General features: G+C 39.3%; 1 protein-coding gene across 6 annotated transcripts; it reads left to right on the top strand.

Annotated features, from left to right (window-relative positions):
• The first annotated feature begins 44,287 nt into the window (after window positions 1-44,287).
• Window positions 44,288-139,625, top strand: BDNF (brain derived neurotrophic factor). 6 transcript variants are annotated; one of them, XM_081932972.1, is made up of 2 exons: window positions 44,288-44,503; window positions 138,124-139,625. In XM_081932972.1, the coding sequence occupies exons 1-2, from the start codon at window positions 44,501-44,503 to the stop codon at window positions 138,883-138,885; spliced, it is 765 nt and encodes a 254-aa protein (XP_081789098.1). In that variant the 5' UTR covers window positions 44,288-44,500; the 3' UTR covers window positions 138,886-139,625. The 6 variants fall into 6 exon arrangements, with proteins under 6 accessions (XP_081789098.1, XP_081789099.1, XP_081789100.1 ...); XM_081932973.1 differs by lacking the exon at window positions 44,288-44,503 and adding an exon at window positions 83,705-84,251; XM_081932974.1 differs by lacking the exon at window positions 44,288-44,503 and adding an exon at window positions 85,327-85,482.
• The last annotated feature ends 4,554 nt before the right edge of the window (window positions 139,626-144,179 follow it).

Below are 144,179 nucleotides of genomic sequence, written 5' to 3'. Positions count from 1 at the left end.
CCCATACATCCCTACGACCAATTCGCTCGCACAGAGAGGGACTTCTCCAGGTGCCGTCCACCAAACAGTGTCGGGGGGCGGCGCCTAGGAGCAGAGCCTTCTCTGTGGCGGGCCCAGCCCTGTGGAATGACCTCCCCCCTGATATCAGGATTACCTCTGATCTCCGCTCCTTCCGTGTAAAGCTCAAGACCCACCTCTTCCAATTAGCTGGCCTGACTCAACCATAGTTTTATCCTATTGCTCCTGACGGGTTTTTTAAATTTTGTAATTTAACTGAGGGTGTTTTAAATAGCTATTTTAATTGTATTTTTATATATATATTATGAGTGTTACCTCCTCCAAGTACATGTATGTGTATGTGTTTATTTGTATTTGTATATGTATTGTATATGTATATTGTATGTGTTTTATTGTACGCCGCCCCGAGTCCGTTTGGAGAGGGTGCAGCTAACAAATTAAATTTCATTTCATTACATTTCAACATCTTCACAAGTAAAGATACTCTCAAGTTAAGATCAGGGCTTGATAACTTCATGGGTGCACCCCTCCATGCAATTTTTTGGACAAGTGAATAGAAGTAGTCTGCTAATGGTGTCTTCTTCCTCTAAGTTTTACCTTCCCCATCTTGGTGCTTTCCACTTGTGTTAGAATACTAGTACAATTCCTCTCTCTTCCAAAGATCCAATCATTGATTGATTATTGTAATTCAACATATTTGGTTGGGACAAGTTGGGTTGTTGTCATAAAGTAAATTGGTATGAGTAGTAAGTTAGAAAAACAGAAAGGGGCTAAGGCTGAGAATACATTAGCCTTCTTAAGCCTACTTAGTGAAACAATAGTTTAGAGGCAGCTGAACTACAAATTGTCCATTTCTGACTCCAGCCATAATATAAGGTTAAATAATAGCTCATCCTACTGAGGTTGGCTTTTGGGGTCATGCACCAGAAAAAGTTCAGAGAGTTGTTCTGATTAATCTGGGACGACGACGACACAATTGTGATGATAAAATGATGGTGTACGATTTGATGGGTTCTGGTTTAAAACTACAATGAGCACAGTTTTCCCCATATCTGATAAATATTATGGAACTGGAATAGCAAGAATCGTGTTCTGCTTATTCCCCAAATTGTGGGCTGAGAAGTCTGTTTGGCCACTGTGAGAACTGGGTTTTTCTAAAACACAAGTAAGGCTCCTGGATCAGACCAACAGCCTACTTAATTTGGTATTATTTGCCCATTTCATAGATTCATAGGATTGGAAGGGACCTTGGAGGTCTTCTAATCCAACCCCCTGTCCAAAACAGGAGTCCTTATGCCATCCTAGACTAATGGCTGTCCAACCTTTTCTTGAAAACCTCCAGTGATGGAGCACCTACAATTCTGGGAGGCAAGTGGTTCCATTTTTTAAATTACTCTTACTGTATATTGCTGAATATACTGAAATTTCCCCTTAGTTCCAGGTTGAATCTCCCTCTAATGAGTTTCCACCCATTGCTTCTTAGCCTGCCCTCAGGTGCTTTGGACAATAAGTGGACTCCTTCTTTTCTGAGACATCCCCTCAAGTACTGGAAGACAGTTATCATATTACCCCTAATCCTTCTCTTCATTAAGCTAGTGATGCCTAGTTCTCTTAATTGCTCATCATATGATTTAGCTCCAGATCCCTTATCATCTTTATTGGGACTGGTTGCTTTTCTCTGCATTCTTTCTAGGGTCTCAGCATCTTTTGTATTGTAGTAAACAGATAGATGCAGTGTTACATGTGCAGCCTAATTAGTGTGGTGTACTATCACTTCCCATAATCTTGATGCTATCCTGATGCTGATGCTAGGGAGCATCCTAGGGAGGCCTTGACTTTGTTGACAGCTGAGGTACATTGCTCGCTCATAATTCAGTGGTGGTCTACCAGGATACCTAGATCCCTCTCACAGGCACTACCGTTGAGCCAAGTACTGTCTACTCTATTCTATACCCATGCATCCTTACTTTTCTCACCACTGAACTGCATTTTATTGGATAGATTTTGCTGGATTTTTTGGTTTAAAAATGTGTGAACTAAACTCAAATCAACTACCTCTAATTAATAATAATAAGCAACTTGGATTCCATTCAGTCATTAAGAAACTTAGTTATGGAAGGTCTGCATCTTTGACTCTAAAGACATTGAGAAGGATACTGCTTAATTACATAATTACAACTGCAAATCCTAAGTAATTTCTAAGCACAACAAGCTAGCATTACAGCAATGTAGAATTGCATAACATAAAGGGCTACAGTACTAATAAAATAGTGAGTCCAGTTTTAAAACTTTAGAAAAGGAAGACAGTTACTTTCAACCTGGTCTAATCTCCGTATTAGCATAAAAACAAACAACAGCTAATAGTGGTGGATTCCATGGAGTATCAATTTGAACCTTTAATTCCCAAAATCTCTGCAGTAGGCAGCCTAGATGAGCAAGGACTGAATCTCCACTTAAAATCCCTTTCTGATTTATTTTAGTTTTAAAAGAAACATGATGAAGATTTAATGACAAGGTATGAAGGCACATTTTAAAGCAATAAGTGCCTTTTCCAACTGCCTGTCTTTCATTCCTCCCCGGCCTAGGCATGAGTCATTGAACTGCAGCTGCTGTTATTAATACATGGCCCTGCTGCAGCACCTCCAAATGAAGATCTTAAAGCTCTTGAAATTCAATGGAAAGAACTCTGCTGAGACTGGTACTGTTGTTCACATTTTCCCAAGGGGGGAACCAGAGAACAAAAAGGGAAAAATATGCTCACCTGGATTGAGAAGAGAGGAATAAATTCAAAGTTTTATGAAGTCAACCCAGTAGTGGGCATTTTTCTAAGACACACACACACACACACACACACACACACACACACACTAATTGCACTTTATTAATATCATTAGTTAATAAGTACAATTTACTTGAACTACATTTAACTTAAATTAAGTGTTCATGCTGGACCAGTCCCAATTCTTTGTCCTAGCACAACAGAGCTTTTGTTGAGACTCAAAAGGTCTTAGTTGGGATTATGCTAAAGTTGGGGTCCTGATGCTGAACACCTTTACTTGAAAGAAAATATCATCTTTGTTGGAGAAAAGAATATTATATGTTGCAGTAAAACAAAAAATATTAATAATTGTGTATATACTCAGATACCTAATAATCCTCAGCTATAATATATGTGCTATATTAATCATACGAAGGAAGAAAGGATAGTTTGACAATCAAGTAGGCCCTGATGCTCTTGTGGTCATCATTTAGGATTTCTGAGTTGTAGGGACCTTCATCAAAAGATTTTCATCTTTTGATGAAGATCCTGCTTTAGCTATTCTGCTTCAACATCATTGGTTGAACACCACAATCAAAGAGACTTAACCCATTGCACAAAATAAACACTCTGCCTGGACTCTTTTTTACATTCTGTAGTAGATAACATTTCATAAATACATTACAAAAATGCCTAGTTCTCTGGAAAAGACCGTAATGCTGGGAAAAATAGAAAGAAAGAGAAGAAGAGGACAACAAAGTGGATAGACTTAGTACAGTAACATTGAGTGCAACATTGGAAGAGCTGAAGGAGTGAGATCATCATGAAGAAAATATATCTAGGTGGTCTAAGAATTGACAATGACTTGGTGGCTCATAAGCAATCATCAATCAATCTTTTAAAGTGTTTTTATATAGTGAAGCATAAACTAGTAATAATCAGTGTCAGTGGACAAGACAGACATCCCTCTTTAACTAAAATACAGAAATAATATCTTTCCATCTCTAGAAATTATAAGAACTGTAAACAACATCTATGATTACTAAATTTAAGAAGAAAAACCATTAAATTTATATGCATATTGAGCAACCTTATTTTTCCTTAATGTTCTTGCAAATCTGTTCAACCCTTTTTTTAGAGTAGCATCCTTGTGTAACTCTTTGATCCCTTTCAATGAAAAACAGAGACCTCAAGAGTCTAGATAGTGCACTTGAGGAACTAACTCTAATGCTCCCAAATGCCAACTCATTTCCCTTTCTTTGTTAAAAGAAGTTTCATGGCCCTCTGTACAATGATTCATATTCATTTCAACCCTTTTTTGAGTATCACTAAAGTTACAACACATACTTAGAAATTATATATCTTTGGAAAGTATATTTTTGTGGGGGGGGGATATATATAATTCTAACCATGTGATTACTGCAAGTTGATGCTGTTGTGTTGACTGAGATATTCTCCATTATTCCCAAGTGCCCTCTTTGATTCATCAGAATCATCCCTAACTTTATTTTCAATTGTATTTTCATTCATCATTCATTTGTGCTTCTAGTTACAGATACAGAATTTAATTTCTTTCCTGAGTCTCATGCCAATCCAAAACAAGATTATTTACTGAAAAATCAGAAACAAAAAACTGCAGTTCAAGTTTGTTAAAACATCCATGATATTTATGTTTTATCTGTTATTTAATACTAACAATCTTGCAGAAATATGCACAGTACCATAATTGCATCACAATTTCTCCCCTTTCTAAAAATTCTGATTGGATTGAAATTATGGAAGTAGGTATCTATATCAGGATCATCTATCATAGTGCCCTCTAGGTATAGATGACAGCACCATGTACCCAACTAGAATTCATTGGAAACATTACATTATTGCATTAAATTTCATTACATAAAGAGCTAAAGTTTGTTCTTTTAGCATTCATTTAAATTCTCAATCCCTTTCTCAATTGCATTGGTTGATTTCACCAATTGACTAACTTTGATTTCCTTAAAAAAAAAAGCATTTATTTGCTTGTGCAAATTTTTCCTTTCCTTTCAGGATATATAAATGAAACAATGTTTGTAAGTTTAAGCAATACTTATCAAAACTGGTGTAAATTATATTTCAACAGCCATTTTAAAAATAGTCATGGCATTTAACTAAAACCCATCTCTTCATATGAAAGATCTGAACAATAATCAAGTAATTCATAAAGTCCTCAGACTCAAGGCGCAAATTCTGCTTTCATATTTGCAATAAAAAGAGAATTAGTCAAGATAACGAAGAGGGACATAGTAAAAAAAATGCCAGGAAGAACAGGAGACTGCTTAAAACTTGGAAGAAAAGGTACATTTTGAGAGGACCTTCTCACTCTCCAAAATATTGCTACCCCATATTTCTCTCAGGAGATACCTAGAGCAGCCAACAAATAATTAAAACCAAAATCAGAAAAATCACTTTATATAATTAAAGTATCTAAGCTTTGTACTTAAAAGTTGAACAAATCAACACCAGAGGGACTACACTGAAGAATACACTGATAATATTGATGAAGAAAGGCAAGAACCTTTGGCGGAATGGTTAAGAGATAATAAAAGAAAAGTTGAATAACAACCCAGTCCTGAGAAAGAACACAAAATAACTCTGCCTCAATCCTGTAACATGTGGGGGAAACTATGACAGACTTTCAAGATTCTGTTATTTCGTATAATAATGAAGCAGAGTTAACAATAGTTCTTGCAAAGTTTGTTTCTTGACTTGGCTTCTCTTGAAAGGAGTACATAACCATGGGAATAAATGCCTTAAAAGGCATTCTTATGAGTCAAACTGTTTAGAGATTGAAAAGTCATAACCAGAATTGCACGTCCAAGCAAACTAGCAGTCAGTGCAGCTGGCACAAATGCAAAGCTTAGCAGCAAGAATGCAGACGACTATGCCTTCTAAAAAATCATCAAGTGCAACCCCATGTGGAGTGCAAAATGACGAGAACACAGCAAGGCCAGCCTTATGAACAATCACATGCTATATCAGTCCAAAGTTATGGATTGTATCTCATGTATAACAATCTTCCACATACCAAGTATTGTCACTGGGTCAATAAGCATCCCCATCTGTACTTCACTCCCATTGTGCGTGTGTGTAGAGAGAGAGAGAGAGAATAGACAGAGATAGAGAGAGAAGAGGGAGAGGGGGAAGAAAGGGAGGGAGAGGGGGGGAAACAAAGAAGGGTACAGATAAATGTTATCTTCTAACTTGTGGAACTTCCAATGAATATTATTATAACAAATTTATTTTTATTTATATTTCAAATATATTGTGCCAAACTTTCCTCTTTTTAATTCAATTTTGGAAATTGGGGAGGGGAGGAATATCATTTAGATGATTACAGGGAAGAGAAGTCACGGGCATTCGAGAGTGTTTACCCGGGAAATGGGACATCCAAAATTCAGTACATTTGAAATTCAGAAGTTTTGTTCAGTAGAAATTGTCAAAACTAAAGACTATAAGAGTACAATAAATCAAAGGAAGACCAAAAAAGGATAGCAAATAGCCCTGATATTATTTTAAGTCAAAATGGAACAATTTAAATTAGATTCAATAAGGAAATAGAAACAAAAGGATGTCAGAAAGGAGAAATATGGTTAGCATGTGTTATAGGGAAAATAATCAGAATAAATATTTTAAAAGATGCAATAGCTATTCTAGACTACTATGTGTGTGTATATTCCTGCACAGAAAACAAGAGGATGACTTTTGTAACAAATTTAAAATTTAGAAGTTTCATATCTTTGGAATAAAGAGTCAATAAAGAAACATACGGAAGAAAAAATGATCCAAGGATTCATTGCTGAGTAAGTTAAACTGCTGAAAGAACATAAACAAAAACAACAAAAAAGGGACAGATAAAATAAATAAAAACAAGGATAATGGGGGGGAGCAGTTTAATTGGTTGTGTTTTCCTAAAATGGTCATTTTAAAAAGTGACTGCTGATAGATCCGTATTTATCATAATTATTGTTTTGTTATTCATCATTACCATAATAACCCAAAGTGATGGCATTCTTCTTGAATGTGGATATCACAGTAAACACAGAGGACAGATGGAAACAAAAGCTGAATATTTACATATTTGTGATAGGCTCTCAGCATGGAAAAGGGATACAGGCATACTTGTCTTCAGCAGTTCTGCAACAGGCATGACGCGGGCAGCTATACTTTTAGCATGGTAAGCCTTTCAGAGAGGCTTCATAGTTGTGTATTCAGGCAAATGTGGTCCTGAAACTTTTTCCATTTCAGACGTTCTAAGACACCTGAACAGGGCTTGGGTGTATACAAAACACATTCACCCTTCCGTGTGCCAATAATGTTTGTCTTGCATCTTTGGTGCAATCATTTTATTGCCTGGTGAAGCAGGACAAAGGGCAGGGGCAATGTAGCATCATCTTTCTTCCAAGAAAAGAAATATTTTCTGTCCAAACTTCTTCTAAAAATTATTTCAAATGGGAGGTGTCATTTACAAACTGGTCTATCAACCATCGTTCTATCAATCATCTGTTTATCCATCCATCTGTCCATCTAGTTTTCCATCTGTTCAGCCAGAATCTTCTCCCCCTTCTCTACGCATTCACAGAACCTTCTATGCATGCACAGAGCATCCGTGATGATATCTGGGTAGCCTCCTGCCGTCGCCACTACCGGTTCGCCCGAACCGGGGTGAACGGGCAGAATACTACCTCTGCAGACAGACAGACAACTAACCATCCATTTATCCATCCATCATCTATCTACCTATCTTTGGAAGTGAATGAACTCAAAACTATTTTTGTTCTCAAATCCTTGTTTGGCACTTCAACATTGTTACCTATTCATCTCTTTCAACCATGGTAATTCAAACATTTAAGAATTTTCCAGCTAAAATTTTCTATACTGTTACAGTATCAAATCAAAATATTCTTGGTCTGCATTATGGGACGTTGCTGCTATGTGCTCAGCCCCTATGATCACACCATTCCAATAAATCAACAGAAAGGGACCATAGTATATTGCAAAGCCATAATACATGCTACTTTCTTCCCTGCCTTAGGCAAATATTCTGCCCTATACCAGGTTGAATGGCATTTATCTTGCCATTGATCTCCCTGGTGGTAGACTTCACTGTTTGTTCTAGCCTATTAAAAAATGTAAGAAGTCAGTATCCTTTTATACAGCTGATGAGTCAATGTTATGATTATTTCAGACATTGTATAACATCATTGATCTTCCTGGTGCAGTCTGATTGTGTGACATGTTTAACTGTTATTTTGTTACTTTGAAAGTAATTCATTTACTTTGATTCATAAAGTGATTAAATTCATTGATTGTTGTTTCTCTCTTTTACAATGGGATGAAAATTCACTAATCATATTATTCACATGGTTACACTTAACATATTATTCAAAATTACACTTAACTGTATTGGTACTTGTAGTTACAACAGTACATAATTCCTCACAGCTGGGAAACCTGTCTTCCTACTTGTGAAATTAGCAACCCTCAACAAATGGAAGAGGCTCTCCACTCCAGGTATTTGCCCTCTAACTGATTATTGAAATAGATCACTAACTTCTTGCCTGCTTGAATAATTTGCTCTAAGGAGGAGCAAGGCATAGCCGGTAGAGAAAGAAAATTTATGTTATGCTATGTTACTTTGCACTGTTAATTAATTGTTCCCCATTTTTGATGTCATCTTGTGCTGCGATACTGAATCATGGTCACACAGCTTATGTAATAGCAGTATATTTTATAGGTCCCTATAAAAGTACACAAATAATAAATTAATATTTGCATATTTTAAGCATCTTTAAAAATTATTTGCCATCATTATAAATAATCGCAAGTGTTCCACTTCTTTTCAGAATCCCTACTCTGACCATGTTAGTCATTCAAAAAAAAAACATAACCGAGTGTAACCAAAGAAACAATGATGATAAAAGAAATTACTTCCCACTCTTAAATACTTAAAAAGGGTTGCTCCTGCTCTAATCACAAGATTTATTCTTGGTATTCACCAGCTTTCCTACTAGTTGAAAAACTAGATTTGCTTTGAGTGTTTGCTTTACATGGTTACAGAACAAACTGAAATCTCAACTTAATGATGCTCCAGATCTGACAAAACCAAATGGCTTATCTTGAGACTCAAATAATCTGTCCAAATTACCCTACTTTGCCTCTGGATTCAGAGATAATAAGAATCTGATGCAATATTTTCCTAAACTCAGTTGGTGACATTGTTAACTAGCAAATGTTGCAACAGGAGTAAAGATACATAGTAGCCTGTATATTTGGTATATTTTATATATATTTTCAGAAACTTTGGAAAGTGAAAAGGATAAATTCTAAGATACTTTTGTGTTCTGACCTCCCCTCCATCCGGTAATGAACGTCGACACAGGCTTAGCTGTTTGCCACTCTTTATTTACAGTAATTATAATCCTGTTGGCTGAAAGCCCAAACACGACTCACAGGCAAGACGTTGGCAGCAACCCAAACTCCAACAGATACAGACAAGAGCTTCTCCAGATTGTTACGAACGGTTGTGTCCTGCAAAAGGACTCCTCCCAAAGTCTCTTCTTATATACTCTCTTGGAGGGGTCAAGACACAACCACCTGGGCTTGATTATCTCCTATGAGTCTGTCTCCGTAACTGCTGCCTCCGTTTCTCTGCCCTCCATTGCCTGGTGTCAGGGACCAACTCCCTTTGATCTTCCCCACTGCTCCATGCCTCAGGCACCTCCTGGTGGCCAACCAGCCTCTCTGGTTCCTGCTCTGAGTCTGAACCCTGCCCAGGGTCCTCCACATCTTCCATAGCCGACTCATAGGGTTCATCACTATCTGAGTCCCTCAGCAGTTCCAACGGATCCTGCTGGGCCACAATACCCTTGTACATTTTTAAGGCATTGTCCCTTTCTGTCAAATATCCAAAGCATTGTTAAAAAGGAATAATCAAGGACAGACACACATCATACTGGTTTTTACATACATGTCCAAACAAAATATAAAGCCATTCTTCCCCAAATTTATATTTTATATTTCTTATATTATATTTATATTCCTCCTAGTATACTACTCCATATTCTACTCTAGCACTATATCTGAATATTTTGTGCATAGTTGAATGCAAGCTTACTCAGTTTAGTATTTTCAACTTAAGATGTGAACTAAAATATACTTATTCAAAATTTCCAATTTTTTTCCCTCTAGGTTTCAATTTTTTTTATTAAAAAAATGAATTTTAGAGGGGGAAAAACCATATAAAAATGCACATAGTAGATTTATAAAAATCCATTATATTAGGAGGAAATGCTTGAAAAATTGTAGAACAAGTAAAATTATATACAGTATAAACTTCAAAGTAACATATCTTGATTTCACTTCTTTTCATTGTAAACCTGTTTCACATATTACATTTAAATTTCATGATAGAGAGAAAGAGATGAAAGAGAGTGGGGGAGGACTTTGTGGGGTGATAATTTCTCATATTTAGTATGATTCTTCATATCTTAATGGTAATCATATTACGTTATCCCATATATTTCTGTTTTTTTACTGTGTGTGTGTGTGTGTGAGTGTGTGTGTGTCTTTCTGTCTATCGGCTCACTGCAGGAGACCATCCAGGCAGAAAACCATATTTTTAATGTTGCCTTTTTATATTTGTGATGTATTTGTGCTGATAAATAAATAAAGGCAACATTAAAAATATGGTTTTCTGCCTGGATGGTCGTCTGCAGTGAGCTGATAGACAGAAAGGGGGAGTAGTAAGTTCCCTCCCATATTTGGGCATACCAGAGGTTGTAACACAAATACATACCTATTTCCCTAGCTCACCTGATAAGGAGGAGAGCCTGTGGCTTAGTGGCTAAGACTCCTGCCTAATATGTAATACAGCCCAGGTTCGAATCCCAGTAAGGGTATGGCTAGCTTATGAGAGCTAAATAGCTTGAAATAGATTTATACTAGTCTCCCTTTATTTATTTATCAGCATATATATATATATATATATATATATATATATATATATATATATATATATATATATATATATATATATATATATATATAATAATAATAATAATAATAATAATAATAATAATAATAATAATAATAATAATAATAATAATATTTAATGCTTCTAGACTGCCCCCTCTCCCGCAAGGGACTCGGGGCGGTGTACAGTTCATACAAAATATAACAGGATACAATAAAATTAAATTAAATATGTACAGTTGACAATTGACATGGAGGAGGTTAAAATGTAGTTAAAAGAACTGTACAAAGCAGATATAAAATAAATTCAAACCCCTAAAAACAAATACAGTAAATTAAAAAAAACCTAAAATAACCAGATATAATACATTTGCCAGGAGGGACAGTTGAATTATGCCAGGCCTGCTAGTCGGAACAGGTGGGTCTTCAGTTTTTGCCGGAAGGAGCGGAGGTCAGAAGTGGTTCTAATGTCGGGGGGGAGGTCATTCCAGAGGGTTGGGCCCATCACAGAGAAGGCCCTACTCCTTGGTGTCGCCCGTTGGCATTGCCCAGTGGACGGCACCAGGAGAAGTCCCTCCCTGTGTGAGCGTATTGGCCGCAGGGATGTATGTGGGAGGATGCGATCCCGCAAGTAACTAGGTCCCGTGCCATGGAGCGCTTTAAAGATGGTAATCAGCACCTTGAAACGCACCCGGAAAACCACAGGCAGCCAGTGCAGCTCGCGCAGGAGAGGTGTTACGTGGGAGTACCTCGTACTCCCCATCACAGCCCGCGCGGCTGCGTTCTGAACTAACTGCAGTCTCCGGGCGCGTCCCAAGGGCAGCCCCATGTAGAGAGCGTTGCAGTAATCCAGGCGGGACGTCACCAGCGCATGAGTGACCGTGCGTAGGGCATCCCGTTCCAGTAGGGGGCGCAATTGGCGCACCAGGCGAACCTGGTGGAACGCCCCCCTTGCCACAGCTGCCACATGGCCCTCCATTGACAGCCGGGCATCAAGGAGGACGCCCAAATTGCGCGCCCGTTCCACAGGGGGCAATTGTTCGCCCCCTATGGCCAGCGATGGGATCAGCTGGCTGAACCGAGGTGCCGGTAGCCACAGCCACTCAGTCTTGGAGGGGTTGAGTTTAAGTCTGTTGTCCCCCATCCAGACCCCGACGGCCTCCAAACACCGGGACATCACTTCGACAGCCTCGTTGGGGTGGTTTGGAGTTGAAATATACAGCTGAGTATCATCAGCGTAGAGGTGATACTCAACCCCGAAACCACGGATGATCTCACCCAGCGGCTTCACATATGTGTTGAACAGGAGAGGCGAGAGGACCGACCCCTGTGGCACTCCACAAGTGAGTGGCCTCGGGGTCGACCTCTGTCCCCCTGTCAACACACATTGCCTCCGGTCGGAGAGGTAGGAGCCAAACCACCGCAAAACGGTACCTCCGACTCCTATCCCCTCCAACCGGCGCAATAGGATACCATGGTCGATGGTATCAAAAGCCACCGAGAGGTCTAATAGGACCAGGATAGAGGAACAACCTCTATCTCTGGCCCTCCAGAGATCATCAACCAACGCGACCAAGGCTGTCTCTGTGCTGTGCCCGGGTCGGAAGCCGGACTGGCGTGAGTCTAGATACTCGGATTCGTCAAGGTGTCGTGGAAACTGCTGCGCCACCACATTCTCTACAACCTTTGCTAGAAACGGAAGGTTGGAGACTGGACGATAATTAGCTAGCTCCATTGGGTCGAGTGAAGGCCTCTTAAGCAAGGGCCTCACCACCGCCTCTTTCAAGGCGGTTGGTAAGGATCCCTCACCCAATGAGGCATTCACCAGGCCCAGAAGCCAGCCTCGGGTCACCTCCCAAGATGCCAGTACCAACCAGGAGGGACACGGGTCCATTAAACATGTGGTGGGTCGCAGCCGTCCACGCAACCTATCTAAATCCTCGGGGGCAACAGAATCAAACTCCTCCCAGGATGGTCTCACAAGACTCGCTGTTGGCGGCCCGTCTGGTCCACTGAGTGGGGCCCATCCACTCCGGATCTGAGCGACTTTGTCCTGCAGATATTCCCCAAATTCCTCTGCTCTGCCCTGTAAGGGTGCCCCCTGTGTCCTCTGTGACAAGAGGGAGCAGGTCACCCTAAACAGGGGGGCAGGGCGGTTATCCGCGGACGCAATAAGGGTGGCGCAATATCTACATTTGGCCACCCTTAATGCCACAAGGTAGGTCCGCAAGTAGGATCTTACCTGTGTTCGATCAGATTCGGAGCATGAGGACCTCCACCGGAGCGTGAGGACCTCTAGACGTCTCCTGTGGCGCTTCATCACCCTCAGCTCCTCGGTATACCAAGGAGCCCGGTTGGGTCGCTGCCGCAGGAGAGGTCGCAAAGGCGCAACCCGGTCCAAGGCCCCAGCCGCCGCCCTATTCCAGGCGGCTGTTAGGTCCTCCAACCGAGCGCGGGTCAGGGCTACAGGTAATGGCCCAAGCTCCGTCTGGAACCTATCCGGCTCCATCAGATGCTTGAGGCGGTACCAGCGTGGACCGTCTGGTCCCGCCTCCTCATGGTGGGGGGTAGCGCCAGGGAAGTCAAGCCGGAGACATGAGTGATCTGACCATGACAGGGGTGTAACAGTAAAATCCCCTCTACCCAGATCACTCGTCCACTGCTCAGATACAAAAACAAGGTCCAATGTGTGGCCTCCTTCGTGTGTGGGGCCCTGAATTAACTGGGTCAGGCCCATGGCTGTCATGGAAGCCATGAACTCCCGAGCTACCTCAGACGCTGCTCCCGTCGACGGCAGGTTGAAATCCCCCATAACCACAAGCCGGGGGATCTCAACCGCCGTCTCCGAGATCAGCTTGAGGAGCTCGGGCAGGGCTGCTGATGTATAGCGAGGAGCCAAGTATACAATCAGCAAACCCAACTGCCTCCCTGGGCCCCATTTCACACCAAGGGACTCAAACCCGGATATCTGAGGAACAGTGAACTCCCTCGGCTCTAGACCTTCCCGTATAACTACCGCCACCCCACCACCCTTACCCAGAGCCCGAGGCTGATGGAATGCACGGAAACCTGGTGGGCACATTTCCATGAGGGGTAAACCACCCTCGTGGCCCAACCAGGTTTCCGTTATCCCTGCAAGGTCTAGCTCCCCCTCAGAGATCAACTCATTAATGAGGGGGGCCTTGTTGGTTACGGACCTTGCATTGCAAAGCATCAGCCGTAGGCCCGGGCTCTGTAGTTCCTGGCCACCTAGGTTGCGGGGGTTGGTGCAAACGACCGGGCATAGCCAACAACCACAGTCTCCCAACCGACCTTGTGGTCTTCTCTTGTCCTCGCATCCCCCCCTCCCCGCGACTGTTGTAATCAAACAACCCTCTATTGGAATCACTTGTTCTCTCTCCCCCCCCGCTCCGCTCACTTCCTTCCCGGACTCACCTGTCCGTCTGGCACTGGCACTGGCGCCTCTCCCGGCCTGGTTATCACACACCCCCTCCCTGGAACCCCTTAATAACAATAAAAAACTTCTGGATAAAAAGCCCCTCAGCCTCCGTTTCTTCCACCTCTCGGGGTTCACAAACCCGCCATCAAGGCAGGCCCTTGAGAGAGCCAAGGGCCATACTTGCGAGAGCTCTCCTCCTCCATATGCTGGTCTTGTTGTTTTCGGGTCTTTTCCCATCTAAGATTGATCAATCTTTTACAGGAAAAGACCCGAATAAAAAGACCAGCGTACCTACACCTGTGAAAATCTACGAAAACAAATACACACATACACACACACACACACACATCCCACTTGATAGAATGGAGTAAAGGAAGTTGACTTTCGAGATAGTCTCAAGATTAGAAAGCCTAGATTGCATAGAATAATATGTGTATGCTTAGAGGAAATGGCTGAACTCATAGCATTATTGGCCTAAATGAGCCAAAATTATCAGAACTGTCCATATCATCAGCAGGGTATACTACATATGGCATGGATGGAAATAAGTCTCTTCCACCATATTAAAAACTATGCGTGATCTCCTTGACTGACCAAAATTTCATGTGGGGATGGCAGCAGTACAGAAGACTATAATGTGGCACACAAGAAAAATACATGGTGGAGAGCATGGATTAGTGAAATAATGAAAGGAAGGAGGGAGGGAGGAAAGAAGTGAATGAAGATTATCTGATTTTGTGGGGAGCACACGATCAATGCCACAAGGAAGTTAAAAACTAGGTTCCATTATAAATGATTTCACCATAAATAAAAAGGTAGAATTAATATCAGAAAATAACAAATGCTGTGTCTTAGGTTTACATGAAAGGAAGAATTCATAATTTGGAGATAGTATATGCTACTTGTTATACATAAGTTAGATATATCAGGCGAAACATAAAAGTTGCATGCAATAAGAATGGAGTGGTTAAGAAGTGAGTATGGCAAAACAAGAAAAAGATAGGTCAAGAATAAATATGGATTGTCCTGTATACAAAACTAAGCAACCAGTATATTTAATTAATTTAGTTCATATGGAAAGACAAACCAAGGATCAAATTGCAAATTATATATATGAAAAAATAACGAATGGATTGAGAAAAAATGTGACTTTCATTATGATTTATGAAACTGATAAGATAAAACTGAAGAAGAATAGGAGTTATAAAGTTCAAAGGACAATGCATGAGAGACTATATGGATGTAGTAGAAGCAAAGATGGATAGAAGATATATTCAATGATGTTGACATAAGTTATTTCTATGTTTCTTTTTCTAATCCCAAACCTTATTTCTTTGTCTTACTGATTCTCCACAGTAATAATATGGATTGAAGAAACTGTTTCAGCATGTTTATTCTTCTGAATGAAAAATATGGGCAGTCTAGTTCATGTCAACTAATATCTCAGTCACTTTTGATATTGGCGACTAATTAAGGCTTTCTGTTTTGTGTGCTTACCTGTTTTGATGTTAGACTGGAATCATTGCACAGAGTTAGGAAAGGCAAATCCTTCACCTGTTGGTCTCCCTATTTTATTCTCACAAAGGGATCAAAATAGGTTCAGGATGAAGTTGGTCTATTTTATGGCTGTTGTTTCAAGCTGCTATCATGTTGCTTTTTTGCCTTCTGAATCTTATGCAACTATAGTTTTCCAGGTTTCAGGTTTTATCTAATAAGTTCTGTTAAGATTCTTACAAAAGGAGAAATGAAACAGCTTGCCTTTAAAATGAAAAGAAATTGTTTGTTTTTAATGAAAAAGGAGGAATATCATCTTCTCCATCACTAAAATATCTCCAGCATACTGGCTAGAAATCTGCTCATCATCATTATCAACATTATTATTTCCATCTTTTTTATCCTGCCTTCTGATTATGGAACATGGTTATTGTTGGAGGGTTAGAAGATGGAGTGGAACATTCTCTTCTATGTCCACACTTTCTTTTAATATTTCTGAAATGGCTTTTAAAAATACATAGCCTACAAAAGTGAACATTTTAGGCATTAAATCAGTTTATCGCTGAATTGGCATTATGAGCAATGTTTTATAAAAAATAATATTAGCAAAGGTTCATAATCAATGGCCTTCTTTCCAATTGTAAATGGAAATGTAATTGAGTAAGAAAGAATTTGAGCTAAACCTCAAGCAAATGAGGCAAAACTATCTATTTCCATTTTTTCTTTATTAAACCTTAGGGCTCCAGGGATTGTTTTTTTATTATTATTAAAAAGGGGGGTAGAAAAAGAATTGGGGGTGGAGCAATCCTGCAAGTAACTCACTTAAAGTATTAGACATTTTTATCTGTAACGATATATTCTGCTTTGTTGAACATAGCTTAATTCCAGCATGGTTGTTTTATGTTTTATTTTTCTATTTTCAGGATGAAAAAGAGAACTAAAATTAAATATAAAGAAGGCAAAACTAATCCGAACAGGTAGGACAACCAGCCTTAGAAATATAAAAATATAAGATTAAAGAAAAAAGCAGTCAACAATTATGCTAGATCTGAAGCCCTTGAAAACTAAATTCAAATACTCTGATTTTTCTATATGTTTTCAGCTGCTGCCTTATGCTTTGCTTGTGCTTTGCTGCCATGTGATGAAAGTCTGCCATGAACTGGAGGGAGAGGAAATGATGGGAGAGGGGATGTTTGGGGGAAAGCGAAAGATGTGCTGCCTCTGGAAGCTGCTCCAAGATCACATAGCTAGAAGAAGGGGAACACATACCAACTCAAGCTCAGACTTATGGTTATGGAAACATCTTGTGCAGGCCACGGTATTCCCTGTGACACTTTATGAAAGCGAAAGTTGGATTTTAAAGAGGCAAGATACAATGCTTTTGAACTTTAATATTGGAAAAGACTCCTGAAAATACAGTGGACAGCCAAGAAAACAAACCAATGAACAAATCAATCCAGAGTTCTCATTGGGACACAAATGACTTGGACACATTACCTTACCTTGGACACATATCTTACCTTGGACTCATTATGCAAAGATCTAACTCTTTCAAAATTCTGGGAAAGGTGGAAGAGAAGGAAAGCAGAGGTTGATCAGTAGCAACATGGATGGACTCAGTTACACTGCCAATGAGTGCACCATTGGAAAACCTGAAAGACCAATTAGAGACAATATGTCATTGATAAAATTCATCTATGTGGTCACTACAGGTTAAAAATAACTTGATCAATTTTCAGAAAAAAAATGATATGAAATAGATTTTCAGAAAAATAATAATTTCCAGTTGAATATGAAGACATGAAAGCGATACAATCCAATAAATAAAAATATTGCTGCTTGATTTAAATTTAGTATAATATTGTACCGTATTATTATATAATTAAGGCTAATAATATCCTTTAAAGACACCAGATATGTGCAGTTAAATTCTGGACAAGAGCTCTAAGGGTAGATTTTTCAATATTTCTTTGGTGCCATCTACACAGAATTACTATTTCTAAATCTCAATTCTGAAGGATGGTTTAAAAAGCTTCCAGTTCAAGAAGTCAGGCTGGGATGTGAACATAACACATATTCCCATTAGTACAATTGTCTTGTTTCAGAGATAGTATCCGGGCAAAAATTTGGCTTTGGAACTTAGTTGTAGCTCAATATAGTCAATAATTTTCTTCTACTCAATTTATTCACAAGGGATTTTTAACATTGCAACACTATGGGCTGTTGCTTTCTTGTATGGCTTTAGAACAGGGGTGTCAAACTCAATTTCATTGAGGGCCACATCAGGGTTGTGTTTGATCCTGGGGGGAGTGGGGGCAATATGGCCAGTGGCCATGACCGGCTCAACATCACACCTGTCGGGAGTTCCTGTTGTGGCCCGAACACTGTGTCAGCAAAAACAAGCTCCCAAGCTCAATTTTTGGCTGCCACAGCCTCCTGCAACCCTTTGCACGCAGTTCTCCCAAGCTCTGTTTTCACTGTCAGAGGGTTGCAGGAGCCCATGGCAGCCGAAAACAGAGCTCGGGAGATTGTTTTTGCTGGCAGAAGCACCATGGGCCAGACCTTCACTGTTTCCAGGGTGGCTTTTTGGGCCAGATCTAAGTAGCCAACAGGCCAGATTTGGGCTTTGAGTTTAACACCCTGCTTTAGATCATTGTTGATCCATTCCATGCATCCAAGTTCAGTATATGTTAGAACTATTCTAAAGCCTCAGTTGCTTTTATCTAATGTGATCTGCAACTCCTTAAAATATCTGGATCCTTTCTTGGAATTGCCCTGGGATTCTTCTCAGCATTGAGTGAGCTTTGTACATTTTAATTGTAAGTATTGTAGACTCTGGATTTGTTTCCATACCGAAAACAAAGTCACTGAAGAAAGAATAATTTTTAATCATTTTAACCATCTATCCCACCAAGCCATCATGGGACCGCTTTGCTTTTCAGTTTATTATGTTAGGATTACTCCACAAGCCATTCTTAAAGCAAACATAGCTTAGCATATGTGTGATTCTAGTCTTACTTTTATTCAGAATAGTACATGAGTCACATTTCCCTTTATGGATACCTCTGTGAAACTGAGTCATAAACTATGGAATAAAGTACTGTTTACTGTCAGTAAAGAACACATCAATTAGATATAAATGGGGAAGAAAAACTGCTTCTGTACCATTCTAGCATTTAACCTTGGAAAACCAAAAGCCCTATTTTATTATTTTTAAAAAAGCCTGAAGTGAAGGAATCACTGATTCACTAATTTCTTCTCAATAATAGATTTGACTAATGTGTATTATTCCGGTGTAATATTTACAGTCTATCTGGAACACGAACAAAGGAATGCTAGAAGTATACGTGGGTTGAAAAGAGAACACAACCATCTTCATTGAACAAATAAAGTGGCAGGTACAGAGTTGGCAGCAATGTTAGTACCAATCAACATATTTACAACTTGATGTTTCATGTGGATAAATCATGAATGCATCTAAATCTAAAATAATCATGCCTTGGTAAATATTACAGTGTTTTGAATTCAAAATGACGGGTTTTTTTCCCTCCGTGATGCCTTAATCAGTTGCTAATTTGAAGAAAAGGCACGGTAGCAGAATGAAGGTTTTGATACATCTACTATTCTTGATGCTGAATACAGATAATCAAGCTTTTCATTAGCTAAATTGAGATTGCCATTTGAAGAGGATGGCTTAAATTTGTCTGATTTGCAAATATATATATACTGATCATATATTTTATCAACCATAAGAAGGCTGAATGAAAATGCACTGTATTAGAATATCAACTTCTATGGCTTGGCCTATGTTGCAAAGTTATGAATATTCTTTTCTATGGTCTATGTTGCAGCACTGTTATTTATTCCCCTTGCAAGCATGGCAAATTCTTGGAAAATATATATAGTAGAAAGGGCATTTTATTTTTAGAAGTGTTGCCTGTCAGTTGCCTTTGGACCATGTTGGTCCATAGATTTAATTTTCATAACTAGAATAGAATAGAATAAAAGAGTTGGAAGGGACCTGGAGATCTTCTAGTCCAACCCCCTGCTTAGGCAGGAAACCCTAGACCACTACAGACAAATGGTTATCCAACGTCTTAAAAACAGTGTTGGAGCATTCACAACTTCTGGAGGCAAACTGTTCCACTGATTAATTGTTCTAACTGTCAGGAAAATTTCTCCTCAGTTCTAAGTTGCTTCTCTCCTTGACTAGTTTCCACCCATTGCTTCTTGTCCTACCCTCAGGTGCCTTGGAGAATAGCTCAATTCCCCCTTCTTTGTGGCAGCCCCTGAAATATTGGAACACTGCTACCATGTCTCCCCTAGTACTTATTTTCATTAAACTAGACATACCTAGTTCCTACAACCGTTCTTCATATGTTTTAGCCTCCAGTCCCCTAATCATCTTTGTTGCTCTTCTCTGCACTCTTTCTAGAGTCTCAACATCTTTTTTACATCGTGGCGACCAGAACTGAATGCAGTATTCCAAGTGTGGCCTTACCAAGGCATTATGAAGTGGTATTAACATTTCACGTGATCTTGATTCTATCCCTCTGTTGATGCAGCCTAGAACTCTGTTGGCTATTTTGGCAGCTGCTACACAGCTGTTTACTTGGAAAAGTAAATTGTAACTTTAAAAATAGATGGTAAAATGCTTTGTTGAATGTATGGACCGAAGCCAGGATACTGACCTTCAAATCAAATGTTATGAAATGATTATTTCAAGGAATTTCCTGACTTCAAATTGAATTTGGTCTTCCTAGTTCACAACACTGGCATGTTTTGACAGTTCAAATGGATCAGATACTTTAGCCACTTCAAATTATTTGGAAGAATGGACATCAAATAGTCTCTATCAGAGAATAGAACTTTAAGGGATCATTGGCCCATGTTTATATATTACATGGATAGTATTTTAAATAGTATAGTATATAGTATTAGATAGCATATTGCATGGTTAGTATTTTAAAGCATATACTGGTAAGTAGCTTTACGGCAAGCTGTTAAATGTTTAAAATATTAATGCCATGTTGAATTATATACCCAAATTCTGGAATCTGATTCTCTACAAGGAGCTATAGTTGTACCATGCATGGAGGCTAGCTAAAATAATCATATTGAGAAATTGGAAAAGTAGTTTTATATTTTTTTTTCTAAATATAAAATATTTTTTTGAAACATTTTTTTCTACTAATCAAAGAATGAAAGAAAACCTTCTTTGGCACAGATTATATGACAATTTAACAATTTGTGTATATGATTACACTCTTATAAGTGATATTTTTAGTCAATCAGCAACTTTCTCTAAGGTTAATATGTACCATGGACCTTTCTCACCTGTTATTTTTTTCTTTTTTCTCTGTCCTTCTCTCTATTTTTCTCTTATTTTTTAAAATTATTTTTAACTTTAAGGATTGCTTAATTGAAGTTACTGTAGTACATCGGGTGTTTTTCCTATATTTGTACTCTTCTAAATAATTATACTCTCTGATGGTAATGTTTTCTGTTTGTCATAAAAAGTTGCCTATCACTGCTGCTTTTTCTGCGATAGTCTATTTCTCAGTAGCCTGTTTAATTCTGTGTTAGCTACTTTTGCTGTCTTTGCTAAGTAATCAACATGAGGTACTGTTAGTAAGGCACAACCAAGGCTTGCTGGAGATAAAGGGGCCTCTCCCTTGCGGTTCCAAATCAGTTCTGCCAACCATCCTGGCATGTCAGTGATTAGAGGCTGCAAAAAACTCACACAAGGGCAATTCGGTAGTCATCCTTGAGAGTATTAGGGCCACTTTCACTCAGTTAGTTTCCAGAAATAAAATGTCAGTGTCATATAAGATTATTCTGAGCCTAGAAAGCCTAAGGAAATTGGCAGGGTCCTACATGCAATGAGTTCTGCCATCTGTAAATTAAATCCTTGCCTCCTCTGGGATGGTAAAAGCAGCCATAAGTGTATTGTGCATAAGGTATAAGGTATATATACCATATAAGTTAGTATAAGGTAGCAAAGATGTATTTAAAGAGAGGAGATAATGCCACCAACTTAGAGAAGAGCAGTGCTGCATCCTAAAGAAAGCAAACCTGGGCCTAACCAACTGAAAAAATGATTGTCCAGTCTCTAAACCAGGGGTGTCCAAACTTGGGAACTTTAAGACTTGTGGACTTCAACTCCCAGAATTCCCCAGCCAGCATGGCTGGCTGGGGAATTCTGGGAGTTGACGTCCACAAGTCTTAAAGTTCCCAAGTTTGGACACCTCTGCTCTAAACTCTTATTTCTGGGTAGTTTTTGAGAAAGTTTTTGTCTGCTCTTCTCTTAGAAGTCAGACCTGAAAATAGAAAGTATTTGTGAAATGGCCAAAGAAGACATGAATCCTTTATAACTGTCTGATAAATTCTAAAAGTTGTGATAAAAACTTGGGGGGGGGGGGACTTTTATTCTGCTTTTTTATTTAAAAAAAACCACTATATTGATAGCATTGTTAAACAATTTTATATTTCTGATTGTTTTCTGTGATCTTAATAGGCAAAATTTGATTTACCAATCTGATTTGGAGATTAAAATCTGGTTTTCTAGACTAACTCAAATTATATTCCTATAGAATTTAATATTAGATCAATTCATAGCCTAACATATTCAGAAAATTAAATTCATAAGTACTTCTTCCTTCTAGTGCTTTTTGATTTCATAGAGATTGTCAGGGCATCGTGACTGCGGTACATTTTCCCAGTCTGTCTATCTGCATCTGAGCGCAAAGAAACAGGTATGTAGATCAGATGGACACAAAAGCAAACAACACTATGGAAAAGTCATAAGAACTTGCATTGCAAAAGAGACATGAGCTGCCCCTTTAGCATCATTCTTTCTTTGCATTTCACAATGCCAGGGAGTATTGAAAAGCGAAGGCTAACTGTTGCGTTTTTCAGCTCAGGATTCATATTTTGAATGGATTTGAGCTCTAGAGGCATTTCAGTCATCTTTTTAGTCTGTCAGCAAAATGCCCCACCTACTGGCAATTTGAAACTTTCCCACCTGTGATCAAATGTATCTTGTTCCCTCCCTTGGCATTTTCCCAAATAGGGAGAAGCTGGGGTTGTTGTTGTTTTTTTGTCTTTCAAATGCCCAAGGTTACCAGCATTGTTCTTCTATTTAGGACATCAGCAGGAGATCTGCAGTTTATGGAGACAGCACCATTTCCATAAAAACACTTTCTTAACATGTACCTGGTTCTTAGACACACCTCTGAATAATTTTAGTATTTTGTTTCATTCTGAAACCAGGTCATAAAAACGACATTGCCAATCTATCTTCTCCTTGCCTCCCCACAGAGGTCAATCATCTTCCACTATATCCCCAGAAGTGACATATCTGGTGTTTCCATATGCATTGTTTGTGACTGATTTAACGCAAATCTTGCTTCACTCTTCACTTTTTAATTCTGCTCCTTGTTTATTATTGATGGATTGTTCGTTTAACTAAAGGCTTAGGTAGCATCTTTTTAAGAACAGCATTAATTCAGCATCTCTAATATATTCATGTTTCTGGCCATGCTTGAAACATTGCAAGTACATTGGGAATAATACCACAGAATGGCTGACATGTAAACAGTTTAATAATTTCTTTGTGTATTTGGTCTCCTCTGATGTCCCTATTCACTCCCACCTTTCTCTTCCAGTCCACACCACATAAAGTAAGCATGGCCTTCCCCCACTCTTTCTCTCCCCAGCAGATCCAAAGGTTGGTGACTGTTCAATCAGATTGAAAGTGGGTGTGCTTAGAAGAAAGACCTATCAATGAATAAGGGGCAAGTTAGAATATCACAGGCCAAAGATGCTATTTCATTCATAATTCTTTCTTTGGGTAATTCAAAGACTATAAAATAAGAAGGTTTGAAACCAAAAATCAAACACTAATTACATTGTTACTGCTTCATCGCATACTTTTCCTCTTTCCACTTAATTTCTAAAAGCTAAAAATAACTATCTATGTGTGTAAAATTATCTCATATTTTTCAACTTTCGATTTCCAAACATTTGAGATGCTCAAAAGTTGTGACATGCCTTGGGGATTGTAAAGAAATTTTAGTTACTTTAATATAATTTAGATGTGCTTGGTATGTAACTACATAAATATCATAAGTTTTTAACATTATATACAAATAAAAAATACTGAATTACAATACTGCAAAATAATATTATAAATAAAAGTGAAAAAGAAATATAAATGATAAACAACAACAAATGAAACATTAAAAAGAAGAAAGATATATCTGGGTTGTGTGTTTATTTCCTTTTTCTGCTTCATTTGTCATGGTTTATCATATATGAAATTATTTCAAACATAAAAAATAATAATTTCACATAATATGGCATGAAATCTGTGCCAAAGATGCACATTTTTGTTGTCCAGCTTCTTCTTGGATATTTCCATTGAAATATAGTCCTTCACATCTCTGGCATGTGTTCCATTCTTACTGTTGAATAGTTTTGACCTGTCTTTGTTACCTATTAGTATTTTCATCTTTAGTGAGCAACTCATCTACTGATTCTTTTCATGTTAAATCAGTGTGTGTATGTGTATTTCTAAGCAACTTTATCTTTATTCATTTCAATTTATTTTGAATGCGAACGTTTCCACACTTCTGAGCTGCAGGAAGGTATTGTACTTTTCCATGGTGACTTGTTCTTGATACCTCCTAAATGTATCTTCTTTGTCGTTGTTGTTTGCAGATCCTTATTAAAATTGTTGTAAAACCACGTTGTCTTCTTCTGCTGTCTTCCACCTATTCCTCTTTCAATTACTTGTAATTGTTGTTTTAGTATCTTCTTTTGTAAATTTTGCCAGAATCTGGAGAGCACTTGTCCATATAAGCTTCTTCTTCCAAGAGATTCCACCTAACACTGCTCCAAGTTTATTCAGATCTACTTTCTTGAAGTCCAAGTCTCAGTTTTATTTGCAAATGAAATTGTTATGTTTCTTCCAGTATTCCTGCTACTTCTACTTTCTCAGATAAATCTTGAAATTGTTTAGAATCACTTTATCCTTTAACATCTAGCTTACAATGAACACTTCACTTTGCACCTTAATAAAGCCAAATTTGTTTCATCAGTTACCTTAAGTATATCAAATTCTATCTTATTTTTTGAAGTCTAACTTCCATTCATTTTGGGCTGTTGTTCTGTGTTCTTAAAAACTCTAAATAATATTTTAAACAGAGATTTTAGTGCCAATTTGTAACATACCTTTCAAAACCTAGGTATCTCTGGACAGATATTCAGATGTTACGGTATCTTAGTGTTTCTTAAATCTTGGGAAGGTTTGGGGTTATTTTTTATTTTATTTTTGCTTGTTTGCTTGCTTCTTGGTTGAAAAAAGAGGTGAGAAACACCTACAGTGGTGACAGCCAATATGAGCGGAATATAATTCTTGAATCTACCTTAGGAGGTACAGAGCTTGTAATAGAATCCTTTGCAAAGATAGTTCTTGTTTTCTTATGTTTTAAAGTTAGGGTTAATTCCAAGTTGTGCTGGGTTCTTAGATACCAATACAAAACTGCCACATGGTCCAAAGAAATAATATGGTTGCTTTAAAGAATTCCATACAGTACTAAATGTGCATCTTTAACACTCCAACATATTTGTTTGAAAGAGAAAAAGAATATCAGCCTTTATAAACAGCCATTAATTTTTGAGGAACTCTGCAGAGTGAAATGGATAAGAAGAAGAAGGTTGTGGTTATTTTAGCCACTTCAAAGGTCCAGTCAGATGTGCAACTATGTTCAACATGTACCATAGCTAAGTTAGAGACATAGTAGGCTAGGTCCAAGAAAAAGCTTCCAATGTGATTGCTTAAGCTAGCAGATTCTGATGCATAGAATTGATGATGTGACATTGAATGTAAGGGTACATGTCCCAGGTAACATATTCAGCACCCCCTAAAATTCAGTGGGAGGATGTTAAATTGCACATCCAATCAGCCTCTGTCCATGAAAGGAACTATTGTTTTGTAATTCTCTCCAGACAGCAAAAATGTATTGACTCTGCTCTGGTTTACATAAAGAAAGAAAATTAAAAGTCTCCATTCTTTTTCTTGGCTTGTGTGGAAGTGAATCAGTGGATAGAGCTAGTGTTGTGCATAGCAATGGACTGAACAGCACTGTGGTTATTTTTTTTAAAGAAAGAACAGTCTTCTCAAGGCAGAGAAATTGATCCCCCATTCTAGATGTCTGTTTAGTGCTTCAACTTTATATAAAAGGCCACCCTAACCTTAAAGCCTCTTCAATTACGATATTAAGGGGGAAATCCAATGTTAAAATAATAAGACATCAGACGCAGGAACCACATTCTATCAAATTTGGGATGATTTTAGAGTTTATCTCAACAATAATACAATACAATAGTAGAGTTGGAAGGGACCTTGGAGGTCTTCTAGTCCAACCCCCTGCCTAGGCAGGAAACCCTATACCGTTCCAGACAAATGGCTATCCAACATCTTCTTAAAGACTTCCAGTGTTGGGGCATTCACAACTTCTGGAGGCAAGCTGTTCCACTGATTAATTGTTCTAACTGTCAGGAAGTTTCTCCTCAGTTCTAAGTTGCTTCTCTCCTTGATTAATTTCCACCCATTGCTTCTTGTTCTGTCCACAGGTGCCTTGGAGAATAGCTTGACTCCCTCTTCTTTGTGGCAACCCCTGAGATATTGGAACACTGCTATCATGTCTCCCCTAGTCCTTCTTTCTCTTAAGCTAGACATACCTAGTTCCTGCAACCGTTCTTCATATGTTTTAGTCTCCAGTCCCCTAATAATCTTTGTTGCTCTTCTCTGCACTCTTTCTAGAGTCTCCACATCTTTTTTACATCGTGGCGACCAGAACTGAATGCAGTATTCCAAGTGTGGCCTTACCAAGGCATTATAAAGTGGTATTAACACTTCACGTGATCTTGATTCTATCCCTCTGTTGATGCAGCCTAGAACTGTGTTGGCTTTTTTGGCAGCTGCTGCACACTGCTGGCTCATATTTAAATGGTTGTCCACTAGAACTCCAAGATCCCTCTCACAGTTACTACTATTGAGCACGGTACCACCTATACTGTACCTGTGCATTCCGTTTTTGTTGCCTAAATGTAGAACCTTACTCTTTTCACCATTAAATTTCATTTTATTAGATAGTGCCCAATGTTCAAGTTTGTCAAGATCCTTCTGTATCTTAAGCCTATCTTCTGGAGTGTTGGCTATTCCTGCCAGCTTGGTGTCATCTGCAAATTTGATGAGTTCCCCATTTATTCCCTCATCCAAATCATTGATGAAGATGTTGAAGAGTACTGGGCCTAAAACAGAGCCTTGGGGTACTCCACTGCATACTTCCCTCCATGTAGATGCAGTTCCATTGAGGACTACACGTTGAGTGCGGTTGGTCAGCCAGTTACGAATCCATCTGGTGGTGATGCTGTCTAACCCACATTCTTCTACTTTATCTAGTAGTAGATTATGGTCTACCTTATCAAAAGCCTTACTGAAGTCCAAGTAAACTATATCAACGGCATTCTTCTGGTCCACTAATTTTGTCACATTATCAAAGAATGCAATAAGATTAGTCTGGCATGATCTGTTTTTGACAAATTCATGTTGACTTTTGGCTATTACTTTGTTTGCTTCTAGGTGTTCGCAAATTCGTTGCTTGATTATTTTTTCCAGAATCTTTCCTGGTATTGAGGTCAGGCTGATAGGTCTGTAGTTTCCTGGATCTATTTTTTTCCCTTTTTTGAAGATGGGAATCACATCAGCTCTTTTCCAGTCCTCTGGTAGTTCCCCGGTGTTCCAGGATCTCTGAAAGATATAATTCAGTGGTTCTGAGATCTCGTCTGCTAGTTCCTTCAGAACCCTGGGGTGTAATCCATCCGGTCCTGGTGATTTGAACTCATCTAGGGTAGACAGGTGCTCACTTACCATTTTCTTCCCTATTTCAATTTGTGTTCCTAATCTGATTTTTGTGGTGCTGCTTTTGAAAGGTTGGACTGTTTTATCCCTTTGTGTAAAGACAGATGCAAAACATGAGTTAAATAGTTCTGCTTTCTCCCTGTTGCTTGTCACCTTCTTGCCACTTTCTCCTAGCAATGGACCAATTGTTTCCTTAACTTTTTTTCTTGTTTTTAACATGTTGGAAGAAGCTTTTTTTGTTAATTTTTACTTTTGTGGCAAGCCTTTCTTCATTGTGAGCCTTAGCTTTCCTCACTTCGTCTTTACATGCTCGGGCTGTTTGCTGATATTCTGCCTTAGTTATGTCCCCCTCCTTCCACTTTTTATACTTACCTTTTTTGTCTTTCAATTTGTCAGATAGTTCTTTATGCAGCCATGCTGGTTTCTTTTGGGAGCTGATATTTTTCTTCTTCATTGGTATTGTGCTAGACTGGGCTTTTGTAATCTCATTTTTCAAAATTTTGAAAAGATTATTGAAAACACCAAAAGATTATAATATGATAATACTTTACATATATGATAAATTTCTATATGTATGATACATGACTGTCTCTTCATTTTATATATATAAATTTTGTTATGCTGCAGCCTGATTCTACAGTCGTTGAAATTCATTTTTCCTAATTAATCTACACTCAGTACCCCATAATGACAAAGATGAAACAGAAATATCCATACATTTATTAAAAAGAAAAAAACTAAAATATCATATTGGCATAAGTACTCAGACCCTTTGCAACAACACTTGAAATCTAGCTCTGGTGCCTCCTGTTTCTCTTGATTGTTGCTGACATGTTTCTACACCTTGATTGGAGTCAACCCATGATAAATTAAATTGATTGGACTTTATTTAGAAAGGCACATACCTTTCTATAGAAGGCCTCACAGCTGACAGTGTGTATTGTAGCAGAGCAAAAGCCAAGTCAAAAAAATTGCCTGCAGAATTCAGAGACAGGATTATTGCAAGGCACAGATCTGGGGAAGGCTACAATAAAATTTCTGCTGCACTCCTAAGAGCATAGAGGCCTCCATAATTCTCAAATGGAAGAAGTTTGGCATAGCCAAGACTCTTCCAAGAACTGGTCTCTCAGTCAAACTGAGCAATCAGGGGAGAAGGGGCTTAGTAAGAGAGGTGACCAAGAACCCGATGGTCACTCTGACTAAGCTCTAGAGATCCTGTGTGGAGATGGGACAGAGTTCCAGAAGGACAACCTTGCTGCAGCCCTCCATTGATCTGGGTTTTATGGCAGAGTGGCTAGATGGAAGCCTCTCCTCAGTGAAAAATACAAGAAAGCCTACTTGGAGTTTGCAAAAAAGCATCTGAAGGACTCTCAGACTGAGAAGAACAAGGTTCTGTGGTATGATGAAACCAAGATTGAACTGTTTGATCTCAATTCTAAACATTATGTCTGGCACTCATCACCTGCCCAATATCATCCCAATAGTGAAGCATGGTGGTGGCAGCATTATTCTATGGGGATTTATTTCAGCAGTAGGGACTGGGAGACTGGTCAAGGTTGAGAGAAAATTGAATGGAATGAAGTACAGGCATATCCTTAATGAAAACCTGTTCCATAATGATCAGGATCTCAGACTGGGCTGAAATGTTCAACATGACAAAGATCCTAAGCACACAGCCAAAACAACACAGGAGTGGCTTAGGGGTAACTCTATGAATGTCCTAGAGTGGCCCAGCCAGATCCCTGACTTGAACCCTATTGAGTATCTCTGGAGGGACCTGAAAATGGCTGTCCATCAATGATCGCCATCTAATCTGACTGAGCTTGAGGGTATTTGCAAGGAAGAATTGCAGAAAATCCCCCAACCCAGTGTGCAAAACTTGTCGTGTCATACCAAGAAGACTAAAGGCTCTAATTGTTGCCAAAGGTGCTTCAACAAAGTACTGAGTGAAGAGTCTGAATACATATGCCAATGTGGTATTCACGTTTTTTTCTTCTTAATAAACTTACAAACATTTCTAAAATTCTGTTTTCACTTTGTCGTTATGTGGTACTGAGTGTAGATTAAAGAGAAAAAATGAATTTCAACAGCTGTAGAATCAGGCTGTGGCATAACAAAATTGACAAAAGTGAAGGGGGGTCTGAATATTTTTTGAATGCACTGAACACATACAGTGGTAACTAGCCATAGCATTTGGAGGCCCAAACCTCCAATAGAATAGTAAACAATTTACCACTTCTTATCCTGATAACCTCCTCCTCTGAAGACTAACCACATCCCCATCATGCATGTCTAAAATTCCAGCTAAGGCCCTGGCCTCCCTTACTTCAGCTTCTTTAGCAAAATGTTGAACCCTCTGTTCAGGAACAATATTAAAAGAATGCAAGGTAAACTTCAGCCTAATTTCTGCCAGCATGTAGCAGTAGCCCAGTGATGACTACCATTTTTCCAGACTGAGTGCCCAAAGTGCCCAACCCCCCAAAATGCAATGCGCACACGGCCCCCATGCATGTGCCTGGCTCCCACGCATGTACATATGCCCCTTGCACTCCAACCCCCTGCATGTGCAGCCAAATTCTACACTTTCATTCAGGTGCTGAACTCCTTCTAGTGCCAAGGCCATCTGTGTTTAATCTGACACTCTGCTGGGAGTGTCACCTGAAAAGAAAATACAAAGGCAAGCACCAAACTCCTATCAGTCGTCAAATCTGTCTGCAAAATCTGCACAGTAAAAACTGTGCAGGCAAGTAGCATCCCTGTGTGATATGATAAGAAGTGACACAAGAGAGACCACCTTTTCTTCTTACTATCATTTAAAGGTGATTCTGAAAAAAGGTGTTTCCTCTCTGTGCCCTCAAGGTGCCAATGTAACAAGAGCAGTGCCTGAGGCTCATTTAAGACAGACTATTTCCTGATAGCTTAAGGAACAGCCTAAAAGGAAAGAGGAGAAGGGGAGGAGAATGCTGTATAAACGCACTAGTGGGAGGGATGTTTATTATCTGAATGGCATTGTGACTCAGTGGTTTTCATCTGCATGCTACAGGACGGAAGGAATATACATAATTAGGAATGGCTTTTCCGCACAGAAAGCTGATCAGGAAGAGAAATGGCATCATAGAGCAAAAGAAAAAAAAAGAAATAAGACAGAGGGAGCTCAGATTGCAAACTATTTATATGGCAGCCAATGGAAAGATGAACATGATGGAGACAGGAAGGTTATGCAGAAAAGATCTAGCAATCCAGCTGATAGCCCAATCAAAGTTAATGTATTTTTGTAAGCTTGTTATTGTAAAAATGATAGAGCATAGATTTGCACTGTATTTGCATATCCCAATTTATATACAGAGGTGCCTTTAATTAATTAATCAGTGTACTGTAGAAATGCAATTCCACTCATACTAATGGGAAAAATGGCAAGTGGATGATCTGAGTGGCTGCTAAATCTTCAGGGGCTGCGTTGATGCGCACCTTTACCACTACAAAACCATTTCATCTTTTGTTTTTCTTTAAAGGGTTAAATCATTTTTCAATAAAGAAATAAGAGCTATCCTTACTGAGCTTCCAATTTAAGTCTACCCCCTAAACAAGCATAGTTACTTTTTCCAAGTCCAGAACCATTTCAAAATGTTACCTGAGAAGCCATGTTAATTAGAATTGGATGTGGTGGGAGCTACAAGTTCTAATCACTCTTTTGTCCAAGCATGCCACTTTTTTACTGGTGGGGATGGGAAAGAGAGAGAGAGGGGGGGGGGAAATTCTGGTGAGGAAAGGAATGTAAAAGATATATTATGTTTTCTCCCCCTGATCTCTTTGTCTTGCATTCCTTCCTATGCATGTATTAAGTAACGAAGATTCAGAAAGATGATTTTTTGTGTAAACATCTAGATATAGAATGTCCCTATGGTTCTGTATGTGTGAATGTATAAGTGGATGAGTTTGAGGCTGGGGAGACTGCAAGCCAGGAAGTGAGGATCATTTAGATAAAAAAGGTTTGATGCAATCATGAAATTACCACTTAGAAAGAAGAGTCAGAAAAAAATCAAGGAAGAATTGCTTTTCAATATGAGGAGAGGAGGATAATGTCAAAAAATCAGGGTCTTGAGAATGGAGTTGAATTTAATCATAAACACCTTTGGGACATTAATCATAAACAGTTCTTAAATACATAAGGAGAAAGATCATTTATAATTGCAAAACATGTCAACCGACTTAGGACAAAGTACTTAAGTAAGTGAAGGATAAGGCCCTGAGTTGCAAGTCCTGGACATTAAATTCTCTACCACAAGAAAGGCCATTGATTTACATTAGCAAAACAGAAGCATGTTGTTGCTTTTTATATTAGTACACAGATATCTGGAATGCGTATCTTATATGATAAAGAGGTAGCTCCCATTATAAAAATGTAAACTTCATTGTTACATTTGCCCTTTTATAATTAAAACAGCCTCTAGAGTTTCCCAACTTATATTGACATCACATCTCCTAGTTTCAACAAGATAACGTTGAAGATTAGTTTTAACATCTGCATTGTTATATCATTGTTTGCATCTTTGGGACATAAAAATCATGTTATAATAAAGTTTGTTTAAGAGGCACAAACACAAGCTGCCTTTATAAATGATTCCTCTCAGTTAGCTCTACCCATTTCACTCACTGTATCTCTCTCACACACACACACACACACACACACACACACACACCAATAAAAAATAAAAATATTTATAAGATTTTTTTCTGGGAAATGAAACTCCAGAGTTTTCTAAATACAGACAACAAAAACCAACCCATTCTGCATATTTTATCAATGGTAAATTATAATAAATTCAAAACTAAAATGAGGGAAGTCCAATATATTTACTTTTAATTTTTTGAGCTGGTTTAAGAGTGAATAGAAAATCCGATGCACAGAATTCTTTGTATTTGCAAAATAAAGCAAAAAGGACATTCTATGAAGCAACATTGAATAGAATGTACAACCAGACCATGTTCTGAAGTTACAACTAGACCATGTTCTGAAGTTAAGATTATGTACAAGGTATTTCTTCAGTCTTATAATATAATCTTATGTTATTATATAATATAATATATAATATAATCTTTTTTAATGAAGTCTCCTAAGTAGTTCAAAGAAGAAAATGAATATGGGACATTTCATTTATTTAATTCTGTACTATAGCTTTTGCAAATTAAAATCTATTGGAAGTAGAGGGCTGCCTGAGGCAAAAAGAGATGTTTTCTTAGCCTCTTCGTGTCACTCCATCTTCTTTCTTCTTTAGTTTGCACATTTGTTTGGCTTCACATTCTTTTCTTAATATGGCATTTTTTTTAATTTCTCGAGAGCCAGTATGGTGTAGTGGTTAAGGCACTAGACTAGAAACCAGGAGACCAGGAGTTCTAATGCCACTTTAGACACAAAACTAGCTGGGTGAATTTGGGCCAGTCATTGTCTCTGAACCCTAGGAAACAGGCAATGGCAAACCATTACTGAAAAACCTTGCCAAGAAAACTGCAGGACTGGTCTAGGTGATCACCAGGAGTCAATACAAACTTGAAGGCAGATTTTTTAAAAATCACTTCTAATATCTGGCCCAACCTTTTCTTGTATGTCTTCAGCCTCTTGTTTCATTATGCACAACTGCCAACTGCTTATTCTTTGCAATCCACTTTTGTTTGTTTTGTAGCTATCAGATTTTTTCCCCTCCAGCCGCCAGGAAGTGGTGACATGAGAAGAAAATAATGGTGGGTAAAATGAGGACCCAGATTTTTGGGGACAATATGCTGATGCTGTAAACTGCTTAGAGACAGCTGTAAAGCACTATGAAGCAGTATATAAATCTAAGTGCTAATGCTATTGCTAAAATAGAAAATGGAAAGATTTCTTCTCAATGTCAGTTGTCCATCTAATCCTAGCTGGATTAATGGTATCAAAAATACCATATGATTCTAAGTAGAAAATAACCACCTCCACTAGCACCTGTACTATATTTGTATAATAAGCAAGCAATGTAAAAAGCACAGAAAGTTATATTCTATTAGAACAAACTAATTCATTCTCACCCATGTGAAAGATTGCCAGAGATATTGGAGTCAAGCTCTCAAAATGCAGGCTGGGAATAATGGGAGTTGATATCTGAACACATCAGAGGTCAGGTCACTAAAACTGTAGACAGCTGGAGTAATTTAATCTGCCCTGCAAATGGTGCTCCAGAATATCACTCAGAGACTGCATCTTCTTCTACTTGATCCCTTACACTGGGTTGCCAAGAACTGAACCTCACATAGAGCTTCTAGCTGAAAACATTAGAAAGAATATTTAACAGCCCAAAACCAAAAGGAGAAAATAGGCAGGAGAAAGTTGCATAGACATTTGGTACTTTGCAGATGTGTTGCATCCTAAATTCATTCATTTCTTGGGAAGAAGGGGTGGCTCATGGATGGTATATTTAAAAAATTGGAATACCTATTGGATTCAGAATATTGGAGATAAATAGAACTTTTTAGCTCAGTCTAATGGGCTTTGTAAGCACATTATTGTTTGTAAATGGATTTGATGTGAGTAAACTTAATCTGTTATTTCACTTCTTCTCGTCAATTGGCTCCTTACCAACAGTTTTTGTCCAGTATATCAGTTTTGCTGATAGACTATTGATAGATCTTTTAGAATCAACAAGCAAAAATAAATGTCCATCAACTGAAAGCACAGCTCTTCATAGAAGTGGCTTGAGTCCTGCCCTAATCTCCCTTATTAAATTATCTTTTGAATTCTGCTGGAATTACAAAGAAATCATGATTTGATGTAAGCTTTATAGAAAGCGAAAAACAATTTGCATTTTACAAGTAATTAAATTACGTAGCCAGTTGGGATATAATACTTAGGCTTCCCAAATAAAAGCAAGAAAGGCAAATGATAGCATGTGAAACCTGACATCATTATATATCATACATCATGTCATTTTTATGTCATTGTGGCTTATGACAGATACCATGGGTATAAATAAGATAAAATATGGGGGTTATGAGAATTACAAGAAAGATACTCTACAATATAAACTAACTGATCAAATAGGATTATTTAATACTTTGGATTGGTTTGTAAACTTTTAATAGCTTGACTTGGAGGAGCTAAATTATATCAAAGATACCAGTTGATGGGAGGTGTTCAAGATTAATTACTGTAAACTTCTTCAGATTATTATCCTTATCAAAAAACTTGCTTCTTGACTAAAATATTTCTTAATTTTATACAGTCAAGATTTAGAAGCACCAGATTAACCTTAAATTAGTACTAAAGCCTCTGCTTCATATTAGGTTACAATATTATGAAATCGATATCATAACATTGAAGAGGATCCTAATATGAACTATCAGTCACCATTCTGATTTACAACATCTGTTAAAATAAAAAATGTACAAATCCACTTTCAAATCATCTTGAGTACTTAAAAAAGGAGAATATATTTTTGGTGGTCCTATGTGAGGAAATCACAGCCTGGAGGAACTAGAAGGACTTAAAATATTCCAGCTTCAATTTGCTTTGTGAGAAGAAACATTTGCGATCAAATCCTTAGGTCAATACCTGCTAATTCCCAAGAGAAACCAAACAGTCTGGCATGATTCTCGTAAACTGGTTTTGTGTGTGTGTGTGTGTGTGTGTGTGTGTGTGTGTGTATGTGTGTATGGCTGTAATATATATATATATATTACAGCCCAGGTTCAAATCCCAGTAAGGGTATGGCTAGCTGATGAGAGCTAATTAGCTCGAAATAGATCTATACTAGTCTCCCTTTATTTATTTATCAGTACAAATACAACACACACACACACACACACATATACACACACACACACATATATATATATACACACACATACACACACACATATATACATACATACGTGTGTGTGCGCGCGCACGCGCACATGCGCACCTTAAGCAATTTCAACCAAAGTTGGTACACAGATGACTTTATGTAAAAAAATACTGTAGGTGTAAGACACCCCTAAACCCCTTTGGGGGGGGTGTTCTGTTAAGATACAGCCTATTGTGCCTTAAAATGGTTTCTACTGTACAGCGCAGTGGAGTTGCCATGGTAACGGCTTCACAGTATTCCACAAGGGGGTTCCCTCTGGTAAGGGGAAAAATCCAACATTAGAAATTACATTTGGTCCAGACATTTCCCCCCTATAAATAAATACCTAGGCAACACCGGGTTATCAACTGGTTAACAATAAAGAAACCTATTAGACTCATTCTCAGAGCCGTTCTGGTTGTTTGTTCTCAGATGTCTGGCTTATATAAGCAGTTGTGGCAACTTGAAGCCCATGTTCTAAACACATTTTGTGAATCAGTCTTCTGCCTCACTGAATATTCTTCTGATATTATGAAACAAAACTTAGTGTCATGGTTTCCAACCATTTTAAGAAAGAAAACTTACAAAACCGTATTGTTTGGGCCCTACAATAGACTTTTTGTATAACTCGTTAAGTAATATAGCAGTTTGGTCCAGTAGTTAAGGCACTGGACTAGAAAGCAAGAGACTGTGAGATCAAGTCTTCCCTTTGCCACGAAAGCCAGCTGGGTGACCTTGGGCCAGTTACACTCTCTCTGCCCAATCCACCTCATGGAATTGTTGTTGTGAGGAAAATATGAGGAGGAATGATATTTTGGATATGTTCAGTGTCTTGAGTTATTTGTAAAAATATAATAATAATAATAATAATAATAATAATAATAATAATAATAATAATAATAATAATAATAATAATGCATTAGCAAAGGATGATGGTTACAAGCACCTAGGCATATCGGAAGCAGAAAACATCTTGAATGGAAAAGTCAAAGAGTCAGCGCAAACGGAATACATCAGGAGGGTCCAAAAAATATTAAAATCAAAGCTGTATGCTGGAAACATAATTAAAGCCATTAATACATGGGCAGTTCCAGTGATACGCTATTCAGCTGGAATCATCAACTGGACTCTGGATGAACTGGAAAACCTGGACTGGAAAACACGCAAACTTTTGAATATGTACCACGCTTTACATCCACGAAGTGACATCGACAGGTTGTACTTGCCAAGAAAAATAGGGGCAGGGGGTTATTGCAAATCCATCAAACTGTAGAAGAAGAAAAATGAAGTTTGAATGATTATGTGAACCAAAGTACAGAAAAATTGCTGCAGGCAGTGAAAACGGAGAACAGCATAAAAACAACAGAAACAAAGGCAGAATATAAGGAAAAACAGCTGGATGACAGATTAAATAGATGGAAAACCAAAGCTTTGCATGGACAGTGCTTGAAAAACATTGAAGGAAAATGTGATGACAACTTGACATGGACATGGCTTAAGATGGGAACTATCAAGAAAGAAACAGAAGGTTTAATATTGGCTGCTCAAGAACAAGCACTACAAACTAAAGCCATGAAAGCAAAGATACAAAAATCCACTGACAACCCAAACTGCCGACTTTGCAATAACAAAGACGAAACTGTTTCACATTTAATATGTGAATGCGGCAAAATCACACAAACTGATTACAAAGCTAGACATGACTGAGTTGCTAAATTAATCCACTGGTCATTATGTAAAAAATATGATTTACTTGTATCCAGAAAGTCATGGGAACATAAAGTGGAAAAAGTTATCGAAAATGAGAAGGTGAAGATCTTGTGGGACTTTTGAATACAAACGGATCATCATTTGGAACACAACACGCCAGATATCATGGTTGTAGAGGGGCGAAGTGTACAGTTTATTGATATCGCTGTTCCTGGAGATGCCAGAGTCGAAGAAAAAGAACTAGAAAAACTAATGAAATATCGCGACCTGGCCATCGAAACTACATGGCTATGGATGAAGCATGTAACAGTGATACCTATTGTCATGGGGGCACTTGGCACCATGTCCAAGAATTTTACAAGATATATCAACAAATTACAGCTTCCTGCAATAACACCAACGGAACTGCAAAAAACTGTGCTACTCGGAACATCTTATATTTTAAGAAGATACTTGGTTGATACCTAGGACGCTGGCAGCAATCCGTATCAACCATTAGCACCAGTCACTGGTATTTGTGATGCATTTTTGAATGTTCAGTTGACTGAGTTTCATGTTTAATGAATAAAGTATATAATGATAATAATGATAATGATAATAATAATAATAATAATGTTCCTAAGTCCTTGGTTAGGATTCGAGCTGTTGAGCTACCAACCAGCCCCAAAGGCTGTGAATCTCACCAAAAATTAACATAATGATGATAATGATGGCAGGATATTAAATATAAATATAAATATAAATATAAATATAAATATAAATATAAATATAAATATAAATATAAATATAAATATAAATATAAATATAAATATAAATATAAATATAAATATAAATATAAATATAAATATAAATATAAATATAAATATAAATATAAATATAAATATAAATACAAATACAAATACAAATACAAATAATATAAATATAAATATAAATATAAATATAAATATAAATACAAATAATATAAATACAAATACAAATACAAATACAAATACAAATACAAATACAAATACAAATACAAATACAAATACAAACAATACACACACACAGCCAAAATAAATATATGCATATGGGCCAATGTGCACATCTCCCAAATCCTAACTGCACATTCTGTGACAGTGCACAGTATGGGGAAATTATGGTCTCTTGTCGTATCCTTCTCCCCATCATTTACAGCAGTAGTCACCAACTAGTGGTCTGTCCACCACTGGTGGTCCGCAGAAAAATTATTTGTATTTTTATAATGCATACATGCAATGAATGCTTGTGTTGCTGCAGAGAGTCTCCCCCTTCAGGATCTTTTTGTGTGGGTCAGAGGAGGGCAGAAATTCCAACTTGGGATCTGCTTCAGCCTCCTGTGCGGAGCTTTGGGTGAAGGCTGGAGGGAAGCACCACTGGTGGCGAAGAGCCAAAGGGCCATGTTCCAATGGGACTGTATCATGGCCTGGAACTGGCTGACCATCTCAGGCCAGTTCTGTGAGCCCTCAGGGGACGGTACCTGGCCTTGCACTTCCACAGGTCTTCCCTCTGCTTGGAAAGCCTCTGCTCGTAGTCCTCAGTGAGGTGCTTCTGCTGAGCCTCCTTCTTGATCAGATCCAATTTGAACTGAGCCAGCTGTTTTGCCAACTCTTATTTGTGGTGGCTGCTTAGCTTCAACAACTGCTTCCTGTTTATTTATTTATTTACTGAGCGCTTATAGACCGCCCCCTCTCCTGAAAGGGACTCAGGGCGGTGTACAGTCCATACAAAGAATACAACATATAAATAACCAAATAATTAAACAGTTAAAAATTGTTAGATAAAAAGATAGGAATGGAGGAGGTTAAAAAGAAGGTTAAAAAGAACTGTACAGCTGAGTAAATATAAATATAATTTTAAAACCCATAAATATATCCCATAAGATTAAGTTAAAAAACAATTCCCCTAAAATACCAGTTGAGAAATATGTCTGCCAGGAGGTAACAGTTATAATTATGCCAGGCCAGCCAATCGGAACAGGTGCGTCTTCAATTTTTGTCGGAAGGAGCGGAAGTCGGTGGTGGTTCTAATGTCGGGGGGGAGGTCATTCCAGAGGGTTGGGCCCATCACAGAGAAGGCCCTACTCCTTGGCGCCACCTGTTGGCATTGCCTAGTGGACGGCACCAGGAGAAGTCCCTCCCTGTGAGAGCGAATTGGCCGCAGGGATGTGTGAGGCAGGATGCGATCCCGCAAGTAACTAGGTCCTGTGCCATGGAGCGCTTTAAAGATGGTGATCAAGACCTTGTTGGGGCCCTAAGGAGCCTGGACGGGTAGGTTAAGAGTGGCTAGGAGGGGAGTGATGAGTAGAGGCCAGCGAGGCATCCCTCGATGTGAATGACATTGTTGGCCACACTCACCCAGTCACATGACCATCTAGCAGCGCCCACCCAACCAGTCATTAGGCAGGTCATATTAGTGGTCCGCGGGATTTAAAATTATGAATTTAGTGGTCGCTGAGGTCTGAAAGGTTGGTGACCCCTGTTTTACAGGACATTATTTTTTCTCATATAGCGTGGGTTCTATCAGAGCTAGACATAGCGTGGGTTCTATCAGAGCTAGACATTAACTAAAGACTTGTTGTTTGTAAATTGGGAATCTGAAATAGTTGATAGATCTTTCAGATAGCCTTGCATTTCTTTCATACCAGTGGGCTAAAATATGAACTGTTTTAGGAGAAAAGGTATCTCAGATGTCTAGATGAACAAAACGTCCACTTTTGTCATTTAAATAATATGAGCAGTTGCATGTATAAGTATAGGTAGTTCAGAGCCACTGATTCGTTATACATTAATTATGATGATGTTATCCATTCAGACAAATCCAACTCTTGGCAATTCTATGGGCCAGGTCTGCCCACATCTTCTAATCATGCACTATTTCTTTGAGTTTTTACTCTAATTATACTTCAGTATATAAATCATTGCTATGCACTGACTTTCCAAAGGATTATGGATAAGTCCAACTTGGTATTGTGGACTACATAATATAGGGCAATTATAGAAACACATATAATACATATAATACATAAGCAGCCTAGGACATAGTTATAATATTAATGATGAGATTCATTTGACTTCAAAGTTCTCAAAATGGTTTATATCATAGAGATTCTAGTTCCTTTTGCAAATTTTACCGCTCATAAGTACCTTTGTGCAACTCACATTATGGCAGGAGAAGATTCAGTTGTACATCACAATCTTCTAGTTGATATTTTGGAGAGAGAGATAAGGAAAAATATTGAAACCTACTTTCTGAAATCTAACTTGGACTCATTAACTCTTTCCTTCCTCCCCCACTCAGAAGAACATTTAGGGACTCCTCAAACTATAAAGTATTTATATGAAAAAAATCTGTGCTGTTAAAATATTAACTATTTCTGTCTTAGGTTTGTAGAATAGCAGCTTGGCTTAGAATGACAATGTTAAATTAATCAACTAAGAAAGAGATTTGGGGAACAAAGAAATGAGACACTATAAATGCCACTATATTAAAAAGTACAACTAATGTTATATTCTTGCATTATCGTTACTAGTGACAAAGGATTGAAGAATGTCCAATTGTAAAATGCCATTATTGTAAGAATCATTTTAAAGGCTTGAATGGCTATGACATCTTCCATGGGCCATCTATGTTCTTGAATATAAACGTGCAAGAAAAATAGTTTGTTAGAAATTATTTTTAACTTTTGGTACCTGTATACTTTTATAAGTGCATGCATTTAACTTATAAAATAGTGAGAGAGCAGATGGCAACTTCAAAAGAGCACCAAAGACAGTTGGCATTTTCAGTTATAACTTTTAGAAAGCAATATACATAGAGTTGGACTAATAAATTTGTCTCTTGATTTATGAATTTTGATGCAATCATGTGCAAGCTTCTCTACATTCTATATTTTACTATACTCAATTCTCTGCCCTACACATGTGGATTCTGATGGTGTTGCACATTTTTGAAGGAAACATTTATTTCAAGGAATTATATTTGTTTCATCTTTTTTTAGTTATAGTTTGTTTGCCTTTAAAAAAAAATCATTGCATGCCCAATGAATAGACAACTGAAATAGCATATACCAAGTCCTTTTCAACAAATGCTGTAACTGTAGAAATTAAAATGATCTGTCACAGAAAGTCATTTGCATTTCAAAGATGTTCCATGATGTATTAATAAAATAAGTTTTAGATTAGCCCAGAAGGTGGATATAGAAGATGTTGTCTTTGTGAGACATCAATATAAAGGCAGATTCCTGGGCCCCAATTTGTAGAATGAACAAAACATGACTAAATAAAGCTGGCTTGAAGAATGTGTGTGTGTGTGTGTGTGTGTGTGTGTGTGTGTGTGTATGTATGTATGTATGTATGTATGTATGTATGTATGTATGTATGTAATTCTCTAAAGATCAGCCCTTCACCAAAGCAAACAATCAACAAAGATAGGGGAGATGAGATCAGTCAACCCAACATCTAAAATAATCTACATGCCTTGGAAGATATTAGATTATCTAGGTATATTTTCAGTCATTTCTCCATAGTTAGCTAAATTAAGTTATTATGCAAAATAGGAATCATTCAGAAGATTGTCCTTTTTGCCATGAAAAGAAGGATGCATTCACAGTCCTAGTCAGCAGAGCTTAGAGATGTTTGTTTTCTTACTAGCTTTGCAGCAACTGGAACAAGGGGACTTTTCCATTACTGAAAATGTACATTGAATTAAGTCTGGTGACCAGGAGTTCCTTCCACTTTTGTTGGCCTCCCTAAAATCCATACTAGTGTCCTTTTCTTCTACTTTCTTTATGTCCAGCTAGAAAGAAGCTCTTTTGAAGTTATTTAATAAAGCTAAAGAAGGAAAGCCATAGGAAGTCCCCTCCAAAGAGCATGAGTCCTTCTATATTGGAAAACCCAAGTCTGAGATCCTTCTGCTCTGTTGTAAGGGTCTCACTAGAAATATGTCTTCCTACATATATATTGAAAGAGCCTCCCACCACCACAGATCCAAAATCTCCCCTTGCAAGTAGAGAGACGAATTATCTCCATTGTTGCTGATCAACTGATGGGAAGAAGAGAGCCTGGAAGTGATGGAAATATATTCCTCTGGATAATTAGTTGACCACAGCAAGCACAAACTCCCCTTCCCATAGTCCCGGAAGCAACTTGAGTGTTCCAAAATGGAAGTGCAGCCATAAAGCATCTTTCAGACAACTTCAAACAAACTTTGAACAGAGCCTCTGAAACTTCCTTCCTTCCTCCCTGCCTGCCTGCCTGCCTTCCTTCCTTCCTGCCTGCTGCCTGCCTGCCTGCCTGCCTGCCTGTCTGCCACCTGGGGCATTTCCTTTGTGAAATCAAATCAAATTCTTTGGGTTGTAAAAAAGACAGTTCAACTTGTTTCTTTGATGGAGCAGCAAAACATAATAAGGGACAGGCAGACAGACATACAAACATATCAAGTTTTCAAAAAGAGTTGAAAGTAGCTTTATAGTATTTTATTTTTTTTAGTGAAAGACCTGCAATCCAAATACCTTTTCTTGTCCCCTCAAAATGTTTTCAGGTGACAATTTCCACCAGTCACAGTCAATAGGTCTGGGTGAGAATGGTGGGAATTGCAGTTTCTTTCCTCTCTAGAACTTACAGTAACATAAGAGGGATTAAAAGTTCCCTTGATACTAAGTGATGGTAGCTCATGTGGAAAGTTGCTAGAGAAAAAATAGGGGGACTGCATTACCAAAGTATACTAATTATGCATGTAACAGTCCAAGGTGCAAAATACTTTAACTTCACCCTCTCTTTATCTCAGAGATAGGCATTTGCCAAGCTTTGATGATGTTAGAGAGAGAGAGAACTACAGCCTAGGGTTGCCATTTCCGTACCTGGTGAAATCACAGGAGGAAATCCTATTAGATAGAAACAGAAGCTGATGGATAGTAGGAAAAGGGATGTCAGGCATAGATCGATGGGCTTGTAGAACCAAGGAAACGATTAACAGGCCACAGCTTTTGTCCCTTTTGCATATTCACTTACGTAGCAGGAAATTCCCTTGAATGCCTTTGGACTCATATTTTGGCAGATGTATTCACAACGTAGCTGCCAGGTTTGGCTCACATGCCTTCTTACTTGAATGGAAGTGTCCCTTGGATTCTTTCCAAGAAAATTACACGTTAGACCAGGCTACAAGTCTGCCGTTCTAAGAACATTACTTGGAACTAAGTTCCACCAAAGCCTGCACCCCTTCCCTCAATAACTAAACTTGAAATCCAGGTGACGAGACCGCACAGGGACCTTGCATTTACTCTTAAAAATCACTTTACTCGTGTTACACACACAGGCATATCTGTATTTACATATCCGAGCATGTGCACCTGTCTGGTTCCTGAACCAAAGCCGATAAGGAACCACATGCGTGAGCTCTGGTTTATTTGCATTTATTTAATACACAAGCAGGCACACACCGCTCTCCTTCCATGAATGGACGGGTCTTCTGCATGGAGATCAGGCAAAGACAACGTATGTGCCTCACTCTATACAACAAGCACCTGTTTCTATCCCCCATCTGCCTGCCTCTCGTTCTTCTGCCGCCGTCACCTGCATAGTTCCGCCTGAGGGTTCCGCTCTACTCCTCTACTCGGATGCAACAAGTCCCTGGAGCAGGGAGGGAGAAAGGGAGGGGGAGGCGGCTACTTCCTTACCTGCCAGCCCAAATTCAAAGCTCCAGGTGGGTCGACCGTTCGCTTAAAGGTACCAGAAGGGTTAGAAAAAGAGGGGGGGCAAAAAGTGAAGGGGACTTTTTGCCACGCTGCCTTCAACAAGAGGTCCTGAACAAGACTTAAGCGGAAAAGTTTGCAGCCCTCTCCCCGCGTACCAGAAAAGAGAAAGTCTGAGAGAAAGAGAGGGAGATATCTCCCCCCTTCCCGCCCACCCCGCTTGTTCCAGTTGGGTCTGGTTGCCAACCTCTTCTCGTTCATTAAGATCACGTAAGAAGAAGAACCCAAAGGGGAAACGTGTCTGTGAGCTCAGGCGTTTGCGTAAATCTAGAGTTCTTTTTAAAGAACTCCCTAGCAGCCCTTTGCTTTCTGTCTTCCCGTAGTCACCAAGGTGGTGGAGAGTTGAGGTTTGCGGATATTGCAAAGGGCTGTTATTAGATTCATAAGTCACACCAAGTGGTGGGCGATCCACTGAGCAAAGCAGAACTTCTCACATGATGACTTCAAACGAGACACATTACCTCCCAGCATCTGTTGGAGAGACTGGATTTTAAGGCGCTTGTGTCTCCAGGACAGCCAAGAAACAATGGTGAGTACCCAGAACAGGTATTTGGGTTTGCCTAGTGATGCTTGAAGAGGAGATTTACTTTTTTTAAAAAAACAAGCAAATAATAATAATAATAATAATAATAATAATAATAATAATAATAATAATAATAATAAACAATCAACCAACCAAATCCAAAAGGTTTGGGGAGAGCTTGTCTGTTGTTTGACAACATAGCTCTCAGCTCAGCCCCCCCCCAACATCCCCAGTGTCTCCCCCCACCAGCCCGAGTGCTACTTTAATTTCATCCAGCATCAGGCGAATCTCAGCCCAGACGAACTGCGTGCCTGCGAGGCGTGCGTGCATTTCTAAAATACTCTTAACTTTAATAGCCAAGCTCTGCCTTTCTTTTCTCTTTCCAATTTTACGGCTGCTGCGTATGAGAAACTTAGAGCAGGGGGTTTCTCTTCCAGGAATTGCTCTGAGTGCGCTATCGCTTTCTTCATTCACCCTTTTGTGTTGATGGAGCTCGCGAGGTGATGGTGTCGGTGGTCGTGATGGATGATGGGTGCTGTGGTTGTGGCTGCTGTTAACAGGGACCTTCGCTTGGCCCTCGGAACGGGCGTACTAGTCGGGAATGCGGGATGCTTCGGGATGAGGGAAGGCGGACGGAGTGCTAAGAGGAGGAGGAGGAGGAGGAGGAAGAAGAAGAACACGGAAAGGGGTGATCCCCCGCTGAAGACCGAGGGGTCTGCTCAACATGTGATCTTCTATTTACAGCCCAGCTCTTTTGACAAACGCAGCTTCACGTGACAGAGCCGAGGAAAGGGAAAGGATGGGCTTAAAACGGAATCAAGTGACACACTTCATAGAAGTGTAAATTCTCGGACCCCCGCTACATCCCCATCCTTCCTGGAGGTTTTTGAGAAACGGGAGGAAGGGGGAATGGGTGGGTGGGTGCGTGGAGACAGAGGGGCTCGATCAGGACCTTGGAGAGAGGCAAAAGCTTTGACGCCTTGGGTCTCTGCCTTCCCTCAGCCAGCAGAGCTCTTTCGTGGCGTCTAACCCAGATCTCGCGTCACACTGATAAGATCTGGTTGGAAAAAGAGAGAAGAAAAGCAAGCTAAAAAAGAAAAGAACCGAAACAACCCCGCTTTCCCTTCGAGTTGTTAGCTGCGTCCTCGGTGCGCAGGATCCTAGCAGCGGGGCCTGGGATGGGGAATGGAAAGAGACCAGTAGAAAGCTTCGGTGCGGGGGTACGTTTTGTTTAGCAACGGGTCGGGCAACTTTGGCAAAGCGAGTGTTTTCTCCACTAGATCTAGTCACCGATGTGGGTTAGCTGTCGAGTGAGGTAAGGCAAAGGCTGGCACAGATCGCCTCTCCCCCCCACCACCACCACCACCCCGTACGCGTCTGTGTGCGCGTGCCCCCCCTCCCCGTCTCTTGTTATGGGGGGAACCGGTTAGCTGCTCTTTGCCGAGTTTATATTATCTTGCTTGCTGATCTGGGTGCGCCGAAGAAGAAAGGCAAGGTAGGAGAGAGAGAGAGGCTGCAGGCGCGATTTCACTCCGCGGAGTTGAGGCGACTCGTCGGGGTGCCTTCGGGTTTGCCTTTTGCATGTTCTTGGGCGCCTGCAAGATGCCTCCTGGGGGTGGGGGATGGCGAGAAGGGTGAATCTCTTCTGGGAGCTCAGGGAGGGGGAACGCGCGAAGTGACCCTTAAGGTGACAAACGGGCGACCGGCTGACGGAACCGGAGCTTGGAAACGAGCGCCGGCTCTCAAACTCGGCTCGGCTCAGGCGGCTTTCCGTGCCTTCGAGTGCTTGCCTTCACGTGACGTACGTTCTTCCAAAGAGCCTCCCGTGCTACGAAGTTGCCAGTTTATTTTCGGGAAAAGCAGGGAGTCGCTAAAGCCTCGGCTGCCTCAGCATCAACCTGCGGAAACTCCATTCCCTTCCAGGCTTCCTTTGCTCCCTTTCTCGCGCTCTCCCTCCTCCCCTTTTCCTCTTTCGATTCTTCCTACGTAGAAATGTAGCTAAGAATATTTTAGTCCCCGGGCTAAAAATAAGCTCTGGAAAGTCAGCAGTTTGGAGCCGCGCGAGCTGCTGCTGCCGCCGCCGCCGCTCGCAGGTAGAGCTGCTTTGTGTATGAGCGCGCGGCGGTGATGGGGCGTCCCCCTCTGGTTCATCCCGATTATAATCTAGCCGGCGGGTTTTATTTTTTTTTCCCTTTTCCCCGCCCGAAGAAGCGTTTTGACTCATTGCAGGGATCCCGGTTGGGGAGCTGAGGTTGGCTGCTCTCCCGAGTCCGTTACCCGCCCGCAAACACTGGGGCCCCGCTGAGGGGCGGGAATCCGCAGCCGCCAGAGGAAAACAGCCCGTCAAGTCAGGGCACCATTTGCCTTGGTCGCAAGCCGCGCTTCTCTTTTCACCCCCCCCCCCCCACCCCAGACTTGCAAACTGTCCGGAGATGCAATTGGCCAGGCGAGATTGACGAGCGAGGGCGACTCCGGCGAGGGGATCAGCCCCTTCCACTCAGCTCCAGACCAAGCGCGGCGTCCAGGAAAGAGGATGTTTCCGCCTCGCAGGCCTCCTCCTTTGTTCCTGGTTCAACTCCGCCGGCCTGGCTCGCTGCGTGAGGCCAGAGTTCCCTCCCTCCCCCTCCCCCTCCTCCTCCTCCACCTCCCACCTTGTTCCCGCCGCAGCTTCTCTGGCCGCGCGGCTCTTTCGTCGGCGCGTTTGCGAACACGTAGCTAAGGGGAGAAGGGAGAATCCCGAGCAGCCAGGCTTGGCGCGGAGGAGGAGGGGACGGTGATTCGCCACAGGGTGTGGCTGGCGGAGGAGGAAGGCTGCCCACGCACACTTTGCCCGGGGGATCTGGGGGTTCCTCTCCCAGCCGAAAGGTGTGGCGCCGGGCCGCCTTCTCGGGGGGCCTGGACCACAGCAAAAGAGGGGAAGGCGTCATGGGGAGTTGTGTGTCGGGGGGGATTGGGGTAGGATTTCGGTTCTGTCTGATGCAATCTAAACGTGCTGCAAAGGAACTCCGAAAACAGGAGCATTACCAACACCTCCCACCTGCCCAGCTGGCGCGCCTTTAAATACGGATCTGCGGGGCCGAGGAAGCTTTCAAGAGAAGATTCGCGGCCCGCAGTTAAAGGCGCCGCGCGGAATTCTCAGCCTTCCGCGGCCCCTTTCTCTCCCGCCCTTCTCCGACGTCTTAGTTTGCGCTTGTAGGGAAAGAAAAGTAAATATTGTGACATTCGCCACTGGAATGATTGATGGGAGAGGGGTGTTAGGGGGTGTAGGGAAGCGGAGAGTGTCAATAACAAGAGTTCACTTTACAAATGCGTGTGTGTGTGTGTGCGCGCGCCCCCGTGTGTGTGTGTGTGTGTGTGGTGCCAGCTTGAGGAGAGCTCTGGCCTTTTCCGACTGGCATGCAGTTCACACGTTTACCTGGGAATAAGTCCCACTGGAGTTATTTGGGCTTTCTTCTGAATATAGGCGCCCCGGTGGTGCCGTCGATGGAGTTAGTAACTTAAATGACAGTTGGAGTTTTGAGGAAATGGGGAGGGGATAGGGAGATACAGCCTTCAGCTGTTTAGACTTGCCCTAGTCTTTCCTAGCCCATCACATCATCTTGGCTAAGAAATTAAATGGACTTTATAAATGAAGCAATCGATAAATGGGATTGATTATGTAGCCAAGCTGAAACTGGACTCACGAGCTGGTGGTTCAACTTTTGAATGCATTAGCTCTCATGAATCACAAACCTGGCTGTGAATCCTCATAAAGAATACTTGGGGGGAAACTCGTCAATAGAAACAATACATTTAGCTGGGGAGGAACTGAGCATACGAAAGAGTGATATACTAAGACTTCAACAAACCTGGCAGGCTGGCCCACAGAATCTTATATTTCAAGATATAGGAGAATGCATTGTGAAAGAAATGCAGCATGCTTATTCCCAGAGGCTGTTACTAGTTCATAAGTAGTCCACAGAGTCTAATATTGAACCCCAGGGTTGCCATGATGAATCTCTTGTTCCAAATGACTCCCAAAGGTGGGCTGGGATTGGTACTGATGTTACTCATATCTACTTTGCAGAGCAAATGATGATAGGATAAGGACTGTCTTGTTACAGCAAACCCAGTATCTGATGTCAATCAATAGAATAACTTTGAATATGCATAACATAACATTTTCTTGGATGAACAACTTCCCAACTGCTACAACAGCCATCAATATTTGGGTTGCTAGCTCTGATTAATTGTTCAACCTTTCCTCTGAAAAAAAAGGGAAATGATTTGAATGTGTCTATTTGAATTCTGGATTCTGCTCAACTCACAGCACTAAACTTTCATCTTTGTTTCTTTTCCTGATATTAACTTTAAAACCAGGTGTTTTTTTAAAAAGTAAGGCCAGAATGAATAAGGACACCATTTAAAGCAGCAATGGCAATAGCACTTTTTAGCAGTTTATAGAGTCCGCATATTGCCCCCAACAATTTGGGTCTTCATTTTACCGACCTCGGAAGGATGGAAGACTGAGTCAACCTTGAGTCAGTCAGGATCAAACTCCTAGCAGTGAGCTGAATTAGCCTGTAATACTGCATTCTATTGTACCACCATGGCTCCTATTGCATCACTAGAGTTATTTAGTATTATTTTTAATTCTAGTGTTTCAGGAGCCACTGTAGCAGTAGTAGTCTACTATTAGGAGAGAGGAACAGCACTAGCCTTCTCTATTTTATTAAGTATAGACTTACTTGAAGCTTTTCTTACAATGTTCAACTTATGTCCATTAGTAGAAAGTCATACTGATCCTTGGGTCTAGGACAGTGTTTCTCAAACTTGGCGACTTTAAGTCCTGTGGACTTCAACTCCCAGAATTCCCCAGCCAGCTATGCTGGCTGGGGGATTCTGGGAGTTGAAGTCCACAGGACTTAAAGTCGCCAAGTTTGAGAAACACTGGTCTAGGACAACCTCCTGTGGCCAACTCGCCAAGCCAACTCACCATGGGGCAATTCACCATGGCCAAATTGTTGTAGGGCAACTTACCTCAGGACAAGAGGAGAGCTCTTAGTGTAAATATGAGTTACAGTAATATTGAAGAAATGGTGGCATAGAATCATAAAGAATGCCAAAGGAGGCATTCTTTCATGCCAAACTGAAATGTGAATGACAAAAATTAAAATATCTGTTAAATTATTGTAATTAAATTGTCATGTGATGAATTGTCCTGGCAAGTTGTCCCATGACCGGTTGGCCATGGCGAGTTGGCCAATTGACTGGCAAATTGTCTCGTTCCATTTTGTATCGAGGCAACATATCTCTGCTAAATGTTGAAGATGAAAGACAATAATTGTTAAATGTCAAGCCATGCCATTATGTTATAAAAGTGTAGGTGTGAAGCACGGTGTAGGCACTATATACACACATATATAAGAGCAGCATAATGCCCCATTAATTCAGTTCAATGGCCCCTTCAGTACTGTATAGTTTTTTTATTTAGAAACAAGTACCATAGAATACATCAGTGCTTCTGCAAAAATGCAACTTGTAAAACCTTGAGGATTTCTTAAGTATACCCAGGCATTCTCCAAAGGAATTTCATCATTTAAACTATTAGTGTGAAAGAGGAACATCATCAAGGGGAAAAAAATGTCCAGGCTGTGTCCCAAATAACACAGCATTGAATTATATACTATGTAACATTATTAGAATCCATGACCAGAAACTGTAGGATTGGGCAGTCTGAAAATATTGTATTATAAATAATTGTTTATTATATAAATAAATGCTGAGATTCACTGCTGCAAAATATTGGACTGGCTATTATAGCACATCGTATTTAAAGGAATTAATTAATTGGCTAAAAGAGAGACCTAGCAATAACTGATACTTATGGATGAAAACCCAATTTTCAGAAATGTAGATATACCATAGTATATCTCTAAATTTCAGCACTTTAAAATTTGTAAAGCAACTTGTCCACTGTTGAAACTGCCTGTTGGATAAGACAAATTTTGGATTGATCCAGTACAATTATTATGTTTAAATGGAGAAATGGACTTCTGTTGCCTTCTAGTTCCCATCAATCCTGAGTAAAATAGTAGAATATTATGAAACAAGGAACCCAGCATCTGGAGGTCCATCACTCCCTCATACTTGATCTAATACAACAACAAATCCAGTGCACTATATATAATGAAAATGTATAGATTCACATAAAGTTAGAAATAATAATTTAGCTCATCAAATCCAACCACTCGTTCAATGCAGAAATTCAGATTAAAATATTTTAGATACATAGCTGTTCATCTTAAAGCTGTTCTGCTTAAACACAACCAATAAAAAGGTTATCAGTATTGGAATCATTAATGTGGACAAGACCATTTTCCTGAGTTGTGCACATTTATATAAAATCTGTACTGTACAAAAACAATGCATGTGATTATGAAATTGGTTAGGATATAAGGAGTTACTATGCAATAATGGTTATTACACTTTTTAATTAAAAGTTTTTACAAATAATTATTTGCAGACCTTAGCTGTGTGTTCTTCCCTTGAGATTACAATCAGTATAGTGCATTAGTTCATTTGATTGTTTCTAAAAACACAGGAGCATATGGAAAAAGAATGCTATGTAGCTCAAAAATAAATGATGTGATTTGAAAAGTTTATTATCTTTGTGATTGGTTTAAGCATTACTTAGATCTACAGTTACTCTATCCCAGTTAATTCCCATCCTAGATATGTTTGTGTCTTCAAATGTGCATTTTTCTTTATTTTCTTTCTGTATTTTATCAAGATTTTCAGTTGGTCATATTTAGAATCCATGCAATGTGCTAAAAGAGACAGAATCATTTCAAACTTGAAAGGAGTTGAATTGAGTTGTAAATTCAAATTCAATATTGCTGACTTTATTCAATTCCTCTTACAAATAATAGAGCTGTGGTTTTTCTATGAGGCACGGATTGGCCACAGATTGGGGGGGAAATGTACAACTATATTTCCATGCTGAATTTAAGCCTAGACTATATTATAATTGAGTCATTGTAAAATATTCTTGCCTCACATGCTGAAAACAAGAGATAACCAAGTTTTGTGTCTTTAAGTTTTATTCTCTAATTAGTATTTCTCAAACTTCCTATTTAGAGCAAAACCAATTCAGAAGAATGTGTATTGAGGAACTAATGTTGGTCTATCATGGCATCTCTGTGAAGACAATGGGTTGCAAATTAATTGCACTTGGAACAAATTCTAGGCCTTTTGGACTTCATTATTGTCTCACATATCCTGGTAGCATATCTCATAGTATTTTCTGTACATTGCAAAGTCAGCTTCATAGTTTGGGGCCATCTGAGTTTTTAGAAGAGTTTATCCATAATTACTAAACCAGTAATTTGAAGTTAATATATTTTCCCATACAAGCATATTTACTAGTAGCCATAATAAAATGTAAATAATGCATACTACATCTTTGTCACAGACAGTTATGACCGGCATTATGATCATCACAATGTAAGAAATACAATATTGAATCAAAGGAAAAAAATCCACCTTATCTACAGGTGGAACTCGAAAAATTAGAATATCGTGCAAACGTTCATTTATTTCAGTAATGCAACTTAAAAGATGAAACTTAATATATGAAATAAGACTCATTACATATAAAACAAGATAGTTCAAGCCGTGATTTGTCATAATTGTGATGATTATGGCGTATAGCTCATGAAAACCCCAAATCCACCATCTCAGAAAATTAGAATATTACATGCAATCAATAAAACAAGGATTGTTCACTGTGCTTGGTTGGCCTCTCCATTCTTCCTCCATACTCTGGGTCCTTGGTTTCCAAATGAGATGGAAAAGTTGCTGTCATCAGAAAAGAGGACTTTGGACCACTGTGTTTCATTAAGACCAGAGTCAACACAGCCGTCTACCAGGAGATTTTGGAGCATTTCATGCTTCCTTCTGCAGACGAGCTTTATGGGGATGCTGATTTATTTCATTACTGAAATAAATGAGCTTTTGCATGATATTCTAATTTTTCGAGTTTCACCTGTATGCTTTCACAATGGTCAGTGGCTGCTATAAGATGCCTGCAAGGAAAAACTCAGTACAGTATCAGCTGATACCCACCAACTGGCATTCACTGACATACTGCTCTAAAAGTGGAGGAGATATATAGTCATCACAAATAGTAGTTATTAATATTCATGGAATTTGCCCTTTTCAAATCTTCCAAATTGATGGCCCTGAGTATATCTTGTGATAGGCTAATTCTGTGCTGTGTGCAGATGTATTTCCTCCTTCTCACCTTTTGAATTCATTGGATAACCTAGATTGCAATATATTCTCTTTGATCCATTTTTAACTGATGCATAATTTAGACCAACTCTCCATTATTTTTAAAGCGGAAAGATTATAACAATTCCTGATAGTGGAGTTGTTTCATTAAATTTGATGGTAGTTTTATATCTGTTTCTTATTTCTAAGAACACTTGTTGGTTGGTTGGTTGGTTGGTTGGTTGGTTGGTTGGTTGGTTGGTTGGTTGGTTGGTTGGTTGGTTGGATGGTTGGATGGATGGATGGATGGATGGATGGATGGATGGATGGATGGATGGATGGATGATTGAAAAAGACTTGTATAGCTTTCAATATTGTAACCACAACCCAACTCACAAAACAAATACAGCCATTCCCAAACAATCAAAATGAAAACTCAATAAAAACTCATGGTACCTTGGGGCAGCACTCTCCCACATATCCACATGCTATCCTTCTGGGCTCTAGCCTTATCCTAACCCAATGTTTGTGGGAAGTGCCTTCTCTGCAAGGCCTTCTGAAAAGCAAAGAGGGTGAGACCCTCCTATATATCTGCAGGATATAGAATAGGGGCATCTCTGAAGAAGATTTGCTTCTTACGTCCTGCTATATGACAATATCAAAATGGAAGAGACCTGGAGCATGCCCATCCCAGCTGACCTGGTGGGATGGGCAGATAACCTCAAGGAGATACCCTCATATTGGGCTTTATCTATGAGAGGTAGCACAAGCATTAGCCTTTTTTGCAGATGTTTATTGTATTATGTTTATTGACCTAGTCCATCAACCATTGCTATATGAATGAACTTAAGATATTACAATAATGTTAATTATTTTATATGTGCTTCATTGAATAGCATTTGCAGAACTAACTAGTTCCCCAATTTGGAATTTTTTACCAATTTCACCAACTTTTATTATTGTTATTGTTAAAACAGCTCCAAATAATGTAATCATGGCAGCGAAATTTGTGCCCTTATTTCTCCCTATCAATTGTAGATAATTCATTAACTATTAAAAATGCAGTTCTATTGCTTATATCATCTATTTTCTACTTCCTATTTTTTTTACCAGTCACCAGCATATAAATACCTTTCTGTTGATATCTCATGGCTGCTAAGGTGTTCAAGAGTTTTTGGTAAACAGAAGAATTATGCTGACCTGTCCTTTTTTTTTTTTTTTTTTGCTAATCCCTTCTCTTTCTATGACATTTTCTCACATGTGATGTAGTTCGGACTTGATCTCTGGCTGTCATTTACAAACAAAATACATTCAAGTCATCCTACTGACATCAGTGTGCATCAACAAGCAGTTTCCAGTGTAATAACTTCAAAATATGCCTTCATGATAACAGATTGCAAATGTGTCTTAAAACTATTTTAAGTCTGTCTTAAAATAAATGGTTTCTAATGAGAAGCCAATTTTTTTTAACATGAAGATAATTTGAGTTGCAATCCCAATGTCATTTCAAAACCCACACAGGTTCACAATGTGGTAGGGATGTTACTACAGTGCTATAGAAATGATGGCAGCAAAGTTGGATCTGTTACATATGATATACCGATACTCTTGTGACATAGCAATAAACAATAGAAGAAACAGCTAATTCTTTGTAATGCTCTACAAGATGAGAATTGCAATGCGTACTTGTGTACTTTTGCAGAAGAACTGCAAAAACTAATAAAAGTTACCAACTTTTATGTGTTTGCAAGGGGTTCATCTGCTGTATAAAATAGTTAAATGAATACTTTTAGGAGCTATCCCTTAGAAAAAGCTCATCACTGTTTTTTCATATATTGAATTTAAAAGCGGACTTGCTTATGTGCTGCTTTTGGTGCTACTTAAGAGAGAAAGCAGAAGTAATTTGCTTTTCCATACTCTTTCTGGACAAAAAGAAGTGTCCTCCCCTGCCCCCCAAAATATGTGATGAGTCTATTTCCAGAATAGGCTCTTTATTCATGTTTCTTCCCACCAACCCCACTGGGTCATATTGGAGATCCGATGGCTTTGTTTCTACTAGCATATAACTCTGTTCTAGATGACTGTGTCACATTTTCCTTGCCATGTCCCTATAATATACTCTTCCTCTTGTTACCAGTTCATGAATGAGACATGCTTAAGGTATTCTTAACCATATGTAAGTTTAGGTAACATTATTTGTTCCCTTATTCTGATTGGATCCAAGTGTAGCTTTGAGGGATGTAAAATATGCTAAGATTTGTCCCATAGGAACTTGGAAGCAAGTCAGATGACTGGTAGTGACTGGAACAAAACAGAAGTAGAACAGGTATTTCCAACTGAGACAGCACATTACATACTGGTGTAATTTTCTACTACCTTCAGGATAGAACAATGGATATTATTTTAATCAGTAATAGGGAAAGGTCCAATGTTTCATTTTTCTCATGGCTAGTCTCTTTTCATCCTTGATTATTATTATTATTTGTCTTTGCTACTGAAAGGAGACTCAAAACTCTCTGTAAACAATAATAATAATAATAATAATAATAATAATAATAATAATAATAATAATAATAATAATAATAATAATAATAATAAAGCTTATATGACAAGGCAAAGTATTACACGGCCAGTACATTAAAAAGGCAGCAAAGAAGATAACAAGATCTAGCAATGGCTAAGAGGAAGAAAATTGAAGAAAGAGGCTGCAAGGAGTGGGGGCACTAATTCTGGGTGCACAAGACCAAGCCTTAAAAACAAATTCATACAAAGTCAGAATTGAGAAGACAGCAACATACAGCAAATGTCTGCTCTGCAAAGAAGCTGAAGAAACAGTGGACCACTTAGTTAACTGCTGCAAGAAGATTGCACAGATTGACTATAAGCAACAGCATGACAAAGTAACAGCAATGTTGCATTGAAGATCTGCAAAAAAATACCAATTGCCTATAAACAAGAATTGGTGAGTCCATAAAATAGACAAAGTAGTAGAAAATGAAGAAGCTGTAATGCTCTGGAACTTTATAATTCAAACTAGCAAGCACCTAACATGTACTACTCCATGTATCACTTCTTTTTCCAAGAAAAAAATCCAAACCAGGCACTTTCTCTCTTCATTCTCCTCAGAAAGAACAAAGCCCTTTGACTAAAAAGGAAGAAACAAAGAATAACCGAGTGTCTAGAACAGCAAAAAGCAGCAGAATAAGGCTGCCTGCAATGAAACTTGTTTCAAAAAAACAGCTAGCACATGTATTAAAAAATGCTAGTACTGTAATATAAAATGCATGCACCACCTCACCGCAAGGAACAAGCCAAGTAATATACACCACAGCTGCAGTTATAACTGAATACTTTTGTATGCAATCAACAAACAAGATAAAAAGCCAAACAGTGAAATGGAAGATCAGACTAGAAAATAAGATTAGGAAATTAAGATCAGATGCAAGTAGGTTAGAAAAGATGAAAGAAAATAAGTTAAAGAAAAGAATATCTGATGAAAATATCACCAAAAATAAGAAAGATTAAGGAAATATTGGAAATAATAAAGAAGCAAATAACAACTATAGCCAAGATCATTGGCAACTATGAAGCACACTATTGGTAGAATCTCTAATGTCAGACAAATCAGAAAGTTCTACCAATCCAACAATGGAGATACTGCAGTGAACTACCATATTTTTCAGAGTATAAGACACACTAAAAGAGGCTAAAAATGTGGGTATGTCTTATACTCCAAATGTAGCTTTTTCAAAGCTTTTTTTCAATCCTAATGCGCTAATGAGTGAAGTGATCTTCTGTGCTTTGCCTGCTTTTCTCATTGTTGCTCCCTCCAAAGATCAACTGTGCTTTAAAAGCTGTTTTTCAGCCCTAATGAGGCACTACCGAGTGAAGTGATCTTCCGGGCTTCCCCTGCTTTTCTCATTGCTTCTCTCTCTGATGATTAGCTGTGCTTTAGAAGCTGTTTTTTTATCCACAACCGGTGAATAAAAACCGTGCACGTGCTCAAAACCAACAAACATACTGTATGTGCTGAAGCTGATCAGACTAAGGACACTAGCCAGATGAATACCTGGTAGACGGAATTTTTTTTCCTATTTTCCTCCCCCAAAACTAAGGTGTGTCTTATACTCTGAAAAATATGGTAGTCAACACCTGACAAAGAAGAAGCATTGCAGTTCTGGGTTCAGCTATGGAACAACTGGAAGAAATAAAAGAATGTAACTTGAATAAAGGTGGTTAATAAGAATAAAAAAATAAGCTAAAGTGAAATAACATAGTAATAGCTGAAATGGTGAAGGAAAGACAAAGAAAATCAATTATTAGTCAGCACCAGGTGATGAACTGTATTGTTTCTGATTGAAACATCTGACCAGTCTACATATACTCATTGCCAAGCAATTTAACAACACCCTACAAGGAGGTGGAGTTGAAGATTTGTTAACACATCATGAAACCTACTTGGTAATGAAAATCCCCAAAAAAAGAGGCTAATTACCTGCTTATCAACAAATTTCTAATTGCTATCTGGTATGATAGCTGAACACCATCTAGTTGAAGACAAGTTATTTCCACCTGAGCAAAAAGGAAACTGATCAAACATCAGAGGAATAAAAGATCAGCTCTTAGTTGACAACATGATTTTGGAAAACTTCAGGAGAAGAAAGACTATATAAATGTAGCATCGATTGATTACAAAGAAGGTACTTGGTTCCTTGCTACATGATTGGATAATCAAGTGCCTAGAAATAACAGTAGTCAGTATAAACATCAGAAGCTTTGTGCAAAGATCAATGGCAAAAAATAAGACACAGTTACTGATCAATGATGATGGACTGGAAGAGGTTAATATCAAGAGAGAAATATTTCAAGGAGACTCACTATCACCACTACTGTTTGTCATTGCAATGATTCCTCTGTCAACAATACTGAACAAGTCAGGCCATGGCAATCAACTTTCAAAAACATCTGACAGGCTATCCTTTCTCCTTTACATTGACAATCTGAAGTTGTTTGGAAAAACACCATCTGAAATAGAATTGCTCCTGTCCATATATACAACCAAGGTATTGCAATGGAGTTTGGACTGCACAAATGCAAACTCTTCGTCATCAACTGGAGAAAAAGAGTGAAAAATGAAGGAATCAAGATGCCCTGTAGAAATACAGTAATATCAACAGCTTGGATGAGGACATTCACTACAAATACCTGGACACCCTTCAAGCTGATAATATAAGGTACACTAATCAAGACGGTTAGAAATGAATACATAGAGTGAAGAAAATATTAAAGTCCACATTCAGTGGAAGAAATACAATCTGTGCAATTTCAGCCCTTAAAACACAGTAGGAATAGTGGGCTGTACTCAAGCAGAATTAAAAGTCCTGGCTAGGAAGACCAGAAAAATAATGACAATGAATTGTGCCCTTCAACCACACAACAATGTCCATGGATTCTACTTACCAAAGAAAATAGGTGGGTGTGGGATTTTGCAAGTACACCAGACAGCCAAAGAATAAAAAAGGATATTGGAAGAATATTTGAAGGACAATGAATAAGATGCACTGAAGTGAGTGTACCATGAAGGCTTGCTGACTGGTGTACAAGAAATACCAAATGAAGAACAAAAAACAGACATGACAAGGAAAAGCATTACATAGCCAGTACATGAAAAATAGTAGGCAAAGCAGATAACAACAAGACCTGGCTCAGAGCAGGAAAATTGAAGAAAGAGACAGAGGAGCTAATTCTGGCCGCATAAGACCAAGCCTCAAGAACAAATGCACAAAAAGAAGGCAGCAACAGACAGCAAATACCATATCTGCAAAGAGGCTGACCATCTAATGAGCCACCTAGTAAGGTGCTGCAAGAAAGTCACTTAGACTGACTGCAAACTATGGCATGGCAAAGTGGCAACACAAGTTTATTTGAATATGTGTCAAAAATAAAAAAATTGCCTGCAAGCAAAAAAAAAACTGGTGAGACTACAAAATATAGTAGAAGAAAATTAAGAAGAAGTGTTCTGGGACTTTGAACATTTGAAACCATCAGCATTTACAAAAATCACCACTAGTCAATTGGAAAAGACAGCTTTACTTGGAACAACTTAGATCCTGCGATGATATCTTTAACAATAAGATCTGCCTATCTCAGGTCCTTGGGAAGGTTCAATAGGTGGATAAAAAATGTCAAATCCAGTCTCAACATCTGGCTGATTTAATTCATATTTCTTTCCCTCTCCATCAAATTGCACGAAGACAAATATTTGTTGTTTTTAGAAGCCTTCCTCAGGCATTCTTCTCCTGAGTAGACTGGGCACATGGGTAGAACAACAAAGTTTTCTCATTAACGTAGCATCTGAGCTTAACTATTGTCCTGTGCACGTTTTCCTTACATTATGAACAGATATACACGAATCAAGCCTGTGAAACGCACACAAAATATATTTCTAGCAAAGATTTCCATAAAGCTGTTAAAATTAAATAGAGAACCTGTGATACATTCTCTTCTGGGATTGCAGAGTTTATATAGAAATAGAGAAACAAGATTGCTAATGTCAGCACTAAAGTCTATGGATTCAGAAAAAAAAACCTTCATTATTTTGGTGGTACGGGTTGCCAGCAGCTCCACCCTAATTTCCTATAATGTGTATATACATGCATACATACACACACACCATACTTATGTAAATTTTATATATACATGCATACACATATATATATATATATTTGTGTGTGCATATATAATCACCTGGACATGTGTTTTCAATGCATGAACATCAGATAACCTACTTTGGCTGTTCATCTATCTGGCTAAAATGTCTCTAAGAGAGAAGTAACAAATACGTTTTCTAGAAGGTATAAGAGTGCAAAAAAGCATAACTGGCAATTTGCATTAATTGACACCATTTGGGTGAAAAACAGATCCCACTGATTCCATTCAACTCTCAAAGGGTTAGGCATATAGCATTATAATTGTGCATTGTCGGCTGTGATTTTAAAGGCCTCATGATGCCTCTGGAAGAAAAAAAGGGAGTGGGTATTAAGAATGGGCTTGCATGACTTAGAATTGTACTGTTAAAGTTACTTGATCCTAAACCTTTTCAGTGCATAAATGAGAAACTGCATGACATTATTCTGAGCTTCCTAAAACAAAAGTATATGAGTATCAGTGCATTCCATAGCAATAAACCTGAATTTGCCAGTTGTAGTTAATTCCACATTTCTGAGAAGCGTACTGATTTTCAGGTTCCTGCTTCTCTCCTTCGGCTAAGAAATGAAGAAGACCACTGCCCCTAGAGTCAGACACAACTGCATAGGGCAGTGGGTTTCAACCTTCCTAATGCCATGACCCTTTAATACAGTTCCCCATGTTGTGATGACCCACAACCATAAAATTATTTTATGTTTTCCGTATTTTTCCCAAATATAGGTGTTTTCCAATGGCCTTAGCCCTGTGAAAGGGTTGTTTGACCCCCAAAGGGGTCCCGACCCACAGGTTGAGAACCACTGGCATAGGGGAATCCTTTACTGTTTTGCTTCTCACTAGCAAAATCCTGGAGGATAGTGGCAAAGAGCAGAATAGCAACAACATTGCTGCAGTGTTGTGGCATAAGCTCCACCCCTTTTAGATATGCTTTATGACATCACTTCTACAGACATCTATGCTTCTCAAATGTACACATTAGCTTGCCAGTTGGTATACTGTAACAATCTGAAGTAATACAACAAAGGAATGTAATTAGCTCTAAGTGTTACCAACAAACACGTACAATATGTACAATATATTTAAAAGGTACAGGATAAAGAAATTTTCTACATTTCATAACTGTACATATTTGTCATTTCTACCTTTGAAGAAGTAACCACTTTTTCCTAGTTACAACCCTGTGAAGTTGCAAACAGAAGTAAGTGCCAAAAGAAGTAACTTATAAAAACGTTGGCAGCATCAGACGACATATAAAAGAGACACTGTGCCAAATATCTGAAATGAGATGAAAGTTTGCCAATTCTAGGACTGAATAAAGATTTCAGATGCTGTCAGAAAGTTGCCAATTCTACTCACTCAGTACAAGAATACAAGTCATTCATGTTTTTTTCTGCCTTATAAAATGGAATACTATTGTATTGTATGTTTACTATTCTGAATACTTTCTAGAATATCTTTAACTATTTCTTATATGACCACCTATCTTATGCAAAATAAGGCAAATCACACTTAACATTAAACAAAAACAAACAAACAGAATAAATAAAAGAGTCCAAAATGAACAAGAACACCAAATATCCTAATCACAAGGCGACAGCATCATATAAATTCTCCAGATTCTTCCAGTTACTGGGTTCACTTTTATCATAGCTCAAAGCCTGCACAAAAAGCCAGGTCTTCACAATCTTCCAGAAGTCCAAGACTTTTCCTAAAGGTGATCATAAGGCAGCACTTCATGCATGGCATATAAGACAATCAAACTTTACAATATGATGTAGAGTAAAACAATACAATGGTAATCATATAAGGACGTGTTCTTTTCTACCCGCAGAGTATATAGCAATTTCAATCTGTTGTCAGAAGAATATTCACTCAGCAGTCTTTTACTATTTCTGTTCTTCATCTGTATGATTTCTATTGGACAATCTCTTCAACTTTATATTATGGGATACTGTAGACTTCTTTGGGGGAGGGGGCTTTAAAAATCATTTAGTAGATTTATATCACTGCCTATCTCTGATATATTTCCAAAGCCTTGACATCGATCATTCCAGTTTGCAGACAGTTTAATTCTGGTTGCATTTCTAAGCTTGCATTTTTGACAAAAGCAGCCAAATATCTGCCCTATCACAAGATGAGCTATGTTGGCTTTCTAGAACAGATCATCAGTTCTTCTTGGTTTTCATTCCTGAACCACCATATTATGACATTTCTAGGTGCTAATATCTGGTTTGGCTTTTCTCCCACTGGCTGGGCGAAGAGTTTGATCACCTGACTGAGCAATTATTTCTCAATCATTTCCCAATTATCTGCCCCCCTCCACTGCAAGCCAGGGGTAGGGGTAACAAGGTCTACAAGTCATGGGGGTTATGGCACTGCCTTTGCAGCTCCATCCTTTTTGTGCATACATCAATATGATATGCACATACAAAAGGGTGTGTCTTTGATCATGTTGCCGTGACCCCCGTCTTGACCTTTTTATGCCACACCAAGGTCACCATTGGGCAGTTCTACAATCAAATGCAATTGGGAAACAGCAAAAGATGGAAACAGATGAATTATTAGTCCTGATGATGTGTTGACTGCACAATTCATGTATATAGAATTAGAACAAATTGGGAATATGATGTATGACAGGAAGAAAAGAAAGACTTCACATGCAAAAACCATCATAAAGCCCCACAAAAATATAGTCAAGGGTTAATTCCAACAATTAATTATATAAATTAAATGATTTTAGGTCAGTGGAATCCAATTAAGCAAGAAGCTTCTCAGGAAAAGAAAAGTGAGACTCTCATTTAGGACAGTGCATCTATAAATTCACTAAATCATTTCTGCTTCTTTCTTTCTACCTTTACATACAAACATGGGAGAGAAACCCTGTGCTGTTTTCAGTGTTGCACTAGGGCACAGTTTCTCCAGCTGGGTGCTTAACCTATATCCTATGGTGCCTCATTTATTCTGACATTCAAGTCAAATGATTAAGTAACCTAGTCATTAGGCCTCAATCTTTTTCATATGCTAGCCATCGTACATCTTTCCCTGACCATGTAAGTTGTGGAAAAGAAGAACCTAGGTTTTGTCCAGTCCTTGGGAGTGGTGGGAGTCCATTTTATGCCCCTAGTAGTGTATGGATTGGTTTAGAACTCAGAACCCTTTTTTAATGATGCAAGAATTATTAAAGCAATTGTTCATTTATCAATAATCAGACCAAAGGCTGGTGAACTGTATTTATCTGTTATCATTATTTATTTATTTGCAACTGGGGAAGAAGAGAAATTTATGCAATGGTATAATTAGACACATCTTGCCTTTTAAAGCAGAAACTATTTACACCTTGAAATTAATGAATAATGCATGATTTACAGGGCTGATAACAGCTAATTAGATGGACCAGAAAAAAGAAATCTGAAAAAGGGGCTGAGAACCCAAGCCTCACATATAGTGTGTGGGCATCTTAAAAATGCTTATAAAGTTGACATTAACTATTTCTGGGTCATGAAGATGATTAAGAGAAATGTGGGTGTCATATATAGAATGCATACATAGAAACCAATCTAAGCAAGAAACTGTTCCCCTAGATTGGCTAGTTTATTATAGAAGTTCAAAACACAATTGGCAGACGCCCACAGTGGACATGATTGCCCTTTCATGCGTCTGCTATTGATTTTGGTAAGATGCCAGAGTTAAAATGATGCCTTGAGCTCATTGGTTGACAAGTTCCTGTCTGGAATCTATATATGGCAATAAATGCCAACCTATCTGCTGAAGTTCTAAGAATTTGCTATGAACATGGATAGTCAAAAAGTACACCATTCCATGAACAGAGGCAAAATTGGGTGGGGGGGGTGGGATTTTATCAAATCTATCATGGCAAGAAATGCCAACCTATCTGCTGAAGTTCTAAGAATTTGCTATGAACACGGATAGTCAAAAAGTCCATGAACAGAGGCAAAATTGGGTTGGGGGTGGGATTTTATCAAATCTATAATGGCAAGAAATGCCAACCTATCTGCTGAAGTTCTAAGAATTTGCTATGAACACGGATAGTCAAAAAGTACACCATTCCATGAACAGAGGCAAAATTGGGTGGTGGGGGGTGGGATTTTATCAAATCTATCATGGCAAGAAATGCCAACCTATCTGCTGAAGTTCTAAGAATTTGCTATGAACACGGATAGTCAAAAAGTCCATGAACAGAGGCAAAATTGGGTTGGGGGTGGGATTTTATCAAACTGGGCAGGATTCAACAAATGGAGTTTGAAAAGAAGTGTAACTATCAACATTCCCAAAGTGTTGTATAAGCACAATAGTTCACCTACAGAGTCTCATTAGCCCTAGGCATATTTCAAAGAGATATGGAAAAATATTTAAAGGGAAATCCATGAGTTAGTTAGTAGTAAGGATTAATGGCATCATGGGCAAAAGGTTATGAGTAATAACTTTCCACAGTAAAGAAAGTGCTTTGAAGACTGGAAGAGGGTTTTTTTTTTATTTAACAGGCCAGAAGTACAGTTCTTAAGAAACAAAACTGATAAAGAGGAGTATGTTGAGTGACAAAGTTGCACCTAGTAAAAAAAAAAAGTTCATTGACACAAAATCCCATGGTTAATATTTACTAGGGTTGTTAAATTGTTGTCATTTGGGGCAAATCTTTCAATCCTTTGAGAACCTTTGGACTACATGCTTTAAAAAAAGCTAGCATGGCAATGAGATGAGGCACAAGGAAAGGCTTTCTGTGATTATAAAAGGCTCCTCAAATTCTCAGAATTCATGCTTCACTTTGATTTTAGCAAAGAGGTAATCACATTTCTGCACTCAAACTCCACAGAAAGCATTTCTATGAAGAGGTTTTATGGTTGGAGTGGAAAATATTCTTGCAAAGAAATGAAGATGGGAAGGCAGAGTCTGTTCTGACCAAGGATTTGTATGGAATCTTACATGGGTGATCACAAAAGAATTATGAAGCTGAGTATCACTTTTTTTTAATCCAATGGACCAAACCACATGAAGATAATTTTATATTGTAGGGCATGTGGGTGGTAGACCCTCCTCAAGATATCAGAGATTCTCACTGCAATTATAGGAAGAATATTCTGGAATTTAGCATAGTCCTATGTGGCAGCCAAGTCTGGAAGGAAACTTGGGCAGGATGGTCAAGTATTCCCCATTGATTTGGAGAGTAATAATTTATCTTTTGATTGAGTTACCAAAATATCTAGATGATTATGCATCTAGATAAAAGTCTTGTTATGTGTCAGATAAAATTCCACATTCTTCTCAGCAGGTAGCTAGCACTTTCCTAACTGTTTGTATATAAGAGCTCTAGTGATAATAACATGGGAAAACTATACTATATGTTACAGAAGACTGTAATAAAGACTGCTAGACTAATCAACCCAAATGTTGAAGCTTGAGGGAACAGAGCATGATTGTTGACCCAATTGTACAACCCATTTGATATTTGGGGTTGAGCTACTAAATGGTACAAGCTCTCTGATACCTTTGATTTGCAGAAAGTCCATTGCAAGATATGTTAGGTCTATAGGTCATGGAGTTTAACTGGGAACAAGGAATGAGCTCTCTAAAAGTAACAGATTCAAATGCAGATGATTTCTGCAGTAAGTTTTTCTATTCTATATTCAAGGTTGACTCAGCCTTCCATCCTTCTGAGGTCGGTAAAATGAGGACCAAGATTGTTGGGGGTAATATGCTGACTCTGTAAACCACTTAGAGAATAATGTAAACCACTGTGAAGCCAGTGATGGGATTCAACTGGTGTAACAACCAGTTCGCTTCATGCGCCACACACATTATATTTGAAATCAGCACTAAATCTTACCTCTTCCTGCAGTCTCGGTGAGTAGAGTAAAACAGCTGAGATGCAGCAATCTGCTGTGCCGCGCCAATCAGCTGGGCTTCAAATAAAGGAAATATAGGATGGAATAGAGCAGGGGCGGATGGGTGTGGCCAACTAATTGCTGGAACTAGTGGTTCATCCAAACCGGTCTGAAATGGTTGAATCCCACCCCTCTGTGAAGCGGTATATAAGTCTAGGTGCTATTGCTATACAGGACAGAAGAAAGTGACCTAAATGTCCAAATCACTAATGCCATTCTAAGGTTGGAAGACACATATCTCAGTCAACAAACTATTACACACTTAATTATATTTATGCAGAATATATATGTTTGATTAGTGACTCATTTTTAGCTATCAAACAAGACCCAAAGCACCTACTTACAGGATACATTTCATAGCACAATAACCATTAGAATGGCAGTGTAAGAAAAACAGATAGAATATAAAAGGCACACTAATAATATATGAAATAATTATCTAATTGTGGCTGTCAGGTATGTATCATTAAGAAAGTGCCATTTCAATGGTTCCATACAATTCAATTTCTTCTATGCCAGAAGTGCATAATTTTGTTAAATGAACATATCCTTTGAAAGTCTGGGCAAGAATGGGTCAGAGTTGAAGTACAGAGCCCTGGTGGCACAATGATTAGAATGCAGTATTGTCAGAAAAGAGACAACATAGTCCACAGCTAGATAGTGGATATGGTAAGAGGTTCCGAAAAGACCCTTCCTGTTTCTCAGGCTGTAAAGGAGACCGGGGGTGTGAAGATGAATTGTACTTTCATACTTGAGACATTGATGTCAGTCCTATGGGGTAAACCAGATAGGAATCACAACCAGATGAGCTACTTCTACTTTATTGTAAAGTTACATTGAGAGAATCCTTTTAGAAATTCACATCTTTCCCTCTCCCTTAATAATACAGCACTTCATAATATACTGTCTGAAGTGAATCATGTAACTCTGCTGAATGATCTACTTCCATGATGGCTTCTAATTCTGGCTTTAAATGTTACTTCAGATTTTAAAAAAAATCATTTTGCTGTTATAAAAAGATTGCCAATGTTACTTGTTTGTATTGATTCCATTGGCATTACTTGGCCAGGATGAACAGGCAAGGCTGTAGAGTATTTTTTTTCCGCTGGGAGCCAAGCTTATTTGGCTTTCCTTGGATAATATCTCACCATGAGATTATATTCGCTTTTCTAGTCCTGATCCTGACATTAAGCAAGGCTTGCTGCTGTACTTGATAGGAACAGGATAATGGTTTAGATAACCCTTGACTCTGTTCCTATAGAATATTGTTAAGCCTTATGCCTAATGTAAGTTGCTGGTAAAATAAAAGGCTAATAGTTTAGAAATAGTAGGAAGGGGAAACATCTTTCACCGATCTGTGAAAGACAGCATTTTTGGCAATCCAATCTCTGGTGATTTATGAGTCTTCAAGGCTTCTGAATATCAAATCATCTGCATTTTTATGAGTCAGAGCCTTTTGCTGGTTTGCAATAAATACCAACAGTTATCCAGCAGCCCATTGGCTCATTTCAAGTAGCAGTGCAGCTGCTGAAGCTGAGGTCTTTACCCATATTCTCACAAGCTTTCTTACACACACACACACACACACACACACACACACAATATCACACCTGTTAAATATTTTCCTTTGCTTGGTATTTAATTTAGGCTCTAATAATACAATTATTAAATGCATAATGCATAATGAACTAAATGGTAGTAAGATGCAAATTAGGCTGCTTTCAACACTTCCAACACTCTGATGCAAATGTGGGCAGAGCTGGTAAATGATACAACCCCCACCCCAGAATTCAATATGTTAATTTACAAATGCTAATAGGAAAGCATTTTAGAAAACTGAATACTTCCAGCATCATTCTTCATTGTCTGGCTAGTTTGGAACTGCTGGGTATTATAGTTTGGCAAGTGGAAGGCAAAGGTTCCCCATCTTACTTGGGCTATTGGATCAAAGTCTTGTTTTGGTCAAGAGATGGATCTCTTCTGCAATATATCTGGGTATCATTGAAATGAAATAATAGAATAAATAAACTATTTCTAACCTCTTTCATCCTTTCCCACCTAACCCTTTTTTTAAAGCACTCTGTTTAATTTGAGCATATGTACAAACAAATGGCAACTTAGGAATTGGCCAGGAGTGACCCAATAAGCTTTGAGAGACATAAATGGGATAGGAGCAGTGGCCATGCAGCCATACTTCAGGATAGAGGTGCACAACATCCATGAGTTTGGTGGATGTACCAGCCCAGAGCCCATTTTAGGGTGGTAGTTCAGATGTTTTCAGAGGTAAATAACCATGGTATCATTCTTTGGAAAGAGGTCAAAGCTGGAGTGTCCTCTCCAGCATGAGGCCTGGGTAGATTAATATGGAGGATAGATTGTTACCCAATCAGCAGATCTCCTCTCTCCACATCGCTGAAATAGTCCAATGGAATGGCAGAGCCAATACGATTGGTTCCAGCTGCGTCGCAGGAGTAACCAGAACGTAGTTGTACACAGTTATGCACTGCTTCTGGCACTCCAGCTCTGGATTTTGCCTCAGGGTTGACTCCTGAAGTCTTTTCCAGTAGTGGATATAGCCACAAGGCAGTGTGTGTGTGTGGGGGGGGGTAATCAGAGTTTCCCTTCTCCTAGAAGATGGTTCTGCCGCTTTATCTGCCATTGGGGCATGAAGCCCTCTTCTGCCTTCAAAACCATTGACCATCTTCTCCTGTAACCCTGGAAAGGGGCCCTTATGAGGTGCTACCAGCCGGGCCAGCTGGACCAAAGTTTTTTAAGGAGGTGTTACTCCTCCATCATTCAACCTTTGTCCTGGTTTGTGACAGGCAGAGCCTGACTTCCCAAACATTGGGCCCAGGATGGGGGGTTTATAGGTACTTCTACTAACTGCTTAAGATACCCTTTTGAGGCATATCCCCCAGCAATTAAAATAACTTTATCTCATTGAGCAAATTAACTGACATGTAATTTCCACTGCTTTCAATTACATTTATAGCCAGGAAAATGTGTATAGATCCCTCCTTATCTGTCAAATTCACTGTACAGGAAGGAATCGTAACACAATCAAGACCAACAGTGGATAAGATAACTCAGGTTTAAATTGTGGGGTTCTTGGTGTTTTGGGAAGTTGCTTTTCCTATGGCAAATGCCTCATCAGATATATGGATAGTGAGATTGGTGGTATATAAATTAAATAAAAAAAACCATCATTGCATGGGGGAGTTAAGTTTATTGGCTTTTTATATGAGGTAATTTATAAACCTTGATAGGGGTGTTATTTCTTTGTTGATTGCTGCATCTACGTTGAACCTTTAAAGCAATACTCCTTTTGATTCACCTTTCTCTGCAGGAATGCTCTTCAAACGTTATCTGTTGGGATTTATGGATTCTAAATTAAATTAATAAATTGGAGAATTTCTAATGCTAAACAGTTTCACATGCCTTAGAATGTAGAATGTATAAAAACATACAACATTTAACAAACAAAACAACACATTTCCAAAGTTATCTTGTCAACCACTGTTCTAGCAACCTGTTCCCAAACCTATCTAACACAGAAAAATATTTGAAAAAAAGAGAAAAAAGCTGTCTTTCTGGGATAAAAATGTAATATAATAGTAAAATTAGTAGTCTTACCTTCTTATTTTTCATGGTTTACCAATTGACCAGACAAAGATTTCTCAAAGATTTAAATCTGAGATACATTTTGGGATTAATTGGACACACAATATTTCTTATCTAAATAGCAACAGTAAGCTATGTTCTTGGGGGAGGGAGAATTTCTCATCCTCAGATCCATAATATTTTAAATTTAAGATTGAAATGCTGCAAAGCATATGTTCTATTAATACATCAAATTATGGTTCATGTCTGAAAGGATGTGAGGAGGCATTCTAAACCTCAAGGCAAAAGCACAACATAAATGCAAACTTTTGGCATGCTAGGCAAGTCTAATGAGGATGTTCAAACCATAGAGCCACCACAACTGAGCTGCAAAAATCTGGAAAATCTCTAGATGGCCAGCAATGGGATGTAGCAAAATCTATATATTTGCTGCCATCCAGTGGTCATCTAGATGGTTGCACTCAAATGTGGTGAGCTAGACATTGAACTATGCCTTGGATGAGGGTTCCCCAATCTCTGGGCTGTATCCCACTACTGGGCCATGAGCCATTCGAAACCGGGCCACAGAAACAGCAGGAGAGCCTGTGTGCATCCCCCTTGCACAAGCAGCGGGTGAGCACATGCACACATGTTCCATTTGTGCAAGCAGCATGTGTGCATGCCTGCTGCTCATGCAAATGGAGCTGTGAATGTGTACTTGCCTGCCATTCACACGGAACCATCTCCTCTTTCCCTCCCCGCTGAGCCACAAAGCCGGAAAGGTTGGGGAACTCTGTCTTGAACCATTGAAATATCCTGATGGCTTGCCATGTAATTTACTTGTTATGACAATTCTGAGGAGATTTGTGACTTAGGGGACACGCTGAAAGCTAGAATATATTTACAGGGAAAAGTTAGAGAATTTGTGAGGAAACTGTATATTTGCACTTATCTATAGTATAGTGCTGTAAAGTTCAGGATTCTCTTTTGAAGATACAAAGGATGTTGACTGCCATATAAAATATTCCACATATAAATATTCAAATAGTGTTTGTTACATTGTTTTAATACTTTTAACCTCATCCAATGATATTTTGCCTTTAATAAGTGAAGTCCACAGAGGGGTAGAAAGGCTCCTGAAAGCACCATCAGATAGACCTAACTGTGTTTCAGAAGGCAGTGAAGAGATAGCTCTTCCCCAGGTATTGGGGCCCAGAGGTTCATGGAGTTCTGTCAAGGATGGGCCTCTGTTTGATATTACAGGTAATCCTGGTTTAGCCACTGCCTCAATATTTCAGAGGCTCTCGCATAGAAAGGGACAACCTACCCTCCAAAGCACCTGAGAGCAGCACAAGAAGTAACAGAGGAAAACTTATCAATAAGAGATCCAACCCAGGATAAATTTCCTGACAGAGAGAACAGTTAATCAGCGGGATGTCTTGCCTTCAGAAGTTGTGGATGTTCCAACATTGAAGATTTTAAAGAAGAGACTGAACAGCCATTTGTCCAGAATGGCATAGGGCTGTGGTGGTGAATCTATGGCATGCGTGCCGGAAGCAGCACACAGAGCCATCCCGTGTGGGATGCATGGCTTTGCTAGTTCCTCTTCCGCATTCATGTTCACACATGCGCCGGTCATCTGGCCTTCACATGGGTGGGAGCTCTGAAACCTGGAAAAGAAGCATTCCGGCACGCATGAATGCACTGGCACCTACATTTCCAGGTTTCCATCACACACTTGCGCAACGGCCAGCTGTTTGTCGGGCAACTGCCCATGCCGGAAACCAGGTTTTGGCACTCCCATGTGCACGCAAAGGCCAGCAAGGCCACGTGGCCAGGCTGCGTGCCATTTCCAGCACGCAGGTCAGCACGTGGTGACATAAAAGGTTAGCCATCACTGGTATAGGGTATCCTCTTGGGCAGAGGATAGGACTACAAGATCTCCAAGACCACTTCTGATAGGCACATAGATTTTTAAATTAATGCACTTGCCTGTGTTAAGTAATCAATGAAATGAATGATAGCATACCAAAGAATCAAGGAAACCCTTGGCCATATACGTAGCAACAAAAGGCAAGTCTCTGACCACAAGCCATATGTATTGGCTCAAAAGAGTAATGTGGTTTGGATTAGTTTCCATTTGGGTATTTAATTTTTAGCAGTGCCCTGATACTCATATTCTAAAAACCCAAATATAGTCTCATTGTTCTTCCAACACTCAGACATACTGAGTGAGGGAAATGCAAGGAGAACCTCTACTATATCTTTCAACTTGCTTATCTGTCTCAAGGGCGTGCAATTCCAATTGAAATTGTTTGGGAGGGAAGAAGTTGCAGGATCCACCTGAACCCTCATAGAGTTATAAACCACTTTGTTCCCACTGGAAATGAGATGTTTGGGACTTCAGGCAAAGCTTTTTGGAAAATTGACCTGATTGGGGGAGAATGGTACTGATGGAGTGTCACACCAAAGGGATGGGAGGAGTGGGTGTATGGAAATATTAGGAAGGCAAGAAAAAATCATTCCTTGCTCTTTTCTCCTCTCAAAGAAGGAAGTTTCTTGATTCAGTCAGAGAAGATTCACTCTGTAACTATATACCAGGGGTGAAATTCAGCAGGTTCTGACAGGTTCTGGAGAACCGGTAGCGGAAATTTTGAGTAGTTCGGAGAACTGGCAAATATCACCTCTGGCTGGCCCCAGGAATGGGGAGGGAATGGGGATTTTGCAGTATTCTTCCCCTGCCATGCCCACCAGGCCATGCCCAAAGAACCATTAGTAAAAAAAAGTGAATTTCACCACTGCTATATACAGAATATTCACTCAATAATTCTCATGCAATAAGTCTTTCACCAATCAAATTTTAGATTCAATTTTAGAAAGGAAAGTGTCTAAAAAGGAAAGGTGTTTTGTTTTCCTTTGTTACACAGCATCTTCAGCTGCATTTGGCTCTTTTCTCCTGGTGGTATACTTACTTTCTGCTGCAACTATAATCTATGGTTAGAATTGCTCCTTCCACTTAACGGAATAATAACAGAGTTGGAAGGGGCCTTGTAGGTTATCTCATCCAACTCCACCCAACCATTTCTGACAAGTGGCAGTCCAGTCTCTTCTTGAAAGCCACCAGTGATAAAGCACTCACAATTTCTGAAGGCAACCTGTTCCATTGGTTGATTGTTCTCACTGTCAGAAAATTTCTCCTTATTTTGGATTGAATCTCTCCTTGATCAGTTTCCATCCATTATTCCTTGTCTGGCTTTCAGGTGCTTTGGAAAGTAGGTTGACCCCTCCCTCTCTGTGGCAATATCCTCAAATGTTGGAACACGACATGCTATCATGTCTCCAAAGTGAAAGGATGCAATCCTCTCAAAGGTTCTGGACACCAGATACTTTGTTGTCTTACTGGACACTTGCTTTTTAATGCCACCCAAAGCGCCTGTAAGTAATCTAGTAACACCAGTGAAATTAATTCCAATTCCTGTGAGGTATGAGTGCAAGAGTGCAAAGGCATGAGGTAAGTCTTCCACACACGGATGAAGCTGAGAGGATTCCTAACATTATTGCTTGGAGCAAATTAATCTTGTATAAACATTCCTCTTGGTTCTCAGTTGAAAATCTGTATCTTTTGCAGCAGCATTCCATTTCATAGACTTTTTTCATAGCAGCACCGTATGGTTTACGAAATCAAAAATCTACACTATATTAATTAATTGGCTTTCCCAGAATGTTACAATGAAGTAGATCTAGAGGGGGAAAAAATACAAGCGTCAATCTGTTTGCTAATATATTACATGTCAGGAAAGCAAAGCCTTATAGATACAAATATATATACATTTAAAAATGTGTACTCGATGCCAAGAAAAATCTCAGAAGTTTGGTTTCACACCACCTAACAAATCTCAGGAATTCCCAGAATAAACAATTGTGAAATGAAACAAATGTATGCACACAGTATGTGCTAGTTTGCAAAACATGTACATGTGCTGCAATGATTATGGTACAGGTCACAAAATGCCTGAGTGGAAAAATTTAATGATTTTTTGTCAGAGACACCATGCATTTAAATAGCAAAGACTTTACCTTACTGCTTAACTTGTGACCACTAATAAAAAAATTGCTATTAAGTTTATGCAGAAATACTATTGTATATAAGATCCATCTCAACCAATAAAACAGGATTTCCAATATTTCAATAACGTTGCCACTTTAGCCTGTGGAGGTTTGCTTAGAAATCCCACTGAGCTAAAAATATTTTAACTAATATAAGAAATTGTGTGCAATCTGCTAAAATCTATGCAGTTTTAATTTAATTTTACACATGCTAGCTATCGGTGGGTTTTAGCCAGTTCGCACCGGTATTCTAGAACCCATTCGTGAAATTTAGCATACCTTTTGGAACCCGTTCATCTGGTGGCACAGTACCAGAACGCTCCCTCCCGCCCGCCCCCCTCGCTTGCTCCCCCTGCCCATCCGGTCACCGCTCGCTCACCCCACCCGTCTGCACCATGCTTTCTCCACCCACCACTCACTGATTGGCTGGCTCACCAATAGCCCGGCCTCTGAGAGGCAGTGGTTTTTTTTTCTCACACGCCTTCTTTGTGTGCAAGAAAGCCCTCCCCCCATTGCCCAAATGTGTGAAAGAAGGAAGCTGTAGACTCATTTGCCCTTGGCTACACGACCTCCTTTCATTCTCTGTCTCCCTACTTCACTCATTCAGGCAGCAGAGAACAAAAGAAGGTCGCGTAGCTGAGGCAAAGGAGCCTGCAGCCTCCTTCATTCCTTCCTTCCCTCAGCACCCTTCAAAGCGCTGCCCCCACTCAGCTGCCGCTGCTGCCGCCACACGCCTCTGCACAACCGGCCTCCGGCTTAATTGGTAGCAAGCGATGGCAGTGTAGGGCGGCTGGCAGCGGTGGCTACTGCTTCTGGGCTAGCTATGGGTCACGCTACTCAGCAGGCAGCACTCCAACTCCCCCACTACCGCTGCCACTGCTGCCACCACTGCGCCACCTCAGCAGCCACACCTCTCACACACACAACTGAGGCAGGGAAGAAGATCAAGACGTGGAGCCAAACTCCCCCATTTCCCCTGCCCCACAGCTCGCCTCCTTGGGTGGGACCAGGGCGCCCGCAGGGTGAGTGGAGTTTGCGACCAACTTTAAAGTGAATGGGGCTCTTTGTGGCTAAATGGGACAGAGAACATAGAGGGATACAAGGGAACATGGAGGTAATCTAGTCCAACCCCTTCCCAAGGCAGGAGTCTTTCCTTGACATGAGGGAAATGGTGTGTGTGTGTGTGTATGAGAGAGAGAGAGAGAGAGAAGGAAAGAAAGAGAAAGAGAAAGAAAGAAAGTTAAAGAGAGAGTTATAAGAAAAAAGGGAGGGAGGGAGGGAGAGAGGGAGGGAACTTATGATCACAATTGAGCCCAAAATTTTGGTTGCTAAGCAAGAGCGTTGTTAAATGAGTTTCACCACATTTTCTAACTTGGCCATGCCCACTCCATCAGATGACCGCCAAGCCACTCCCACCCGGTCACATGACCACCAAGCCACTCCCACAAAGCAGGCCACACCTACAGAATAGGTTCTAAAAAAATTTGAAACACACCACTGCTAGCAATGCAACCAAGTAACATCCTGCAAGGAAGATATGCCTAAGTAAGCACTGTTCTTTTGATAACATCTTGAATATCAGTTGTTGGAAATAATTGGTGATACCAGGGACTGTTGTGTTTAACTGTTTTAACTTTCAGCTTTCTGGATTTTACCAATGTGAAGCATTTCATGAATGTTTTGATATACATCCAGATTTTAATTCACTAATGCACTCCCAAAGTATTTAGAAAAGGAGCCTGAATCAAGATCTTGGACATTAGATTTGGCCTTATGTCATGTCTTTCATAAGGGCAAAATCTCAAATGCCAAAGTCAGAACAGGTACAAGTTTATGCAAATGATGTCAGTTTATTAACCTGGCATTAAATTTGAGCAATTACCACCACTTGCTTAACAACTGCAAAGTAAAAGAGTTTACTTTGGGTATATGAGTATCATCTTATTGCTATGCAAAGCCAGTATTGTGTTTTGACTCTGTTATTTAATAAGTCTCTAGACAGGGAGCATGTTCCCAATTTCCTACAGTAAACAAAATGCTTACCTTTCTTTGATAGATATAAGTATTCCCACAACCACACGTTTAGAATTTCTGAATACTAAACTATAGGGGGGAGGAGGGAGGGACTTTATGGAAAGGGAATTATATTCATGATTCTTTAAGGGTAACAAAAAATATTCCCCTAATCAAAAACTGATACTGTGCCATCAAGTCACAAAAGAGACCTTAGAGACCACAGAGATAAATCAAAAGAGGATTCCCCTACAAAACAATTATATAGATAGTCATCATTTAGTGACTATTTTGTTTAGCGACTGCTCACTGTTATGATGGTAATAAAAAGTAACTTTAAAATCTTCTTAGGCCTGTAAAGCAAAGGAAAACTGAAAAAAGTTTTCATTAGTACAGTTGCGGTTTCACTAGTGACTACTTCGCTTAACAACCAAGTTGCTGATTTGAAATGTCTATACACCAATGCACAGAGTATGAGGAATAAACATGGTGAATTAGAAATTCAAGTAAATGAGGGCAGATACGATATTGTTGCTGTTACAGAAACTTGGTGGGATGAAACCCACAAATGGAACATACAGCTAGAAGGATTTAAATTATTTAAAAGAAATGGACCAAATAAAAGAGGAGGTGGAGTTGCACTATATAACAGAAATAACTACATCTCTACAGAAATAGAGCACAACAATGATTAGAACTATCTTGAATGCATTCTGGTCAATATTAAAGGGGGGGGATGACATTGCTATAGGTCTATACTACAGGCCACCCAATCAAGCAGAGGAAGTAGATGAACTTTTTGCTAGTCAACTAACTAAGGTATGTAAGAAGCACACCACAATAGTAATGGGGGATTTTAACTAACCTGACATCAACTCTGCACCAAGTGGAAGATCCAACAGGTTCCTAACAAACCTAACAGACAACTTTGTTTCCCAAAATGTAGAGAAGGGAACAAGGGGATCAGCCATATTGGACTTAATTCTTACTAACAGAGAGGAAATGATCGAAGGTATTGAAGTCACAGGAACCCTGGGGTCAAGTGACCATGCAATATTGGAATTCAACATTATGCAAACACAAGTAGTAGAACAAAGTCAAATTAGAGTCTTGGACTTTAAGAGAGCTAATTTCAATAAACTTAGAGAGCTTGGGAAGAATTCCATGGATGAAAATCCTCAAGGGGAAAACAACTCAAGAAGCTTGGGAAATTTTGAAAAATGAGATTACAAAAGACCAGTCTAGCACAATACCAATGAAGAAGACAAATAATAGCTCCCAAAAGAAATCAGCAAGGCTGCATAAAGAACTCTCTGACAAATTGAAAGACAAAAAAGGTAAGTATAAAAAGTGGAAAGAGGGGGACATAACTAAGGCAGAATATCAGCAAATAGTCCGAGCCTGTAAAGATGAAGTGAGGAAAGCTAAGACTCACAATGAAGAAAGGCTTGCCACAAAAGTAAAAAATAACACAAAAAAAAAGCTTCTTCCAACATGTTAAAAACAAGAAAAAAGTTAAGGAAACAATTGGTCCATTGCTGGGAGAAAGTGGCAACAAGGTGACAAGCAACAGGGAGAAAGCAGAACTATTGAACTCATTTTTTGCATCTGTCTTTACACAAAGGGATAAAACAGTCCAACCTATCAAAAACAGCACCACAAAAATCAGATTAGGAACACAAGTTGAAATAGGGAAGAAAATGATAAGTGAGCACCTCTCTACCCTAGACGGGTTCAAATCACCAGGACCGGATAGATTACACCCCAGGGTTCTGAAGGAACTGGCAGACGAGATCTCAGAACCACTGAACTATATCTTTCAAAGATCCTGGAGCACCGGGGAACTACCAGAGGACTGGAAAAGATCTGATGTGGTTCCCATTTTCAAAAAAGGAAAAAACTAGATCCAAAAAACTACAGACCTATCAGCCTGATCTCAATACCAGGAAAGATTCTGGAAAAGATAATCAAGCAACGAATTAGCAAACACCTAGAAGTAAACAAAGTAATAGCCAAAAGCCAACATGGGTTTGTCAAAAACAGATCATGCCAGACTAATCTTATTGCATTCTTTGACAAAGTGACAAAATTAGTGGACCAGAGGAATGCCGTCGATATAGTTTACTTGGACTTCAGTAAGGCATTTGATAAGGTATACCATAACCTACTACTAGATAAAGTAGAAGAATGTCGGCTAGACAGCATCACCACCAGATGGATTCGTAACTGGCTGACCAACCGCACTCAACGTGTAGTCCTCAATGGAATTGCATCTACATGGAGGGAAGTATGCAGTGGAGTACCCCAAGGCTCAGTTTTAGACCCAGTACTCTTCAACATCTTCATCAATGATTTGGATGAGGGAATAAATGGAGAACTCATCAAATTTGCAGGTGACACCAAGCTGGCAGGAATAGCCAACACTCCAGAAGATAGGCTCAAGATACAGAAGGATCTTGACAAACGTGAAAATTGGGCACTATCTAATAAAATGAAATTCAATGGTGAAAAGAATAAGGTTCTACATTTAGGCAAGAAAAACGAAATGCACAGGTACAGTATAGGTGGTACCTTGCTCAATAGTAGTAACTGTGAGATGGATCTTGGAGTCCTAATGGTCAACCACTTAAATATGAGCCAGCAGTGTGCAGCAGCTGCCAAAAAAGCCAACACAGTTCTTGGCTACATAAACAGAGGGATAGAATCAAGATCACGTGAAGTGTTAATACCACTTTATAATGCCTTGGTAATACTGCATTCAGTTTTGGTTGCCACGATGTAGAAAAAATGGAGGTTCTAGAAAAAGTCAGAGAAGATCAACAAAGATTATTAGGGGACTGGAGACTAAAACATATGAAGAACGGTTGCAGGAACTGGGTATGTCTAGTTTAATGAAAAGAAGGACTCGGGAAGACATGATAGCAGTGTTCCAATATCTCAGGGGTTGCCACAAAGAAGAGGGAGTCAAACTATTTTCCAAGGCACCTGAGGGTAGAACAAGAAGCAATGGGTGGGAACTAATCAAGGAGAGAAGCAACTTAGAACTGAGGAGAAATTTCCTGACAGTTAGACCAATTAATCAGTGGAACAGCTTGCCTCCAGAAGTTGTGAATGTCCCAACACTGGAAGTCTTTAAGAAGATGTTGGATAGCCATTTGTCTGAGTATAGGATTTCCTGCCTAGGCAGGGGTTGGACTAGAAGACCTGCAAGGTCCCTTCCAACTCTGCTATTGTATTGTATTGTATTGTAAAAAAAATGTCATTGCTAAATGAGGATTACCTCTACTTTTTGCTTTTATCTACTTTCTAAACCAATGGCATATGAATTCCATGAGGAGAATAGGGATCATAATTTTGGTTGATGTGAAAGCCTTTACAGGTAATCCTATTAATATTTACTGAAAGGTAAACTCTAATTCAGTGGGACTTATCCTGAAGTAAGCAAATATGATGGAAAGTCTAGCAGACCCTGGTAACAAGGAGGCAGAAACACTCCAGCCCAAGACAGAGGAGAAGCAACAGAAAGAGGCTTAGAATAACTGCTTAATTACTCTAGATATAAACCAGTTGCTTTAGTAGGCTTTTAAAAATTCTGTATCCTGCCAGCAATACAATTCCAGAAATCCAAGAGGTTTTTCTATCCTGAATTGCCTACCTTGCACAATAAGTGTACAGCTCCAGTTTCATGTTTTGAGATGGAAGTGAGTGACACTAAAATGTAAAACATTACACATTATCCAGATGTGTGCCATTGTGACAGATGAGAGTGCAGTGGTTCAAGTGGGTAGGACACTGGGTTGGAGGTTGGAGGCCCATGTTAGAGACCCTATTGCTGCTGCATAGCAGGGCGAGCTCCTGTCACTTGCTCCAGCTCCTTGATGGGGACATGAAAGGACTCCCAATGGACCTCCCCTGGACAACAGTGATGTCACCAGCTAATCCTTTCAACCCGGAAGCACCTTAAATGGTGCGTCCAACACAAATGGGACTGGATTGCAACAGCAGCTTTCCCCCTTTTTATAGGTGCATGTAATGTCATGCCATATGTACAAAATATTATAATTGTACTGTAATATTATATTGTATTATAATACACATGATATTAATTTTGCCATTTCTCACTTCCTTGTGGACACCTCTGATTCTAGGTGAGATAAGATTCTTGTCATGAGTCAAAGGTGTTATAAATAAGAACTAATGAATATAACAAACTAGTGTATAATCCTGTATAAATGTATAGTTGTCCCCCCATTCAAGTGTGTGTTAATGAAGAGTAAATATGGCTTTTTGAAAGTTTAGGATGAGGAAAGTTTGGAGACGCATTCTCCTGTGAGCTTTACCTAAAGCTGTCAATAGCTTGAGAGGTTTTAAAAGTCAGAAAACAAAATAGCCAACATTTGTTATGTTCTTACATAAACCTATGGGACCTAGGTGAATATTGTGTACAATTATGTTTGTTTCATTTGAAATAGGATACAATAGAACTGGAAAAAGTGTAGAAGGCGGCAACCAAAATATTCAGGAAAGAATAATTTCTTTCTTGTAAAAAATAAAGGACTGGAATGTCTGACACACTTCAGTTTTGAAAAGAAAGGTAATTGAAAGAGGACATTATTTTTTTTAAAAAAATCTGAATTTATAATCCACTTCAAAAGACTCTAAAAGCTTTAGATATGCAATAGCTGGATCTAATGCAACAATAAATAACACAATAGGGCATAGCATTAATAATAATTGTATATACATTACCAAGAAGGACCATGCATGACATGCTGTAAAAGAAATAGTTAGAGAAAAGTTTAGTAACTTTCTCAAAACACAAACAACCCACATTGGAAGCAGATTCAGAATAGTCAAAAGAAAATCCTTATCCACACAGCGCATAATCCGGCATAACCCAGGGTATAACCCTCAAATGGTTATTATCATATGAGATGGTGATGGCCACCAACCAAATGGCTTTAAGGACTGCATAAATAAACAGAAGGAAGGAAGTCCTCGACCTATGACCACAAGTGAGCCCCAAATTTCTTTTGCTAAGTGAGTTTTGTCCCATTTAACGACCTTTCTTGCCACAGTTATTACATGAAATCACGGTATTTGATCAGTTAGCAACCTGGTTGTTAAGTTAATCTGGCTTCCTGGTTGACTCTGCTTGTCAGAAGTTTGCAAAAAGTGATCACATAGCAATGATCATAGCTATGAATCGGTTGCCAAGAATCTGAATTTTGATCGCATGATTATAAGGATGTTTCAAAGATCATTACTGAAAAATGGTTCTAAGTCACTTTTTTCAGTGCCATTGCAACTCTGAATGAACTGTTTTAAGTTGAGTACTACTTGTGCAAGTTTATCAAGGGCTATCATATACTTCTAATTTGGGGGCACCATGTTCCCATATATCAGTTGCAAGGGAATAAAAAATAGAAGAGGGTTTTATTACCATCTCCTGCTTCTGGTTACCCTTAAAACATCTGTAAGAAAGATGCTGGAGTAAGTTAAGTCTTGACTTAATATAAGAAGCCCATTATTAAGATCTAATGACAATTTTTGAAATAATCTTCACTCATTTTTTTCATTTTGGTTGATTGATTAGAGTTTAATCATAGCTCTACTGAATCTAATTATGGATTTCCAGCAACACAAAGGAATGAATTATTACTTAAATTCCTTTCACCAAGATTTAGGACCATGCAATGCTTTCTTTTAATTATGATTTGTGGGGGGAAATCCCGGTGACTGAGTGCACAAATCACACTACTCAGAAACAATGGTTTACATAAGTTTCAAAGAATGTACTATCCCAAAATCAAAGGGATTGCCTTTGGCATGAGACAATCCAAATTGTAGCCTACTACAAACCAATGTTATTTGTTCTACTGCTCACATTAAGCCCAATGGGTGACACCAGGATCACTTCTATACTTTTCTAGCTCAGAGGTGGGTTGCTCCTGGTTTGGCTCGGCTCAGGCAAACCAGTAGTAGTGGTGGTGGGAGGCTCCGTCCACCTGTCCAGATGCTTCTGCGCAGAAGCCGCGTGCGTGCGCACATGAGCGAACCGGTAGTAAAAAAATTGAAAACCCATCATTGTTCTAGCTGTATTGTTTTACTGAATTGCAATGGCAGGTGAACTGATTTCGTGATACATAACCCAACAGTGAATCATAAAATTGGTTTTCTTCCTTGTAAAATATTGAATATTTTCAAAAGTGTGGATTGCACCCAGAGCATGTGTACTATATTTCCACTATTAGCAAATTGTAATTTTAAAAGGCAGGATAGATTTTTTTTTAAATATGCTATTTGTTTTTGCACATAACTGAATTAGTAATTTCCTATAGCTTTTATTGGGAGGGGGGAGGGGGATGCCAGCGGGGGGGGGACATTAGCAGAAGGCATGTAGCTAGGAAACATATACATATGCAATTACATGTAAAATGTGGCAAATAATATTAGAACTGAACTCGGCCAATTAAAAAATATTAATAGAATAAAATACTCTTGTAAAAAATCCAAGTTCATTGACATCATTCCCATTTGTATAATCAGGATTAATTTAGATTTCCTGACAATAAGAAGAAATGGAAATACAGCCCATTTTTTTCCTTGACCTTTTCTTCTCAGAAAATCAGGCTGGGATCAAATCACATTAACTAAACAGATGGTTAGAAAGCTAATGAGAAAAAGTTTCTCATTTTGTCTTTTATTTTTTGTAAAAAAAAAAAAAAGTAATAATTCCAGATAGCATTTTCTGTGCACATAAAAAGTAATGATGGGTGGGGAATGATTTTTAACTCATAGTAGCTTTTTCTTGAAATTATATCCTTTTGAAATCACTGGAGGTGGGCAAAAAGTGAAACGGCAACATTTAGGATGGATGATAACAAGAAAAGATTATCTCTCAAAGCGTAATACATTTAACATATAAAATAACCCCGTCTGCTCCTTCTGCTTTCCAATTGAAAGGAGTACTGAAAACAAGGCTTGGAAGAATTCTGGTATGAAGACTCTAGAATTCTCTATCCAGCCTCCAAATTCTTCTCCACTGGTCTGGAAGAAAAGTATAGCCCCATCAATCTAGAAGCAGCCAAGTTGAAGAAGGATGTAAATTAAGTTGGATGGGCGATGGTCATACACACGGAAAACAAATAGATGATATTTTAATACACCATTTCATTGGAAAGGAAAAGTCATATGACTCCTTGTGTCAAGAGAGAGAGAGAGAGAGAGAGAGAGAGAGAGAGAGAGAGAGAGAAGAATAGTAAAATACTTATAGCAAGAAGGTATAAGTAAGCTGCAAGAAGGATGAGTTGCAATGTCTGATGGATGACTCTCTTTAACTCCTATCAAGATGTGTAAACTTGAAGTCAATCTGTTCAGTCAATAGTTGGTAATGACATACTCATCATTAGCATACTAGTTAATCCACCATTATCTCTTTGGCACAGTGCTGGCTGATCAGTTTTGTTTGCTCCATCAATCTCATTTTCTAAGTTTGCAGAACACATTAATTTTAGGAACAAAAGCCCTGCTTGGCTTGGACATGCTAAGCTAATAAAATAGCTATCTTGTAATTCAACGTGCCATGCAAATATTAGCCATGTATTAATGAGTTGCCCAATAATCCCTGAACTTCCTTATGACAGAAAAGAATTAAGAAAAATCATGTGTGCTTGGTTGTTCAGATCGTTTTAACTTAATCCAAGTTCCATTCCATTTTCTAGGGGAGCCTTCTCATGTCATTCCAGATATCCTGTGGTTTGTTGTGCTGTGAATATGTGACTCAGCCTCAAATCCCACCATCACATTTCCAACCACATTTTTTTATTTTTCCAGAAACAAAAGTGAAACAAAAGGGAAGTGAAAGGGAGAAATCTGTCAGACACCGATAGTTGCCTTTCATCCTCCTTAAATCAAAATCTTGTCCTCGTTTCTATGAAGATTTGAGGGATTGCCAGACAAAAAGATTTTGAAAGAGTTGAGCCTATCTATCCAGCTCCTTCTAAGCCCAAAACTAACAGACATGTTTCAGTACAACAGGCAATACGGTTTGGAAGCTTTTTCTAAATCAGCACCATGTTAAGTTTGGAAATATTGCTGGTTGGGGAAATTATGGGAGTAGGAAATCCACACCTTGCCAAGGTCGAGAAGCGTCTAATGCTTTTATTTATTTTTAATTTATTAAAGCTTATTAGTAACCTTCACTATCACTAGGTGTTGTATCTCTTTATTCTTGATGAATGTATTTTTATTCTCATGTACACTGAGAGCATAATGCATCAAAGACAAATTCCTTGTGTGTCCAATCACACTTGGCCAATAAAGAATTCTAATTTAAAGTTTTCACAGTCTAAAATAAATCTTTAGCAACTTTGAAAAAAAAAACAACCAAGCAAAAGCTTCTTCAATCACGTTCAGGCCTCAAAGTTCTTTTAAAAACATCCCTGCGAGACAGGGAAACCCTCTTCTCCCGGCGTTTAGTGGGAAGCCCAAAAACAAGCGAAGCGAGAACCGCGGTAGAAGACACGTGCAAGGGCGGGGAACCCAGGCTGCCGCCGCGCCGCCGCCTCATGTATTTATTTATTTATTTATTGCTACGCGAGAGAGAGATCAGTGGCGTGGAGGAAATCTGATTGCTCGTGAGCTACGCAGGGGTGTCTCGTTTACAGGCAGGCGGGGAAATCATCTGACATCCACGTCAAAGCGGCGCACTCGTGTGGATTTCCCGTACAGCCTCCATTCACGGCTGGGAGAGTTGTGGATCCGAGCGTAGCTCACTCTAGCGAGAGAGCATGAAACCTCTCCCTCTCCAGCGCGATCAAACGGAGCTACTCCATCGGGGGACGCCACAATGATTCCTCCACCTCCACCACCACGCAATTTCCACTATCAATAATTTAACCGGCATTTGCGGCGCAAGCGGAACGGGGTGGGGGGCTGGGAAACGGGGAGGAAAGGGATGAGGACGCCTCGCGAAAGAGGTTTGGGCAAGAAGGTGGGGAGCTTTGATTTCAAGCCCCTTCTTTGGCGTTTTAAATGCTGTTTTTCTTTTCCAACCAACTCCATCACTCAAGCCGGAGGTTGCCATCCAGGCGTCTCCCATGCCAGCTCTCGGCGCTGTCTTTCGCGGCTAGGCGCCTAAAAGAGGGGGAAAGAGCGAGCGAGCGAGCGCAAAGGTGAGTTTGGGGTTGATTCTCTCCCGACTGTTTTGTTATGTCTGCGAGAAAATTCCGCCGAGCGGCGGGACTGGGCACGTTTGCCCGCTGCGTGTTCTCTTCGAAAGTGACTCGTAACGTTATCCGGACCCTTCATTAATAAACCATGCTTGTTATTAGCCTGATTGCATTCTTAATAGGCAGACGACGGAGAGGTCAGTCGGGGAGCTATATTTAAATGGATCTGGTTTGTTTAATGTACTAACAAGTAGAAAACTAATCTGCTCCGGCTTTAAGAGATTGCTAGCGGTTCAAGTCGCCACCAAGCCACCCCCAACCCCCTGGTCCGGGATCCAGCAACTTAAGAAACCACCAGCGGAAAAAAACAAAAAAAAACCTTTATTTCGGGCTTCCTTATTTTCCCTGCTCCGATTTATCCGTTGGCACCCAACCTGTTCCGCGAAAACGACGCTTTCTCCCCGCCGTGGGTCACCCGGGCAGACTTGCACTAGATCTCGCCGCCTTCTTACCACGCTGAAATTTGGGACGGGACGGGGGGACGGGCAGAACGCTAACAGAACTTAGCGCGGGTGTCTTTCAGCCTCCCCACCCGGCTCCCCGCGATAAATTTAATTTCTTGCTTCCCGGTCGTGGAGGAAGTGGCACCCAGGATGGAGAAAAGTGGATCCGGACGCAAGTCCGAGAATATTTGCCGGCTCTTTGGGAGGCCTCCCTTGTGAGAGGTTGGGCCGATCTAAATAGGGAGCGAACGGAAAACCAAGTTTCCGAGACGCCGGAGTTTTCCGTGCAGTTGCGGCGGGCTGGGAAGGGGGGAGCAGGGAGCGGGCGGAGTAGGCAGTGCGGTTCCTTTAAACCGGGGGCGACCCGGTGCTGGTGCCCGTTTGGAAGCCGCTTGACCAATAGCAACCCAAATGGAGATCTAAATAATTCCTGAGTGAGAGGAAGCAAACGCGAGGAGGGAGGGAGGGAGGTGGAGGGGGCGGTGGTGTGGGGGCACAGCCAGGATCCTACGACAGCCGGGGGGGGGGAGAAAGGAAGGGAGAGAAAAGAGATCAGAGGCTCCCAACAACTCCGTTGCCTCCCACCCTTCATAAAGCTTTGATGAGACATTTGAGCCGCTTGCCTCCTCCGGTGTTCCTGGAGCTGCAGGAGGCGGCTGGAGGGACTGGACGGCTGGGAGACGATGTGACTCTCCGGAGGGGACCCCAGAAGGCTTTGTGTGGACGGCAAGGTAGGGCGAGGGAGAGGTGGAGGCGCGGAGAAGTTGGCTCGGAGCAGCCCTGTCGGAGCCTCCCGGGGGGGGGGTCAGCCCAGCAGCCCTGGGAGGGCTGGGACGGCGCGGCTGCCCGAGCCAGAGAGGCCAAGGAGTGGGGAGGGGGGCGAGGAAGAAAGGCAGGCCCCGCCGGGAAGAAAGAACTTCTCCGTCAGTGCAGGCTGAGCCCCAGCAGGGCGATTGGCCCGAGATTCGGTTGGCACAGGCTGCCCAGGGCGCTCCCGGCAGCTGGATCAGGCCCTGGCGGGAGAAAGCCTTCCTCGCAAGGAAGGCTGGCTGAGTTCGGGGAGCTGCACTTCCAGGTAAGGGCGCTGGAAGGGAGCAGAAAGGGAAGCCCCCGCCCCAGTCGCCCTCTCCAGAGGCGGACGGCAGGGTGGGCGGGCGACTCCGTCGCCGCCTTTTTGTTTGTTTGTTTGTTTCTTATCCCGCAAGACACCCGTGTCTGGGCACCGGGCACCTGCTTCGCACCAGGCACCTTGGCAAGCGCCCCTGCGCTTGGCAGCCTCGCTCCCTCGCTCGCTCTGCCGCCTTTGCCCAGCCTGTTGTGCTCCTCTCTCACCCTCTTGCTCCGCTCGTCCTCTTCAACTTTCTCAGCCAGACCTCTCGCTTCCTTCCCGCGCGCTTCCCCCCCCCCAGCGCCCCCAGAGGCGGCGTCTCCTTAAGCCTGGGTGGCGGGCAAAGGAAAGGGGTCGTTGGGCGGAGGGCACCTTGTCCGAGGAAGTCTCTCTGGCGAGGAGGAGAGAAGCGCGCGGGGGTTGCAGCGTGGGAAGAGCCGTCAGGAAGCGGGTTCGTGGGTGGCTGGCGACTACCTGGCTGGGCTTTCCCGCTCTTGCTTTGGGAGTTGCCGCGAGCGGCCGGCTTCGGGGCGCGACGGTCCTGGTGCTACGTAGTTGGGGCGGCCCAGGATCCCCAGCCTACGAATCCCGCCGCCGGCCAGACCTTACGCGCTGGATCGGTAGCCGGAGTTTTTGTCATGCGACTTTGTTTTCGGTGGGAAAGGAGGCCCTCTGCTGGCCCAGAGTGGAGGCGCCAGGAAGCCCCTTCTGCCCCGTGTTTGAGTAAATTAACTCCCTTGTGCCCCGACCTGTTTGCTTACAGAGATTAAGCCGGCTTCAGATCCAGAATAGAAAATCCCTGCTTCGTTTTGGTATGATCTGCTGGATTTTACGTTCATTGAAAGAGGATTTCTGAGCTTTGAAATATCAGCCTGGACCCAGTTCACACTTTAAGGTGACCCCCCCCCCCCAAAAAAAAACACCCCACACCAGGGCCAGGTGAAACAAAGCAGGCAGGCTCTTATTCAAGACTATTTTTCTGAAAGCAATTAGACAATCCCTTTACATTAGTAGAAGACATCTCCATTTATCTGAACAACGGATGCAGGTTCAAACCTCTCGGGGCTGGAATGCATGTTAGCCAATAATGTGTTTAACACAGGTTGAATAGAAATTGGGCTTAAAATAGAGCAAGAAATGAATTCAGATGTTTGGGCTGCTCAATCTTCACCTAAGGGCCAACCCATAATAATTTAGGGTGGGAAGATGTGCTGATGAAGCCTTAGAAGTACGGTGATCCTGAACCCCAAGCTATCCCTACCCTGGAGCCTTTGATATGTTTGGGTAACAAATGTTGCCCTTCCCAACTAACAAGGCCAATTGGAGAATGTTGTGGAGAAAGTGAGTTGAAAAAGTCTGCTTGTATACTTTCACATGGTGATAGATTTTCCTTGTGATATTTGGGGGAAGAAGACTAGACTTACTCTGCTAAACTTTTTAAAAGTTATATTCCGTTTATGGTAACTACTTAAGGGAACCTCCATGCTTAGAAGCAATATATCCTTGAGCGCACCAGCTATTTGCAAAAATACCTGGGAAGTCTGCCATCAATTGTTGAACTTCCAAAGACTTTTGGTAGGTTGGGCACTTTTGGTGGCACAAAACTGTACATATTTTAATCAACTAGATTAAGATACGTTGTGCATTTAAATTGAATGGGAGTTGGTGAACTTTGTTTGAAAACAAAGCCATTTCCAGAAATGATTTATCTTTTCTTCAGAGCTGGCTATGGGACTTCAGATGCCTTCCAACATGGACTCAGAACGTGAAGTATTCACATATAGTACAAACACAGCAACCATGAAAAAGCTTTCCTTCATTTTTCTCTCTGTGTTTTTTTTAATGGACTTGGACAATGTGAAATCCTTATGGAGTGAGAAGAGGGTTGTTTAGTAGCAGCAAAAGGCATGGCTAACCACATAGGTATGATACACTGCCAAAGGTTATAAATGGAATGTAATAGGAAACAATTTTTTTGGCTACAGTGTAGAATTATGCATCTACTCTACTCAGTGAGGCTCAGTAAGTAAATGGAAAGATACACTTGTTGAAACGTAACCTTTCCTGGAATTTCAGGCACGCCAGTTACCATAGCTGAAATTCCAGGGCCATAAAGTTATTTGTCATTTTTGTCCACTTTGCTAGATGGAAGAGTAGATGAAAATGCTTTCAGCAAATTATTAAGTGCTTATGGAGGGTGTGATGATAAAAACATCCACTGCCTTATCTTTGACATTGTTTGGTTGTTTACTGCTTCCACTCAAGATAAGAGGAAATATTCATTGTGTTTTATCAGATAATCCTCTGTGTACAGGATTTTCCTCGGTGGTCTCTATAAATCTTCAACAGTCCTTTCTTCAGGAATTGTGCGTGAAAAAGAGAGGATGGCCACTTATAAGTCTCTATTTGCTATGGGAAAGCAGAACTTCAAAACACTCAGTGTGGCGCCCTTTCAATCCTTTTTTTTATGTGTGCATCTGATTCATTTCATTTGTGGGTTCTTACTAATGGACACTTACTATCACAAGATAGATCTGCATTCCTTTTTCCCATAATACAATTTTAATCCTATTGGAGGATTGTGCCATTCTAGCTAGTTAAGAATCAGGTTGCTCAACTAGGCTATCCTGAAAACATAATATACAAACATCCATTGGCTGAAGTTAAGCTTTCTCATATAGAGTAAAATTGCTTGTTGCATAACCAATTTCTTAATCACAGCCATATGCTTCTTGTACCTGGATACTGAGGCACTCTTATGTAAAAGTGAATGGTAATATTTGTAAATGCAGCCTAAATTCATATTTGTTTGATTAAGGGCTGGTAGCAATGAATCCTCAAGTTCTGACTACTTACTGCTCTGTAACTAAGGAAGCATAAGCAAGATGCCACAGAAAAAAACATTGAACTGTGGTGTCAGTAAGACCTGCAAAATATAGTTATGTGGTACCAGTTCAGAATATTGGGGGGGGGTGAATAGGGGCAGAACACGTGTGACCCTCAGTGCGCTTACAGTAGGCGAACTTCAAATGTACTACAGGTAGTCCTTAATGTACAACAGTTTGTTTAATGATTATTTAAAGTTACAATGGCACTGAAAAAAGTGACTTGTGACCGTTTCCCCCATGGTCATGTGATCAAATTCAGACACTTGGCAACTAGCTTATATTTATGATGCTTGCAGTATCATCTGATCTTCTGATAAGCAAAGCCAATGGGGAAGCCAGATTAATTTAACATCCATATTACTAGCTTAATAACTGCAGTGACTCACTTAACAACCGTGGCAATTTACAAAGTTGTAAATTGGGGCAACTGTCACTGAACAACTGTCTTGCTTAGCAACGGAAATTTTGGGCTCCATTGTGGCCTTAAATTGAGGACTACAGATAGTCCTTGACTTACAACAGTTCATTTAGTGATCGTTCAAAGTTACAACGGCCCTGAAAAAAGTGACCCTATGACTGTTTTTCACACTTACGATGGTTGCAACACCCCTGTGATCATGTGGTTTACATTCGGATGCTTGACAAGTGGTTCATAGTTATGACAGTCCCAGGGTCACGTGATTCCCTTTTGCAACCTTCTGACAAGAAAAGTCAATGAGGGAATCCAGATTCACTTAACAACCATGTTACTAACTAAACAACTTCAGTAATTCTCTTAATAAATGTGACAAGAAAAGTCATAAAATGGGCCAAAACTCACTCAACAAATTTCTCACTTAGCAACAAAAATTTTGGGCTCAACTGTGGTTGTAAGTTGAGGACTACCTGTACCTGTACTTTAGGTATGACCAAAATAAATAATTAACGTTTCAAGAATGTGTGCATTTTTTAAACTTACAGCTTTGTCTTACTTTGTGAATACAGTCAGAATGTTTACAACTGCAGTGTAAGATTCCTTGGCATTGTTTTCCTCATCTGCCAGTGTTTCAGTAGAGGCTTGTAAAGCTTAGCTTTTATTGAAGTAATGATTGACATTGAGCTTTAACAAAGTGGTAGTACTAATGCTAAGGACTTTTACTCAGAAGTAAATCCCATGCTTCATGGAGATTACTTCTCCAGCAATAAGATAGTTTAGGACTATCACTGTAGGTATTGTTCATGATAGGTTCTTTTGAATTTCAATCAAAGCCACTGGATCTTACTTCCAAGTAGATTTATTTTGGAATCTCGTATAAATAACCTAGATGCAGAGATTTTGAAAACATTACAGTGATTGTTTCTGGATGTCCAAATTACGAATGAAATGTTTGGCAGCTTTGTTGTACACTATTGATTGCTCTGTTTCTTCAATTTTTTATAAGATTAAAAGAGCAACGTGTTACAACCATGTATATTCTTTTTTCCCAGAATTGCCATTAGCATCTTGCCTTGAACATTAACAGTTTTTTTTCCGAAAGTCTTTTTAAATTTTTGTTTGATATACATTTTTTTAGGTTATTGCCATTTTGGGATCGATAACTATTACTTATTTATACTTCTAGTAACTGAGTTTTAATGTATGCAGAGAAGCTATCCTGATAGATAGCAAGTAGCAAGTACCTGTGTTATCTTTATGGGTTGATAAAAATATTTAGAAATTGAACTGGTGTGATATTTATAAATCCATGCACCAATCAAGGCAATGGCTCAGTTATATGGCCTGACAAAAAGAAAAGATGAAGCACCCTTATGAATGACAGTTATTCAGATAAGCTACCCAATGAAGTGAAGCTCATTGAGTTACTGGAGAGCAGCATCATTGAAAACCTTTCAATGCATTCTGTCTGTAACTTCCAGGCAGCAAACATTTGCCTTAAGCTCTTTCACTATGATAATTATTCCAAAGTCTTTTTTTAAAAAGCCCAATTGAAAAAGGTAGGGACAACCTATATGAATCTGAAACATTGCTTATTTTTAATGTGATGTTTATTTTTAAAAGTAGCTCATTTCCTTTAAAAAAAAGATTATCTTTCCAGACATCAGATGCTAAGGGTGATAGTATATTTACTGTAACTTAGATGATGTTGATTTCTGCTTTTTTTTTAAAGAATAAGATGTTTGATTGGCAGTTTTGCCAATTCAATTTTAAATTTATGTTTTTGTTGCTATTAGGTTTGCAATTGAATAATTCTGCTCAGTCTTGACAAAAAGAGAGATTGTTAAAAGATTACTAGTGCCTTGGTTTATTCCAATTCTGACATGTAATGTCATACACTGTATAGATGTACTGTATATAGACATATATAAGTACCATTCAATCCTACACACATTATATATACATGCCATATGCTAAATAAACAAATAAATTGTGTATACTGTATATAGTGTGTGTATATCTCCAGAATCACTTTTTATGGGATGGGCAGCTATATAAATTGGAGGGATGGAGGGATGGATGGAGGGATGAATAAGGCTTTTACTACTATAAAATTCAGTCTGTTCCAAATCTCATATGTATGCAATATGATTAAAGGAATGATAGGAGATAATTGAAAAGATACTAGATTATATCAATTTGGCACTAGCAATCCTTACTATGTAATGGAATCTAATGTAATGTAAAGATTGTACTGTGCCTTGGCTGCTTTATACCTCTTTTACCTGTCATACAATTTTAACAACAGATCTTACTTAGTCTTCTAAAAGTCCTGATTTCTAACCAGTGCTGCAAAATTGGGGGCAGGGGGAGGGATCCTTCCTCAATTGGACCACAGATGAAATTTGATTCCAGAGGTCTGCCCTGTAGTTGCTCCTTCCTTGGGGAGACTGCCTGTCACACCACAACTTCCAAATCAGTTTCAATTACTTCTCTAACTCAAGGGAAAGCCTTGAAACTTACTACTCCTCTGTGGTGCTATGAAAAGAAAGCTTTGTAGACTTCTTACTGTATAGGCATTTGTTAATTTTAAAGAAATAATCAATCCTTTTGCATACATTCCATTCTGATTCACGAGAAGGAATGCTTTACAAGTCATCAAGCAATGCACACAAATACCTGCAGCAGACACAGAAGAAGTGAGAAGAGAGAAAGTTGGCTTCCCTTTCTGTGAAAGGAAGTCTGCTAATTCATAAAATGCTGGGAATTCTGGAAGGTGTATTAAACTCACAGATTTGCAGATCTGAAGCAAAAATGGTGTGCTTTGACATGCTGGCGGAGGTTAAACAATGTTTGTCTGAAGGTGCCTTCTGTGTGTTCCAGAGTTTACAGGGGCATATGGATGAAAATATGGTGAGGAAAATGTGTGATGCCTTCAAACCATGCTGGGAATAATTTACAGATGGAGTGACTGGTGGTGTGGCAGAGTTCATCATCTGCATCATCTACAACCACCAAGGAAAGAACTTCTATTCTGGAGAAAAGTGTAGAAGCATCTGACTCTTGTTCACTCGTTGTTTGAATTTTGGAGTGTTCTTTGACTTGTTGTTGCACTCCAGACTTTGAGCCATATTGATGGCCAGGAGACCAATTCTCATCCATTCCCTTATGCAACAAACGAAGTCTGTCAATCCAGTTGCCATAATATGTTTTGAGGTGGTTTTTTCCCCCCTCTCACATAGACCTACTTGTTATATTCGGTACAAGGAAAACAGAAAATATTGCTATGTGAAGATGTTCTGCCTTAGAAAAGCATTAAAGATACTTTAAGTTTGAGATAATAAAATTAATGTGTAAGAAATATGCATTCAGGGTTTTCACTATTTTTTCCATTTATAAAACACTGGTCATAGGCACTGGAACATATTAGCTATATACTATAGTAGTACCATACTTAGGAACCTATTCTACTTCAGAAAAGAGAAAAGTCACATGACAGTAACTGAGTGTATTTACTATTTCACCTGTTATGCGTCTATACCTACGTATGACAGAAAAAGAGAGGGAGTTACATGAGAAGCAGCCATATTATGGATCTCTCCTCATTATCTATATATTCTGATTTAAATGATCAAGGACGAAGTCATAGGAGAGGATCAAATACCTAACCCTGTGACATGAATCATCCTGAATTACTCTTTACCTATCTTACCTTGCCATGTGTTAGTTGTGAGTTGTGTTTCAGGATTTTTTGTAAATTCAGTGCAGTTTCCAGAAGGAGGGAACTACTTGTATCCTTTCTCCAATATGGAGAACTAGTTATGAAAACTGATTTCCATCAGTCTTAAAACAACTGTATTGTTTTTCTTGAAAGATGTATAGAAGATTGGTCCACAATCTAACTCTCCTCTATTCCTATTGACTGTTCCTGAGACAACTGTTATCGGTATGTTGAAGGATGTCCAGTCACTTACTCATCCTCATGCGTATGAAGGATGGAATTTCAGTGCTTGGAATGTAATAACAGCTTTATCTACATAAACATAATTCTCTCACTTATCCTGGCACACAGAGACTTTCTGTTTCAAGGAGAATAAATTCCAAGGTAGATTTGGGCAGAAGACGAATAGGGGATTAACCAATGAACTTTGCAATGGAATGGGAATTTTAAGGATTGCATTCCACTTCTGTAATGATTCTATATGAAATACAGTTTTGTCATGTACATCGGAAAAAATATACCTGTTTAAGAACACCCCCCCCCATTATCCCAAAAATATCAAAATGTACAGAACACCTATTCTGTTTTGTATTTGCCCAAGTCCTTTGCCCTAAACTTACCTGCCTCTTACATTATAGGTGTTCCTGATAAGAAAGGACTAACCCAGAAAACAGGAAAAAATACAATTCTCTCAAGCATTCTGTTCTACTCAGGATTGCAGATAAAACCCACTACTTAACTTCCAATATGAAGCAATTGAAAAAGAGCTGTTCGCTATTGTTTATTTAATGAAAAGAGATAAAACGAAAGACCTTTCTTTGAAACTCAACAACTTGGAACAATTTTCCCTCTGTAGTACTGCCACTTAGTGTTCAACTTCACTGAATCACAGCTGGAAAGCCCATTTTAAAAAATTGCACTAGCTGTTAGAGCCCTATTTTTCTTGTTAACCAGGAGGATGTCATCATTCAGAAGCTGTAAATTGTGGATGGCATAACAAGTCAAAAGATTTAAACATTTTATTCTACACCGGATTACTTAATAGTAGACACAAGTCGGGTGGAATGAGACGAGTCCAGTTGTTGTATATGTTTAATGTTGTATATGTTAAATATAGGTTTAATGGTAGTTTGATATGATGATTTTTTTTTCAAAAAAATATCTGAAAATGAGATCACTTATAATTTTAGTAGTCACCTAATTTAATAACCAGTGTTTTGGATTTAAGATTGCAATACTATACTAGTCCTAAACAAAAGGAAGACTCAGAAAACACAGTTCTGTTTTGTGTGATGGCGAATCTTTTCAGCACTGAGTGCCAAAAAGGGATCACGCACGGTCATCTGGGATCCAACCCGGAAGAGGAGAAGCCCAAGAGGCATGTGCGAGCCATAAAATGAACTTCCAGTTTCCAGTGCACACATGCGCAATGGCCAGATAGTTTTCTGGATACTGGTGTGTATGCACTCATGACGATCAGCTGGCCGATAAGCATGCCAGAAAATGGAAGACCGCCTCTTCTAGTTTCTGGCACTGCTGCACACACAAAGGCCAGCTGATCATCATGCAAGCATGCGTGCCAGCAACCCAGAAGAGGAATGGCCAACACAGTGTGTGCCAAGCAACATGGCTCTGTGTGCCACTTCGAGCACACGTGCCGTAGGTTTGCCATCACAGACCTAGGAGTTGGCATGCTAAGATTATGTTGTAGGTCTTTCTTGTTCTGCTTATTTGTGTTTGCTATCAAAACCAGTATCTTACATGGCAAAAAGTCAAACTTTCAGTAATTGAAAAGGGAGAATGTGCTGATAATTGTTTCCTATAACTACACAAATAGTTAACCCCATTTTGCTTCAGTGCCAGGAACTAAACTTGAAGCAAGGAAACTATACCTTAGAACAGGATTGTCAAAACTCAAGGCCTGGGCGCCAGATCCAGCTTATGGGATGCTTAGATCCAGCCCACGTGGTCACCCTGGAAACAATGAGGGACCAGCCTGCAGTGCCTCTGCCAATGAAAACAGGCTCCCAAGCTCTGTTTCTGGCTGCAATGGTCTCCTGCAACCTCTGCCAGTGAAAATGGAGCTCCATTTTCGCTAGCAGAGGGTTGCAGGACACCTTCACAGCCGGAAATGGACCTCGGGAGTCTGTTTTCGCTGGCAGAGCACTCGGGCTGCCACAGGTGCCCCCGACATGACTGACATTGAGCAGGCCACGCCCACTCTGGCCACGCCCACCCCAGCCCCCCAAGGTCAAACACAACCCTGATGCAGCCATCAATGAAATCGAGTTTGACACCCCTGCCTTAGAACAATTATCATTCGTCAAGCTCCTTTCTTGGGACCGGAGCTGAACCAGATGTTATTAGAACAGAAAGTAAAAACTATCTGTCAGCTCCGGCCAGCCCAGAGGCCTGGAGCTGCCATTTAGGGGAGAAACCCGGGCAACCTGCCAAGATTCACCAGCTTCACTCCTACACAAACAGCTGAGTAAATCTACAAAGCTAGTGATAACTGACTGACAACAATCCACAATTAATTGCTGGGTGGTATTTGTTTTGGGTTAGAGGGGATGGGTGTGCGCAAGTGCAAGGTGCAGGTTATCCTAATTACTAAGTAACTATAAAAGGTGGTGGGGAGCACCGGGTGCAGCTCTGACAATTTATTCATTGCCTTAGCGCTTTGTTGGTCACTTCGTGCCGAAGGAAGAATACAAACTGCACTTCAAACCGTTTCTGTGTTTGGCTGTTTTCATTAACTCTTCGGAACCTGACACTATCTTTAGTAATTGTAAAGCCGATTGTTGTTTAAAGTGAATGCCTCTTTAATATCTACAGATGTTGTTTCTATCCTTTGATTTATGGTTGCATTGTAAATGTGCTTTGTGTATTAGGCCATATGATGATTGCTATTTAAGCGGATATATCCTTTTTAATAGGTTAATTACTAACCTGCATTGACTTGTTTTTCATATAACTGTTACGAGCACTCAGCCCCATTCCTCACTGCAGAGCTGTAGTTTAATGGAACAACTTTCATTGCTAAGAGAGGTTTATACGCTGGCACGCTCTGCCTTTCTCAAGACTGAACTCTTTCTTGGAGTGTTCTGAATAACTGAGCTCTGGCTTAGGAAGAACAAATTCTCTTTGTATGTCCCTGAGACAAGGGGTAGTGAAATAATATGCCCTTTGCATTTTGCCCTTGGGACAAACTATACAATACTCACTAGTGCAGTAAAGCAATGTAGTATGCCAGTTTTAGTATTATTGTTTTTTATGAAAGGTAGCTTTTGAATGGTGGAACAACATGTAATGTGTAGTTTGCCCTTTGTTAATAAGTCTTTGAAAGTCCTTTTAAAATGCTTCCAAAAGAAGGGGATTTTTATGCTAAAAGAGTCTGAATGATAAAACAGATAAGTTTTAACTCCTGATGTTAAAGCCAGTTGACCCCAGGCGAAGGCTGAGAGTCTTTGTCAATTCACACTAATGGACATGGTCTTCTGCTTCTTTTGCTGGTGAACTGTAGTACTGTACAGACAGTCCTCGACTTAAAACTGCCTCTTTGTGCATGTTTGAATAGCAATAGCACTTAGACTTATGTACCGCTTCACAGTGCTTTGCAGCCCTCTCTAAGCGGTTTACAGACTTAGCATATTGCCCCCCAACAATCTGGGTCCTCATTTTACCCACCCCGGAAGGATGGAAGGCTGAGTCAACCTTGAGCCTGGTGATATGTGAACTGCCAAATTGCAGACAGCTAGCAGTCAGCAGAAGTAGCCTGCAGTACTGCACTCTGACCACTGCGCCACCGTGGCTCTTAAGACTCATAACTCTTGATTTTACAACAGCACTGGAAAAAGTGACTTCGGACCATTTTTCACACTTATGACCATGGCAGCATCCCCATGGTCACGTGATCAATTCAGACACTTGGCAACTGATCCGTATTTATGATGGTTGCATGTTCCATAGTCATGTGATTGCCTTTGTTGCAAAAGGCAACGGGGGAAGCCAGATTCACGGAAGAACCATGTTACTTATTTAACAACTGCTGGGATTCCCTTAACAACTGTGGCAAGAAAGGTTGTAAAATGGAGCAAAACTCATGAAACAGCTGCCTTTCTCAGCAAGGGAAATTTCTGGCTCAATTGTGGTTATAAATCGAGGACTACCTTTATGGTGACATGTTGTTGCAACAAGTGAGATGCACCAAAACAATTTGGTATTCATTTGTCTTCTATAAACCTTTTATTCAAGATGCATAACAAAAATGTTGGGAAATTAAGTCCGCATTAAGGCCTTTGCAATATTAGCTCCTTATCCTGCTTCTTGGCACAGTGTGGGTATGCAAATTTGATCATTCTAATAGACCCCTGATGACCTACAGCATGTGTGCCACAGGTGGCACTCAGAGCCATATTTGCTGGCACACCAGCCATCAGCTTCCAATTAATTTTTGGTTTTCCGGAGGGCCGGGGGAGGCTGTTTTCGCCCTCCCCAGGCTTCAGGAAAGCCTCCGGAGGGTGGGGAGAGTGAAAAACAGGCCCAACAGGCCAACTAGAAGTTCGGGAACAACCTGTTTTCAGCTTCCAAAGGGCCTCCAGGGGGCTGGGGGAGGCCGTTTCCGCCCTCCCCAGGCTTCAGGAAAGTCCCCGGAGCCTGGGGAGGGGTTGTGCGCTCATGTGCAAGGAGGGGTCGCACACAGCTGGGTGGGGAGGATTGAATTGGTGTGGGCACACACACAATTGTGGCACACCATAAGAAAACTACACTATCACTGTAATAGACAGTATCTGATATCTATGGTTGCCCTATTGTGAGGAGTGAATCAAATCAGCAGGAAGAAAAGGGAGATCTAATTCATTTTGGAATTAACTGCAAAGAAAGAGACGACTTTGAAAAATCCAGTCATTCTAAAAACGAACTGCGGTTTTGCCCCCTATGGAACCATGCTCAGATTCTCAATGGCAATTGACCATGCCTTTGATCTTATATATAGCAAGCCCCTTACTTTGCCATAAGTATTAACAATGACTGCTTCCTGTCACCAAGGGGGTTGGTGGATTCGCTAATGGAATACTATGCACTAAATCAGGAGCATTCCTACCTAAGCATATAAAGTTTATGATCTAGTTTCAGTGGTGCCAAAATATATATTTGGCCATATAAAGAACTAACAAAAAGAAAGCAAGAAAACTCATTATACTGGATATGATTACTTTTAAAAACAGTAGTGACAAAAATGAAGTACTGTTATTGCTAAAACAGACATGTTTTTCCATTGCTTACATATTTCATATGAGACTATGTGGCGGAAAAGGATAATCTCTTGTTTAGAATCAGAGTTAGTTGTCATCAAGAGGAGCTTAATTCAACTATGAATTAAGTGCCCACAGTTATTTAAGTTATAATTTATGTACCTTTTTTTTAAAAAAGGAGATGCTAAGTCACAAATCATTTAAAGTAGTGAAGTTTAAATTCTAGACTTTAATGTTGTGTGTTCTCCTAAGTAGCTAAAACAACGTACTGTGTATAAGTTGTTAAACAGTACTATAAAAGCAGTCTTTGGAACTATTTGATTTTCCTAAGAAATCCAATGCTTCAATAAACTTTAATTGCTGCAAATTACTGAGTTGGGATCAGAGGACATTTACTCATACTTTTATCACATTTAATGTTAGTCATGACTAATTTACCACTAATTTCAGTAGAATTAAAGAAGTATATTATTATCAGTAGGACTGTACTCAAGATTTATTATATTGGATTTTACATTTAATCATATAAGGAATTGGTGAAAGCATTAGATACAGATGATATATAACTAATTGTAACTAAAATATTTATAAAAATGGGGTTTCTAAACCTACTTTAGCAAAAAGTAGTATTTTCTTCTGATTATTTTCAAGAGGCAACTGGACTTTCTGTTTTTCCTTAAAGATGTTTCAATTCTCACCCAAGAAGCTTTCTCAGTTCTTCTTGGATAAGATGCTAAACATTTTCAAGGAAAAACAAAGAAATATAGCTTATTTGTTTAGTTTTGTTAGGCACTTTAATACTCAGTGCCTTATCAGTTTAGTATTTAATTACCATATTGTAAAGATCCACGTGGAACTGGGAGTTATATTGTAGTTTGTTTATTTTTATCAAGCCTGTGTTTTCATGATGCTGAATGTAATAATTTATTGTAAACCATCTGTTAAAATAAGAAAATATAAGAACCCACAGTCAAAGAAAAAAATAATATCCAAAACAAAAGCTAACAGTCAGATTTCACCTGAAGCTAAGCCAAATAAGTCTGTGTTTGAATTATTTCCCCAAAATAGTGAAGAGTGCCAGAGCAAAAAATTCCATGTCTTTATCCTTCCTATCTTTTAATGTTTGGGGAGGAAGATCTTTTTATGTAGGTAAAGTTATATTGGACTAAATGTCCTATTCAAAGCCAATTTGTAAGATAAATCTGATATATCTAATGAAGTATATATTGTTGACTCTGCGAGAGTTACTGTCCAAGCAATAAATATGATTGTAAATTAGTTTTATCCATCAGAATTGTGTTTGAACATGGAATAATAGCTAGCCCAATCTTTAAGACATAAAGCATCCATGCTAAAAAAAATATCAATTAAAATACATAAAATGTCCATGCTAAGAGACAAGATTACAAATTCAACATAATGATCCATAATAATACCTCAATAACTCATTCATTCATTCAGACTAGATACTGCAAATCAGTCTACAAATGTGGTATGGAAGATCACCATTTTAAGTATTTTCCTCAAGGAAGATGGGTGTCAGCCCGATATTCATCAGCAGGTTATTTTAAAGAGCAGTCATTGCTAATGAAAAGTAGTATCTCTGCAGCTCAACCATTCCATGGAGGTGGAGTTACATGTACTGGAGTATCCTAGTACAAGTACTACAGAAAAAGGTGGATCTGCTAGTATTCAGGTGCTAAACCACGTAGCAGAGGTCAAATGCAGTACATTGAATTACACCCAGAAGCTTATTGGAACCCAATGCATTGCTTGGAGCAGAGGTGTAACATATTATCAGTGCCAAGTTTCAGTTAATAGGTGGCTTGCTGGATTTAATATCAGCTGCAGCTTCCACAAATTCTTCAGAGAGAGCCTCATGTAGATCATATTGCACTAGTCCAAGGTAATCATGATAAAAGTATGAATTACTTTAGCAAGGTCTGCTCATGCCAGATACAATAGCTAAAGTTAGGCAAATGGTCTCCTCACCTAGCAGTTCAGCTAGAAGTAGCTAGGGATCTAGGAGTCAAGTCATAGATTTGTTCCTTCATAGGTAGTGCTTGCCCATCAAGAGAAACAGCGGCTGACATGTTCTCTGACAGAGAACATTGATGCACAAACAGCAAATTCATCTTGGTTTGAGTCAGGTTCATCTTGTTTTTCCCCATTCAACCCAGAGTTGGGTTCCTACCAGTTTGAACTGGTTTGCCCGAGTAGGTAGTAACTCGGCCAGCCATGCCCCCAAACTGGTTCTATCAGCAGTGCCATAGGTTCTGCCATCTTGTTTTTTGCTTCTGCGTATTACTACTGTGCATGCGTGTGTAGCATGCATCAATCATCCCTAAGCAAACCAGCAGTAACAGAAGCCGGAACCCACCCCGATTCAACAGTTTATGACCCTTAGGAGCCATACACTGGGTCAAGACATTAATAGCATGTCCTGCGTGGTTTAGAATACAACTGGGTATCACCAGTTTACTGATCGTACTGTATCTAAATAGTTGACCTTTCCCAAAATTTCATGGAGGCCTTTTAAAAGATATATGGGAAGGCCATGAAGGAATTGGGGTAAATTCTTTTCATCTAAGGAGCGGAACCACTGCGGTCCAGCTTCCCAACCCTCAACTCATAAGCCTAAATATCTTGATTGTCCATATTAAAGGACAAAAAGTATAGTCCTCCCCTTTGGGCCCCACAAAACATCTAGAACATGGGAAATTTTCCCAAAATTTCATGGAGGCCTTTTAAAAAATATATGGGAAGGCCATGAAGGAATTGGGGTAAATTCTTTTCATCTAAGGAGCGGAACCACTGCGGTCCAGCCTCCCAACCCTCAACTCATAAGCCTAAATATCTTGATTGTCCATATTAAAGGACAAAAAGTATAGTCCTCCCTTTGGGCCCCACAAAACATCTAGAACATGGGTGTCCAACCTTTTGGCTTGTCTGGACCATATTGAATGAAGAAAAATAGTCTTGGGCTGCATATACAATATATAATATAGTTTTATAATGTAAAATCCCATAATAATGTTAAAAGTTTACGATATTGCAGGGCTGTGTTATTACCAGAACTGCATGTGACCTTGTGCCACAGGTTGAATGTGCCTGATATAGAGCAAATAATGCTGCTTCCATCTCAAGCTTTTACTTTGTTAGCCATCTCTGCAAGAAATTAGCACTTTTATATCTTTTTGTGTTATCCTCTACATATGATTTCTTAACACATCTCTAGACAATTTGCCATTAGTGTTACATTGGGATTTGATGGTGATACTACTTTAGTAGCACATCTTTTCTCTCCTGGTTTATCTTCATGCTCGCTACTAGTAATACATTTAGAACTAGCATCTGTTCTTATCTTTCAAGTTTCCTTATAAAGAAAGAAGAGCTTTAGACAAGCCCATAAAAAATAATATGTCAGAGCAATTATATCACAAAGCACAACATGGCTATGTTTTTCTATTGTTGCTTGGTAATACAAGAATCTTTCCACACTTTCACTGAAATCTAACATTCAAACATCAAAGACTAATATTGCTCATGGGACACTTATTTACATTTTTTACTTTCACCAAAAGGGATAGTATTTATAAATTAAAATTTTCTGGGTGTCGAAGACCTAGATTTCATGCTGAAAGCACTATCAGTACAAAAGCTTTAAAAGACTTTGCTTCCTATTTAAATAATTAAAAAGAAATATGTGACAGGAAGCTTAGGAGGATGTTAAAGCAGAATTGCTCATGCTATATTTATGATTGTTTCATACATGTCTTACTTCTAGGCACCACACCTCATTCTCTCTCATATTTTACATTCCCCAGAACTTCTGCTCAGTGGAAAATACTGAGTTTGCATTCTAATCCTTCTCAAACGCTTGATTTGCCATACTGCTTTGTATTCTCTCTACACCCAAATTTTGTTGCCCAGAATTTGTTGCCACTTTCTCATTTACACAACAACTTAAAAACTAAGCTTAGTAAAGTTAATCAATAAGATAAAAAAAGAGCTAAGATTTATGTGCCTTTTTAAACCAATTTCCAGTGTCTTTCTTCAGGGTTAGAATAGGCCATTGCAAAACCAATAATACCAAACCTATTTTTTCTATTTTTATTAACTACAATTTAGTCTATAAATATGTTTACTACTTTTTCAAACTCCTGGGGGTATGAGAAGAGAAGGATGGGGTGAAGTGCCCATTTTTCATGAAGTATCTGAATATGGCTCCCCCTCTCCCTGGCCTCAAATGGAAATCTTTTATTTTGGAAACATATTTTCCCCAATGGACAAATGCTTATTATGTGGAACAGCAGTATAAAGACCTTTTACAGTCACAAAGTCTAAGCAACACCAAACAAATATAGTTGTGCTCATCCCATCCCCTTTGATATTCCCATGCTCTTCCATCACTAAGTCTAAGCCTTGTCAGTGAAACAATCCCATATTGTTTCTCTATTTACTCTTGCTTCTGCTTCAACTCCCTTTTCTTGTCGTTTCCACTGAAGTACTGCTTATAAATGCTGATGGCACATCAATATGAATTCCACATTTAGTTTGTATTTTCTCCAGTTAGTATTGAACTTTCTATCATGAAAAATAAAGATCTAACTCTAACATAATATAAAGAAAAAAAATCTTCACAATGAAGTCAGAAACTGTTGTGGTATAGTAAAGTAAAGGTAAAGGTTCCCCTCACAAATATGTGCTAGTCATTCCCGACTCTAGGGGGTGGTGCTCATCTCCATTTCAAAGCCGAAGAGCCAGCACTGTCTGAAGACGTCTCCGTGGTCATGTGGCCAGCATGACTAAATGCCGAAGATGCAGGGAACGCTGTTACCTTCCCACCAAAGGTGGTTCCTATTTTTCTACTTGAATTTGTACATGCTTTCAAACTGCTAGGTTGCCAGAAGCTGGGACAAGTAATGTGAGCTCACTCTGTTATGCAGTACTAAGGATTCGAACCACCGAACTGCCGACCTTCCTGATTGACAAGCTCAGTGTCTTAGCCACTGAACCACCACGTCCCTTGAGGTATAGTAGAGCCTAATAAATAAAGCTAATATTCCAGATGATGGGGATACTCTTGACATATAAAGATATTATACATCCTACCATCAACTACACTATTGTAATCCCATTGAATAGATAAACAGAATCTGACTATGACAAATTTCAACATACCCATTATAGATTTAATAAACCATGGTTTACTAGTAAACCACAGGTTTTGGACGAAAAGCTTTTAAAAATAAACCTCTTACCTAAAACAGCTAAAGCTAAGATTATAAATGCTATCCTTACAGAAAAAAAAAACCTTGCAATATAAAAAGATGGATAACCTTACTACAATTTCTGAAAGAATTCTTCAAGTTGTGCAGTGCAACCAAGCAACCTCTTTTCTAAGCTGTCAGGGGGCTTTGAAATTGTAGGTTGGAATACAGCCCTGAGCTACCAATGAATAGAGGCATAATTTTCTACCAATTTCGGGCTAAGACAAATAAGAAAGAAACTTAGTTCTAGGAGAAGCTTATTTACACTTAAACAAAACCTTCAATTTTTGAGAACAGATTCAACTTCCCATTCAACCATGGAGTTCAGTGGGTAAGTTTAGGCGTCTTGCTGTTTAAATCATAAGTTTAACAAACAATGTCATGTTTTCAGCTCAACCTTCTCAATAGGTTGTTGTTATGAGCATTATATGAGAGAAAATCCTCATGTACTGTAAGTTGTTTGGAGTTCACAAAAAAAAGGTGGACCAGAAATGCAGTATTTAGTAAACATCTTCCCAAACTGAAGACCCTTTATGCCATTGCCCACGGCGGCTGAAAAGGTTTTGTATTACTAAAATAGAAAGAGTGCCTAAATCACAGAAGCCTCTTTATTATCTCTGTCTCTTACAAACCGAATAATTTTGGATCTCTTGAAAACTGTGCATGTTATGCAATGTATAATACATGAATAACACTTCTCTCAGGAGCGGAATCAAGTGGTAATATGGAAATAGCTTTAAAAGTCTGTTTACAATCTGGAATCAGAAATATGTAGAGTCCTTATCTTTCCAAAAATTCATTACTCCATACCCACTATCTCCTCTCCTGCATCAGCTGTTCTTCTATTTAGTTAGAAAAGAAATTGAGTGAAACTATCACTATTGTACATATGATCTCCATAATGGAAACTACGAGTATAAATATCCTACCTTCTGGAAAGTATACGTATCAACTAGAGAAATATGGCCACACAAAGAGCTTGAGTTTATTGCCAAATCATAGCTTGATTTTGGACTCTGGTTGTTGCAAAAGCAAAATCTATGTCTTGGAGTAGCTTAGAATATCTCAAGTCCAGGTGTTGGATTCTACTTTTATCTTTTTTATGCAGAACATCTTTATTTCCTTTTGCAAATCTCCTTTTTTTCCTAGCATAATAGTTGTGACATAAAAAGTGGTGTGTTACATCAAATTAAAATTCCCAGGATTCTTCAGGGTTTTTTCCTGGTTATTGTTAGATTTGTCCTTTATCTATCTTAATCCTTGAAGAAGATTCATTCCACAAGTTAATGAAAATTGAACTAATGCAGGCTCTTCTGAAAGCCACAGCTTGAAGAGATTCTTGCACTGCTTTTTTAACTCTTTCAATATATCACTCATAAACAGATGTTTACATGATTGTTGCACTAAACTGCAAAATATAATCACCATAATTTTTGAGGGAGGATATTTAATATTTCAGTTATGCTTTTTGTACTAATGTAGAGCGTCATATAATTAAAGCATTTATCTTACTCCTACCTTGTTAAGATTAAAGGAATAATGCCATCTTACTTCTACATTCTATATAAGCTATCTCCATTTCCTTGGTCTCCATTTATGCATTTTTCCTTTTTTTCTTTTGTTTGTTTATTTCTGAGCCTTTGTTTCTGTTGTCTATCTCTTTCCTGTTCATTTGGTTTATTTCCTGTCACCTGCTTTCTGTTACAAAAAGTTCAAGATGGATACTGTAGTATGTTTTATACAATAGGAGGTTTTTTTAAATACATCTCTAATAAATAGTAGACGATATCCAAGAAAAGTGAAAGAGAGATATACATAGAGATTATCTATTAACCATTTATTATTATTGGAGTAATTGCCTCTAAGAAATGGAACAGTTGAACCAGTGCTTTCTAGGGCAAAAATGGAATATCAGAATATTATTTTACCAGACGGTAGTAAGAATCATGTTGCAGAAGGTGTAATGGGGTTTGTTATCCAGTTTCTGTGGGTTCCAATTGTATGAGAATTTATTCACTTTGGGACTCTGGAATTCATTGTGCTACATACCAGTGGATACAAATGGTAGAGAATCAATTAATGTTTTTTTTCCCCTATTCCTGTGGGACTTTAACTTGGTAAATTGATTGAAAAGACAACCTTAATTGTTAATTGATTCAACTTGCCATCGTTTCTTTCAAAAACAAGATAAACCGAACTACTCTGAAACAAATTCTTCTAATTTGACCCCAATTATTAAACAGAGTTGTAAAATGTAGCAGAAGTTATTACCATCACTATCCTACCTCCTTCTTGTGTTCTTCTGCAAATTATTTCTGCATACATGGAAATGTATTTTTCTTTTTGGAAAAAAAACTGTATATGAAGCATAATTGTCTTTTTATCTACTTTTTATGTATTTGTGCAATTTTGCTCTTTAACTATTCAATGAGTCATATTTAGATTCTATTACAATGATTATGATGATCTGTATTATTTGTATAATTGCATAAAGTTGGGGATGCAATGTTAAAGATAAAATGTGCATAATCTAACTTTCAAAGACCAAATATGTCATTCTTGGTATTCTTAGTCAAGTCTTTTTGTTAATGTCCCAATGCTGACCATGCTTCATGTCACTATCAGAAGGGGAAAAAAAGTGGTAAGGGTGTAGCCTCATGTTTTGGAAGATTGGACTTTGAAGCTAAAGTCCATTTCCTGAGTCCACACCACAAAATTCTGCCAGAAGGTCAAGGGAGAACAAATTCAATAAGGAATTTCTATATAAATTAAAGGCCCATTGTGAAGGATACTACAATCTTTGCAAAGGAGTTGAAATTCGCTTTTATTAATCTAGGAATCAAAACCCATGTATGTAACTAATAAGAATCAAATCCATTTGTGTTGAAAAATAAGGCTTATACAGTATGCAAATAAACTTGTTTCAAAAATGTATTATTGCCTTTTATCAGAATGATATACTGCACAGTAAAGCAAAAATATATGCTGGATTTCGTAGCCAAGCAATACAGTCTGTTTGCATATATTCACTCAAAAGTCTCAGTGAGTTGCTTAGTTTTTCCCCCCCGTATGAGTAATTTAGGCTTGCAGTGTAACACTTTTTACAATTCAGTGTTAGAACTCATTTTATAGAATATTTCATATATATTTTAAGAGCCGCAGTGGTGCAGTGGTTAGAATGCAGTACTACAGTTAATTCTGCTGATGGCCGGCTGCCAGCAGTTTGACAGTTGATCCTGACCCGCTCAAGGTTGACTCAGCCTTCCAGTCTTCCGACGTGGGTAAAATGAGGACCCAAGTTGTTGGGGGCAATATGCTGACTCTGTAAACTGCTTAGAGAGGACTGGAAAGCACTGTGAAGCGGTATATAAGCTTAAGTGCTATTGCTATATCCAAAAATATTTAAGCAACTCCAACCACTGTTTCTTTCCTGTAAATGGAGTTCGATGTGAAATGAGAAATCACAGGGGATTTGTTAAATTGTTTCCCAGCCCACCATATTATGCCCATAAATCCCCAATCACCTGCCTTGTATGTAAAACACATTCAGAGTTTTAGCATTGGTAGAAGACAAACTTACCACTTTTTGTATAAGGATTTAATTTTTTTTTGAATGACCAATATTCCATATATTTCTCCATAGCAATGGAATTCTTGTTATTGGGCATTTTCACAAGCACCATTGCCTCTTCATTTTAAGCTGAGAGCGACCCTCAAACTCGTTGTCAATTATTGGAATGCATGTTTTATGTCCTCCAGAAACATTTATGTATACAATAGTTTGTCTTCATGCACATAGTAATTTCCTGTCCTTAATAATAATTTTGCAGTGTATGATGTAACTAGGACAAAAGCAAGCAGTGAGGGAGGGAATCTGCATTTTAGATCGTGTGTGTATGTGGGGGGGGGGACGGGGACCTACATTTAGAAAGACTATGTATCTCTTTGGCAGTGGAAATGAAACTGAACAAACATCCCTCCTTCTGTTCCAAAGCTAACATAGTGAATTTGCTTGCATGCCTATAAATTATAAACTTGATTAGGAAGGGAAGAGTTAAAAATGGGCCATATTGCAATAGCAGGAGGCCTGGCTATTCCACCTTAGCCTCCTGACAACATGTCCTACATTTAACCTACAATCAGGAACTAATTAACAGCACAGATTGGAATGAGCTAGCATATGTATAAAGGAAAAAAAATACCTCTAAGATTTTAATCAGCAGCCTTGCCTACTTCTAGGTTAGAAGCCCAAGTATAACCATTAAAGAAAAGCCAATGTGCAAAATATAATTACGATATGTGTGGGAAATCAGTGCCTTGTAGTGGTTAAAGCACAGGGTTCTTTTTCAGGAGTATGGCTGGTGTGTTGCTGCATAGATATATAGTAGGTAAGTCACAAAAATCCACCTGTTTGGCTAGACAGAAAAATGGGATGCCTAAAGAAACCAGCTATTTCCCCCAATAAGCACTATGGGTCTGAAAGTTTATAAGAGAGGATTATGCTACTACGTATCTATTCGGCCACTAAGGTGTAAAGAATTGTGATCATCTTTTTATTTTGGATTTATGAAATAGGTGGATGCGTAAGTTGTTTATATGTCACTAGATGTCTCTTTCCATGTTGCTTTTTTTGTTATCTGCTTTTTCCTGCATGGCTGGATAACATGTAAGTCTTAACCTTGAAGATGTGACATTCACTTGGTTTGTCATGCCTTGTTTGATCTTTTGGTTCAGCTTTCTTACAGGTGCCTTTGTTAATATGTTTTCTGAAATTAACACTACTACTTTGAAACTGCTGTAATAATAAAACTTTTCTTCTTTTGAAGTCTCAGCTGAATGATCTATGAAAAGAACTTTTTGCGGTTCCTTCTCTTCCTCCCTATTGGACATAACAGATTTTTTTAAAAAAAAACATTTGCTTCATGCAGAGATACATGTTTTGCTGAATAACGAGATATATTTAGGATGGACATGACAGTATGTCAGCCTTGAAGTTGCAAGTGAAGAAGTCTGCTGGATCAGAGGACCGCATGTGCCTCAACACATACTCCCACTTCCAAAAAATAAGCATAAAACAAATTTAGCAACTTTGTGAGGAAGACAAGGTTATATGTCAGGTCAAACAATTGCAAAAGAAGAAGAAAACCAATAGCATCACTAGTATGAAAATAGAAAGCCAAAAAAAGCAAAAATGCTATCTATGACTGCCCACTGGGCACAACCCATGAGCTTATGGCTGGATATAGTGAGTTCCTGACTCTCAGGGAGAAAGTCTGGTCCCTTCAAAACCAAGGTGATGGAGTTAGAGATGTTCTCAGATGAGAGGATATTATTTAAAAGATGAGGAAGATTATGATATAGGAAGAATCCATTGCTTAGATGTTAAGAAGAAATGAGGAAGAAGGCTTTTGATTATGAGCAATGGAAAGATTAGAAGTACAAAGAGATGAATTTGTGGTTGGTATATAGGCTTTCTAATGGCTTGTCTGCATGGTGGAAAGGTTGCAGACATCAACCTGCTATAAAATATTGTGCTGGACATTAAACAATCATTGTGTTATATCTTGGAGCCAACAACAGTAGAAATGTAGCTGGCCTTACCTAGAAACCAATATAGGCTGCTAGTTAATAGACTGAAATCAGGGGCAGGTTCCGTCCGGCACTACTGCTGGTTTGCTCATGTATGCACTTCACGTGCCCTTGATTCACACAGCGTAAAATTGTTCTGTGAATGCGCAGAACTGAAAAACAAGATGGTGGCGCCAACAGCACCAACCAGGGATCCGGTTCAGGGGCGTGGCAGACCACTACTGGTTCGGCTGAACCGGTAGGAACCCACCACTAATTGAAATCCAGAACCATTAAAGTAGCACTCTGGAAAAGGCCACTGGCATTTTCTATGTACATGACTATCTCCTAGACAGATATAGTTCAGTAGTCTCAAAGTATGGATAAGACAATAGTGTTAGAAGAAAAAGTGGAGACAGACTTGGATCCAACTGAATCTCTACCCAAGAAGTAGACTCCAACTGAACCAAAGTTGAAGTAGGCTGCTGGCACGTTTCATATAATGAAATATCAAATAAGCTTTAAACTGATCCTTGGGGGTGGGGAACTGAACAGCATCTGATTTGGAAGTGTGTAAATATTTCAGAAAATATTGTCAGGATTAGGGTCAGGATTAGAAATGGATTAATAAGAAAGTGTGGCACTTTTTAAAATACCATGCAGAATGGTTCATGCAGACAACAAGAAATAAGACATAGCATAGAGATTCTTCTGTGGTAACACTTCTAGTAACAAACCCAAGCACAATTAGAGTCATTAGTTATGACAAACATATAGATGGTGTAACAAAAACTTGGTGGAATGAAAGGAATCAGTGAGAAAGACATTCCTGAATTCAAATGCCATAGAAAGGACAGGAGGGGGAAAGTATTGTACCACATATCAAAGAGGTGTAAGTTAATACACTAGAAAATATTGGAAGACTAGAACCTTTCATGATAGGAAAGCAATATCTGATCAGAAAGGTAAATTAGGTCAAAGGCTGTAAGCTACCTGATAAAAAAATATGATGGTGATCTTGAGGTATAGAAAGGAAAAAAAATATTTTAATGTATGTGTGTGGCGGGGGGAATAGGGTCAGTTACCCTCAAAGGATTCACTTTTTGAGATACTGATGACAGTGCTTCAAAACAATTGGCTTGGAATGACTAGAAGACAAGTGACCCAAGATTTAATCCTAGATAGTCGTTATGACCTAGTGCAAGATTTTCAAAAACGTGACTACAAAAATAAACCTGCTCAACAATGAGGATTTCATTTTTTAAAAAAAAAAGTCTGAAAAGAAAAGACAATAAAGAGATATTTCTCCATGATGCTTCAGCCCATAATAATGTAGGCTTAGGCAAAATGTATAGTACACAATATAAGAAAGAAATAACCAAGCCTAAGAACAGACCAACATGACTTTCTAGCAATGTCAAGGCAGTTGGAAAATGAAGAATGTTCCAGTGAGAACAAAACACATTTTGACAGAAAAAGTAGCAAGAAATCATTTAGTTAAAAAGCCTGTGGCAATAAAACAGAAAATATGAAATTTTTAAATACTTATATTTGAAGCAGAAAACAGCTAGGAAGAATCGGGTTTGAATGAAAAAAAAGAATGAAAGTGATTGTTCAGGAGGATATGAAGATTGTTCACGAATTGACTGAACTATTTACACCTGTCTTTCTTAGAGAAGATATAGTTGAGGCCAAGCTGACTTTGACTCAGATAATAAGCAACAATACTCTAGAACATCTTGACAGAATGTATCAATAGTTCCTGATGTCATCCACTCAGCTCAGCTTCAGATGTAAAACTAGTAACTTGCTGTTTATATCAGGTTAAGGGCCAAAGGGATGGATGGTAACCAACATGATACCATTTTTAAAAAGTGAGTCTAGGGGAAATCTAGGTATATGATGCTCAATTTAACTTCTGTTTGGGGAGAAATTGTGGATACAATTGTAAAAAAAACTAAGCCTACAGAAGAATATATGTGTGGATTTTACAATGATTACTCCTGCCTTTACCAAACTTTTGGAGTTTTTCTTTAACAATATCAGCAAGTACATTGGATAGAGATGACCCTGTCAGCACTGTTTACTTGGACTTTGAAAGTACATTGACAAAGTGCCTCATCAAAAGTTCTTGAGGTTATGGGATAAGAGGAAAAGTTTTTTTATGAATCGCTGACTAGTTTTTAAAAAGTAGAAAGCAAAGAATTGGAATAAATAAAATAAAAAAAAACTAGCTTCCTTCAAGGATATTTCTAAAAATTGGTGCTTTTTAATTTATCCATAAATTGCCTTGATTTACAAGTAAGCACTCAGCTGTCTAAGTCTGCAGATGATATCAAACTCCACAAAGTGGTGAAAACTATTGGAGCGGGGGAGAGATAAAAAGACTTTCAATTGAAAGAATGATCAAAGAAATGCAAATGAAATTCAGTTTAATTAATTTAAAGTGATACACATTGGGCAAAAGAAAAACACCCCATAAACAATAGTTAGTAAAACTAACACTTTCTGTAACTAACCAGGGCAAAAATATATTGGGCTCATTATGGAGTCCGACACAATAGTTATGAAAAAATGATATTCCATCCTAAGTACGATTGAGAAAGAGAATGAAAATAAACTCGCCGATACTGAAATGCTGTCATAAAAATCCATGATATGTCTACACGTACAATATTGTGTACCTGGAAACTGTAACTTAGAACTGGAAAAATCACAGTGAAAATTATCAGGGACCTTGAAAACCTCCCTTATAAGAAAAGAGGAACATATCTGAGATATATAAATTCATGTATGGCATGAATAAAATAGTAAGGAACTTTCACTTGTCCGTCAATACAGTAGGATCAGAAGCCATTCAATGGAAATTGAAAGGAGATTTAACAGAACTGAAATGTCCTATTTCATATATTCTTTATGAATACTCAACTATGGTAATGGACCCTATCTTTAGAAGAAAATTAGATAAATTCATGGAATGCAGCTAGTATGCCTCCCATACTAGCTGCAAAGAAACAAGTGTATGTTTCCATTTCTTGCTTGCAAGTATATCCAAGAAATCTTGTTGGGCCTTCAAGTAACAACTACTGGACTAAGATGGCCTTGGTTTGATAAATTAACTACCTTTTGCCTAGGACTTCTAGTCCTATGTTATGTGGTTATAAAAATCCGCACAATACCAAAGAGCTGTTTGTATGTATGTGCTGCTATCTAGAAATTATCTAGATTTTGGCAGGACAGACAGAGTAGCCCCAATGACTTCTTGTCTATTGAAGAGTTGGAGAGAAGGGAGCATTTCATTCCAATGCTTACATCACCAAACAGCAATTATTGCAACTTACAAATTTCTTCTCTGCCAGCACTAATTCCAGTGCTGTGTTGTCCCAGGTTTCTTAATGGTAGAAGATACCTTTCAGAGGACACTTGTCAAAGGAAAAGAGAAAGGAAGTCCTGGAAATAATGTTTAAATTGATCTTTGAAGTTTCCAGATGAGATTGATAACCAGGAAAGTATGTGAATATCTTACGTTTTGTTACCATCATAATATATCTGGTTTAACTTAATGCTTCAGAAAACTGGCTGATTCAAAGGCGTGAATTTTGCAGTGAACACGTAAAGCTGAAAAATGAATTATCTATGTCCATGGTGGCAAACCAATGGCATGAGTGCCAGAAGCAGCATGCAGGGCCATCCCACATAGGATGGGCAGCCTCACTGGCTCCTCTTCTGCATTCCTGTGCACAGACGTCAGCTGGCCTTCATGCGCGTGGGAGCATCAAAACCAGGAAGAGCAGGCTTCTGGCCCGCATGCGTGTGCCAGCACCCGAACCTCGGGTTTCCATCGCATGCATGCATGATGGTTAGCTGTTTGTCGACCATGCACCTGCACTGGAAACTGGAAGTTTGGGTGCTGGTGCACACATGCATGCCGAAACATTGCTCTTCTATGTTTTGGCGCTCCCGCGTGCGTAAAGGCCAGCGAGGCTGCACGGCCCAGGCAGGAGGTTTTGTGTGTCATTTCTGGTAGACAGGCTGGCACACAGTGATGTAAAAGGTTAGCCATTACTGATCTATGTGTTACTCTTTCAATGCAGGTAGTCCTCAACTTACGACTTATTAAGCCCAGAATTTATGTTGCTAAGTAAGAAATTTGTTCAGTGAGTTTTGCCCCAATTTACGGCTTGCCACATTTGTTAACTGAATCACTGCAGTTGTTAAATTAGTAGCACGGTTGTTAAGTGAATCTGGTTTCCCTATTGAAAACCTTCCCAGAAGGTTGCAAAAGATGATCACATGACTCCGAGAAGCTGCAACGGTCATAAATGTGAGTCAGTTGCCAAGGATCTGAATATAAATCATGTGGCCATGAGGATGTTGCAATGGTCATAAGTGTGAAAAATGGTCATAAGTAACCTTTTTCAGTGCCGTTGTAATTTCGAACGGTCACTAAATGAACTGTTGCAAGTTGAGGACTACCTGTATTATTCTAGCCCTATAAAAGCTGCTTTGGTGCATCTCTATCCTGTCATCTAGTGCTCATTTGGATTTTTGCAGCCCAGATTGGGTATACTTAAAGTGGATCACAATCAGTTTTCAGCATCTCCTACAGGAAATGCCAATTATGTTAGAGAAAACTAAAATTAATTGGGCTTCGCATGGATTGTTGCAAAGTGATTTAGTGAATAATAAAAGGTTCCTGTATTTACATTAAATGTGGAAAAACATTTATGGCTAGTGTCATTGATTTATTGTGTGCAAGTTTAGACTAGAAAACTGATTTATGGTATTTTAAAATACTGATTGTTCCACCCAATGTAGCTTTCTTAAAGACTTCAGCATAAAGGCACTTACATATTTACGTTTTGAGGAAAAATAAATATTTATGGTCGATGTCATTAATTTGTACAGGAAACATTTGTTACAGATATCTGATATACGGTCTTTGAAAATATTTACTATCTTCTGCCAAAGCAGCTTTTCAAAATGACATAGCTAGAGAGAAACCTGCATAAAAGAACATAACACGCATGCTTTTTTCTTGATGCTCTTCATTTTGTCCATCAGATCATTTCACGCATATTCTATATTTTATGTACATTTTATACTCAGAAAGTGAAAATATAGTGATATCATCCTCATACAAATCCAGACTACTTATGCATAGGAAACTTCTATAGATCCTTCCTTCCTTCCTTCCTTCCTTCCTTCCTTCCTTCCTTCCTTCCTTCCTTCCTATCACTCTTTTTCCACTTGCTGTTAATGTGTTAAAATATAGCTATGTGTTTTATGATGATGAGGGATCATAATAAGTTGTAAGATTTCTCAATTCAAAAGCTATGAAGTAGTAGTTTTACCTTTTATATTAGCTGAATTTTGTACCTTTCCAAGATTCGTTAACAGTAACAAGTTATTACTTTTAATGGAAGGAATGTCAGAAGCAACCACAACCTGCTCTAAATCAAAAGACAAGCCTGAAATAAACCAGGTTTTTCCTTGTGTCAGATGGTTTAAAATGGAAAGTTGAAAATACATAAATTAAGAGTGAAAGGTTCAGTTTCTCCAGCAAGGGGGCAAAATCCTTTCCTATCTGTGGAAAGAGAAACATAGTCTAAAGCCCCATTTAGCTTTGTATAAATAATTTATATAAATGCATATGTGTGTATACAGTTACAAATCTGATAAATGTATAAATCACTTTATATTATTTTTGTCAGGGTGTATTTATATACATTTGGGGGGCATGAAGAGGTTGTAGTAAATCCTTCAGCAGAGTTCCTGCCCAATGATTATATACTACTGGTGCATTGTGTTCTGTTATTAATTACAAGGTTTGAACACTTGTTACTCACTTAAATAACAGTCAGTGCATATGTGTTTGTGTAAATATTCATAATTGGGGAACAAAACCATTCATTTCAAGTGTATCCCGCAGCCAAAGGTTTTCAGGGCAATTCTAGTATTGTGGCAACAAAACTATGTAATTAAACAGAGATAGCAGTGAATGTTCAAAATGTACTAGTCAGGGCAGGAATCATCCATGACTGCCTGCACAGTTTTCATTAAAGCATTACACAGATGCATAAGCTTTGCCTGCTATTCTTGTTACAAACCTTTTCCTGCTGCCTGAGCTCCAGTGTAATGATTGAGAAGAAGGCCTCCTTGAACCCAGCTGTTAACTAAATGGCTCATTATGGCAAGTCATACATATTGCCCTTTTATGTTGTGGTGGGATTTTAGCCTTCTGCTTCTAACTTTCTTCCTGAGGCCACCCAGCTCAGAACCAGAACGCAAGCTTGATTGAGTACATAAACAGGGCATGTCCTAGGAGGAGTTAAAAAAAAAAACAACCCACAGAGATTGTGGAATGGCTAGCTCGAAAATGATTGACACCTTCACCAACAAATACAAATTGCTACAAGCAAAATAACAAAGCTTGCTGTTGCTAATGCCCATTGGAGCTGTGCTAACTGGCATTTCCAGTTCAGCAGTGCATGCTTTCAGACCTTTCCATTCCAACCACCAGCTATGGCTAACAGCAGATTGGCTTGTCTACTCTTTGCTACTTTAACCAGGGCCACCCAGCATCAGAAGTTCAGCAAAGGTAGGTAGTGTATTTAGAAAATAAAACTGAGTGGCCACTGATCTTCCTGGTTCTGTCACTCTTCTTCTATCAAAAATTTGGCCAGATGTTCCCCATCAGAACTATATCCTGGAATGTTGCATTTATTATTAACATTTCTTTCCTGCACGCGACTTTTCAGGCATGTACTAACAGAACGCTACAAATATTAGTTCTTCATGTTCCTTTGGATTGTTGGCAATGAATGGTCATGGTAGCAAAGGAAGGGTTACCTAACTTGTTGCTTGCACAGGGCACAATATTTCTAGACAATGAATATAACTTCTTGCCATGAAATACCCATCTTAGCAGAATGTTAGATGGCCTTCTATTCACATTCTCATATTTCTTCAGAATGTGCTTTGGCATCTGGCATGGCAATTGAGAAAAAAATGGCTACATCTGAGAGGCCAGATCTATTCCAGGATCTTTCCCCTACTTTCACTGCTCCAAGTATGAAGCAGGGAAACACATGAAGTTTCTTACTAACTTCTGTCCCTAAAGGGTTTTTTTTAAAATTAAATTGGCCATAACATTCTAAAACCAGTAGTGATCCAGTTAGGTTTCACTCACCCATTCCCACTTGTTAAAAAAATTGAACACGGGTGGACCTGGAGGCACAAACAGAACATTTAATACTAAGCAACTATGGAGCTGTGCTTTTCAGCAAGGTATTAATGCTACATAGCAACATGACAAAAGCACGTAAACAAAGGAGACATGGAATACGACATGAATAGTGATGGACTAAACTATCTCTGTGAAGCTCCCTAAGGTGGTAATTGAAGGGAATCCTTACAAATGGTAGAAAGACTGGATCTTTTCTTCTTAAATCTTAGCAATTTAGAACTTATCTCCATCTCATCTGCTTAATTTGGATTTTTCCATATATTGCTCAATGCTTTTTTCTGTTTTTATAGTGTAGACTTGTATTTTTAATCCACATGTTATTAAGCTTTTAAAAATGGGCTCTAAAAATAAGACCAGTCCAATTTAGTATGATCGTCAACCACTATTAATGCAAAATTCAGAGAATGTGTATCACACTTTTCACGATGCATCTTATTGATTCTTCAGCATCTGATAAAGACAGTCTGTATCTAGGTTTAGCTACAGATTGAGCATCAAAAGCAAAATGTTTTCATAATAGTTAATCATAGAAAAAGTTGTAAACTTCTGAATTGGCTATTAAGACATCATCTGGTTTAATTTGTTTCTGCTAGTATTTTTTTCTTTATTTTAAAGAAACATAATTCAATAGTGGTATGCATAGACTATATAGCTTTCTTTCATTGTTGATAACCAGTTAAGACTAATGAGAACATTGTAGAAAAAGGAAAAATAAGATTTTGGTAAAATTAATATAATTATTGCATCTTCACTGAATAACACTGGTTATCTTTGACTGCTGAGCCATTTGAATTTTGCGACCATGTTTTTCAGGACTACTCACTCCCAAATCAATCTTGGCCTCTGAGGAAAAGAATTTTTATATACATCTATGCATTATAAGAAAGGGACATGGTTGCTCAGTGGCTAAGACACTGAGCTTGTCAATCAGAAAAGGTCGACAGTTCGAATTCCTAGCACCGCATAACAGAATGAGCTCCCGTTACTTGTCCCAGCTTCTCCCAACCTAGCAGTTTGAAAGCATGTAAAAATACAAGTAGAAAAATAGGAACCATCTTGGGTGGGAAGGTAACAGCGTGTGCCTTCGACATTTAGTCATGCTGACCACATGACCATGGAGACGTCTTTGGACAGCACTGGCTCTTTGGCTTTGAAACGGAAATGAGCACTGCCCCCTAGAGTCAGGAACGACTAGCACATATGTGTGTGGGAAACGTTTACCTTTACCTTATGTATTATAGTAAATGCATTTATTCATTTATTTATGTTTTAAATATATACTCACATGCTCTGGGCAAAGCCAGTTTACATGAAACAATAATATGGTCATGAAAACAAATATATCTATCTTTATTGATAAAAACCAATCACATCACAATTAAAAGTAGCATTTGTATAAGCATAAATGAGCTTCAGTAAGGAAATGCCAGGTTCTAAAATCAGGTTTTCAGATAACTTAAAAAGTAAACCAAGAGGTTAAGACAAAGGGAAGGGAAATGCACAGCACTAGAGAAGCTCCTAGCCTGAATGTGTTCCAGCTAAGCTTTCTTCCTTAGTAGGTCTTTCAAAGGATGGTCAGTAGATGAGTGGAATTGCCAATTAGTAATATAAAAGAAGAGTTTTTTAGACAGGCAGGTCCTGAACTGTGAAGGGATTTATATGTTAGAAAAAAGCACACTGAATTTGACTCAGAAAAATATGACAAAGTGGGTGGTATACGTTTAAAAACAAAGTGAAGCTCAATTAGATCCCATTGTTTGCGTAATCCATTTAATGATTGCTTATAATTACTAAACAGCATTTTCATCACCGTGACGGTATGAGAACTCTCAAAAGTCTTCTAGGTTGCTTAGGCACTCTTCAAATGACATCAGTTAAACCAACCCATATTTCATCTAACTTCATCCTGAGGGTCATAAGTCCAGCCCTGAATTGAGATATTTCAGTCAACAATTTAAACTGAAATTGGTGTAGAAAAAGTCTGTCACAATGAGGAAGATATTGTATTTCTTCCAACAGATCTTGAGTGTGATGTACTTCAAATAACACTGATTAGAGGTGTTGTGTATTGGAAGATACCTACCACAAAGTTTGAATCAGATTAAAGTGTAGATCACTTTCAAAATATTTACCTCGAGGTGCACACTGGTTTAACCATTGCCCTTTCCTCTCCAGAAATCTGTAATTCTGAGAAGGTTCAAAGATTTCTAATTTTAAAAAAAAAGTCTCAACATTATTTTCAAATTACAGTTTGTGGAATTTGACTTTGGCAGAAGCCATGGCATTTAAAATATTAAAATAAAATAAAACAAATAAAAGAGATTTCAAACAGGAATTGGGCACCCATTTCTCTGGGATGACTGAAACTTCCTGCCTCTGACATGGGAAATTGATGTCCCTCCTTAACTATATTTCTAGGATGAAACACACTGGGATCTAGTTCAGGCTGTAGAAAAAATGGCCTGAAAGTGAGCAATGACTAACAAATAGTGCAACAGAAGGAACTTCTCTATCAATCAAGGTTACATAGTGGTTTGAAATGAATACTAGAGGACGTGATGAAAGTGAATACATTTCTGCATGAAATGAAGAAAGTCGTCAGAAAAATGTTTTTCTCCTCTGTCAAAATATTTGTCCCAGAAGTAGTTTACACTTTTCCTTTCAAACTAAGGAATTCATTTCACAGCAAAAATTTAAAAAGGATTCAAATAGTGTAAGCGATTTAGCCCTAGGGTGCAAAAACCTGAATGAACACTCGATGGCAGAAGACACAATTTTCTGAATCATTTTGCTGACATCTATTGATCATCCAGATGTTTACAGTCCAGATCCGATAACTTTAATGTAGATTAAACTACAAAAGATGAAGAAACTCTCAAACTTTCATAATGCTAGGTTTCTATCAGCCCTAATATGACAGGTAGAATATTTGTTGGAATATATTTTATGCACTTTTACTTCTTGTGGTTGTTTCACATAGTTTGCCATCATGGTAACACAATGCAGGATTAAAATGTTCTTTCTGTGATGCAAAATAGTGTTTCCTACCTGAAGGATGGATGGTATTTTTTTAAATGTTCTGAGAATATCAAAGGAAAAAAAATCAAGAATATGGAGAAAGATAAAGAATGGGCATTCATTTCTATGTGAATATTGGATCATCTCTACCTTCATGAACTATTGGCCAATAGAGTTATTAAATCAATGTCTTATCTAACGTTCAAATAGTTTCATGATTGATGCAAAAGCTATTACATTTTTAAACATAACAAAATAGTTTTCCATGTTGCAACTTTATAGCTTGGTTTCCACATAATCTCTTGTTTGTTTTGAAGTCTCAATCACTGTATTTAATACTGATTGCCATTATCTGTTGTACTATAATGTAGTTGGCTCGCTGTGTTATCTCGGCAAATTATAAACCACTAAACAGGCAAACAAGGGGAGTACTTCTAACATCACTATTTTAGGAGCACTTGAAGTCATTAGTATGTGGTTAGGGTGCGTGTATTGGATGGTTTCAGTAATTAAAAAAATAATTATACAGTTGGGTGAATATGTATCCTCAAGGATAACTTGTGTGTACTGAACAGCCAGTGGCACATGCATCTGACTCTAATCCTTCTTGCTCTTCATAAATTCAGTTCTTGCAAATCATGTGCTAACATGCAATCCATTTCAGTATCTGTTTACACACCTATGAAAAGATATTTAAAAAGTAGGAAATGAAGCAATGAAATCTTACATGCAGAGGCACAAAAATAAAAATCTAGTTTTCTAAAGTTATTCTCCCTGCTGATACAGTGATTTATCTATCAATAAACATATTTGTATATTATTCTTTGTTTTTCAGAAATAATCAGTGTGCATCAGATTGCCATTTCCGTTTGATATTTGTTTTTTAATATAACTTTAATATAGAATAGAATAACAGAGTTGGAGGTCTACTCCCTGCTCAGTAGGAAGCCCTACACCATTTCAGACAAATGGTTGCCAAACCTTTTCTTAAAAACTTCCTGTGTTAGAGCATTCACAGCTTCTGGAGGCAAGTTGTTCCACTGATTAATTGTTCTGTCAGGAAATTGCTTTTAGTTCTAGGTTGCTTCTCTTCTTGATTAGTTTCCATCCATTGCTTCTTGTACTTCCCTCAGGTGCTTTGGAGAATAGGTTGACTTCCTCTTCTTTGTGGCAGCCCCTGAGATATTTGAACACTGCTATCACATCACCCCTAGTTCTTCTTTTCATTATACTGGACATACCAAATTTCAGCAACCATTCTTTATATATTTTAGCCTGCAGTCCCTTAATCATCTTTGTTGCCCTTCTCTGAACTCTTTCTAGAGTCTCAACATCTTTTTTTACATTGTGGCAACCAAAACTGGATTCAGTATTCCAAGTGTGGTCTTATCAAGGCATTGTAAAGTGGCATTAACACTTCATGTGTTCTTGATTATATCCCTCTGTTAATGCAGCCTAGAACTGTATTGGCTTTGCTTCAAATTTGATGAGTTCCCCATTTATTCCCACGTCCAAATCATTGATCGGCCTAAAACAGAGCCTTGGAGTACCCCACTGCATGCTTCCCTCCATGTAGCATGGATTATTAATTTTATTTTCTTTACGCTTTAGAAATACTAGAGTTATATGTTCTCATCTTATACATACCTTCTCAAAAGTAAGTTCTATTGAATTTGGTTGCTTCCATGTAAAATAACCAGTACATACTCTTGGAAAAAAGAGAAGTGGTGGCTCAGTGGCTAAGACGCTGAGCTTGTGGATCAAAAAGGTTGGCAGTTTGAATCCCTAGTGCCCTGTAATGGAGTGAGTTCCCATTACTTGTCCTAGCTTCTACCAACCTAGCTGTTCGAAAGCACATAAAAAATGCAAGTAGAAAAATAGGAACCACCTTTGGTGGGAAAGTAACAGCATTATGTGTGCCTTTTGTGCGGCCACATGACCATGGAGACATCTTCGGACCGCACTGGCTCTTCAGCTTTGAAACCAAGATGAGCACCGCCCCCTAGAGTCAGGAACGACTAGCACATATGTGCAAGGAAAACCTTTACCTTTACCTTTTAATCTTGGAAATAAAGCTTATTGGCTCAATAATATTTACTTCATAGGTACATAATCATAGATACAAAGACACGGATAATGTCAAAGTTTCACGATGTACATCAAGATAACATAATAGTAGAATCCCAGATTTTTGGTTTCACCTTAAAGTTAACAGATGCCAACAAGACTAATATCCTGCACAATTAATAATTTAGAATGTGAAATTTCAACTACATTTTTCCTGTGTTGTGTTATTAAAATCTCAATAATCCTTCTTTCTTTTTCATATGGCAAGCTTACTACCATCCCTCTAGAGATGAAACTCAGAACTGCTTCATTAAAGTCAATAGTACCAATTATGGTGAATTCACGGAAGGCTTCATTAACATTAAATATTTTGCCTTTTAAACATAATAAATAGCTTTGCAAATATTTTGAGTTGCATATTAGCTGAATGATATTTTATATATGGATCTTAGGACAATTTTTAATTTTTCATTCTAGTGTGAATTTTCAACTATCATATTATGGATATGAGAAGGAGAAATTTAGTTATGTTGGACAATTTGCTTGAGAAACACAGTTAAAATTATGAAGCATCTCAATTTTCACTTAAAATCACTATTTCTTTTTGGGGAGGAGAAGGGTGCCCTGTGTTTTATTAAGTACTGCTGAAAAATGCCTTCTCCCATAGGGGAATGATTGGTGATTGTTTTTCCTATTGGCACATCACATCAGGATAAATTTACCAATTATTTGCATTAGAATTTCCTGCATTAAAAGTGTGAGGTGAAAGAATAGGGTCATAAAAGGCAAGGCAAAGGATACCCATTAATGGATTGGAGAAAAATATATTAATATAGTGGTGAAGAAGACCCCTTTATGTGTAAATTTCAGTTGTTCCAGGCCATAAAGATGCTATTTACACAATCTTTTTAAACTAGCATTGCTAGACAGTACTGTAAAAATCCAGATGACCTCTAGATGGAAGCAGGAGTTAATTTTCTGCATCTCTCTTCTTCCCGCTAGCAGTCATCTGAATTTTTAATAAATTATGGCTAAGCTATATTTTATATAGCGCTTCTTAATATATTCCCCATCCGGAGTATGCAATCTCCACATTTAGATGGGCCTACCAGATCTACTGTAGGATGCAAAACTAGACCACAAGGTAGCAAGAAAGAAATATAGAAATGTATTTTAAATGAATTTGGCAAGATGATCATTCTGGTTTTTTGCAGATCTAGTAATGCTAGAGTTACCATCAACTGTTTCAGGGATACATTTAGTATTTGCTTGTATCACTTTATTGCCATCTAGATTGGATCTATGCCGCACAAATCTTGTACCCTTTGTAAATTAAATTGCTCCCAATCACTTGATTTATGAACAAAGCCACACATTTTATTTATATATATATATATAAACGTTTTGTAAGAGATTATTGTTTCAGTATAGTTGGGTTCTCAGCCTACAGTTTGATCTAAACTATTCTGGAAGTACCTTACGCAGCAGCTCCTCCTTCTATATTCCTTGGTCAATTTTTATTAATAAAAATAGGGAAGGCATATCCGGATGATAACTCTAAACGTTTCTGTTAGGTGACTCAGCCAACGTACTCTTGGATATCTTCGTGTTTTATTATTGTTATTGACAAATGCTTCCTTCCTCATCTTTGAACTTAAATATTTTAAAAACATAGTTGACAGACAAGGCTGAAAAATACATTTGACCTGGAGGGGAATGGATTTTTTAAAAAGGGAGCACAGGCCTGAGGCCTGATATTGGTCTCATCCTTCTCAACCACAAAAATGAATGAAATTGCAGTCATGCCAATCAGCACAAATGGCTATAATCCAGCATTTGTGTGGATCGTTTGCTTTTCCTCTGAGAATATTTAAAGGAGGGAAGGAAGACCATAATGAATGTTATCATATTTGGAATTTGCATACCCATTCTATACATAATGAATTTTAAACAAAAATACCATGGGTTTGGTGCATAGTTTGGTGCGTTTGAAATACGGTGCATAATGAATAAAACTACTATTTCACCCTACTACATGATTTGGATTATGCGTTTAACATTCAGGAGCTGAAATTCCCAAACTAAACTTTACATATGCCCAAGGGTTTTGACACGCTTGATAGATTTTTTTAAACATTTCCTTTTCTTAGATCAGCAGACTGCCGTCTGTTTTTGAAAGTATCTTCAGCTTGCTATGGAAAATTGATGGGTGAGGGGCTGCTGTTTGACAAGCACAAGCCCATATTCCTATGTCAGAGCACAGAATGCTTCATACAGTGGTCAGGATTTCAGCCTGGCTAGAGAAGCAGTGCTAGTGAATGCCTCCCTCTGTGGCAACATTGAAGATCTTCAATAAAAAGGTCAACAGGCAAGCAAGCACCAAACATTTGCCCCTTAACCCAGACTTCTTTCAAACTGCTGGCCAGTCAATCAGATGTTTATAGTTGATTCCAGAGGAACCTGTACAGATAAATCCACATCGGTATGCTGGAGCCAGATCCCACTGACTTGAAACAGCCACTAGTATATTATCTGGAATTTTTAAAGCCTGTTGAAAGTAGAGTTAAGCCATTATGCCTAGTGGCCTGGGGAGCTCTTCCATAGCTAGCTTGGGGGCAGCAACGAAGCTGCAGAGTCAGCTCTTAATATTTACCAGCACATTATTGCCATCTATACAGAGGTGGTATTCAGCCGGTTCTCTCCGGTTCGGGCAGACTGGTAGCGGTGGCTGTGGGAGGCTCTGGCTGCATGCTTCAACATAACGTGTGAGCACTGTGGATGCGCAGAAGGCAGTGCGCATGCTAATATGAAGTGCATGAGAGCAAAACAAGCAAGCATGGCAGCATGCTCACATTTGTGAACCGGTAGGGAAGGTAAGTGACTCCCACCTCTGCATCTATACTAGGATACTCAGACAACACTTAAATATAAATGCATCTCAAAGACTTTTTTTGCCATCCCTTTGGGTGAGCATTGATTCCTTGTAAGTGTCTGGGCTAGTCCTTACAGTTTTCTTGGCCAGGTTTTTTGGAAGTGGTTTGCCATTACTACCATCTTCCTAAGGCTAAGAGAGAGGGAGTTAGTCAGCAGGCTTCGTGCCTAAAGTAGGATTAGAACTCATGTTTCCCCAGGCTGGTACCCTGACCACAAGCTGGATGTAGAAAAAAAATGCTACTACTTAAAATAATAATAAACTAGTAATTACATTGCTTGCTAAGTATTAACAGCCTTATTCAAAACTATCACTACAACTTCCACTATAGTCTAAGGCAGTGTTTGCGAATCTTTTTGGCAGTAAGTGCTGAAATGGGAGTGCACGTGCGGAAGTGCCAGAAACCAGAAGTGTCCTGGTGTGCATACGCGCACCAGGAAGCTGAGTTTCCAGTTTCTGGCATGGGCATGTGCGTTGGTCATCTGGTCTTCTGGTTTATGGCATGCACGCACATGCGAAGACCAGCTGGCCGGCACACTTCCGTGCACCAGAAACTGGAAGGTCGGCTTCCCGGCACACACATGTGTGCCAGGGAGCTGCTTCTGCGTGCATGGAGACCAGCTGGCCAGTGCACATGGTTCTTATCGGAACCAGGAAGAGAAACGGGTAACAGCTGACATGGCTCTGTGTGCCACTTCTGGCACACATGCCATAGGTTCGCCATCACAGGTCTAAGGGGTTCCCCTATATTATAGAACTCAGAAGTAATATTTATTAGATGAACTTTTGCCTCTGTTTGAAGACAGAGGGAGAGATAACAGATAGGTAGGCAACTGAGCTGGCCTTAGTTTCATTGTTCTTATTGTCGTCGGACTTTAGTTTGATTACTGGTATTATTGTATACCCAAAAATGTGAAATCACAGTTTCAGTTCTCCATCCGCATCAAATTCTTCCCAAGAATCTTGCATGTCATAATGTATCAGGACATTATTATTAATTTTAGGGTGCTTTCATGTATTGCTTACACAGAGTAAAGGCAGCTGCCTTGGCCACTCCATTGAGAGAGAAAAATGTGGGATAAATGGTCTGAATCGTGTTACGTTATTTAATCCAGCATGGTAGTATTAAAATGTGTACTGGCCATCCTGTACTGCCTCCTCTTTTTTGCTAAAAAAACATCCTCTCACATTATTCTCTGGTATAATATGATATAAGGATTTGAGAGTTGTTTAAGTTCGTTCTCCTTCTGTTGCCTTCCTCCTCCCATGCTTCTCAACACAATTAGTGAAGTGCAAATACTAATAAATATTTGCAAAATAAGATGAGTGGGTATTAAACATCTGACAGCCATTATGTATGTCATGCTTGACTTATAGAAGCATGGTATGTGATAAAACATAAGGGGAGGGAGGGGAGGGAGGGGGTCCTTAATTAATAGCATAGACAAAATAGTGGAAGAGCCTGTTGAAACAGTATATTCTCACTCCAGCAAAACAAATATTAAGTATTTACAAATGTTGTTAATGCCTGTCTTTGCAACATGAAGATACTTGCAGATAACTATGTTCTTGCATGTAAGGAATGACAGACCTAAGTGCTGGCAATAGCATGGAAAGGCATGAGGTCTTGGGTATCTATGGAAGAAATGTTCCTTGGCAACAGCCCAACCTACTTCATCAGATGAATAATATGATCTCACAGTAACACACTTGTTCTTAAAGTGTTCCTGAAGCGCTTTAGACAAAGTGTGGACTGTTACAGTGGGGGCTAAAACACATGGGTAGACAAGATGAGAACTAAATCATAATTGCATGCACTTCTTGATTACATGGAATTAAACAGTAGTGTTTTTCATATTCATTGTTTCATGACAAGAAATGTCCTATATCTTGAATTGCCTGTTCCAAGGACAATACTCCAATCAAACATTCAACAGAATATAGCATCCATTTTACAACACAAATTTTTAGGTCATATTTTTATTACCAACTTGGAGCATTAGCTGTTCCCCATGCTGTCTGAAGAACCCTCTCATTTTCCACAATGCCAGATGATTAGTCAGCAGCTCAGTAGCAGTTATGGCAATTTTAATCAGTGTTTCCATGCAGGTCCCAATAGGACCCATGAACATTCAACATGCTCCCTCATTACCAGAGAAAACAGCCAAGTCAGATACCCTATATAATGTGGAGCCCTTTTTCTCTGGAGTTACATTAATGACTCCTAATAAAATTCAAATCGGCTTTAAAATGTATTTATTTCGGTTTGACTAACTATATCCAAAGCTACTTTGGAAAGAAGAGCTTTAACATATTAACAATATTTTAAAATCAATATACTTCCTGGATTTCAAATTACTCGTAGTTGATAACTGCAAGGGATAAAAATAAATATTTCAAAGATCTGAGGTTTTAACTGAGACCCCCTAGATTGTGCTCAGCATTTTTGCTTTCCAGCTATTCTCTGAAGGAATATTTCTTTGCCCTCTTAATTCAGAAATGTGGGCCACTGCTGGTAATGAACTAACTCCAGGAACTCATTCTGCAGTCTCCCAATGCCAATTATCTGCTATGAAAATTCATTAAATAGAGGGCAAGATGGGAATCCAGGTGGTTGGTGGGTGGTGAAGAAGGTATTGGGGTGGGGGGGAAATGTACTTTACCATTCTCCATTTGCTCACTTGCTATGTTGCCACACATTTATTGAATCCACATGCCAATATCTGGCATTGGACGCTGCCATATTGGATCAATTCAAATTAATTTTATGAAAAGTTTAAATGATCTTTTAGAAGTCTGAGATGCATTACTGACATAAGCAACTGGAATTCTCCAAATAATCGGGTGACATATTGTTGTTTATTCTGATGATCCCTCATGCTTTATCTTCATCTGAAAATGTGGAATCATTTGAAATTCTGGCATTATTTTCAGAACATTGTAGAAGAGGGCACACAGCAGTACATGTACTTGTTTGTCTCTGCTTGAGGAAGAGGGGAAGGAAAGGGGGAATGAACAGGGACAGAGACATGCAATACAAGTTTAGGAAGGTCCAATACTTGTGAATAAGATTCAAAGAGACGATGTTTACAGTTTGCTTTAAGTTCATTTTTTCCCTAAGTCCAGCTAGCTGAGCAAGCCAGAAACTCGGCTAATTCAGTGACAAGAAAAGGACCATTTGCATTCTGTATATTTGGATAAATCATGTTATCCTAGTCAAGCTATCTAGTATGAAATCAAAAAGTCAATTCCTACTGAGTTAGTGGTCTTACACTCTGCAGTTATTTTTCCAAGGAAATGAGGTGAAGGTATAGAGTGGCTGAAAAGTATAAATATATAATAAAGTATATAATAAAAAGAAGGGGAGGAGGGCAGTAAACCTATTCTTAAAGAACCTGAAGGCAGAATAAGAAGCAATGAATTGAAATTAATCAAGGAGAAAACCAACCTAGAACTAAGAACGATTAATCAGTTGAACAACTTGCCTCCAGAAGTTGTGGGTACTCCAACAATGGAGGTTTTTAAGAGGAGATTGGACAACCATGTCTGAAATTTTGTCTGAAATTTTATAGGCTTTCCTGTTTGAGCAGCGAGTTGAACTAGAAGACTTCTAAGGTCCATTCTGTTAGATATTAACATATATCGGGGTAAGTCTTCCCTCTGGTCCGCTCCTACAGCGGGAAACAGGTATCCCTCCGATTGGTCGAGGGGCGTGCCCAATCCCTATAAAAGGGGGACCCTCCGACTACCAAACAAGCTGGATCACTATTACTACTAATAAAGAGCTGTTAAGTCACTTCGTGTCCGCAGTCTGTCTCTCGTTGCCCAGATTTAACTTTGGCGACGAGGGTGGGATTGAGAGACAGATAGGACGAAGAACGCTACCTCCAGAATCTCCGGATTTGATCCAGCCCAGGAATTCGGCAGCAATTCCGACAGCCATCTCAGATCACCGCAGCGCGGCAAATTCAAACAGAGAAGATGGCGATGCATGCTCCCCCCGCTCCTTTCGACCCAGAAAACGACGAATGGGAAGCCTTCATGATTCGTTTCGAGTGTTTCCTCGAAGCGAACGAATACACGGGGATCACCGATGCGAGGAAGAAAAACATCTTCCTCGGCTACTGCGGAAAAGAAGTCTTCAATACGGCCAGAGACCTCACCGCGCCTACTCCAATACAAGCAGTATCGTGGACAACGTTGCAACAGACTCTGCAAACCCATTACGCGCCAAAACCTTCCCGCCATGTCTGCCGCAAGGAATTCAACATGAGGACTCAGAAGGCGGGAGAATCCGTTAATCAATATGTTGCAGCCCTACGAAAAGCAGCGGCTCACTGCGAATACAGGGATCTGGAAGAACACATCTTAGAGCGGCTCATCTGTGGGATAAGAGACATTTCGTTGCAAAAGAAGCTGTTGGCAAACCCGAGTTTAACCCTACAGACAGCGTTAAACGAAGCAAGAGCGTCAGAATCAGCGGAGAAATCATCGGTGACCATACAATGAGGGGCCAGCGTAAACCAGCCAGCACCGAGGCAAACCAGAGTTCATTACGAGGACACAAGCCCCGACTACGAGAATCCCGAGTTCGAGGACAGTCACCTAATGCAGAGCAGTCACGTGAGGCCTGGGGGGAGACCCGGATCCCGTTTGCCGCCCTGCGCAAGCTGCGGGGGGAATCACCCCAGGTCTACTTGTAGGTTCAGGAACGTTGTTTGTTCGCATTGCAACAAACTTGGGCACATCGCACGAGTGTGCCAGAGCGGAGTCCCTGCCTCACGGCAGCCACCCATGTACCGCCAACAGAAGCCCAACCCAGGGGCTTGGCGAAATCAAAAAGGGCGCCCAGAGAGAAATCCACAAGTGTTTACCCAGAGAGAAAATTTCCAAAGAGCTGAACGAGCGTATTCCCAGAGAGACTACTCACAAGGAAGTGAGCGAGCGTATCCCCAGAGAGAATACACACAGAGAGCTGAAAGAGCGTTCTATCAAGACGCTCAACAAGAGTATTTTCAGGATGTTGACGATGAGATAGAGTTGACCCAGAGAGAGGAGTTGCGAACGTATCTCACCACGATACATCAGGTCCGCCCTAAGCGGCCCAAAAGGCTGAAAGTCACAGTCCTCTTGGAGGGCTCACCCTGCGAGCTAGAAGTTGACACAGGATCAACCCTGACGATCATTTCATGGGCATCCATGAAACAGGCTATCCCTAGCCTCAGAAAGAGCCAACTGCGTGCTCCAGACGTCCTGCTACGAGACTACCAGGGGAACCAAGTCCCCATCGTGGGCCAAGGCACATTCCGCATCCGTTTCAAGGACATCGAAGCCCAGCTGCCCGTGACCATCGCCAGCGCGCCATTGCAGAACCTTCTGGGGCTTGATTGGTTTGAAGCCCTGGGATTAGAAGTCACCGGAATCAACGCCGTGAGAAACAGCAGCGCTGAAAAGATTTTTAAGGAGTTCGAGGATGTGTTCAGCCCCGGTCTTGGTAAGTATGTGGGCAAACCAATATCATTTAATTTAGACCCAAATGTGGCGCCAATCCGACTTAAACCGAGACGAGTGCCTTTTGCACTCCGCCCAAAAATAGATAAGGAGATAGATTAGTTAGTGGAACAAGGGATCCTTGAGCCGGTAGATCACGCGCGCTGGGAAACACCTATCGTGACCCCAGTCAAACCAGACGGATCAGTCCGCGTCTGTGCGGACTATAAATGCACAATTAATGTCGCGCTACAACAGAGCGCATATCCTGTGCCCGTAGTACAGCACTTATTACACTCGTTGGGGCCGGGAAAAGTTTTCGCTAAGTTAGACATGGCACAAGCTTACCAGCAACTGCCAGTTGATAGCGCCACAGCGGAGGCCCAGACTATAGTGACGCATAGGGGAGCTTTTAAATGCAACCGGCTACAATTCGGCATGAGTATTGCCCCAGGATTGTTCCAGAGCGTCATGGAACGACTGTTGCAAGGGATACCGGGAGTCGTCCCATATTTTGACGACATCTTGGTGTCCGCTGCAAACGAGGAGCAACTAAACAAAAGAGTCAGATCTGTTTTGGCCAGAATCAGAGAAAAGGGTCTCCGCCTTAAAAAGGAAAAATGCCAAATTAACGTGCCTAGCGTAGAATTCCTGGGTTATAGAATTGATGGTCAGGGAATACACCCCACTTCAAAGAAAATTAAGGCGATCCAGGACGCCCCCACACCACGAAATCAGACCGAGTTGCAGGCTTTCCTCAGATTACTTAACTTCTACAGCGTTTTTCTGAGACAGAAGGCGACCGTTGCTGAGCCACTACACCGTCTACTCCAGAGGAACGCACCATGGAAATGGGGATGATCCGAAGCTGCAGCTTTCACCGGGGTAAAGCGCCTGCTCACCACTGACTCACTGCTTGTTCAATACAGTCAGACCCTACCGCTGGTTTTGACCTGCGACGCATCGCCTTTCGGAGTTGGAGCAGTCCTCAGCCACAGGATGCCCGATGGATAAGAAGCACCCATCGCTTTCTACTCCAGAACTCTTTCATCGGCCGAAAGGAACTACAGCCAAATGGACAGAGAAGCGCTGGCTGCCGTAGCTGGTGTAAAACGTTTCCATGAATACCTCTACGGCCGCGATTTTGAACTGATTACAGATCACAAACCGCTGTTGGGACTTTTGGCGGGAAACCGCCCCACTCCGGTCTCCCTGTCTCCACGCATGACCAGGTGGACTGTTTTCCTGGCTGCGTACTCCTACAAGTTAATTCATCGACCGGGCTCCACTTTAGGACACGCAGACGCACTCAGCCGTTGCCCATTACCCGACATTCTGCCAGACCCCACTCCAGAAGTACCGGTATTGCTCATTGACTGTTTGGATTCGGGACCGGTTTCTTCCTACGATGTTGCAAGGTTCTCTTCTAAAGACAATTTAATAAAGCAAGTGCAAACTTGGGTTTGGAGGGGGTGGCCGAAGGGAAATGTGGGCCCGGAATTCAAAATGTTTTGGTCAAAACGGGACGAACTCTCAGTACTACAGGGATGTTTGTTGTGGGGGGATCGAGTTGTTATTCCTTATGCTCTACGAAAAAATGTATTAGATGCTTTACATATGGGTCATCCGGGGATTGTGAGGATGAAGGCGTTAGCAAGAAGTTACGTGTGGTGGCCAAACATGGACAAAGAAATAGAGGAGTGGGTGGCCACTTGCGACCCATGCCAGGAGTCGAGACCCGCACCCCCGGAAGCGCCCACCACGGAATGGGAGAAACCCAAGGCACCCTGGTCGCGAATACACATCGATTTCGCAGGGCCATTCCAGGGTCAGACCTTCCTCATAGTTGTAGATGCTTATTCTAAATGGCTAGATGTAGTCCTAATGACTTCAACCACGGCAGAGGCAGTCATAAAGGTTCTACGGCGACTCTTCGCCACCCATGGCCTGCCAGATCTCCTCGTATCCGATAACGGGCCCCAATTCACGGCCATGCACTTTGAAACATTTTTAGCAGGGTTGGGAATCCGGCATGCCCTCATCGCGCCATTTCACCCAGCATCAAACGGACAGGCGGAGAGAATGGTGCGATTCGCAAAAGAGGCCCTCGCCAGGATGGGTCCAGGTGATTGGCAAACACGCATTGACCATTACCTCCTCATTCAACACATTACCCCGAGCGCAACGACGGGTAGGAGCCCCGCTGAACTACTCATGGGCCGTCGCCTACGGTCTCACCTGGACCGGCTCCACCCGAATTACTCCGCCACGGCTCCCCCAGACTCCACAAGTAAGATCCGGTCTTTCAGAGTAGGGGACTCAGTATACGCTCACAACTACACAGGGGGGACATTGTGGATGCCGGCAAAGGTCATTGGCATCACGGGTCCACGATCATACTTGCTGGAGCTAGAAGATGGGCGGAACTGGAAAAGGCACATCGATCAACTTCGGGGTCGCCTAGCACACTCCAACCTTCGAAATGAAGACGAAAGCTTCCTGTCTACAGAGAGTCAGCCACAAGAAAACTCCATCACAGGAAACAACGACACCGGCGAGCCAAGCGTGGAACAAGACAACACGCACGCAGCTGAGCAACCTCCAGGCAACGCAGCCGAACAAACTCCTGAACTCTGTTTTTCTGTTAAAGCTCACTACCAGGCTGCCAAGTCATAGAATGTACCTTCCATATATTAATTGATTACAGCATTCAACCATGCCATCCACTGTCTATCTGGTTGATGAGATGTTTGATGTTATGCATGGGTTAGATCCAGTGGTGGGTTTCAAATTATTTTAGAACCTCCTCTGTGGGTGTGGCCTGCTTTGTGGGAGGGGCTTGCTGGCCATGTGACTGGGTGGGAGTGGCTTGCCAGCCATGTGTCTGGGTGGGCATGGCCAACTTGTAAAATGTGGTGAAACTCACTTAACAATGCTCTTGCTTAACAACCAAAATGTTGGTTCAGAAACTCTGGCATTTGAAGCATGCAAGTCTTAAAGCTGTCAACTTACAAGACCCTTGCACCCCTAACCCTTTAGAAAAAAACCCCAGGGGTGTTCAAACTTGACAGCTTTAAGACTTGTGGACTTCAACTCCCAGAATTCCTCCTCTCGCTCTTCATCTTGATGATGTGCAGACGGGCGGAGGGAGGGAGCTGGAACCGGTTCTAAACGGCACTGTAGATTTGTGGAATCTCTTCTATAGAAGAAGTTAGAACTGGCAGAAACCACCCCTAGTTAGATCAGTACTTTCTTGTGAAAGAGTTCACTGAGATGCTAGGCAGAGTTCACAGAACATGTAAATAAACACAACTTGTGCCATGGTTACTTCCAATTTCAGAGCTGAAAACCACATGGAGATAGACCAAGGTGTCTATCAAGATAACAGGTCTTTAATAAGTCACTCCAAATCATTTGCTTACAATGGCAGACCATGTACATTTAATAAATAAATATGTATCAGGAATGGGGCCATGCTCACACAGATCTTTCACACAAACTATAATGACAACAGTTGGCAATTGTCCTTAACTAAAATTTGAAAAGCACCAACCATAAGAAAACCTACATCGAATCACCACATGGAATGTGCCAGGGTGGTGCTTCCAAGGTTCAGCCACCACACCCAATATATTTTTTAAATTTGTGTTTCCCCCAAATAACTCTCAACCTATCACCCAGACCAGCACTAGATGGGTGCAACGAATTCATCTATCATAACTGCTGTGTAGTAATTCCCTGGATTTATGCAGGTGCTCCATAAATGTTCTTGGTGAGTTCAAGAAAATGATTTTGGTGTGTGTGAGATGTGTTTTTCACAATGAGTACACTTGGGTATTTCTGCATAATTTATCTAATGATTATTGACTAGTTGACCTATCAACCACTAGTACATAGTAAAATGTTGAACTTTTTGTTCCACTTGCCTGTCAAATAGTGGTCATCTAGACCCTGCAGCCAAAATGCTGACATTGGAATAAGTATTTAAAAAAGCTAACATCTAAGAAATTACTTTACTGATTCTTGGGTCAAATTAGTGTACCTAAAGCTCTGCATATCCAAAAGGATAGGAGAAAAGGAAAAAATGACTATATGTTGACACCAGATCTATACTAAATGATATTCTAAATGGAGTGAAGAGAGGAAGCAAAATTTATGCCTTCCCCAAGAACGATAACCAGGAACAAGAATTCCCCACTGCACAGGCTATAGTAGTAGCTGAGTCCTTTTAATTAGTTACTTGCGGGATCGCATCCTCCCACATACATCCCTGCGGCCAATACGCTCACACAGGGAGGGACTTCTCCTGGTGCCATCCACTGGACAATGCCGGCGGGCGACACCGAGGAGTAGGGCCTTCTCTGTGATGGGCCCAACCCTCTGGAATGACCTCCCCCCCGACATTAGAACCACTTCTGACCTCCGCTCCTTCCGGCAAAAACTGAAGACCCACCTGTTCCGATTAGCAGGCCTGGCATAATTCAACTGTCCCTCCTGGCAAACGCACTATATCTGGTTATTTTAGGGGTTTTTTAATTCACTGTATTTGTTTTTAGGGGTTTGAACTTATTTTAATCTGCTTTGTACAGTTCTTTTAATGTCATTCTTACCTCCTCCATGTCAACTGTCAACTGTACATACTTAATTTTATTGTATCTGATATATTTTGTATGAACTGTACACCGCCCCGAGTCCCTTTCGGGAGAGGGGGCGGTCTAGAAGCATTAAATTAAATTAAAAAAATTAATTAATCACATGTATTAAACTGGGGATGGGGAAGCCAATTTTAGGGTTAACAATGAGCCAACTACTCTGAGGTAGCCAGGGCTTCATTCTGTTCATCATCTATAACAATATTGAAGAACAGGCATTGAACCCATAAATCAGATAGCTGATCTTCTAGGCCAGTGGTGTCAAACTCAAGGCCAGAGGGCTGATTTGGCCTGCGGGGTTCTTAAATCTGGCCTGTGGACCCACCCTGGAAACAGCAAAGGACCAGCGTGTGCCAGTGAAAACAGAGCTCAGGAGAAACACATGTGGCCCTCCCAAGCTCCATTTTGACTGGCAGAGCAATGCAGAGGCCTTGGCAGAGGCCCTGGATTCAAATGATGTTGAGCTGGCCACACACACACACACACACACACACAATGTTAAACACAACACTGATGTAGCCCTCAGTTCTAGTCCTACAGGAGCAGGTCGTCACTTTTCACCCTGTCTTCTCTTTAATGCACCATTGGTTGTCCAGATGGGAGATCTTCCATTTTTCCAGACCAAACATGCTTTCATGTTGGACTATGGTGGACTGGCTTCTGCTTACTTTGGTAGTATGCTATCTATGAGAACAAACCTCTGTTGGGAGGACAGGTCTTCAGAAAATATTAAATGGGGTATTTTTATCTACATACGTATACCCTTCTAGGCTGTGTAGCTGATCCCTGTGTGCTGTTGTTCATCAAAATAACAAAACAGTGGATATGGCAAGTATCAAAGTTTGTAAACCTTTTCCAGTTAGACTTTTATAAGATCTTTTGGGGAGAATTAATAGCTTCCGAGTGTTTTCTGTAATCAGATAAGAGTCTTTTAATGTTTATTCTGGATTTTATGTCCACCTTTCTTTGCTAAACTCATCAGAGGAAGAATTGGTTGCCACACAACCCCAAAACATAAGACAGCCATTCCCCGTGCTTAATGGTTGGCAAAATGTGATTTTCTTTAGTGCTTTGGCCTTGTTTCACCAGATGTATCCTATGGAGTTGGACAGTTTAATTTTTGTTTCATTTTTCCAAAATATTTTGATCCCAAATATTTCAGGTTTCCTGTGCTTTTCTTTTGCAAAATTTAGAGAATGGTTTTTGCGATGAGCTTTCCTTCTAACGACTCTCCCATGCACATCATTGTATAAACAGCAGTGTTATGTGGACCTATAGATACCTGCTCCAGTGCCAGGTAAAGTTTTCAGGCAATTGCTTGCAGTAATTTGTAGGTTCTGTTTTGCAAGTATATTTAGTTGGGAGTAATTCTACCAGTGATTTTTCTTGATTTACCAGCTGTTCCATAATCATGAAAAAAAAAAATCTAGAAAGAGGTTAGCTTTCTCAACAAAATCCACCTTGAAGTAAATGTTTTGGAATAGTCTTCATAGTTTATAGACTTGAAAATCATTTGGGGGCATTCAATGCATATATAGAGCTCTAAGAATATTTCTGAGCTGGAATTGTTCTGCAAGAAACAGTAGAGAAAAATTCCAAGATATTTTTAAATCTTGGACAGCTATAAAAATATTGGAAATTATTATTTCTGCCAAACCATTGTCTGAAAGAGTACCCAAACATCTGCATTTGTCATGTCCATTTACTTTGAATCTGTAATCAACTGTTCAGAAGTAGTAAGCATGCATTCCAATTAGTAGAAAGGAGTTGTGCTTAGCTTTGTATAGTATAAAAGTGCTATCAGATTATATTGACCCAGAATACCCTGGAACATGCAGCCTGACCAGAGGTATCTTAAGTTTGGTATATAACTACAGATTATTAGCCACTTCGAGTATTCTATAATTAGAATGGGAAAATTTAAACAAAGAATATTTTTTTAAAGTAACAAAAAAGCCCATTGTGTCACTGCACTGTAATTCCATGTACAACAAACAAGAAGATTCATTATGCTCAGTCTTGATTTGTTTCAGGTACAATTGGCTGAACAAGTCTAAATGGCCTAATCTGTAATGCAAATCATGGTTTATTCAGGCTGTGGTTTATTTACATGTTAAACTGAGTTCTACCTGGGCATACTGTATCTGCAGGGCTGTTTTCTCATCCAGTATAAACTGAGTTTATGTGAAACACCTAAGTGGAATATGTTAATAGTTTTTATGCCATGGGTTATGGGGGATGAAGACCCGTATGACAAAACTTTTTGCCCTCTAAAATTTGAAGAGATGCAAATTTAGTAGATTCCAAGAAATTACTAAAATTCAGAATTGATGAACAGAACGTTTGACTTACAATGACACTATCTACTTTCTTTTATTATTGGGTATTTGTGTAAAAGTGGTCATTATTTAAAAAAAAAGGTCCTGTCTGAAGTTAATGCTTGAAAATTTTCTAGAACCTGATTGACTTGCAGAATCTGTATGCAGCTAATTTCTTCAATGTTTTTGATTGTTTGCAGATCAGGTGTACTATAGATTATTGGGTCGTCTATTTATAATATATTTTTTCCATTTAAAATGACATAATATTGCTTTTATTTCCGCAGAATCAGTGCATATAATTTCAAACTCCAAACTGAGATTTTCCTGCAAAAGACAATAATTTTCTGGGTTTTTTCCAATTACTGCAAGCGTATCACAGATGCTTGGTAACCTTTCCAAACATACTGTTAACACTTGTCATACAAATAGAGAATAATTAATTATCATGCCTAAAGTGTGACATTTTCTCCACAAAGGCCTTGGGACTTCTAGGCAAACATTTTTAACTTGTTCCTAGCAGGATACTCCAATCAAGAGCATCTGCTGTAGACAGCTACTTAAATGACAGCATTTGATATATGATATAAAAAAAAACAAAACAGGGAAGCGCTGTTGTACAGTGATTAGAAGAGAGTAGTACTTGGGTGGATTTCAAACACTGCAAGAAGCCACAGTGCAATTTGTTTGGTTTTGGGTCCCTATCTTTGTGGTTTGTGAACTATACCTTATGTCTTAAGTATGTAGAGAGAATCCAAATAACTCGGATTTATTCAACAACACACCACTGTTAAACAAATCATAGGGCAATCTAGTTTCTAAATCAGTTACCATAGTTCTATTATCTGTACCGATCCAGAGTTCCCAACCTCTGTGACCAAATATTAATTCCTGAAAGTTTCTGAGCATCCTCCATGCTAATGTCCTATGGCAGGGGTGGGGAACTGTGGCTCTTTTGCGACTTGTGGACTTCAACTCCCAGAATTCCTGAGGCAGCTATGTTGGTTCTGGAATTCTGGGAGTTGAAGTCCACAAGTCGCAAAAGAGCCACAGTTCCCCACCCCTGTCCTATGGGAACCAGATCCTGTATAAAACTTCAGGTTGTGTTATCCATGTTCCAATAGTGGATGGATTTATTATGTATCCTGCCCAACGTGATGCCCTCCTAATATGTTTGATTGTCCCTCAGAGAAATTTTGCCAATGAGCATTCTGTGCTGAGTTGGAATTCTGGGAGGTGCAATCCCAATCCATCTTGAAGGTATCATATCATAGAGAGATGAATAAATGTCTAGCTTTTTCCAACTATTGTGAAAAATAAAAAACTTATCTGTGTAGCTTATGCTTTTTTTAAAAAAAAGAAAAGAAAAATGTATTTGTTTTCAATTTCTTTTCCATTTCTTTTCTTCTCTTGAACAGTTCCACCAAGTGAAAAGAGTGATGACCATCCTTTTCCTTACTATGGTTATTTCATACTTGAGTTGCATGAAAGCTGCCCCCATGAAGGAAGTTAGTATCAGAGGACAAGGCAGCTTGGCTTATCCTGGTCTTCGGACACAGGAAAATCTGGCGGCCCTCAGTGGGCCCAATGATGCCACCAGAGGATTAACATCTTTGGCAGACACTTTTGAACATGTCATTGAGGAGCTCCTGGACGAGCAGCAGGTCATTCAACCCAGCAAAGAAAATAAGGATGCAGACTTGTACTCATCACGGGTGATGCTAAGCAGTCAAGTGCCTTTGGAGCCTCCTCTGCTTTTCCTGCTCGAGGAGTATAAAAACTACTTGGATGCCGCGAACATGTCCATGAGGGTCCGGCGCCATTCTGACCCTGCTCGCCGTGGGGAGCTGAGTGTGTGTGACAGTACTAGTGAGTGGGTGACAGCAGCTGAAAAAAAGACTGCAGTAGACATGTCTGGAGCAACAGTTACAGTCCTGGAAAAAGTCCCAGTGCCCAAAGGCCAACTGAAGCAATATTTTTATGAGACCAAGTGCAGCACGAAGGGTTATGCAAAAGAAGGCTGTAGGGGCATAGACAAGAGGTACTGGAATTCCCAGTGCCGAACTACTCAGTCTTACGTCCGCGCTCTCACCATGGATAACAAAAAGAGAGTTGGATGGCGCTTTATAAGAATAGACACTTCCTGTGTTTGTACACTGACCATAAAAAGGGGAAGATAGTGGATTCATGTTGGATAGATTATATTGAGACAAAAATTATCTATTTGTATATATACATAACAGGGTAAATTATTCAGTAAGAAAGAAAATAATTTTATGGACTGCATGTATAAAGGAAGTTTATACAGTACCGTGGTTCCACAATCTATTTATTGAACATGTCCATGACCTAAAAGGGAACAAAAGGAGAAAAAAAATCCATTTGTGCACAACTTTGAAAACAAACAAAATTGCATTACATTCCTCTACCATTGTGATTTGTTGCCGTTGCCAAGAATTGAAAACTTTAAAAAAAATTAAAAAAATAAAATTGCATGCTGCTTCAATTGTGAATTGATGATAAACTGTCCTCTTTTCGAGAAAAAAAAATTGAACCAAAACATTCCGTTTACATTTTAGACAGTAAGTATCTTTATTCCTGTTAGTATTATATCTGTTAACTGCTTTTAAATTCTGGTAGCGTTGGAATTAAAATAATGTCAAGGTGCTGTTGTCATAGTTTTCCTGTTGACCTTTTTTTAAGTTTAAAATTCCCACATGCTTTTAAAAGAGGAAAGACCCTTCTCCCTGCCATTGACATATATGTGTTCTGGAGAAACAAATTTGGAATTTTTTGGGGTTTTTTTGTATGTTGTGAAGGTGTTTGCAATATCAAATCAGACTACTGAAAAAATAAATAAAGAAGAGGCAACTAAAAAAAGTCAATGTTGATCTTCTGCCCAGTGCTCTTTTCTAGTCTTCACTACAAGCTATCCTTCCATTTTGGTTACAGACCATGGGGATTCCTTGAATTTTGCTTGTAACAGCCTTTTCCATCCTTCAGCTAAGTGGAGACTACATCTCCCAGAATCCCCACTTAAAGCTGCATTCCCAGCACATCTAGAGGTCACCAGGTTGACAAGTGCTGGCTTCTAAGACATTGTTTTCATGTCCTATGGGGCCTATGGGGTCTTGGGATAAGAAGCAAAAGCATCATAGTTTTTCTCTCCCAAGGTGTTGAGAACTAACAGTATATTTCAATCAAACATGGAAGAACCACACATACATTGATATGCGTCCATTATTCTTGATGCTAGATGGTAGCAAGCTTTAATAGGTGCCTCTATTGATGGGGATGAGAATCATATCCCCATAGGAAAGTCACTGGCCATGCAGCCAGAGTTGTATTGGGATAACTAATTTATTGTGATTGGAACACCGGTATTGTTAAAGGACATTAGTAAATCCCAACAACGAAAAATAAACTGAACATCTGATCATATTTGTGCAAAAATGGCTAAGATGCCATTATTATTGTAATTAAGCACTATACAGCACTTACTGAGGGTTTATAGCTCATTGGCTTCTGTTCACAATGGCAGGTGTAGTAATCTCAACTGAATAGCACCCATGGAACTCAGTGACGGAGATCCATGAGATATTATACACATAGTACAGCCTGATCTTAAAATAAAAGTAATGTCTAGAATATTTTCATTTTCAAGTATCAGTTTTCTGTGCTATGAAACCATTCAGGCTGGAAGGAGTGGCTCTGGAATCAGAAAGACAGAGCCTTCTACCTCAAAACCTAACTACCTGTTGCTTTTAAATATGGCTATATGCATCTATGTCTTTCTAAAGGGTAGCACAAAATAGCCTTAACTCCTACAGGGAGCATTGATTTAAAATCCCTAAACGATGGGATACAGACCTGGCATCGGTTGTATGCACTTTAATTATAGTTGATTTCAGTGGGATGCACATGCAAGGAGCTGACCACAGAATTAAAGCCTTAGGCCATGAATAATGATAAACAAATCCAACACAACCCAGAACACAAATAGTCCATTAGTCTAATATATATATAAGTATTCTTATTCTTGCAAGAAGTTTGAAGAATCCCCCCTCCTAATAGCCTGTCTCATATGATCCATGTATTAGAATGCACACAATGTCATTTAGTATCTAGCATTATTTCACAGCAACAAGGCATACTTTCCAAGATGATTTGTTTTGCCACAAATAAATCCTTGTTATGAGAACCATATAAATAGGTGAAGGAAGCTTGGACTGTACCACTTCAGACTGCAGGTAGAATACCTCCCCACATCCAAACAACCTGCTTAGAAAATCAACAAGAAGGCTAAGCAAAAGCCCTACTCTTTGACTAAGTTGTTTCCTGTGAGAATAAGATAGAGAAGCCTAATTCGCAGTCTTTAATACAGTTTTAGGCATAGATTGTGGGGGGAGGGGTTAGTCTTTGGGTGAATGAGGCTAGCGATACTAAGATAACATTTTATTTCTTGAGCAAAACCTGCATTTTTTTAAAGATTAAAATTTCAGAATATATCTTAACACAGCAGTAATTCAGGTAGCAGCTACTGTAATTCCAACTATTTTATTTAATCGTGGAAACTAGTAAATCCCATATCATTAACATGCAAGTGTAGAGTTACCAAAAAGAAAATGTGGACCCTGAGAAAATCTAAGTATATATTTTTTAAAAAATTTTTTTAAAAAACTAAAATAGCAAAGCTTTTTGCTGGCTTCTAATATTTGAAAAATAGAATTAAACTGTACATGCTCAGACATGAGTTTAGTATTAAAGTAAACCAATGCTATTGATCCAACACACTAAGAAGTAGATACCGTTTCATTATTCAACAATGTCTGCCTAAAGTCAGGCAATCAAATGGTTGTTAAACCAAATTGGAAATAACATTATCCTTTGTAAGGGAAGATGGAGTTGGAGCTGGATCACATTTTCCAGCCTATGACCATCCCTTTCTTTAACCTGTTCCTTTAGACCTATGATAATACCATATTATTAGGAAATGGAAAAGCATCTCTGTTATAACAACTCCTATTACATAAATAAAAAGATTGTATAAAACCATTCCATGTAAGAAGGTGTTTTTGTTCACACAACAGAGAGTAGAAATAGAAAGGAAGCCTTCTAATTTCTGAGATAGTTCCATAGCCTGATTTTCTTAGTCTAGCTGAAATGTTCTTTCTGTGTGCTAATGTTACCTAATCCTCTTAACTACAGTACACAGATTCAAATAATCATGTTCACAAAAAAATGTATTTCCCTCCAACTCTGCCATATGATTAATTAGGGATTTCTAAAGTAAACCACCCAAATTCCCTTCAGTGACGAGCAATAACTGTGGTCTGCAGTCTGAAAGAGTTAAACATAATCAAAACCACATATCAGATATGCTCCGTTAGTGTGACCTGTGAGGGGGGAGTCTAGAACATATTTATTTTATTTATTTATTAAATTTATATGCTACCCATCTTGCTATCCACAGTGATTGGGGATAGGCATAATCTTACTCTGAATTAAAAGTGTTCAATTTTTTAACAGTGAAAAGAAATGAATTGACCAAGATGCAATTAGAAATAGCTAGAATTAGTCTGCATTAAAGAAATATCTCTTTAATAAGAAGACGATGATTCTATCCCTCTGTTGATAATAATGAACTATTATCTCCCCAATAGTTATGAAATAATAATAGGAACAGTAGCAGCAACTTTTTCTCAGTATAAGATGCCTCTCAAGACATTGGAGAATAGACAACGAGGCCCGTAATGATATAGGTTTATAAATCTTTCACATTTAACTCTAACTTCCTCACGTTGCTGTAGGGTTCCCATTTTATCCAACAAGAAGTATGCGGATGAGGCTTGAAGACCACAGAATGGGAACTTAATATGATGGCGCAGTTCATATAACTACTAGTAGTAAACATAGACTAATAGCTGCATTTGGAACTGTGCAAATAGTCACAGATCTTTATTAGAATACAGAAACATCAAAGAATTTGCTATGTAACAAATTGGCATTTCATGAATTAAATTTCCTAAACATTGCAATTATTTTTAAACTCTTCCTCCCCGCCCAACCCCATCACTATTTTTTAACACCCATGGTTATGCTAGACCAGACCTACTATTGCAAAATACACTACAACAGGCTTGGCAGTTTTAGTGGAACTGAGATTTCAAAAATGTCAGTCAGTTGACGTTTTGCTGTGTTTTGTCTGTGGCGGAAATATTTCATTGTCATTGGCCCTATTGTTTTATTTTGAAAAAAAAATGGAAATGTAAGTTAATGTTTGTGGCCTTGTTCTCTCTTATTCTCCATGTATAACAGATATTTATTGTATATTTATATAATTTTATGGGGCTTTTTTGGAAAAAAATGAATCTGGCATTAAATCTTACAAGATCTGCATCAAATTGTAAATATAATTAAGCTATATTTAAATGTACCGATTAACATATAATATATGTTTAAATATAGATGTTTATGTTTTTAAATATCATATATATATATATATGTATATATACACATACGCATATACATACATATATATGTAGACAAAAATACCCTTGGCTTTTTGGGACCATGTGACTTTTCTCTAATTGTAAACCAAACATGAGTTTTACAAAGAATATGTGTGTTCTTTTTTCCCGAAACAAAATCTACTTTTATTTTAACAATAAAATCTTCTTGGTAAGGCAGCTAGGCGGCTGTTTCATATTTGGACAAATTGGCAAATGGGGAGGGTATTTCAAGAGGTTGAAAGGAAAGGAAAGAAAAAATAATAATTCCCCGAATTAGGCCTTTTTATTTAGCTGAAAACAATAAAGACGAAGCAACTTTGAATTGGGGCCCAGTAGCTTTTATTCACTTTTAAAATAATGGCTAAACATACATTTATAATTTTCAAATCAAATAATTGAAATGCAGCACAAATGAATTTTACGCGGATGCCGTAGTTCCATGTGTGCAGCACGCATGCAATGTTCTGAACATACACATGCTACTTTGTACAATTAAGGGTGGTTCTAACTGCATATGTAAATCCATTCTTTATTGCACAAAGCAGTGCTTATACGTTAAGCAAAAGGAACAATAATTAGCAAACAGATCAGAAACTTGTTTCATCGGAATGGTGCATTACAGAAAAATACATAGATTTCTTCTGAAGCTCTTATCATTTCATCAAAGAGATGAAAGTTTCTCCTACATCTGAAACTGTCTATAAAAAAGTAATATGATTGAAACAATGACATGGACCTAGATTTGGGCTATATCCCCACTAGCATTTACTGTATTTTCATGGTATCACTTCATCATCTTTAAAATTATATAAAGTCTGTCCTCCTTCGTGTTAGTTGAGCAATACAAAAGGAAGCTATGACAATTGACCCATTGAATCCATGGGAGTTAAATCATTATTGTGTGCCACATTTATTTTAGAGAGGTTATTCCATGAAAGTGTTTCTCAGCCTTGACAACCGTA

Source organism: Natrix helvetica (genome assembly GCF_964273705.1).
Source record: "Natrix helvetica genome assembly, chromosome: 1".
In the NCBI taxonomy this organism is placed as follows: domain Eukaryota; kingdom Metazoa; phylum Chordata; class Lepidosauria; order Squamata; family Natricidae; genus Natrix; species Natrix helvetica.
The sequence above is the reverse complement of the archived record's forward strand: the minus strand, read 5'-3'. Positions and strand labels throughout refer to the sequence as shown.